The sequence below is a fragment of the Heterocephalus glaber genome, unplaced genomic scaffold, assembly GCF_053883595.1.
Source record: "Heterocephalus glaber isolate CG9 unplaced genomic scaffold, H.glaber_assembly_v1.0 deba00001532, whole genome shotgun sequence".
Classification (NCBI taxonomy): domain Eukaryota; kingdom Metazoa; phylum Chordata; class Mammalia; order Rodentia; family Bathyergidae; genus Heterocephalus; species Heterocephalus glaber.
The window spans coordinates 17,492,359-17,636,537 of NW_028258330.1; the positions used below are offsets into that span (position 1 = coordinate 17,492,359).

The 144,179-nt window shown below is 42.6% G+C and overlaps 1 protein-coding gene, 1 long non-coding RNA gene and 1 pseudogene across 8 annotated transcripts; 1 reads left to right on the forward strand and 2 right to left on the reverse strand.

The window, feature by feature from the left end:
- The first annotated feature begins 1,091 nt into the window (after nucleotides 1-1,091).
- On the forward strand, nucleotides 1,092-56,340 carry Gpcpd1 (glycerophosphocholine phosphodiesterase 1). 7 transcript variants are annotated; one of them, XM_021255027.2, is made up of 20 exons: nucleotides 1,092-1,189; nucleotides 8,817-8,892; nucleotides 12,046-12,139; nucleotides 14,471-14,555; nucleotides 21,977-22,052; nucleotides 23,876-23,917; nucleotides 30,273-30,396; nucleotides 33,632-33,863; nucleotides 35,638-35,800; nucleotides 36,252-36,384; nucleotides 37,545-37,599; nucleotides 39,132-39,224; nucleotides 42,378-42,455; nucleotides 43,459-43,498; nucleotides 45,200-45,261; nucleotides 46,730-46,795; nucleotides 49,689-49,825; nucleotides 50,357-50,492; nucleotides 50,995-51,155; nucleotides 55,137-56,340. In XM_021255027.2, exons 2-20 carry the CDS (start codon nucleotides 8,844-8,846, stop codon nucleotides 55,324-55,326), a joined length of 2,016 nt encoding a protein of 671 aa, XP_021110686.1. In that variant the 5' UTR covers nucleotides 1,092-1,189; nucleotides 8,817-8,843; the 3' UTR covers nucleotides 55,327-56,340. The 7 variants fall into 7 exon arrangements, with proteins under 7 accessions (XP_021110686.1, XP_004840843.1, XP_012926173.1 ...); XM_004840786.4 differs by lacking the exon at nucleotides 1,092-1,189 and adding an exon at nucleotides 1,872-2,033; XM_021255025.2 differs by lacking the exon at nucleotides 1,092-1,189 and adding an exon at nucleotides 1,890-2,033 and having other exon boundaries at nucleotides 8,821-8,892.
- Nucleotides 56,341-77,979: 21,639 nt separating this feature from the next.
- On the reverse strand, nucleotides 77,980-86,304 carry LOC147824660 (uncharacterized). The gene is made up of 2 exons (XR_015441977.1): nucleotides 85,442-86,304; nucleotides 77,980-80,126 (listed from the first exon to the last, which is right to left on the reverse strand). It is a non-coding gene; the product is annotated as an uncharacterized LOC147824660 (long non-coding RNA).
- Nucleotides 86,305-96,056: 9,752 nt separating this feature from the next.
- Nucleotides 96,057-96,908, reverse strand: LOC101725864 (crk-like protein pseudogene; annotated as a pseudogene).
- Between the last annotated feature and the right edge of the window lie 47,271 nt (nucleotides 96,909-144,179).

A 144,179-nucleotide genomic window follows, 5' to 3' on the forward strand; every position in this document is an offset into this window, starting at 1 on the left:
ATGGTGTTTGCATGTAACTTATGCACGGCCTCTTTATATTTTAAATCATCTCTAGATTACTTGTACAACCCAGTACAATGCAAATGCTAAGTACAGAGCTATTACACCATGTTATTTAGTGAATGACGGGAAGAAAGGAAGTCTGTGCTTGGTTAGCACAGGTGCAGTTTTCCCTGAACACCTGGATCCATGGTTGATTGAATCTGCCAATGTTGAACAGGAGAATATGGAGAGCCAACATTAATTGTTATTTCAAGCCAGGCGAGGTGGTGTACTCCTGTGCATTTGGGAGGCTGAGGCAGGAGGATTACCACAAGCTCAAGACCAGCCTGAGGTAGATAATGAGTCCAAGGCCAGTCTGAACTACACTGAACTACAGTGAGACCCTGTCTCAAAAAAAAACCAAAAAATCTGTTATTTCAACAAGATTTAGAAAAAAAAAAAAAGATTTAGGAAAGGAGTATGCATTAGGCCTTCCATCTTGAACTATAAACATTAGGCAAATAAAACCTTCACTAAATGGTGGCTACAGGCCAAAGCATGTTGGTGCACCCCTGTAATCCCAGCACCTTGGGAGGCTGAGGCAGGAGGATCACAAATTTTAGCCCAACCTGAACAATTTAGTGACTTAGCAAGACCCTGGCTCAATAGAAAAAAGAAAAAAGGGTTGTACTTGTGGCTCAGGGCAAGGCTCGCAAACTTCAGTACTGAAAAAAAAAAAGAAAAGAAAAAAACTGACCACAGGAAAATAAAGATCTACTATAAACATTCAAAGGAAGCAAACTGCTTAGAAAAAAGTCGTTCCTGAGGTCTAACAGCAGAGGAATGAAAGCAACTCCAAGCTCTCAGGAAATGTACAACAGCAGACTTTAACAGATAATGGTACATAATTAGGAGGAAACTTTAATTCTTTAAGGAACTGAGGTTAAAATGAGAGCCACCAAAATGAGACAAAAACAGAACGCCACCCTCCAAACCAAACCAAACCTTGCACCCTGTTTATTAACTGAGTGGTGACGTCATCAGAAATGCCCGGAATCAAATCTAAGCTTCAATATAAAACTCGATGATAAGACTTGAAGCCCTATCGAAAGTGCTCAGCCAAGCCAAACGCCTTTTCAGAAGGTGCCTGAGAACCAACCGAGGATCAAGCTCTCACTGAAGCAGAGCTGCAACATCTCCCTTAGAGGTAGGTGGTGTGTGTGTGTGTTTTGTTTATTTTGTTTTTCTTGAGATCGAGTCTTGCTACGCGGCCCAGGCTGGCCTCGAACTTGCAGCAATCCTGTCTCCTCCCGAGTGCTAAGATTACTGGCGCTTGCCATCACGCCCGGCTTATTTTCAATTTTAATAATTTGATCTAAGTGTGTTTGTTGTTTGGGCTAAAGTTTCCAGAAAACATTAGGCCTCCGTGTGTGTGTGTGTGTGTGTGTTACTGGGGACTGAACCCAGGTGCTTCACACTGAGCTACATCCCACTCCTTTATTTTATGAGACAGTCTCGCTTATTTTCTCAGCCTGGGCTCCATGATCCTCCTGCCTCAGCCTCCCAGAGTGCTGGGATCAATAGTGTTGCACCGCCACGCCCAGCTGTCCGTTTTCAAATAGGGAAAAACGGGAATACAAATCTGCAGCTTCAGCTTCCACATTTCATCGTCCCGAAGGCGGCTTGGGCAAACCCCGGGAGGAGCTCACGACCCCGCGTGGGCTCACAGCACACCACTGGGGGAGGGAACCCGGGGATTCCCAGCCACCGCCGGCCGCCGTCGCGGTCCCTTTCCAGGAACGTGAGAGCCCGCCTTCCGCGCACGGCCGCTGATTGGCCGAGAAGGCGCCGGGCGTGAGGTCAGGCCCCGCCCCGCGGGCCGGCCTGGCAGTTTGGTCTGGAGCAGCTGAAACCGGTTTGAGCGGAGGCGCTTCTGACGCTCGCTTGGCGCTGCCGCGGGCCGCCGGGAGGCGCGCGGGTGTCCGGCTCCTGGCTCGGCCTCGCTCCCGGGCGGCGGCGGCGGCGCAGAGGCGCTGACCACGTTGCGGCAGGTGAGGTGAGCGGGCGGCCGAGGCATCCGCGCGGCCGGCGCGGGCGGGGTCGCAGCTGCGAGTCCCGGGTTCCGGGTGGCCGCGCGCCTGCGCTCGCGGTGCTGCAGCCCCTTCGCCGGCCGCCTGCTCGGGTCCCTCGGCATCGGAGTTGACAGTCGGGACTCCGCGCGTGCACCGGGGCCAAGTTCAGGGACAAAGACGCACCGGCGCGCGGCCGGGACGCGGTGCCCTTCAGCAGTTCTCGCGCCCCTGGGGTGGCTTGGGGCGCTGGCATCTGCCGGGTTCCTGAAATCGCCGAAAAGCGGGGACCGCACGAGAAAAGTCGGAGCGGCAGAGTAATACGTGATCGGGACAGAAAGTCTAGGGTGGGCCGGTGTCGCTCAGCTGTCCCAGCGAGCGGGGCGCCTCACTTTGTCGGGAATATTCCTGGCCCGGGAGCGGACAGCGGTGCCGCGGGCGGATTTGAAGGCTGCGGCCCCGGTGCTCCTAGGCCCGCTGCTTCCAGAGCCCCGCAGACCGCCTCGCTGACTTTGGGGGAGAAGCCCCCTTGTGGTAGTCCCATGCATCCCCCCGCCCCGGCCTCTTGGATGCTTTGCCAGCGCCCTCACCCTGCCCAGGCGCTAGCCAGTCAGGCGTCGGAGAGAATTCTTTCACCTTGAGGGCTCTGCGGCGTCCGTCTGCAGTACTCACAGAGGAACTGATTGAACCAACAGGATGTTGGGGTCTGATGATGATTTTTTCATACTTCTGGCTGCTACCCACCTACTCTAGTGATTTGTGTTACTTTTTTGCTACATTTCTGACCGTTATTAAGCAATGAAATAAATACAAGCTGTCAGTCTTTTTTTTTTTCAGTTCTTAGTGTTCTGGACACAAAGAATAAAGCAAGAGGTAAAACCGCTCATGGCCAAGTCCATTCCTGATTTTGTTCTAGACAAAGTTTAAATCTGCAAAGGTGAACTGGGCGTGGTGGCGCATGTCTGTAATCCTAGCACTCCGGAGGCTGAGGCCGGAGGATCCCTGCTAGTTCAAGGCCACCCTGGACTGCTGTACATAGTTGAGATCCTGTCTCAAAAAAAAGAGGGGAAAAGGAATCAAAGTTGCTGGAGTCTAGCGAGGAGAATTAGAGACGGTATTTTTCCTTTGAAAAATGATGAGGGAGAACAGGGATGTTCTTTTTGGCCAGATGTACTCTAGCTAAAAATACCGACTTTAATTCAGTCTTAAATTAAGTGTTCCTGTACCTTGGTTTGCTTAAACCTCTCTTATTTCTCAAGCTGGTGGGGCAAGCTTATTTGACAGAATAAATTTATTTTTATTGTCTTTTAAGTGAAAAATTATATCAAGTTTATGGCACCACAGACATAGAATAGATTAATTTTGCCACATAGTGTGATTTTTTTTTTTGCTATAAATTACAATGTTATATTTTGCTAATTGCTTGGTTCTTTAAAATGTTAAACGTAGTGTTAAATACTACAGAAAATCTTAGATGAGAATGCTACCTTCAAAAAGTACAAAATGAAGATTATAGATTCTGTTTTTTAAAAAATCTGTCTGAGGAAGTGTGGTCTGTTTATGTTGTAATACCTGAGTTGGTTAAATTACCTATACAGTCAGCTCCGCATACGATGACTAGCATTTTTCACCTTACTCTTTTTTTTGTACCGGGGTTCGAACTTGGGTCCTTGCACTTGCACAGCAGGCGGGTGAAACCACTGAGCTAAATGCCCGGCCCTGCCTTACTCTTTTTTAAATGTGTGGAGACCTCACCTGTCCAATCTGCAGTGTTGTTGCTTGTTGAAGGCATGGGTGGATTTGCAAGTCTTTCATTCCACGATGGAACAGTTTTTACTCTGCTAATGGTGCTTGGTGGTGCAGTAGTTGGGTGCCAAAACTGCATGCTTCCATCCTGCACCAGAATTGTGGCCTCTACTGGTAAGAGGGTAAACTGCCTTCCAAGCAGCTCCCTGGGCTTTTGTTCCATATGGCTTTACATTTTTGGTGGGTGGAAATTGAAGTAGGATGCTTGGCTTTTCAATTTAGTGGTAGATCGCTTTGTTGACTTTTGAGGAGGTTTTTAAGGGGATGATTTTGTGTTTGTGTATATATTACACACACCTGCCAACTGAGGATGGAACACAAGGCCTTCACACTGAGCTAACTCCAAGTCCTTTTATTTTTTGAGACGAGTTCTTGCTAAGTTGCTAAATTGCCCAAATTGGTCTCAAAATTATAATCTTCCTGCCTCAGCCTCCCAAATTACAGGCCATGCCACCACACCTGGCTGTGTATATAGTTCTGTGTAATACATTTGCTGCAACTATTCACTGCTAAGTTACTGTAGGCACTTTACAGGAACTTTAGCACTGAAGAGTTCAGTTTTAGTAATTAGTTGATTTTTCTTTTATTAAATTTATGTGTTTCTTGTTTGTCTTAATGTAGTAGAAATCAAGAGATAATTTTGTACCTGGTGGGTTTTTTTTGTTTTTTTTTTTTGAGACAGGGTCTCCCTATGTAGCTCAGGCTGGCTTTGAACTCACTATGTAGCCCAGGCTGGCCTCAAACTTTTGTCAGTCCTCCTGCCTCAGCTTCCCAAGTGCTGGAATTACAGGCACGTGCCACCACACCCAGCAGCTGTTGTTTTTTATTTTTTTATTTTTTAGCTGTTGGTTTTTATACATAGGAATAATTACATCTTACTTTAAATTATTTGAATTGAGTACAAACTATGGAATTATAAGGGAATATCCTTTGTTGAGAATTGTGGCAGTAAATAATGGGTGAGAAAGTTTATAGTTTAAGACTGAGGTTGATTTTTCAGCCATTTTGTTGGCTGATAGGGCTAATGTTGTCTCTTAAAATTAATTCACTGGCTTAAAAGCTGAGCTGTTTTGCTAGCCTTAATTTTTTCTTTTCTTTTTTTTTGAAACAGGGTCCCTGTTGTTTGTTTGTTTTTGAGATAAGTCTTGCTGTGTAGTACAGGCTGGCCTCAAACTTGGAGCAATCCTTCTACCTCAGCCTCCTGTGTTCTGGAATTACAGTTATGCCCTCCCACACCTGGCTTGGCCTTAATTCTTGATATGATACAGATATGTTAAATATAATACTGAAGTGCTTCAGTGAACATTGATTAGAAATTACTTGAACTCCTGGGCGTCTACTCAGATTCACATTAGATGTTATTTTATTTTTAAAATTTTTATTTTATTTTATCCCATCCCCCCCTTCAAGTCCCCTTCCCTCCATATGTAGATACCATTTTAAAAGAGAACTATTAAGATATTTAGATGAGAAGCTAAGAGGTTAATAGTCTAGAGCTACTTTTAGGTTGAGGCCGGTCTTTGACAGTTCCAGAACTGGATATATGGATATCTGGCTAACTGGATATATGTATTTTTTTGTTTTTAGATATATATATATTTTAAATAGATTACGCTTACTTTTAGACACAGTATCTAGGTATCCTAGAAAGTTTTGCATGAACAAGTTTTCTGTAGAATATTACATTTTTTAACTGAAATATTAGAACAATTGCCAAATACAATACTTCACCTAAGGCAACATGACACCACATTGGTGGTCTTGTTTTACTTATTTGCATGTAATGCTGTAAATGTGATGTTATACAGTTTACAGCTAACATTGAGCTGGGATTCCTTTTTTTTTTTTGATACCAGGGATCGAACTTGGGACCTTGTGCTTGCAAGGCAGCCGTAGGAACCTCTGAGCTAAATCCCCAGCCCTGAGCTGAGATTCTTGATCCCACTTTGTACATATTCTGAACCTCACCCCTATCTATTTATTTATTTATTTATGAGGCAGGGTCTCACTATGTAGATCAAGTTGACCTTGAATTCACTATGGCCTAGAACTCTCAGTGATCCTCCTGCACCAGCCTCCTAAGTGCTGGGATTACGGGCATGTGCCACCATGCCCTGTTTACCTTAGCCCTACTGATATTTGGAGACAGTTATTTCTGGAGGGCTGTTTGCATTGTGTGGTATGGAAGCACTGCTAGCATCTACCTACTGGATACCAGGTGCATCCTTCCCCATTGTGAACAAAAACCTGACTCTACCAGATCTATTCCCTGGGGGGTGAAATTGCCTTCCCTGAGAACTGCTGATGGAGATCTGCCTTCACTCCGGTAGCAGTCTTTCTCAGATGTGAGTTATACATGTTTTCAGGGGAGGGGAGGGAAGCAAAGGAGATCAGAAGAATGAATAGCTATGATAGGTACTTTAGTATTGTTTTATAATCTGTAAGTGAAAATAAAATTTATCTGGTGAGTTAATGGAAATGATGAAGAATAAAGACATGATTGGAATTCCTTTAGGAACTTTGGTGGATTGGTGTGCAAGTCTTTGGAGGTGTTAGAATTTATGTAGAGTATGATGTATCCTTGAGTAGAGCATGTGGTTCCTTACTTGAACTACATAACTATCTTGAAGTATGCCTGTGTCTCTAAACCTGTAAGTGTGGATATTTAGAGCTAGTCCCTGTCTTCATTTCAAGTTAGAGGGTGGTAAGCAGATTGTTTGGCTGAGAAAGGAATTAAAGGAAACAATTTGCTTGAGAGCAAATGTGTATAAAGCAGTGAAAGACTTCAAATCCTTAGAAGTTTAGATTTCTATAAGTAATAAAAATGACTCCAAGCCAGGGATGTGAGAAAAGATGTTCTAATTGACAGAAAATGTACTAGTGATAGAGATTTAGAAGCTGAAATTCAAGTAGTAGACATGGTTTTGTTTGTTTTTTGAGGCAGGGTCTCATTATGTAGTTCAGGCTGGCCTTGCACTTACAACGATCCTCCTGCCTCAGCCTCCCAAGTGCTGGGATCCCAGTAATGGGCCACTATATGAGACTAGGAGATAAGGTTTTGAATGAAGTTGGTAACTAGAAGCAATGGTGTGAGTACAAGATGAATTATATGTAATTGATAGGATTTGATGGTAGATCATAGTTGAGACTTTAAATGTGAAGCCTTCAGAATTTGTATAATGATGGTTCTGTGATAATAAAGAGAAAATCTGAAAAGACTGATTTGGGTGAAGGGTTTTTAAAGATTAGTTACATTATGTTTGAGAATCAGATTCTTAAAATTGTTGCAAAACTTAACTAGTTTGTTTCAATGAGTGGTGCTTGTTTGGTTGTTTCCTTGTTATGAAAATTGGTACCTTGATATTAAAGTAGAAATTCTCTGAGTCAAACTTTTAAAAAAATTTGTAGTTGTTTTTTCCCTTCCATAACATGAGCCTGGTCAGGAAAGATAGGTTGAATTCCAAACAGCTGCTTAGCCTAAGAGAAAGTGTGTGGCAAGAGAATCTGTTTTGTTTTGAGATAGGGTCTCACTACTAGTTTAGACTGGCCTTGAACTCACTATGTAGCCCAGGTATGGCAATCCTGCCTCAGTCTCCCAAGCGCTGGAATTACAGGCATGCACCACCATGGCAGGCTAAGAATTTTGACTTTGTAAACAATTTGGACACTTTGTTTTTCAGTATTTCTGTCCCCTGCATTCTTAAGAGAATGCTCTTTAAGGTTACCTTTTGCAGTACTTTCTGGCACCAGTGCTGTCCCCACACTGTTTATATGGTCAGTTTACAGAAAAGGGCTCTGAAGTGAATCTTGCCCATGATAGAGATTCATTTTCTTTTTTTTTTTTGAATCTGATAATCTAATCTTTTTTAAAATTTAATTTTATTGATACATTTTAGGTACACAGTATAATGACATTCATCATTGGAAATTTGCACCTTTACATAATCTCTCTTGGTTCTTATTTTTTCCCCCTTCCCCTGCCCCCCCTTCAACCCTCCATCTGTCCCTGTTTACAAAGACTGTTTCATTTTTTCCTTTTCTCATATTAATTCCATTCCCTTCTTTCCTTTCCCCTACCCCTCCCACTTCCCCTTCACCCCTTTTCTTCCTATTTCACATTATCTATTACACTTTTTAGTCCTTATTTACACTTTCGGTTTCTCACACCAGAGAAACTATTCAGTATTTACATGTGTGTCCTATTTATTTCACTTAAGAGTATCAGCTCAATGTGCATCCATCATTTTCTTTTTTTGCTTTTTTCTTCTGTGGCTTTTTTGGGACAAGGTCTCACCCTGTAGTTAAGGCAGACCTCGAACTGAACTATGTAACCCTAGGTTGTCCTCAACTCCTGGTAATTGGCTTGTTTCAGCCTCCCAAGTGCTGGGATTACAAGTGTGCATCACCACCCCTGGTTTGCCTCATTTTTATTTATTTATTTTTTTGTACCAGGGATCAAACTCAGGACCTTGTGGTGCCACTGAGCTAAATCCCCTACCCTCTTTGGGTTTTGGGGGGGGGGGTTGGTACTGGGGATCGAACTCGGGCCCTTGGCACTTGTGCAGCAGGCAGCAAAACCACTGAGCTAAATCCCTGGCCCCCCTCTTTGGTTTTTTTGAGACAGTGTAGCACTGGTTCAGGCTGGCCGTGACCTGACTGTGTAGTCCAGGCTGACCTTAAACTCAGGATGATTCTTCTGCCTCAGCCTCCTGAGTGCTAGGATTACAGGTGTGTGTATACCTGGCATCTCTTCATTCATATTTACTCCTTAGTTTTAAAAAACAGCAAACCCAGCATAAAGCTGCATAGATATTAAATGCTACTTTCTTTTTGTAAGTACTGTACTGTTTTTTAAAATACTTATAAACATAGTTCTCAGTTTAACATGGTTTCTTGGTGGTAACCGTCTGATGCTAGTATCTTCATGTACTTTAAGTGACATTTTCTTTTTCTTCCTAGGAAGAATCCTAAAATAAATCCATCAGAATGACGCCTTCTCAGGTTACCTTTGAAATAAGAGGATCTCTCTTACCAGGTAAAGGTTTACTTTACAATGATTTTTTAAATAAAGTAAGCATTTTTCTTATCTGAGTTGTTTTAAATGTGGAATTGTTATTAGAGTGGGCTAATTTTTTAGATGAAAAGGTCTTTTACCCCCTTGCCTATCAGAGGTGTGATAGAGGCGTAGTAAACTGACTCATAGAGAAAAAAATTTCAAGTGTCTTATTCTTGTGTTTGCCAAGAAAGCTATGAATGTATTCAATTTTCCACAGGGTGATGATAGCTGGGCCCTGATTTTTAGAAGTAACATGGAAATGAGGGAAGTTGTGTTAGTGCATGAAGTTGGCAAGGAATCTGGCCACAATAACTGCTCACTGTGTGGGAGGCTTCTTTCCACCTCACTGTGTTGGTGCTGTCTGTTGAAGTACAGAAATGCTTTTCCTGTTAGAGCATGTATCAAGCAATACCACCCTGGGTTGTGTACTTCCACACTGAATGTACTTGGAAAACGCTGACCACACTGCAGTCTGCAGATCTGCTGCGTTCCTTCTTCCTTCCCTCCTCAGATTTTCTCAAATTCTGTTTGCTGTGCCTAAATCTGTGCCCATCCTCACCCTTGAACACCCATGTTCCAGACGGTGAGGTCCCTTAGGAAGTTTTCCCAGGATCCCAGCACTCTTTTATAGCATCTCCTAGAGATTTTATAGAATTACCGTATTGAGGGATTTCATTTATGGATGGATTTGTGAACCCTGTGAAACATGACCTTGTCTTATTTATGCTAAATTCCTGCACCTAACACAGTGGTTGGCATGGATTAGGCGCGTAGTAAACATGCATTAAAAGAACTTTATAACTAGTAACACTAATAGTAGTTGGCAGTGTGTGTGTCCAAGTTCATGTTACCCGGGCATCTGCACTGAGCTACATCCCCAGCCCTCATTTTTGAAATTTATTTTTACTTGCATTTTGAGACAAGGTCTTGCTAAGTTGCACAATTGCCAAAGCTGGGCTCAGACTTGCAATCCACAGGCTCCTGTGGTGGCTGGGATGACAGGTTATGCACCACCACACCAAGGTCCTGTTCTCAGTCAAATCAACTAGTACTCTGTGCCCGGGGTGGAATTCTGTAGCGTGGAGACTGCTGGCCAGTGGAGGGATTGGCTCTCTTCCACAAGCCCTCACTTCTGATCCTGCCTTGGACTGCTCTGCAGAGAAGACTTCGGAGCTGACTGTACCCTTCAAGGCTGTTGGAGTTAGAAGGAGCTGGCCCGCAGAATTAGTTCACAGTAGGGTCAGCCTTACGAGGGGGACAGTCACCCTCACGGACTAGAGGGAGGGAGAAGATGGAAAGGAGGAAGAGGGAGAGGGACAAGGAGGGAACATTGAGGGAGACTTTGCTCACAGCACGCCTTCACCTTGGTCTCCCCACTGCAGCAGGAGGGTGCATTGTGTGCTGAGTGTTGAGCAGGATCCAACAGGGAGGGGAGAGCTGTAAGGAACAAGTGAAAAGGGTGTGTGGAGCTGCTCTTTGTAAATCCCCTTGTTTTTTTTTTTATTAGTACATGCCTGCAGCACACAATAACTCATTGCAGGGAGCTGGCACATGTAGACACACCACATCCCAGCTCCTTTTCATCCCTTTCCCCACCCCTTCTCCTGCCCTCCATCTACTGGTCCCCTTTCTGAGTTTGAGGTTTCTGTTGTGTTTTGGTGTGTGTGTGTGTGTACTGGAGATTGAGCCCAGGACTTTAACACTGAGCTACATCACCGGTCCTTTTTAAATTTTTTTATTTTGAGACAGAGCTTCACTAAGTTACTAAATTGCCCATGCTAGGCTCAAAAGTGTGATCCTGCTGCTCCTGGTTTCAGTGATAGGAATCCAGGGGTGCACCACCGTGCCTAGCAACTCTATAATCTTTTATAAGTGAGGCTAACTAAAGAGAGAGCTCTGTTTATTCTAGTAGAAAGTTCCTATTGCTGGGCGTGGTGGTGCTGGCCTGTAATCCCAGCATTTAGGAGACTAAGGCGGGAGGATTGCTGCAAGTTTGAGGCCAGCCTGAGATACATAGTGAGTTCAAGACTAGCCTTAACTATATAGCGAGACCTTTACTCAAAAAAGAAAAAATTAGAATCCATATTGCCTAGGAATCAACAGGACAAACACCCATAGGAGCAAAGTGAACCACTGATTCTCCCGAGTTTCATTTTCCACTTGAGGGCCAGATTTAGCTCAGTGGTTCTGCTGCCTGCTTCACAAGTGCAAGGTCCTGAGTTCGATCCCTGGTACAAAAAAAAAAAACAAAACATTTTTTCCACTTGATGCATAGTCCTTTCTGAGGAAATAATAAGAGTTTGCCTTGAGACAAATTGGTATTTGTACTCATTTCATTATCTTTTTTCTTTATGAATTTTAATTATACTAATTCAAAATGTGTTGATACACAGCAAAAACTTCTGCATACTTATATTTAAGATGTGAGCTTTTGCTAAATGTACAAAATTTAGCAAGTATGAGCAGTAGCCATGTGTTAGCTTTTAAAGTCTATTGATAAGCAGTGTTCAGATGAAACAATAGTCATTATTTTAGTAAGGAGTACTATATTTTTTAACACATCAGTCTGTTTCAATGAGTTTTTAATTATATTGCTGCTTTTTTTGTTTGTTTGTTTATTTGTGTGTTTATTGCAATGCTAGGGATTGAAGCCAGGGCCTTCTCACTGAGCTAAACCCCCAGGCCATATTTTATTTTTAGTCTGAGACAGGATCTGGTAAGTTGTTTAGGCTCAGCTCAAACTTTCATTCCCCCACCTCAGCCTCCCAGACTCCTGGGATTACAGTTTGTACCATCACACCCAGATTTGATAAAGTTTCTGATCTATAGCTTGTTAATAGCCATTGTTTGAGTTCTTGGAAAATACTGATTAATATTTCTCTCGAATTTCTCTAGGAGTTTAGCCTTTGCCTCTCTAAATTAGAAGCTGCCTTGATGACAGGGACTGAGGCTGGATGGAGGTGCCAGTGTGGTCCCTGCATCCCACCCTGTCTCCAGTGAGGCTCTTGCATCTCAGCTAAGGGACACTCTGTGTCTGGTTGAACTAGCACGACTGCTTGTTTTTGTTTCCTAATGCTGAAATCGAAACTTTCCTACTTAGGAAAAGACTTTAATTCTTCTGTTTCTTTTTAGGAGAAGTTTTTGCAATATGTGGAAGCTGTGATGCTTTGGGAAACTGGAATCCTCAGAATGCTGTGGCTCTTCTAGACAGTGAGACAGGTGACAGGTAAGCAAGGAAATGTCAGGTACAGAGTAATTGTGATGTCATATTGAAAGCTTAGGGACTGTGTAAAGTGCAATAGTATGTATGACTGAGGGTGTTAGGGCTCCAGCCTGCACTCCTCCACTCCGATGCATCCCTAGCCCTTACACGTTTTTATTTTTATAAAAGTTATTGAGTGTTGAAATAGGTTCCTTTGTTCAACCACTTAATGTTTAAAACAAAATTTAGGCATTATCTTTTGAATTTTTAGTACGTACTTTCTTTTTTTTAAAATATGATAGTGGTTCTGGGAATTGAACTCAGGACTTCACACATACTAAGCATACACTATACCATGGAGCTGTGTCTCCAGCCCTCAGTACATGTTCTTTTCCCCCGCAAGCCCAGGGTCTCAAATTGAACTACATCTATAATCTTGGGCAGATCTAGAGTCTCTAGGCCTGAGTTAGCACACATACAGGGAAAAGGGGTTAGGATAGAATCCATAGATGTCAGTGGAGTTGGTACTTAGTCACCTGTGGGTATTTGGAAGTGTTATGTACAAGCACCATTTTAGGTGGTTAAGGGTCTGGAGGCCCAAATTCAATTTTCCTATAGAGCAGGGCCACTGAAAATGTGAACCAGTGCTAGTCCAAAAGACTTATCAGTCTGTGTTATGACAAATACAAAAATCGAGATCAGCAAACAGTGACATTCATAGCAGATTGACTTTGCCATGACGTCCATACATGTCATGGTGAACTCAGCGCACTTCCTGGGTATGCGGATGAGAATTAGTTGCTGGACAGTTGGGCTAAACAAATGAAAAGACTGGTCCCTTACAGTGTGTAGATCGAGGAGTACTGGTGGCATCACTGAAGGAGGTAACGAAGGACAGAGAGTCAGGGCCTTAGGTGAGCAAGGAAAGGAAAATAGAATGACCCAGAGTGTTGTGATTTTTTTTTTTTTTTTTTTTTTAGGTCTGAGGTTTTATTTTATTTTTTAAGACTCCATAGTCTGGGGTTGCAGTTTATCATACTGGATCAGATACAACTTCACAGTCACTGTTCTAAAATGCAAGGAAAAAGTCCCTTGAAAAGGATAAACACCTCATCCTTCTGTGAGAGCCTAATAAAACTCTAGTAAAGAGTAGGTACCACAATGAATGTTTTGCTATAAAAAAAATTTTTTTTAATTCCTACCTAAAATAATAAAATCTCAAAAACCTAAAAAAAAAAAGAGTAAGTACCAGTATCATCATGAACAGATCTCCCCTTATAAACATAGCTGAGGACTGGCAGAGGACATGTGTCATGCTGATGACACACTCTGTGTACCAGCGACCTTTTATTTGAAGCTAAAACTTGGTTAAAATTATGAATTGTAGTGAGCTCTTTATCATAGCTCGGAGGAAAACATTTGAATTGAAACAAGTTACAGATTCTGATTGGTTGGCTGCGGGGATAGCTGGAGCCTGTACACAACAGTGAAAGGAAGAGGAGTACAGAATTTGGGTTGGCCACATGCATGTAGCTTGACAGTGTTTGCCCCTCACTTGTGACCTGAAAGCCTCCGTCCCAGAACCTCGTAGCAAGCTCTGTAAGTGGGAGGTCAACAGAAGATCCTGACGTAGGTTTCTACCTTTATGCTACTTGGCTTTTCTGCTTGGAGTGTTTCAGGCTCTGTATATAGCTGGTGCCTTTTCATCATTGGGTCTCAGCTCAAGATTTTCTTTCCTGGGCCTCTGCTGCAAAGCCTCAGAACATGCAGTGCATTTTGCTTGCTTGTTTGCTTATTTGTCTGTCTAAGGAAAGGAAGCTCTTTTTTTTTTTATTCTTAAAGTTCTTTTGTTGGTACTTTTTATTTTATTTTATTTTTTGGTACTGGGGATTGAACTCGGGACCTTGCTCTTGCAAGGCACGCGCTGGAACGAGTGAGCTAAATCCCTGGCATTTTAGGCATACAATACATTTACATTTATCATTGGGTGTTTGTACCTGTTCATGATGTATCTTGGTTCTTATTTTTTCCTCATTACCTGTGCTCCCTTCACCCCCTCCACCCTTCCCTATTTACATAGACATCATTTCCATTTTTTTTTTTCCTCATATTTTTTCCTTTCCCCTTCCCCCTCCCTTCACTCCTACCGAAAGCAAGCTCCTTGAAGGTGGGAGCCTTCCTGTAATACTTACCATTCATTTCCATTGCCTGCATAGGGTAGGCCTGGAGTAAAAGTCTGTGCAGGAATAAATGAGTGGAGTTGGTCACAGACCTTATTTGAGTGGTTGTGAGTTATGGGGTCTTTATACATTTCAGTTTAATGTTGATGCTCTTTTTAATCTTTCCTCCTGGCAGCATGTTATGGAAAGCAACCATTGCACTCACTAGGGGAATATCAGTTCTGTATCGCTACTACAAAGGATACTTTTTAGAACCAAAGGTATGTTTTCTTTATCTGGTTTCCAGTTTCTTTACCACTTCTTTCAAAAGCAACTGACTTTAAGTTTGAAAACTTTAAAAGTAAAATGAGTGTTGTGGTCAAATAAGAATAGAACGCTCAGTAACATTTTAATATCAAAAAGCAAGTAAGTAGCCATTTCAGAGCAGATGTCGGCCATGGAATTTTTAAAAGACTAATAGTAAGTATGTTCAGTAACAGTCTTATGAGATTGGTTTTGATTGACAAATGTTCTTTATAGGGGTACGTTTTCTGTGACCTTTCTTTGTAAACTGGTTAGTATCCAGTTGCAAATGTTTTTCTTTTTGTGTTTAATCGTACGTAAAAATACAGTTAGAGAAGTGTATAGGCAATTTTAAGTGGTTGTTTTAAAAATTATTTTGCAGTAGCCATCTCCTACTGGCTGCATTGTTTCAACTCCTAGCAAGATGGGAGTCCTCTTAGCATTTTCCAGAAGCTAGTATTAATTAGCTAGGATCTTTTTTGAAGGCCTTTAGAATAGCTGTTCATTCTCAATCTTTCTTTTCACAATGATTTATTATTTTGGGGTTGTTTTCATATTTAGAAAAGGAAAAAAGTTGATTCTTTTTCTCTTAGTCTGCAAATACTTATTTACGGCAAGGATTCATTTCCTTCAGATTTTTACCTTTGGTACAGTTGGGCTGCATGTAAATAGGGATTTAGGACAGAGATGTAGGAAACAAAACATGAATTGGACCTTTTTAAAATTGCTATTTCTGTTGGAGGTCTTTGAATACTATTCTACATGTGAAAAATACAAGCAGTCACTATTACCTCATTCTTTTAGCCACCATTATCAAGAAGAAAGAAAACTGACAAACCTACTTCAGCTGGCTTTTGCACCTATTACTTTTTTATTCCAAGAATATTTTGTAAATATTCAGTAAATAAACTTAAATTATTTTATGGTTGATCATTGTGTTGGCTTATTTTGACAATAGTCTTTAATAACTTAAACAAGTATCTGTTTATTTGACATGGAGGTTGTGCATTGTGGCAAAGTTCTTTAGTGTGAATTAAACAGTTATGTAGGGATAACATAGTTTGAGAATCCTGATAATATTAAATTTAGCTTTGTAATGCAAATTCAACTGACTTTTACTTGGAAAGGGAAATTTGGACAAGAAAAATCATGAGTCCTTTGGGCATAGTTTTCTAAAATAAGACTGTTGTCAACACAGGTCAAATTAAGACAACCCTGTAGTATTTCCTCTTCATTGAAAATGTAATCAAAAGCCAGTCAAAAAAATGCCTTTTGGAAAAAATTGGCAAGAAGTCTGCTTAACAGTAAAACAACAAATTTTCACCTTGTAATACTTGCAAAAGTTTACAGTATATGTTGGTGAGTGTGTTTCTTTAAGTAGGTGCTTGCTCTGTATCGTGTACACATGTACCGTGTGATGCAGGGGCTGCTATGGTAAGTATGTTTTTCATGGAATAGAGTAAATAGCTACATAAAATCCCATGCATATGGATATTTTTTCTACACACCAGCTTAACGTGACACTTCTTTTTAAAGTTGGTGGCACTTTTTAAATGAAACTTTTTATTAGAAATATCAAAACTGTTGGTTGCGCTTTGTCAAATGATAGAAATAATGCGTAAAAAAATGTGTGTTACTCCTGAAGTGATGTAAATGAATGCAGTACATATTTTATAAAGATAAATAATGATAGGAAAATAGCAATGATGAGAGCATTAAAAATCTGAAACTAGAGAAAAGATTAATTTTATTGGGTCAAAAAACTTAGAATAAATCTAACCAGGTAAACTAAAAATCTTAAGATGTGGACGAGTCACTTGACTTTTCAACTGTAGCATCTTCCTCTATAAAATGAAGGGCTTGAGGGCCAGGGATTTAGCTCAGTGGCTCTGTGTCTGCCTTGCAAGTGCAAGGTCCTGAGTTTGATCCCTGGTACCAAAAAAAAAATATGAGGGGTTTGAACTATACATTTTGTAGGGCCCTTTCATTACTAACATTTTATTGTGTTGGTTTTTTTTTGGTACTGGGGATTGAACTCGGGACCTTGTGCTTGTGAGGCAGGCGCCAGAACCACTGAGCTAAATCCCCGGCCCCTAACATTTTATTGTGACAAAATTTTACCATTTATATTTTCTCTTCCATACTTTGCTTTTTATGGCACATTACTTTTAGTTTAGAAGTTGAGTACTGGAATCTTTTTTCTCAGTTTTGTTCACAGCTGTATATGTTCTCTTACACTTTGTGAAATTAGAATAAAGTTAATATTTCAAATTTTAAGATAATTTTGGAAGTAACAAGACAAACTATTATTTTAATTAAACATGGGAAACAAATTTAATATTCCTAGAATGAGAACACTGGTATGAGTCTACATATAGTCCATTAATTTCATATCTTCATCAGTTTTTGAATAAACATGTAATGTAATTTAAACATCTTATTAAAATCCATGTCTCCCCCCCCCTTTTTCTTGTGACTGGACTTAGGGATGTTTACTTGTAGTGAAAAGTTAGCCAATTTTTAATTACATTCTTTCAAATTTTTCTTTTAGTGAAACTGGGTCTATTTTTCGGTAACATGTCTCTTTCTAATGTTTATAAGTGCTAACATTTACTCATCAGATTCATTTCAAACTCTTGTTTTGATTTAATTTCACTTGATCTTTATATTGTTTAGCAAAAGAATCAGTTACCTCTGAGAGGCAGATAGTTGTTTATTTTCATAATAGCTAAGCTTGTTATTTTAATAAATGATTTTTTTCTTTTTTTTTTGGTACCGAGGATCGAACTTGGGTCCTTGCCCTTGCAAGGCAGGTGACAGAACCACTGAGCTAAATCCTTGGTGCAAGAATGATATCTTAATAAAGTTATTACTAAATACTAAAGATACTCTGAATTATTAATTTGAGATTTTAACCTTCTCAGCGATGTCTATTGACCTAGCTTCCTTTGTTTTACTCATGCTTAGGTAACCATTTTTCTACTTGCTCTTACTAAAAACTGATTTTTAAATAACAATTGAGTTGATTTCTGTATGGCACTGTAGGTAAAATAGCTCAGCCGCTCCCTTTTATATGTGGATTGTTTTCAGAATTGTGGAAAGAAAAAATATCAGTAAAAAATTTTCAAAGTTCATATCTGAAAGCAGTAATATTGTATGATTGCCTAAATTTTGCTTGTTGGATTGTTAAAAAGAAACACAAAACCCCAGTCTACATGTTGGATAATCTTTTCCTTCTATTGATTGATATAGGCAATTGATGTCACTGTTTAAGAAAGCAATATAATTAAAACATTTTTTGCAGAAACAAATTGATGTTTTTATGTTTTTGTTAAACATTTCTACAGTCACCTGATCTTAAATATACTAAATTGTGAAAGAACTCTACCTATAATGTCTGTGTGTGTGTGTGTGGTTTTTTTTTTTTGGTACCAGGGATTGAACTCAGGACCTTGCAATTGCAAGGCAGGCACGGTACTGCTAAGCTAAATCCGTAGCCCTCTACCAGTAATGTTAATGGGATATTGTCTTGGAGTAATCTTTTTTTCTCAAAAGCCACCTTGTGCACTTTATTCTAAAAGCTTAAAATTGTTGCAACCTTTTGCAGAATAGAATTAACAGATGTTGAATCAGTTATTACAGCCAACATGGTAGAAAAGATTGCATGCTTTGGAGTCAAAACAGATTTTGCTGGGTGTGGTGGCATACACTTGTAATCCCAGCATTCAGGAGGCTGAGGCAGGAGGGTTGCCACAAGTTTGAGGCCAGCCTGGACTGCATAGTGAGACCCTGTCTCAAAAACAAAACATTTTGAATTTGAATTTCCCAATATTTAGGCTTTTTTGTTGTTAAAGAACTTTATTTAGTAAGGCTAAATTTGTTTGTTCTTCTGGTACTGGGGATCAAACTCAGGACCTTGCAGCTTGCAAGGCGGACGTGGTGCCACTGAGCTAAATCCCCGGCCCCATAAGGCTAAGATTTAAGATTACTTTCTGAAGTTTAGTATAGTAATCAATGATTTTGGAAGTTCAGTGTATTCTTTTTGTTTTTTAATCACTGTGTACCAACCAACATAGATTTCTAGTGTGAGTTTAATGGACAGTTATCTCATTTGTTGAAATGTCACTTTATACTGCTCCTCAAATAATTATTCAAATCTAGATGATTTTATGAGGTGAGGAGTGGGTTACTAAAATAGATGAGTGTGGAGATGTTAAAAATATGAAATTTGTTGCCTATCAAATCTTTAATCCATGGGACTATTTGTATATGATTAAGTAAGGTATCATAGTCAACATTGTGTGAGGTTCCCGTGGCACTTGAATTTCAGAAACAAAGCAAAATAAACCCTCCCTTTTTCTCTACTCACTTTGTATCCACGTTGATATATATTCATGGAACCCATTTCAACTCACTTTTGATTAGTAATTTCTATAAGAACATTAATTCACACATCTTTATAGAGAAAGGGATTTGAGGAGGGAGTGCAGGGGAACATGAGAAGTAGGAGGGTGGGAAAAAGGCACAAAATAGTTTATTTTGGCTGCTTGTTGCTAAGAAGCATTGCTTCTATTTTTAATGTACATCTTTGGAGGTTAAGAAGTTAGATGTTTAAAAAACATTTTGAAGGGGCCAGGGATTTAGCTCAGTGGTTATGCTGCCTGCCTCACAAGCGCAAGGTCCCAAGTTCGAGTTCCAGTACCAAAAAAAAAAAAGTAAAAAACATTTTGGAGGGCCAGGGATTTAGCTCAGTGGCACTGCGCCTGCCTCACAAGTACAAGGTGCTGAGTTCAATACCCAGTAACAAAAAATCCCCCAAAAAACAAAGACTTAAAAAACATTTTGAAAGCGTCAGGAAAGAAGTTGTAAAAAAAAATGTAGTGGGTATAAAATTAAATGTATCTCCATGTAATGGAGATATTTACCATATTTCAAGGTGAGCAGTCTTAACATTTAAAAAAAAATCTACCTCATATGCCACTTAGTGAACCCTTATAATGAGGTATTCAGCTAGAGGAAAAGAACATTTCATTTACTATTGTAGGGTTAGTAATTTGAATAAATATCTAATGCTGTTTTAGTTCTTAAAAGAGTTTGCAGAAAGGAATTTTTCCTGGTAGTTTTTTAAATTATGGTTTTTTGGGGGCTGGGTACCAGGGATCAAACTCAGGGTGACACTGTGCTAAATCCCCGGCCCCTAAATTATGTATTTTTTAATTAGTACATTTGCAGTACATAATGATTACATTTATCTTGGGGAATTTGTACACATATGTAACACATCTTAATTCTTTTTTATCCCCTTCCCCTCCAATTTTTTTTTTTTTGGTGCCAGGGATCAAATTCTGGACCTTGCGCTTGCACGGCAAGTGACAGAACCACAGAGCTAAATCCCTGGCCCTTCCTTCCTCCAATTCTTTTTTTTTTGGTACCGGGGATCGAACTCGGATCCTTGCGCTTGCGCAGCAGGCAGCGAAACCGCTGAGCTAAATCCCCGGCCCTTCCTCCAATTCTTGATCCCCTTCCCATTTGAAAAAGCTATAATTCCATTTTTTCTTTAAATTATCTCTTTAAGTGATGGAATTATCTGTTATTTAATAAAATGTCTTATCTATTACATATATATTGCTATTTGGTACACTTACATAATCAGTATTAAAATCCAATAAGATACAGAGAAGAGTACCTAATGCATCTAAAGACATGTACTATAGAGACAGAAGCTTGAAGTTTTTAGATATCTTAAGAGTATATTGTATGTCCAGAAAAGGGCTCAAAGATTTATATGAAAATGTTGATAGAGATTATCCCAAAGTGGTGTGAAAATGGATTATTTTTTCATTTTCTTTTTTTTTTTTTGGTACTGGGGATTGAACTTGGGTCCTTGCTCTTTCGAGGCAGGTGGTGAACCACTGAGCTAAATCCCTGGCCCAATTTTTTCATTTTCTCTTTGCTAACTTTTTAAGTTTCTTTAGAGAACGTGTTAAAACAAAAAACATTGCAATACCTTATAAGGTTACAGTTTGAAGATTTTTTCTTTTAATTTGTATTTAAGGACTTTGTTTTGGCACATAACTTTAGTGTCTTTTTTTAACAATTAAAGTAAAATAGGACGCTTTTAAACTTCAGTCTTGCCTGGCATGATGATGCACACTTAATGATCCTAGCACTAGGGAGGCGGGAGGATTGCCTTGAGTCGAAGGCCAGCCTGGGCTACATAGTTAGTTTGAGGTCATCCTGAACTATACAGCGAGATTCTGTCTCCAAAAAATAAAGTAAATTGAGAAATAAAAAATACATAAACTTCAGTCTTTTAGGGAATACTCAGGGAATCTTTGATGGTAGTTCAGTCTTGTTTTAAAATGCTTGTGTAGGTTATTAACAACAATATATAAAGCTTTATTTTCTTTTTTAGTAAGGGAACATGATAGCAGAAGACAGTATTAGGAATTATCACATGAATTTATAACCTCTTAGTCATAAGAATCAAACTGAATGTTAATTCTTTTTTGTCATACTTGGTGTTCAGATTTACCTGTGTATATGTCCTTTCTTTTAGGGTTTCCTGTGGGCTCTTTAGAAACACTAGTTACTGTGATATGTGAAATCTGATGTGCTTGTTTCCCACTTACTTTAAATAAATATGCAATTTTATACCTTTTAGTTCTTCAAGTAACTTGTAATTGATCTCAAAGTACTTGTTCCTATTATTGTAAGCTTGTTTTAGGCTTTTTCCAAGCACCTGGACATTTTTGTTTTTTGAAACAGGGTCTCACTATGTAGTTCAGACTGGCCTTGAACTCACTGTGTAGCCCAGGCTGGCCTCAAACTCTCGGCGACCCTCCTGCCTCAGCCTCCCAAGTGCTGGGATTACAGGCATGTGCCACCACACTCAGCTGGAGGCTTTAAAACATAGCAGGAGACAAATATTTTATCTAGTAATACTTCTTTTACTGCTGACATATGAAAGTGTATTTGGTGTTAACTTCATGACAGAATATCAGTTCAAAATTAAAATTTTTTCTTTTTTGGTACCGGGGATCAAACTTGGGTCCTTGCGCTTGCACAGCAGGCATCGAAACCACTGAGCTAAATCCCCAGCCCCCAATTTTTTCTTTTTAAACAATTGAGTGTTATAGACAGATTTACAAATAGGTTTAAGAGAGTTTTATGTGCCAGTTCATCTCATTTTTCTTAATTTACTACCTCATTTTCTTCCAGCATTTCATCATGTTTTGTGATCGGGGGTACATTGCTGACTTTATATACTGATAATTACCAAGATGAATCTCTTGATCTCATATTTAGTATAAGACTTAGGCCACAAACATCTAATGGAGTCATGGGTAGAAAATAAGATATGAGAGATTATTGCAGACATTTAACTTTTAAATTGCAGACTATCGGTGGTCCATGTCAAGTCATAGTTCACAAGTGGGAGACTCATCTACAACCACGATCAATAACCCCTTTAGGTATGGGCATTAACTACATCTGTTTGAGGCATATGCATAAAGTTACTAATATGCTGCACAATGACTTAGTGAGATTTATTAAAATTTATTAAAGTTTAAAGTCAATGCATTATCAGTATACAAATTTCACTTAGCATTTCACGGATCTTTCAAAACTAAACAGTTCTTAATTGCCTCTTTGTAAACTTTATTAGAAATGCTTGTTCGTTATTTTTATTTTCATGGATTAGGTTAATTTATTATGAAATGCTTGTTTTCATGGATGTGTTAGAAAGTTTTTAAGACAATGTTCTTGGCTGAGCATCTGTGGCCTTGATTATTTGCTCAGACTTAGATAGCATTTGAGGAGAAAAGTGTAATCCAAAACAAAATCTTTCAAATTTTTAGATTTGAAGAGTAAGAGCAATAGAATCAGTTATTCTCCTTATTTTTTAAAATTTTTTTTGGAGCTAGTAAATATGTGAATAAACTTGTATAAATGAATTCAAATTTCTTTGTTACAGTTTACATACTTTCCTCTTAATTTGCTTAAAATTCTTTGCTGGTTATGCTAGAATTGATATTCAGAGAGCTTCTTTGTTTTTAAAATGTGAGTCAGTTTTCTTGTGCCTAAAACTGGCATTTCTCTTCATACAGATACTTTTGAATTTCCTTTTCCATGCTGAAAATAGAATATGAAGTTGATTTTACATACACTACCCATTTCATTACAGTGTTTATGTGTAAATGGACTTAGTGCTGAAAAGTGTGTCTTTTAGATTTTAGGCAAAGTTAAAATTTAAGGATAACAGTTGTCTGTTTACTAGCTTAGATTAGAAAGCTGTGGGTGTTTCTGGTTTACTTTGTATCATGGACGTACATCTTATTTAAATAGAGGTCTCATTCCATCCTCTTTATTGGATTTCTTTTTGTTTTACATTTTTTGATAGTGTATTTAGAAATTTTACACAAGGAGAATTATAATAGTCCCATACTGAGGTTGAAACGTATTAGGTATTAAGTTAAAGCATCTTGCACTTAAATGTTTGTTTTTTTTTAATCATAAGAAGTGGAGTGATTTTGTTTCTGTTCTTTAGAAAGAAATTTACTGCTTTTGAAAATAAAACTTAGGAGTTGTGTGAAATCTACCTGAGGATCTGTAGAAACTGTAGCATTTATTTTAAAAAATTTCAGACTATGTTTAAAGTAAACTGCGAAAAGAGGTAGGAAGGAATGATAATTCGTATTTTACTTAGAGAAATGGGGCTTTACAGATTTCATTTAATTGAACTGTTAGGAGAAGGGGTTGTGCTAGCACTTAGTTTTTTCTTGGTAGTTCCTCACAGCTCTGTATATACAGGTAAGTTTATACAGTTTGAAAAGCTTTTTAGCTGGCCATAGAGAATAGTTGAGATTTCAGAAGAATTATGTATTAGAAAAGTTCAGAATGTACACTACCTAAGAATAAGCATTTTAATTGTGCCAAGACCTTTGGTTTGAAAAAAATTGACAAGAGGTTATCATTATCCAGCCACCTGTTAACTCGTCCATGGGAGGGTGTGGAAGTCGTTCTGATGCCTCTAGAGCACCTCTCTGAGGGGTTTTCTTTCTGTTCCTTACACTGTCATGGATAATAAACCAAAGTCTGTAAGAACTATATTGCTTGCTAGACTCCTTAAAAAGGAATTCTTTATTGAGGGCTACAATAAATATGCTTATTCACTTTAGGCTTTTAAATTGTAGATTTAATATTTTAAAAAGTCCTTAAAGTTGGTGATTTCTCATTTGTTCATTTTGTATAGTCATGAATTTTAACAAGGTTTTCTATTTTCCTTGAATTCTAGAAAGTGAAATTATTATTGATGATGGACAATTTGGAATCCACAGTAAGTGAGACTGAGTTCTGAAAATATTTACTTATGTGATTGAGATACATTTTATTTGAAATATGTGGCTATGGGAAATAGAATATTGTCTGATTTTGAAAGTAGACCGAACAAACAAATACATTCTGTTAAATAATAGTTTCCAATGTAATTCTTACACTTTACACTTTTATGTGTTACATCAAAAAGATAAAACACTGTTTTGTTTTTAAAACACTATTGTTTGATTGGTGATTTCGGGTATGTGAGTTTATATAATTAATTTAAAAGCAGTAGACTTATTTGAGGAGGTGATAATACTAATTAACCCGACTTGACGAGACTATACATTTATTGAGTTATAATTCTCTAACCCATAAATGTTAAAAAAAAATTTTGGCCACGTATGGTGTCGCACACCTGTTTATCCCAGCTCTTGGGAGGCTGAGGCAGGAGGATTGCTGTGAGTTTGAGACCAGCCTGGGCCACATAGTGAGTTTAGGCTCACCTGGAACTACATAGTAAGACCCTGTTTCTAAACAAAAAACCCACACCTCTCTTTAAAAGTCGTATACTTTTTTTTTTTTTTGGTACCGGGGATTGAACTCGGGTCCTTGTGCTTGCACAGCAGGTGGCGAAACCACTGAGCTAAATCCCCAGCTAAAAGTCGTATACTTAACAGTTAACATTATCTTTTTAAACATGAAGATTTGAAATGGTATTGTGTCTTTAAACATTTAAAGTGTGAAACATTACTCTTAGGCTAAGTTTGTGCATGTTGAGTGTTTATATGAGTATATGAATTTTTCAGTAAAGTAGCCAGACTGCTGTAGTAATTCTGGCTGAAATTTGGAGCTTAATTTACAGTATAGTAGAAATGCTTGAACTTCAGAATATGCTGAAAATGCTGTGTATTTGCATGCTTTCCTGCTTCTGTAAATAATATTCTGAGGATTCAGATTTTCTTCAATGACTGGAATTCTTTTTTTTTTTTTTTTTTTTTGGTACCGGAGATTGAACTCGGGACTTAGAGTGCTTTTGAGGCAGGCAGCAGCACCTCTGAGCTAAATCCCTGCCCCAGTGACTGGAATTCTTAATGTCTCAGGATCATGCTGCTAACTTGCCTTCTCCTTTTAGAAAACTCTACCTTAGGACTCAAAGGTGGAAAAGGGTGGGCGGAATTTGTGTTTGTGCTAACTGAGCCAGAGATAAGTTGCTGATAACCAGTTTACTTTTCTGAAATGAGCAGGACCTGAATGTTTTGGTTGTGGTTTTACTCTTTGTGTATGTTTATACATATTAGCAATGTGCATATCTGCCAGTGTTTGGATAAGAATGGATTTGCTTTTCTGAAATTTTGTTTAGAATGCTTTACATCATAACATAGTTTGTAATACTTGAATAACTTTTGTGTTTATTGTTTTAGTTTTGTCTTCTTTATTTATAAATTTTATTTATGGTGCCTGTTTTGAAGAGCTCTCTTTAGGAGGAGTAATTTTTCATTTCTTTACCTATAATGCCTAGCGTTATGTCCTTCCTTTTTATTATTAATTATTGTGTATAGTCATAAAATGGCATTTTTTTCCTAATTTTTTTTCTTTTTTACTTTGTTGGGTGAGGTTTGCCATCCTAAATTTAGCTTTCAGGATGGAAAGTCATTTCTTTGACTTTGTCCATTTCTAAAAACTGTTTAAAATTTGACAATTATTATTTTTGTGTGTGTTTTTTTTTTTTTTAATTCTTTTATTGTTACATTTTAGGTATGCAACACATTTACATTTCTCATTGGGAACTTGTACCTTTACATGATGCATCTTGGTTCTTATTTTTTCCCCATTCCTAGCCCTCCCTTCACCCCCCAATCCTTCCCTATTTACAAAGACTATTTCCATTTTTTCCATTTCCCATAATTTTTCCTTTCCCTTCTTTCCTTTCCCCTGCTCCTCCCACTACCCCTACCCCTTTAGACCTTTTCTTCCTATTTTGCATTACCAATTATTCATTCTAATCATTGGTACATTTTAGGTATACAGTATAATAACATTCATCATTGGAAGTTTGCACCTTTATATACTCTATCTTGCTTCTTATTTTTACCCCTTCCTCTGACCTCCCTTCAACCCCTCCATCCCTCCCTATTTACAAAGACTTTGTTTCCATTTTTCCATTTTCTCCTATTAATTCCACTCCCTTCTTTCCTTTCCCCTACCCGTCCCACTTCCCCTTCCCCCTTGCCCCTTTTCTTCCTATTTCACATTATCTATTATACCTTTTGGTCCTTATTTGCACTTTCAGTTTCTCACACTAGAGAAACTATTCGGTATTTACACATGTGTGTCCTATTTATTTCACTTAAGAGTAACACCTCAATGTGCATCCATTTAGCTATAAATGTCTCTAATTTCTCATTTTTTATGGCTGAGTAGTACTCCATTTTATTTAAAAAACCACATTTTCTTGTCATTGTCATTTAATTGAAGGAACTGTCTGATTTCTTCTTTAATTTCCTCTGTGACCCATTGGTTATTCAGAAGTATGTTGTTCAATTTCCTTGTGTTTATGAAATTTTTTGAGTTTCTTTTGCTATGGATCTCCAGTTTCATCACACTATGGTCTGATAATATACAGGGGATAACTTCAATTCCTTTGCACTTACTTAAACATGTTCTATGTGTGAGTATGTGGTCTATTTTGGAGAATGACCCATGTGCAGCTGAGAAGAATGTGTATTCTGATTTTTTGGGGTGGAAGACTCTGTAAACATCTGTTAAGTTCATTTGTTCAAGAGTTTGATTGAGTTCTAGTATTTCATTACTCATTTTTAGTCTCGTTGATCTATTTATTTGTGACAGTGGGGTGTTGAGGTCTCCCACTACAATTGTATTAGTGCATATATGACTTTTCATGTCTGCTAGTATTTGTTTTATATAGTTGGGCGCACTAGTGTTTGGTGCGTAGATATTTATGATTGTCATCTCTTCTTCTTGGATTGTTCCCTTTACAAGGATGTAGTGTCCTTCTTTCTTTTTTTTTTTTTTTTAAGGTATGATTCTTTTTTTTTTTTTTTTTTTGGGTACCGGGGATTGAACTCGGGTCCTTGCGCTTGCGCAGCAGGCGGTGAAACCACTGAGCTAAATCCCTGGCCCTGTAGTGTCCTTCTTTGTCTCTCTTAATCAGTGTTGGTTTACTTTCTTGGTTTTTGTTTTTGTTTTTGTTTTTTTTGGTACTGGGGATCGAACTCAGGTCCTTGCGCTTGCACAGCCGGCGACGAAACCACTGAGCTAAATCCCCAGCCCTAGTGTTGGTTTGAAATCTACTTGATCTGCAAAGAGGATAGCTACTCCTGCTTTTTTTCGGGTTCCTATCGCATGGAGTATTGTTTTCCACCCTTTAACTTTCAGTCTATGAGTTTCCTTTTGAATTAAGTGTGTTTCTTGTATGCCGCATATTGTTGGATTTTGCTTCTTGACCCATTCTGCCAGTCTATTTCTTTTGATCGGTGAATTGAGACCATTAACATTGATGGTTATAACTGAAACGTATTGACTTGTCATTGCCATGACTTTTTCTTTTTGTTGGGTTCTCCCCCTTTACATTTAATTTCTTGTCATGCCAGATGGGTTCATTCAGCTTTGCTTCCTGGGGTTGTGATCGTCAATGTCTGTTCCTAGGATGTTGTGTAAAATTCTTTGGAGTGCTGGTTTGGTATTCACGAAGTTCCTAAGGTGCTCTTTGTCATGAAAGTATCTTATTTGTCCATCCATTTTGAAAGATAGTTTTGCAGGGTACATCAATCTGGGTTGGAGGCTGTTTTCTTTTAGGGCTTGGAATATGTCACTCCAAGCTCCTCTTGCCTTGATGGTTTGTGTTGAGAAGTCTGCTGTGATTCTGATGGGCTTTCCTTTGTATGTGATTTGTTTCTTTTCTCTGACTGCTTGGAGAACTTTGTTCTTCTGTTGTGTTTCTGGAATCTCAACAATTATATACCTATGTGTAGAATTTTTTTTGATCAAGTCTATTTGGAGTCCTATATGCCTCACTTATCTGTATGTCAAGCTCTTTTCCCCTGCTTGGGAAGTTTTCTGCCATTATTTCTGTGAAGAGATTTTTTATGTCATTTGCACTCTCTCCCGTTTCTTCATTGACTCCAATCAGTGTTGTTATTCTTCTTTGTATCATCTAGCAGCTGCTGGATTGATTTCTCATGGTCCCTTATAATTTTGAAGCAATTTTCCTGGTCACTAATTGCAGTCTTTATCTTCTGTATCTGAAATTCTGTCCTCACATTGGCTCATTCTGCTGTGTAGACTTTCAGTGGAGTTTTTCATGTCCTGGAAATCTATTTGCATCTGTTTTATGGATTCCATTTGTTTCTTATGTTGGGATTCCATCATATTCCTGAGCTCCTCTCTAGATTTATTAATCATGTCTTGCACTAGGGGCACAGTTTCTCCTGTTATCTGAGAAATTATTTCTGATTTCATTTTTTCCAGATCCCCTTTTGTTGCCAGTTCAGTGGGTCCAGGTGGTTGAGTATCAGATTGTTCCATCTCATTTCCCTTTGGGGTTGCTGTAGGTGATCTGAAAGTCTGATTTTGAGACTTATTTATGTGTTTTTTCATTTCGACTTGGGGGTGGGGCCTGTTGGCGCCTGCACAGATTACCTCCTCTGAGCTGGGAGAGGTGGGACAGGGACCGGGAGCAGCGGTAGGGATGGTGGCCCAAAAGCCCTGTCCTGTGGGCTGGGAGCAGTGGGAGGGATGGTGGCCAGGAAGCCCCTTCCTCTGGACCAGGAGCAGTGGGATGGCTGCTCAGAAGCCCCTACCTCTGGGCTGGGAGTGGTGGGAGGGATGATGGCCCGGACGCCCCTTCCTCTGGACCAGGAGCAGCGGGACAGAAGGTGGCCCAAAAGCCCTTTCCTGTGGGCTGGGAGCAGCAGGAGGGATGGTGGCCGGGAAGCCCCTTCCTCTGGATCAGGAGCAGTGGGACAGAAGGTGGCCCAAAAGCCCTTTCCTCTGGGCTGGGAGCAGCAGGAGGGATGGTGGCCGGGAAGCCCCTTCCTCTGGATCAGGAGCAGTGGGACGGTGGCTCAGAAGCCCCTACCTCTGGGTCGGGAGCAGCGGGACTCAGTACCGTGGTCTGGTGGTCTGGTGTCCTCTGCGTCTTTGTAGTGTGGAACCAGGTGGCTGTACAGAGGAGCTGGGGAGGGGTCCAGTGGACTGTTGTCGGGGCATGGGCTGATTCGGAGTGTTCCGTGGGACTCAGGACCTCGGTAGGGCATGCCCAAAACCACATTTTCTTTATCCAGTCTCTAGTTGATGGGCATTTGAGCTATTTCCAAGTTTTAGCTATTACAAATTGTGCTGCTGTGAACATGGGTGCACATATATCACTGTGGTATGAATTTTTTTATTCTTTGGGGAAGATACCCAGCAGGGGAATAGCTGGGTCAAATGGGACTTCCAGTCCTAGTTCCTTGAGGTATCTTCATACTGATTTTCACAGTGGTTAAAATTTGACAATTATTAAATGCCCTTAAGTTATACCTGAGGAGAAAGATTTCTTGATTTTTTTTTAAAGCCCTTTGATGAAAAGGCTTAGATCGAAATGAGTTGACAGCTTTTCTAGTCTTCATAAAAACTTCATTACCTATGTTCGTAGGTAAGTTCAAGTTAAACAGTGTTAACACAATATTATTTTTCTATCATTATTATTTATTATCATGTAAGGGGGCTGGGGATGTAGCTCAGTGGCACAGTGCCTACCTGGCAAGCCTGAGGTCCTGAGTTTGATCCTTGGTACCAAAAAAATAAAAAGAAGAAGCAACTACAGTTGTGTAATGTGTTTATGAGAATACATAATTGACTCACAGTTTTGTTCTTAACTATTCCTTGGGGTTTTTTTTTAACCGTTTCTCGTATCTTTAGCGCAATGGTATAGCTAGTTTCAGTTGAATATCTCATGTGAAGCTTTAGAAGTGGAATAGTGATCCCTAATGCGGCATTTGCTAGGTTAGGAACCTTCTTGGAACATGTGCTCTGAAATAGATTTGCATTACTTCAGCAATAGACTCAAAAAGAATATTTTAATTAAGTAGTGAACACACGGCCAGTTGTTAATCATTTAACTTTTCTTCCCTTTCATATTATTTATTTTTTCTCAGATGAATTTAAGACTACCTGTGTATTTTCTTTAGGGGTTAAAAAAAAAAATCAATGTTATATAAAGGTCAGTGAAATAAAATATGAATGTGAACTAGAATTACCTATATATATTTTTATTAGACAAGGTTTCACTAGTCAGCGTGTATTATACATACTAAATTGTTTCAAAGGACATGCTTAATCATTTCTATTTTTCATATTTGCTCTGACAGATGGTGTTGAAACTCTGGATTGTGGATGGCTGACATGCCAGACGGAAATAAGATTACGTTTGCATTATTCTGAAAAACCTCCAGTCTCAATAACCAAGAAAAAATTCAAAAAATCTAGATTTAGGTATGACCATGTGGTTTTGTTATTAAAGCCATTTATTTTTACTAAGGTAGATTTCTGGTCTTTTTAGTTTTAGACTTTAAGTTTGTAAACATAATAAACTTCTAATAGATAATATCACATTTTCTAAAAACTGCAGAGTTTTGTAATGGTGAGCTAGCTTTTTCTCTCAAATTTCTGTAGTTATATTTGGAACCAGAAAAATTTGTTTCTGTAAGATGAGTGGTCCCTAAGCTTATCCATTTTTGTTGAACTTTCCTAGTGTAACAAACTTTTAAAATTGATAGAAGAGAAACAGTTTTGTGCTAAATGAGGGGAGAATGGCATAAGCAAAGAAAAATGATTGTTGTAAATATCCTTCAGAGTTTTAAAGTTTACTGTGGCTTTAAAATGAAAAACATTTCATGAAGAAAAGTAGTAATTATAGTAGTTCCAGATTTGTTTGTTTGAAAGCCTGTATCAGTTGTAGGAGTAGACGTAAAGCTTTGTGTAAATGGTTCAGTAGTAACTTAATTTTTCTGAACATCATTGTATGTGCCTCCCAAGTAGCCTGGTTTCTTTAAGGCCCTCATCCTGTCATTTGAAATTTTGTGACTGCGGTACTGAGAATTCTGAGTCTTGATATGTAACACAGGCTTTTCTGACAAAATGTCAGGCCCCGGTTGAAAGATTCATTTTCAGTAATTGAAGACACACTGATAATAAAGTTTTTATCTTCCTAATAATATTCATAGTGGTTTGCAGTGTGGAAATCCTTGATTTAGTTTAACTGCCTGAATATCACACATGCCAGTCATAGATAGGAAACAGGTGGGTGGCACTTGCTAATCCTTTGTGTTGGTGTTTTGATAGTAAAGGATTTGGGTGTGTGTACTTTGTCCTTTTGTCTTTGCTTCTCTGAAATGCCAAGGTAATTGGACTAGATGGTTGATCTGCAAGAGCCCTTTCCTCTCACAAATTCTTTTTTGTTTGTTTGTTTGTTTTTGTCTTGTTTTCAGTACCAGGGATCAAACTCAGGACCTTGCACTTGCAAGGCAGGCCCGGTGCCACTGAGCTAAATCCCTGGCCCTCTCTCACAAATTCTTTTGAGACAGGGTCTCTGTGTAGTTCAGGCTGGCCTTGAACTCACTGTGTGTCCCACAAATTCTTTTTTTTTTTTTTTTTTTTTTGAGATAGGGTCTTGCTTTGTAGTTCAGGCTGGCCTTGAACTCTTATGTAGCCCAAACTAGCCTTGGGATTACAGGTATGCACCACCATGCCCAGCTACAAATTCTTTAAGGAAGTTAGCAATACATAGTTAAATATTAAGTCAGACATGGTGATACATACCTGTAATCTCAATACTGTGGAAGATGAGTCAAAAGAGCTGTGAGTTTGAGGTCAACCCGGGCTACTTATCAATTTCAAGACCAGTCTGGACTAATAGTGAGACTCTGTCTCAGAAACAAAACAAAAATCCAAACAGAAAATTAATATTTTATTTACATTTTTTTTTTTGACACAAGGTTCCACTATTTAGGTAGCTCAGGCTAGCCTTGAACTCAGGATGGGGGTGGCTCTGCTTCCTCAGCCTCCTAAGTGCTGGGATTATAGGTGTCCATCACCACAGCCAGCTTTAAATGTTATATTTAAAGAAGTGAATTATGTAATAGCTTTCTACTGTCTTAGAGTAGGAAATAAATTTATCTGCTAAGAGTTCAGTACTTTAACAACGTGGCACATGCCCATGCATTTTAAGTAAAGCAGTGAACCTCCTTCTTGTTACTATCATGTTTTAAACACGCACATTTCTCTTTGTCATTGACTCTACCAAGTGGAAGCAATGGTGATGTCTCTTTATGAGAGACTATAACATTTATATAGTTATTTGAAGAAAATCTTTAACAGTTTATAAAATGAACTTAAGGGCCAGGGATTTACCTCTGTGGTACCATGCCTGCCTCACAAGCGTGAGGTCCTGGGTTCGATCCCTGAACTACAAAAGAATAAAATGAACTTAAGTTCGTTCATTGATCTTTCCCTTCCAACTTTTTTTAAGGACTTTCTTTTTGCTTATTTCTGTCCATTTTCAGTCTTTATATACTGTATTCTGGAAGAGAATACCTTTTCCTCAGGCTCACTAATAGTATCAGTTATCCAGAGCATTTCCTCAGAGTCTGGTTCTAAGAGCTGATGATTTTGAGCTACTTGTAAGTGAATACAGATCAATATTATTAGTGAAGTAATCTGTACAGGTGACCCCTCAGGGAGACCTCAGAATCATGGCTGTAAGGAAAGTCAGCAGTTGTGGGGGACAGGTTTATACAAAGAGCAGGCCACTGTAATACAATTCCATTATTTATATTTGATGTCAGATCCCATTTAAAACTAGAATGAAAAATTTTCATAATTTTGTACACTACATTAGTAATACTAAAAATGCTTATATACTATTAAATTGGTGCAAGAAATATTCCAGAATTAAGTTGACAAGTGTTCTGTGGAAGTAATTGCTTTTCATTGGGGTAGACTAGCCTTTATGCCACTGTGACTTAGGTCACTGGTGTCATTGCTGTGAGGCAGATAAGAGTTAGACTCTTGGTTTATTTCATTAGAAAAGTGTGTCTATAGTGTGTGTGCATATATACACATTGAAAAAATTCATACGTATAATGTTATGCTACATAGTTAATTTTTTTTTTAGTAATGTACTTTTTACAAGGTATTTAGCTTTTACTGTGGTAAGGTAGAAGAATAGGGAAGGGCTGGGGATTTAGCTCAGTGGTTTCGTTGCCTGTTGTGCAAGCGCAAGAACTTGAGTTCGATCCCTGGTACCAAAAAAAAGAATAGGGAAAATCTTTAGTATAAACCTCCACTTCTAACCATATGGCCCAATTTTGTGCTTGTCTAAGATACATTTGGAGACCTCTTAGAAGGAGTTCTTACTGATATTTAAAGGCTAAGAATTTATCTTAGTTATTGGGATAATAGAAAATAGTTTAGATTCACTAAAAAAAAAAATGAATTAAGACAACCTTAGTACACATAACCATCATTTATCTCATGAATATCTTGCAGATACAGATGCAGATAAAACATAATGCCTTAAGCTTTAGTATGTGTATCTTTGTGGAATATATTATTTTGTTATTTGAGCATATTCAAGGGACCTTTTAAAATTTGCGTTTAAGTGACATTTCTATAAGTTTTTCTTTTGTGGCACTTTTGCATTTAATCAGTTTTTTTTCATATCATGTAGAGTAAAGCTTACACTAGAGGGTCCCGAGGAAGACGATGATGATAGGGTATCTCCCACTGTTCTTCATAAAATGTCTAATACCCTGGAGATAGCCTTGATAAGTGACAACGAGTTCAAGTGCAGGCACTCACAGCCAGAGTGTGGGTATGGCCTACAGCCTGACCGTTGGACTGAGTACAGCATACAGACCATGGAGCCGGATAACCTAGAACTAATCTTTGATTTTTTTGAGGTGAGTAGTTACTTCAGTGATTCAGTTGACAAGAAATGCAGAGTTTTTTTTACGTATGACTTTATTTTTATTATGTAAAGTCATGGTTCTTAAAAACTTTTTAGCTATTTGTTCCTGTTATACATTTTAGCAGACTCAAATACTTTTAAGAATGTAATTAAGAGGGGGCTGGGATTTAGCTCAGTGGTTCCACCACCTGTCTCGCATGTGCAAGGTCCCGAGTTTGATCCCCAGTACCAAAAAAAAAAATGTAATTAAGAGAACTTCAGTAGAATTGATGTCTCAGATCAAGACTAGATGTCTTCATGTGACTATTAATCTAAATATGAATGAATTGTATACAAAGGAGCCTCCAAAGATAAGTAGAGGGCCAAACAGGCTGATGTAATCAGCATGATATAACCCTTTTCAGGGTGGAACTGTTTATGGAGGCATTTTATTAGTATTTGTTGTATAACATGGGCTTACTTTACAACTTAGTGTTATAAATGTGTAATAAAACTAGTTATAAAATTTATGCCAGGTAGTATGGAATCTGTAGTGCCAACTTTCATAAGGGCCTTAGACCAGGAGCTTGTTGGCTCACTGGCTCTTCAGTTACTTCCCACAAATAATGCTTGGCATCTTCTCTCAGTTCCTTAGTGCAGCGTATTGGTTTCCTTGGTCTCTAGCTCCTTTGCCCACCTTCACTCTCGTTTCCTCTAAATTAGAGCTTAAACTTTTGCGGATAGGGAACATGCGGCCAGTAGTAGCACCTGCCCATGGTTTCATGAGAACAAGAATTTGGAATGGATTTAAACCTACAGAGTGAATCTTGCTACCCAAGTTTATTACAATCCATGAATTGTGTAATTTAATGATGGCTTAGGTATTGTTTTTGAGTGTTTTTTTGGCTGTCTTGCATTATATGAAATTAAAATATTTCCTGTAAGATTACATTTTTTAAACATCTAAAGATCTCACTTGAGCAATAAGATCTGTGGAATTTTACTATGTATAAAAATACAGTATGAGAAAGGTGTAGTGTGCACCTGTAATTCTAGCACTCTCATAGTAAGATACTGTCTCAATAACAGCAAAACAAAAACACAGGGTGAAGGGTTTTGTTTTTTTAAACAAAGTCTTGCTATGTAGTTCAGGCTGGCTTTGAACTCACTGTGTAGCTCAGGCTGGCCTCAAACTTGGGGCCACCATGCCTGGCTAGGATGAAGTTTTTGTTGAACATTTCCTTGCTACATACTAAGCATTTAAATCTTTGGAACATCCTAACTTCCTTTTGTTTGGTTAGCATTTTTGGAAATACTGTTTTATTCATAGACTGAGCTGCTAAAATACCCACTTGTAATCTCAAAGCAAGAATTTAGTTTTCTAGGGAGTTATTGCCCATATATGCTATGGATGTGGGCACATTCAAGAGAATATAATTTGTTAAAATTCACTATAAATTATTTTATTCCTTCAGGGTAAAGTGCTTAGAATTTTTCAGGCAAGTGTTTTAAATTCACCTAATGCATAATATAAGATCAGAATTGGAACTCAGTTATATAAAGTAATATATAAAATACATATATATATAATACATATATAAAATAATACGTAAAATACATATTTTTTTAAAAGTATATTAATTACCTGGAAACCATCTCTATTACCTGAATCTAAGTTTGTGTTTCTCATCAGTCCTCCATAGATTCTGAGTTGACTTTTAAGGAAGTTCTTTGACCTTCAAATTGAAAATGTGAAATAATCCAGTCTTTGGAACCTCATTTTTTAGGAAGATCTCAGTGAACATGTAGTTCAAGGTGACGCCCTTCCAGGACATGTGGGCACAGCATGCCTCTTATCATCCACCATTGCAGAGAGTGGGCGGAGTGCCGGGGTTCTTACCCTTCCTATCATGAGCAGGAATTCCAGGAAAACCATAGGCAAAGTTCGAGGTAAGTGTGGAGGAGCAGGCAGGCTCTTACAAATAACATTAAGTTAGGGCCGGGCATTTAGCTCAGTGGTTCCACTGCATGCCTTGTAAGCTCAAGGTCCTGAGTTCCATCCCCAGTACCAAAACAAACAAAAAATCCTACAAATAACGTTGTTAGGATTTTTGTTTTAAATTGAGTATATGAGAATGGTAAAGATTAATAATTTGTTTCAGATTATTAACTAATACATTAACAGTGTAAGAAACATGTCTGTTTTCTAGAAACCTTGAATCACTTTTTAAGATTTTTTTTCTGTTAGGGATTGGTTCCAATTTTAGTATATGTGCTGCCGAAACAAGCACTGTTAGGGATTGGTAAAGCTGGTTTATATACTGTTTAAATGTCATTGAGCTCAGTGGCCTTTTAAATGTTTATCTTTGTCTCCCCCCACTTTTTTTTTTTTCTATGAAAGTTGACTTTATCATCATTAAGCCATTAACCGGATACAGTTGTGACATGAAATCTTCATTTTCCAAGTATTGGAAACCAAGAATACCACTGGATGTTGGACATCGAGGTGCAGGGAACTCGACAACAACTGCCCAGTAGGTTTCCTATTTGGGTAGAATTAGCATTCAGTAGCTCGTGCTTGATGCCATTAGTGGTTTGATCCACTAAAGATGATACTTTATTATTATCCTGGAAAGTAAATACAGTTTGGTAACGGGGATCACCATTTCAAAGTAGAGACAAGCACGAGCCTTAGATTCTGGCCCATCTTTTTAATATTGTATTGAATTGATGAGAAAGATACTATGGTCGAAAGCCAAGAGGGAAAATTTGGTGCAGAACCTTGGTGGCATCTGTGTGTCATTGTCATGTTCCTTGCTCTTGACATGTTTCCCTGTCTTGGTCTCAATTTCGTCATTTATGAGTGGAAGGATTTGGATTGGTTATCCTGGTATTCCTGTCTGCTCCAAGCATCCATGATTCTAAAAAAGCATAACTGAACTACAGGAAATGTTAGTTTCTCATCAGAAAGATGGCCCTTTCTCTTCTCAGCAGACACAAATTCCAGCCTACTACTAGTTGTCTTTTCCCTTGGAGTTTCGAATTGTATTCAACTACCAGTAACATAGCTTATTGCCATAGGCTTTCTATTGTAAATTTTAACCCCACCCTTTTGATTTAAAATGCTGCTGTGATAGCTTTGGGACCTATCATAATCTTGTAAGTCTAAAACAAGTCAAGTACCATTTAAGGAAGAAGCATCCTAGATGAGCAATAAGTTTTCTTCCTTGTGTTCTTGCTCTTAATATAATTTTTATTCTTAATACAATCTTTATACGTACACCCTTTTTGTGTGTCAGTCTTTCTTATTCCTCTGCAGTCTGCCAGTATTAAGTTATCTGGAGGACTCATTACAAGGAGCAAGTTTTCTGTCTCTGTTTCTTCATGGCAGTGAAAAAAATTGTTTTCTTAGTCGGTCACCTTATGTGTCTGTAAGAAAATTCCATAGTACAGGGAGGTATGTGTTGTGGTACAGTATATGTTTATATTCAGCTTATCAATACCTAAAATTGGTTAGAACTTGCATTTGTGGAGTAAATGCATATAGCAGCCAAATATGGTCACAGTGATATTTGGGGATAGAAAAAAGCCTCAGAATAAAGAATATATATTTTCATTGTTAAAAATATGTGAACTTATTTTATTACATTTCTTTTCTGTAGTCCGTGATAACTATGTTTCTTCTCTATTTCAGGCTGGCTAAAGTTCAAGAAAATACTATTGCTTCTTTAAGAAACGCTGCTACTCATGTAAGTAACCTTTCTTTAAACAACTTTGAACTCCTGAGGTAGATAAATGTGGCCCAGGGCAATCTCCTCTAAATCTACAAGGAGGAGTATTTATGCTTGTTCTGAACATGTGTCTATGTGAAAACACATTATCTCTTGGCATTTGTATGTAGATCCATGGTGAGAATTGGGATGAAAACAATAGAATCATAAGCATCTTTTTTTTTTTTTTGGTACTGGGGATCGAACTTGGGTCCTTGCGCTTGCGCAGCAGGTGGTGAAACCACTGAGCTAAATCCCCGGCCATAAGCATCTTTTTTGATCTAACAAACTTTGAGTTATTAAAGCAAGAAAAGGTGTGATAGTGTCTACTGTATTAGAGAGAGGCCATCTGGGCAGACACTGTGTGAGCAATGAGACATGTTCATTCACTGAAACTTGTTCATTCATACAGACAGGTTTAGTTAATGGAAGAAGCCATGAGGCCCAGCCCCACATATTGGTCTAGTGCTGTCAAATTTTTCAAGCCTTTTTTAAGTTAACCTTTTTGGTACCGGAGATTGAACTCAGGACCTTGCGCTTTCGAGGCAGGTGCAGCGCCACTGAGCTAAATTGCCTGCTGTAAGTTAGCCTTTTTGTTGTGTCTCCTACCAAGCCTGGCTGATTGATATAAAAGCAACATTTTGTCTTAGGAAGATGTATATGCTTGAGTTTTTTTGGCTGTGAGAGAATCTAAGCCCCTATGATTTTGGAGGGTTATTGTTGTCAGGGAGTCTTTCTGGTTCTATAAGGTAAGAATGGAGTAAGCTGCTTCTTGGAGGCTTCCAGAAACATTTCGGGAGAGGGAACAATAGCAGGTCAGGGAGGTAATCAGTCCCTACATTTTCTGATCAAGGTTTTAATGGCAACAGGCAGGCTAGGAGGGGTGGAAGAGGGAATAGGGGGAGGGTAGGAGGGGTGGAAGAGGGAATAGAGGGAGGGAGATTTCCCATGGAGAGCAGAAGTAATAAAAGCAGCTACAGGGTTGACAGTGGACATCTCCAGCTGGGGCTCAAGGCCATAGCAGAGAGTGGGTGAGTGGCCAAGGCAGATGTCTCCACAGTTGGCTGGACACCAAGGGAAGACAGTTCTGCCCAGGGAGTGTTCTGTGACCAGGCCTGGGTTTAAATGGCATGGAAAACAGAATGAGCCTGTCTTGGTCTCAGCAGGTGAGGGAATGGGAGGAGGAGGAGGGGAACCTAATCAGGGCAAGGATGGAGGCCTGGGGTTGAAACCAAGTAAGATTAAAGCAGACTGAAGTGGGTGAAGCAGGATAGGCAGGGGCAAGGCAGGTAAGGGTCTTCTGGAATTTGGGTTAACCTGAGGAAGTAGAGAATACTTGAGATTTTTGTAAGGAGTCAGGTGAGTTAATCAGCAGGATTCAGCTTTACCTGGGAGCAGTGTATCTATTAGGGACAGTTTATAGTGAACAATAAATTTACATCCTTGTACTTTTAGAGCTATTGTGCACTAGATAGTATTTTTCAAATACTTGTTTCCTTTACTTCTCTCAGGGTGCAGCTTTTGTAGAATTTGATGTCCATCTTTCAAAGGACTTTGTGCCTGTGGTGTATCATGATCTTACCTGCTGTTTGACCATGAAAAAGGTGTGTTGATGTTCCTTCATTTTAAACTTATTGTTAAGTGAAAAGTTAAAAACTAGAAAGCTTTTCATATTTTTAGTTACTTATTTAATAGTCAGTTGATTTTTTTGGTGAATTATTGTCAATCCTTTCCTTTCTCAGGCTCATGCAGTATTGAGAGAGTAAGTTGGAAATCTAGATGTCCTGGAAGGGCCTCTGCATTGCCTTATGTTACAAAGGGACAGTCCAGGTGGTTTTTGTGCCAGTCTGCCACTGTCAACTTTTTTGAGGCAGGAGGGGAAGACTATCAGTGTTTGCGAGCTCCTGTCTGTTTCTGCTTCATGTTATTTCTCAAATTAATAAGCTAGTATGATTTAGCGAGAGCAGGAAGAGCCACAGTGAAAAATCAGAGAAGTGGTTAGGAATCAGACGGAGAGCTCTGTGAAAGAGGATTAGAAGCCAGGTGGCTGAAGCAGGAGGATTGCCGTGAGTTTGAGGCCAGCCTGGGTTACATAGTGAGTTAAAGCCCAGCCTGAACTGTATAGCGAGACCCTTTCTTCAAAAAAAAAGAAAGAGGATTAGGCTTTAGAGATACAACACTTTATCCAAGAAGGGAACTGTTCAGAACTATACTTCAAGCCCAGTGTTTTGGTGACTGGTATAATAGAAATTTCAGAGCTCACGGACGGGAGGCAGGAGGAGAAGCAATGTGAGCCCCAGGTGCAGTCGAGCCAGGGAGGATGGAGAGAAGCATAGAGTTAGAATGGAATTTGAGAAAGTGTTTGATTTTTTAAAAAAACTTGTCATTGTCTTGCAAATATAATTGCCATTTAAGTCTCTGAACTTCAGTATACAAATGAACCGAGTAGTTTCTCAGGCATTTAAAGTAGGTTTGTATCAGTCAGCCTTCCCACTGTTCAGACAAAAAAACCTGACATTCACAATTTAAAGGGAAGAAGTTTAGTTTTGGCTCACAGTTTCAGAGCTTTCAATACATGGCTGGCTGCCTCTGTGGAACAGTCTGCCAAGCATGGTGGCCAAGGGGCTCATCAGAAGATAACTGGGGGTCGGAGATTTAGCTCAGTGGTTCCAGCGCCTGCCTCGCAAGCACAAGGTCCCGAGTTCGATCTCCGGTGCTAAAAAAAAAGAGAAGATAACTGGTTGCTCATCTCTTGGCGGCCACAGCAGAGCACAGGAGGAGAGCTCGCAGGGTGGGCAGGAGATAATGGCCTCCAAAGGCTGTCCCCCCTCCAGTGGGCCCCACCTCCATCCACCAGCACAAATGCTGAGAACCTTGGTGGATCAATCCACTGAGTATAATGCCCTGGACCAGCCATCCCCCCAGGAATCTTGAAATCTAGTCAGGCTGACAGTCCAGGTTCATTTGATTTTCTTTAAAACTGTATTGGGTATTTTCAGGTGAGTTGATTCAAGTTAAGGCCAATTTGCTAACAGGCACAGCACTGTACCAGGCTCTGTGTGTTGTGTAAAGTGGGCACTTGGCTCCATACTGGTAGATTCTAGACAGTCTTAGGGGATTGGGATCCTCTCATGTATGAGAGGACCCTTCTGTTTTTGTAAAATGGTTTCGGAAGGAAGGGAAAAAAATGGATCTATTTAGATGTGACAAAAGTAGAATAATTAAAATGGAGTAGGTCGTTTTTGTTGTGGCTGAATGTTATTTCATAAATCTTGAGTTTAGGCCGAACGTGCTGGCACTTGCGTGTAATCTCAGCACTTGAGAAGATAAGGCAAGAGATTGCAGTGAGTTTCAGGCCAGTCTGACCTATACAGTGAGATGCTGTCTCAAAATAAATTTGAGACCCTGTTTTTACCAGTCTCTTGTCTTGTTCTGAAGTTGATTGGGACATGGTGAATTGTGAATATATTTTAGGATGTAGTAGGATTTTTTTGTGTGTTTTGTTTTTGTTTTTTGAGACAGGGTGTCTCATTATGTAGTCCAGCTTGGCCTGAACTCACTGTGTAGTCTAGGCTGGCTTCCAACTCCTGGCGAATCTCCTGCCTCAGTCTCCTGAGTGCTGGGATTACAGGTGTGTACCTTGCCTGTAGTAGGAATTTTTTTCTCGTAAGTTCAATTCATGTCCATTATTTTTAAAATGCAAGTAGTTCAAAAAGTTATGAAATGCAAAATAAATCTTCCTTTCCTTGATCTTACTAGTTTCTTATGTATCCTTCTAGAAAAACTTTATGCATAAACAGGTTTGTATGTGAGCAAATGCTATACATAACATATATCTATATGCAGTGGCTTTCAGCACACTTGTTGGATTGATGATTATTGGTGGTATCTTAACTCATTTCCTTAAGATAGCGGCCATCTACCAGTGATATTTGATATGGCATTACAACCTAATAAAAGAGATTTGGTTATAAAGAGAAATATTGATCAGGCTTCTTGTTAAATAGTAATGCTTATAGCTAATTGGGCATTCTTTTCCCTGGCAGTTTGTGTGGCTGCTATTTTAACCAGACTTAAATTTAAAAGGTTTAGAAACATTTAGAAACTTACTGACAGAAGTTAATCCTGTGTATGGCTGGTCATGGTGGCACACGCCTGTAATTCCAGCACTTGGGAGGATGAGGCAGGAGGATTGCCATGATTTTGAGGCCAGCCTGGGCTATATAGTGAGTTCAAGGCCAGCCTGAACTACATAGCAAGACCCTGTCTTTTTAAAAAAAAAAAAAAATCTAAAGAAGTTAATCCTGTGTAATACTTGCACATTGGTTTCCTAGACATGTGGCATGGACATATGTCAAATCAAATGTATATGACATAATAGGAAGCAGGGGCAGTGATACCTGATATCTCACTCTGTCCTCAATTGTGTTTTCAGTTGCCACTACTTCTTCCTGGCTAGCCTTTTCTTCCATGCACTCCTGACCTGCTTTTAAGACCAAAAGCCAGAGGCTGAGGGTCGTAGAGTGCTTGCCCAGCATGCGTGAGGCCCTGGATTTGATTGTCAGCGTTGCCAGAAAACAAAGCCAGATTGTAAGAGCTGGAGGTGGGAGGTAGTGCCAGGTTAAGAAGGGCTTTTCTACATGAGGTCATGATGGCTTTCTCGTAGTTACGCTCCTCAGTAAATTCAGATTGGAGGCTGTATAGTGCAAATATTTAGCAGTAATGAAATGGGGCCCATTTCTTCCCTTCCTTTTTAGAAATTTGATGCTGATCCAGTTGAATTATTTGAAATTCCAGTAAAGGAACTAACATTCGACCAACTACAGTTATTAAAGGTATTGACAGTGGTATAAAATGTAAATTAACCATTAGCCTTAGTGCTACAACTGTAATATGCTAATGTTTTTCTTTGTGCACAGGGATGACTACATTCAGCATGTATAGAGGAAGCTTTAGTTTTCTGTTGTAATTTGTGAGAAATGGGTTTATGCTAATCCATCTACTTTTGCATCCACAAAAAAAACTAGGCCATAAGTCTTTATAGGCCGTTTATGGTCTCAGGCTGCGTCTAGCCTGTGATGTCTCTTCTTTAACTCTCTCTACTGTACTTTACAATACAGTTCAGTTACCATTTTTTTTTCTTTTGGTACCGGGAATGAACTCAGGTCCTTGCGCTTGCACAGCAGGCGGCGAAACCACTGAGCTAAATCCCCAGCCCAGTTCAGTTACGATTTTATAGTGCTGTTCATGTGATAGTTGGTTTTACACATATTGTAATTCCTAGGGTGTTTATATATTTTGTTATACGATCTAATTGTACATGCTTCCTTTTTCCATCCCTATTAGATACCTGAATAGATGGTTGATTAATATAAACAATTTCTTAACTTGCAAATTTTTATATTCTTTCCATCCTTGGGTATTTGAGCATGATCTTATGTCACATGTAAAATATGTACTGTAGTTAGTGTACTTACTATTAAACTGATAATTCTACATTTTATTTATTTTTTTTTTTTTTTAAATATATTTTGGGGGGGGTACCGGGGATCGAACTCGGGCCCTTGCCGCTTGCGCAGCAGGCGGCGAAACCACTGAGCTAAATCCCCCGCCCAATTCTACATTTTATAATCTTTGCTAATTTAGGTTTTCAGGTTACCATTTTATTTTATTTTTTATTTTTTGGTACCATCCAGGGATCAAACTCAGGACCTTGTGCTTACAAGGGAGGTGGCAGCACCATTGAGCTAAATCCCCAGCCCTAGGTTACCATTTTATTAACCAACTCTTCATAGACTCTGGCTTTATTTCTGATTGCATTTTCTCTGTGTTTTCTAGCTTTCTCATGTGACAGCACTAAAATCTAAAGATCGGAAAGGTATGTACTAGTATGAAAACACTATTTTCATTTTATAGTTAGCATTAATAGGATATTCCTTTAACCATTCTAACATTCCAATTCTAGGTCATTTTAGTGAATATAATAGTGGGCCATCTGACTATAATTTTATACATGGGAGGTACTTATATATATATATATATGTGAATTTTCAACTGAATATGACATGTGCATAGTAACCATTTTATTGTTTTCCTTAGTTTGATGATGAAAGTTATTCAAAATTTTGTATTTGTTAGTCTTTTTATTGTTTTGTTTTGGTACCAGGGATCGAACTCGGGACCTTGCAGTTGCAAGGCAGGTATATTAGTCTTTGTAAACATATAGCCATTACAAAGTAGAGTAGTATAGAATCTGCATTGAATGCCAGGAGTTTGAAACAGCACTATTATTTATCTCCTGTGACCTTGGACGTATTATGTTTTTGTTTTTGTTTTTGTTTTTGGTACCAGGGATCGAACTCCGGACCTTGCTCTTGCAAGGCAAGCGCCGGAACCACTGAGCTAAATCCCCAGCCCTGGACATATTATGTTACTTGACCTCTCTGTGGCTGTTTCCTGAGAGCTTGTCTTCTTTCCAACATCCCTTTGTAATTTCATTTTGCCTTCCACTCCCATAGAATGTAATAGCCCATACCATTCATTTGAGGTTGTATCCTTTTTAAAACCCTTTGTTTATGCCTGTTCCCTTCAACTAGAGTGTAAGGCTATCAAGACTAGGAAAATAGTTTTATATTCCCAAGGATGTACTTTTACAGTACTATACATGTGGTAGGTTTTTGTAGTTTGTCTGCAGTTGTGATAACATATAATGTGAATACCTTTATGAAGAAATTGTGAGATGCTTAAGACTTCAAAGATTACCGGCAGATCCTAAATATGATTGTACAAATTTATAGATGTTTCATGACTATTAGCAGTAAGATGAGCTTTAACTTTAATTTATATAACTAAAGAATTTCATAATTTTAGTCTATGAATATGTAATACACGCATGTTGGTAGGGCTTGATGTGGATATTTGTTTTTTAGAAAAACTTGTTATTTTGTTTTCACTTTTGGAAAATACTGTGTCATAAGATGATCTCTGTTTTTTAAAGAAAAAGAAAAGATGATCTCTGTTTTAGAATAATGACAAAAGCCACAATAGTAATTATAGGTTCTCTTGGTCAATTTCTGAGCTGATTTTTATATTTTAAATAGAAGTCTTAGCAAAATGATACAATTCAGTTCCATCAGGAAATAACAAATTGCTTCTCGTGAGTACTTGTAAGAGTATAGTAATTCAATTTCTGTAAGAAAATAATTACTTTTGGGGCCACAGACTGGCATTTGTATTAAAATGTGGCATAGGGGCCAGGGATTTAGCTCAGTGGTTTCACTGCCTGCTGCACAAGCGCAAGGACCCAAGTTCGATCCCCAGTACCAAAAATAAATAAATAAATGAATAAATAATAAAAAAAATAAAGTGTGGCAGAGTAATCTTCATGAGGGGTGCTTACTTAACACATGGAGTTTTTAATGGTTAATATGAATAAATGCAAGAGCTTTCACAAATTCTGCATTTCATAAAAGGACGTTATAATTATATCAGTGTGCGGTCTGTTTTTTAGGGTTTAGGAAAAGATGTCAGTGATACAGTGACGGTTCATATACTGAGGTTTTGTTATTTAAAATTTCAGAATCTGTAGTTGAGGGAGAAAATTCCTTTTCTGAAAACCAGCCATTTCCTTCTCTTAAGATGGTAAGTTGCTTCAGTAAAACTAAGGCGAGGGTATTTCATTAATTTTGTTACTGCCCAGTAAGTGATTTTGTTAACTAAAACAACACTGTCAAAGATATATTAATGTAATACATTTGTTTGGGTTTTTTTGGTACCGGGGATCGAACTCGGGACTTTGCACTTGCAAGGTAGGTGGCAGAACCACTGAGCTAAATCCCCAGCCCTATTAATGTAATTTATAATGTAATGGGTGCACTTAGGCAAAGACCTTTTTTTTTTTTTTTTTTTTTTTTTGTGCTGGGGATTGTACCCTTTGCGTCCCATATACTAGGCAAATGCTCTATCACTGAGCTACATCTCCAGCCCTTTTTACTTAGAGATAGGGTCTGGCTAAGTTATCCAGGTTGGCCTCCTGTGTGACTCTTCCTGTCTAATTCTCCTTGAGTAGCTGGGATTACAGGTGTGTGCCACCATACTTGCCTGAGAAGATGAATTTTTGTGTGTTGTACTTGTGCTGTTTTTTTGTTGTTGGGTTTTATTTATTTATTTATTTTTAAGACAGAGTCTTACTGTGTAGTTTAGCCTGGCCTTGGACTCACTATGCTGCCAGGATGGCTTTGAACTTGGAGCAATCCTCTTGTCTCAGCCTTCTGAATGCTGGGATTTCAGGCTGTGCCACCATGACTGGCTCCCAGCTCCATTTTCTTTTTCCCCCAGCTCCATTTTTATTTTGAGACAAGGTCTCACTAAGTTGCCCAGGCTGTACCTAAACTTGTGATTCTTCTGCCTCAGCTTCCCAGAGTGCTAAGATTACAGGCATGCACCAAAAAGCCCCACTTGACTTTCTTTTGAGGTGTGAAAAATTATGGTGAATGTTTAGATAATAAAAAAAGCTTTATTATACAGTAAAAGATATACTGCTGTTAACCCCCCTTAAAATACTGCCTGTCACTTTGAGCACACTTGTCCCGTCATTCTTGCCCCCTTCTAAAGCAGTTCTGAGAGTCTTCTTTCATGAGTGTCTTTGTGGCTTCCTCCATGTCCTGGATGGATTCAAAACATTTATGGCATTTTCTGTTAAATAAAAGCATACCAGTGTGTCCTCAGCTACCTTATTTACTAGATCTGTCACCATGTGACTTCTGGCTCTTCCCCAAAGTCAAAATGTCCATGAAAGGTAAATGTTTTCAGTTGATTCAGGACATGAGGTAGCCACAACAGTGCAACCAAAGACACAACAGAACATTCACCATACTTTTCAATCAAACCTCATGTTTAATTGTAATAAAATCAACCAGGTTATCAACCAGGTTGGCAGTTTAAATGAGAAGATAGTGGTTTTTACTGAAAACACAAAACATTTTACCTTATTTAATGATATATTCTTATTGGTTGCTTTTTTGTAATAGTTGTTTTTTTTTTCTTTTCTTATTCTACCATTCATCTTACCAAAAACAACAAAACTCACTACAAACAAACAAAATTCTAGGTTTTAGAGTCTTTGCCAGAAGATGTAGGGTTTAATATAGAAATAAAGTGGATCTGCCAACAAAGGGTAAGTACATTTTTTTCTCCCAACCCCCTTTAAAAAAAGTTCTTTCAGTCCTGTTTTAATGGAATTAAGTGAAACTAAAATCTTACAGTTTCCTCTGTCAAAGCACAGTGCTTCTTGGACCTTCTAAATAAAGACTATCTTATATGTGAGTACTTTTTAAAGTGATACATCAGTTGTAGAAATTTCAGTCTACATGTGTCTTGTGTGCTCATTAATATGAATGGTTTCTAGGCATACTTATAGACAGAACTCTGATTTAGTTTTTAATCTTCTAATTCTCTATACAAACATATGTTTTAGGTCATTTCCTTAGTAGTTGTCTGTTGGGTTTACAGATAGCAGTAGTTCCCCAGGAAAGGAAGTTTCTGCAGATACGTTTTAAGTCATTCCTAGATTTACTTATTCCTTTAACAAGTATGTATTGAAAAATTGCGATGGGCCAGGCATTTTCTGAGTGCTGGGGACAAGTAGTGAACAAGTAGACAAGACTGTTTTCCTGGAATTAACTTTGAACTACATTAGAGTGGACAATGTGTGTAAATGGATAAAATGCATGATCAGAGGAGTGGACTGGGGTGGGGTGTTAAGTGGTTAATTCAAGTATCATAATTGGGCAGTTGGAGTAATATCCTGGAATTTGTTTTGACCAGATAATCTAACTGCCTTCAAATTAGGCTGTTTGTGACCAGCTAATCTGATCCTGTCAACCAGGATTTTCCTAAAACCTGATTTTACTTTTCTGAGCTTATTTTTAAGACTGGATTATTAAATATTTAAATTTTAATGTCAGTAGGGTTCTTTGTATCTTGCCTGTATTTGCTGAATTATTTTAACTAATTTTTGAGGGTACTTGACGTACCTAAAACCCAAAGAATGAGATTTTGAAGTATATCTTAATTAAGAGTAATTTTCATAATTCATAGTCACTTTAGGGTTTTTTTAATAACTGGTAATTCATAGTAGGATTTCATTTAACATGAAATGCCTTACAGTTTATGAAGATTGTAAAGTCATAATAGACTGCAAATTGCCACATCTTTTTTTTTTTTTTTGGAGACAGACTTGCTATGTATTTCAGGTTGACCTTGAACTTACTATATCACCCAGGCTGGCCTTGAACTCTTGGTGATCCCTCTGCCTCAGACCATAACATCTTTTTTGTTGTTGTTGTTGTTAATGTTTAAGCAAAGGCACTGTTAATAATATAGTTAATTCTTTTTAAAAAAAATTTTTTTTGAGATAGGTTTTTACTATGTAGTGCAGGTAGTTCAGACCAGCCTCAGACTCCCTGTGATTCTCCTGCCTCAGCCTCCCAAGTGCTAGGATTACAGGGGAGCACCATCATTCCCAGAAATTACTTTTTTTTTTGTACCAGGGATCGATCTCAGGACCTTGCACTTGTGAGGCAACTTTTTTGTTTTTTTAAAGAGACCTGAGAAAGTTTATTAGTCAGAGAGTAAGGATGCACTTAAGGGCAGAGTGCAGGTACTCAAAGAAATGTGGTGCCCCAGTAGTTACTTTTTATATAAATGTACCTGAATTTTGGTTGCTGTGCCATCAGTAATCAGGAGGTTTTAGGCAAGTCAGTCTTTTCAGGCCTTTGGCTTTCTCATCTGTGAATTAGGTAGGGGCTGGTCAAAACCACTATGAGATACTATTCTACGCCCGTTAGAAGAGCCATAATCAAAAAGTCAGTGCTAACCATGTTGGCAACGATTTGATTAAAAGGAAACTTTTGCATACTGTTGGTACACGTGCAGATTGGCACAGCCATTATGAGAAACGTGGAGGTTTCTAAACAAGTTAAAACAGAGCTGGTGTATGACTCATCAGTCCCTCTTCTGTGCATATGCCCAAAGAAAATGAAATCTCTACCTTGTAAAAGAGATCTGTACTCCCATCTTCACTCCAGCTGTGTTATAATAGCCAGCATGTATAAATGACCTGAGTGTCCATTGGTGGACCAAGAAAGTATGGTACCTGTGTGTGGTGGAAATGTACTCAGTACCATTTGCCATACTTACACGAGCCTGGAGGAGGTTATATGCTAAGTGAAAAGCCAGCTACAGAGAGAAAAATTTTGCATGGGTTCATTTGTATGTGGGATCTATAAAAATTTTAAATTAAAATATACAGAAATAGTGAGACAACACTGGTTAGTAGGTCAGGGAGGGGAGGAGGAAATGGGGAAATATGGATTAAAGGGTGCAAAACAGCAGATATGTAGGAGGAACAAATCTAGAGATGTCATATGCAGGAGGACCGTAAGTAATAAACTGTACTGTATATGGGATGCATGCAGAATGCATAAATTTTAGCTGCTCTTGCCACCAAAAAAAAAAGAAGTACAGGACAACTATGTGAGATGACAAATATTAATTTGCTTTAGGTTTTTCACTGTTACATAACACACAACATTCTGTTGCATACCTGAAGTAAACATAATGAAATATGTGTGTGTGTACACCCTTTTTTTTTAATTCCCCCAGTGTGTGTGTGTGTGTGTGTGTGTGTGTGTGTGTGTACGTGTGTGTGTACACGCCCTTTTTTTTTTAATTCCCCCAGTACTGGGGATTGATTTTAGGACCTTCCACTTGCAAGGCAGGTGCGGCGCCACTGAGCGAAATCCCCAGCCATCAATGAAATATATATATATTTTTTGTTTTGTTTTGTTTTGTTTTGTTTTGTTTGGTACCTGGGATCAAACTCGGGTCCTTGCACTTGGGAGTCAGGTGGAGGCACCACTAAGCTAAATCCCCGGCCCAATGAAATATATTTAAAAATTTTTTTTAAATATGAGTTAGACTAGATACTCTCAAGAATCTGATTTTGTTTTCAGCACTGCGATTCTACTGTATGTAATGGCCTTCATTTTCCTTTTTCTTCCACATAGGATGGAATATGGGATGGTAACTTGTCAACATATTTTGACATGAATCTGTTTTTGGATATAATTCTAAAAAATGTTTTAGAAAACTCTGGAAAGAGAAGAATTGTGTTTTCTTCATTTGATGCAGATATTTGTACAATGTGAGTAATACTCAGTTTTTCTTCTGTACACGTAGAGTGTAGCTCAGGGTACAAGAGGTGGCTGTTGGATGTCCAGATTTCACACTCCTTGTCCTCTCCTCATGTTACACATGTTTTCCTGTCCCTGCCTGAGGGCTCCTGGGGTACCTTGACCTCTGCAAAGCCTCACCCTGTGTGTGTTTCCCTGGCTTACGTGTCCTCTTACCAGATTGTACCCCTCAAAGGCTTTTCCGTCATCCACTTCTGAGTGTTTTAGCTCTCATATAGAAAAACTTGAAAAACAATACATATTTTTGGTGGTTATACTTGAGTAATGAAATATTTCAAATTTTGCTTTGTTTTCTTTGTATTTTTAAAATTTTCTAAAATCTCCGGCCGGGAATTTAGCTCAGTGGTTTCACCACTTGCTGTGCAAGCGCAAAGACCCGAGTTCGATCCCTGGTACCAAGAAAAAAATTTTTTTTCTAAAATCTCAGAACAATATTACAATTATCCCCCATGAAAAAATATTTTTTTAATTGTCCTTTTTAGGGTTCGACAAAAGCAGAACAAATATCCCGTATTGTTTTTGACTCAAGGAAAATCTGATATTTACCCTGAACTTATGGACCTCAGATGTCGGACAACTCCCATTGCAATGAGCTTTGCACAGTTTGAAAATCTTCTGGTAAGTTATGTTTGAGTTTTTATCTTTTAATTTCCTATGTTTGTGTGTTTTAGGGCAATAGTAAGTATGGTTTATTACTTTACACAATGGTAAAAGGTCTAATATGTAACAAGCAAATAGCTATACTTAGATGTGAATGTATCCACACATTCAACATGTGTGTTTATAAATTATAGCTGGGCCTGGTGGCATACACCTGTAGTCCCAGCACTTGGAAGGCTGAGGTGGGAGGATCATCATGAGTTCTAGGCCAGACTGGACTACATAGTAAAACCGTGTCTCAAAAAAACCCAAAATAAATAAATAAATGATACACATATATCAGTAATACATTGTATATATAAAATATCCATTGTGAACAATAGGGTAATTCTAAGAAAAAATTCTTTTCTCTCCCTGTCTGGTCTACTCTAGAGAGCCCTTTTTTCAATAGAGTATGAATGTTTACCATTTACAGTAACTACATTATTTATTTGTGAACAACCAATTTTTCTTCTTTCAGGGGATAAATGCACATACTGAAGACCTGCTCAGAAACCCATCCTATATTCAGGAGGCAAAAGCTAAGGGCCTTGTCATATTCTGTTGGGGCGATGACACCAATGATCCTGAAAACAGAAGGAAGTTGAAAGAATTTGGAGTTAATGGCCTAATTTATGATAGGTACTTATTTTGCATAAAAAATCTCCCTGGAATGTTAGAAAAAGTATAGCTTACATCTTTTAAAATATAAATAAAATTAAATTTAGTTAAAATTCTGTAGTTCAGCCTGAGGTTTATGTTGATGTTTGTCAGTAAGTTTTTTCAAACTTTGAAGTATATCAGAATCACTCAAGGAACTTTACATTGAGGTGCCTGGGCTGTGACATAGATGCACTGAGTCTTTTGGGGGTGAGAGTGAGTGGCCGTCTTCCCTGGACTGGTTTCCTGTCTACCAGCTTTCTCAGTGGGCTCATCTAGGTCTGTGGCTTTCCATATACTTTCAGTCTTCCCAACATTGCTTATCTCCACTCAGACAGTTCTGACATCAAGCTCCATTTGTTCCAGTTTCTCAGGCCAAATCCTCAGTCTCCCATGGCTGTCATCTCATGCCCAGACTCAGTCAGAAGGAAAATCTTGTTGACTCCGACTCCTAATATACTGCAGTAGCTGCAGCCTGACCACTCCCTCTGCCCTTGCCCGCACGTTGTCTGTTCTCACACTGTAGTCAGAGGGCGTCTTTTTAATCTCTAATAGATTGTGTTCTTACCCAAACACCCAGTCTCCTGTCACCTAAAGGAAAAGCTAAATCATGACAGTGCCCTTATACAAGCTGGTTCCTTCACAACCCCGCCAAACCTCCTTTCCTGTCTGCCCTTGTCTCCTACAACTTCTCTCTATCTTCAGAGAAAGACTTCTGTGAAGACTGACCTGTTACCTAATGAGAGAATAAACCTCTGTTCCCAGTGTACTTCTTGCCTTTTTTCTTTGTTATTTATCACCACCTGATACACACATGTACATACCCAGTATCTCTTGTCTGCTTTTCCCCCATTCCCTATGTGGGTAGGTGCACATGATCAGCTCTATAAGGGTGAGGCCTCTTCCAATTTTGTTCACTCCTTCCAGGGGCCAGGACAATCAATATGTGATGCATAGTAGGAATTCTTATTTGTAGAGAGCTCTTTTGGTTTTTTTTTATTATGTAAGTCTGACAGCCACTAATCTGAGGGACAGAAAGTTTGCTTATGTGTGAAGAAATTTTTGGTTAGAATGTCACTTATTTACTTGCTGATAGAATTGCAGGCTTGCAAAGGAAGAGTGATAAAATCCTCACCAGACTTGCTTGTGAAAATACTTTCCTTCCATTTAGTCCATATTACTCTGTCCTAAAAAATTTTACCACTTTTATGTCGTGAACTTTTTTTTTTTTTTTTGGTACTGGGGATCAAACTCAGGACCTTGTGTTTGTGAGGCAGGCAGCAGAACCACTGAGCTAAATCCCCAGCCCTCCCACTTTAAAAAAAGTTTTATATCACTTTTCATAAGGGCTTTTTGGTTTGTTTTTCTCCACAACTTTGTCTGAAACGATCTGATTTTTAAATCATTACTCAGATACTGCTTGCCTGTGTTTTACTTTTGCATGAAACAGCATGATCTGTGGCCCTTTTTAACATTTTCAACTAATTAAATGAAAATTAAACTTTCAAATTAACAAAAGGAAATGCTAGCTTTAGCAAGTCTTTGAAGATTTGATATGTATATGTATGTATATATGAAAGAAAGAGTGATGCAGCTGTTTTTAGCTGGAGCTGTATCCTTGGAGATGATACCATGTACAGTTTTAAGGGCCTACAAATTTTAGGCAGATCCTTCATCTCAAGGACCTTCATTGGTTAGAGCCAAATGTTGATGTGAAATGGGAACAGGAAGATACTGTGTGATATAACAGAAGCTAAAGAAAGTTCTTTCCATCTTCCTATATTTAAAGAGGAAAGACCGAGTTGGAATTTGGTGGGGGAGGAGGGGGTTACTGGGGATTGAACTCGGGATCTTGCGCTTGGGAGGCAGGCACAGTGCCACTGAACTAAATCCCCGGAATTTGGAATTTTGAGAGTTGCATTTTAGGTGGAGGCAAGAGCATGAATTGGGCAGGATGTTGAAGGAGTGGAGGCTTCATGAGAGCCTAGCACTGGGCTACCCTGGGGGCTGGCAAGAAGTAAGGTGGATTTTACCAGTAGAGGCTTTGTGGAGTTTATTTTTCTTTTTAAATGTAATAAAGAAACTCCATGTATATAATTTAAAATTTTAAATAGTTCTCTAAGGTTTATTAAAAAAACAATGCCTTGTACCTATTTCTTCCATTGTTCTTGGAGTTCTGCCTTACAGTTTTTTTAGCTATTTTCTTCTGATAATTTACTTCTAGATTTCAAAATCATAATACTATTTTTATTACCAAATTTAGACATTATGTAGAAAGTTTTGGATGATTAAGTGATTTGGAGCCTTTGAGGCATTTCTTTAGCAGAGGTGGTGCAAGTAGGTGTTTCAGGTTATCAAAAACTATTTTTCTCTACAAAGCCACCAGAACCACAGTAGCTTTCACATTTAATCATATTTTGCAGTAGATTGTCTCATGTAAACTGCATTTGATTTTCTGATTTTTTGGAAAGTTTTGCATTTATAATCATGAGTAAGATAACCTTTATGTCTCTTAGATGGTTGTTTAGTTTTGGTTGGACTCAGTAAATTGATTCTTTCTTCTTTTTAAGTAAAAATTACTTGTATCTGCCAAATGATGTTTTAAAAATACAGTAGCAGTTCATCATATGTCTGTGTTTAAACATTATCAATAGTTTTGAAGTCCATGTGGGTCTCTACAAAATTCTGTTACCTCGTCTCTCTCAGACATAACCATTCTGAGAGACATAACCATAACCTCTCTCAGTCTTAAACATTTTTAATCTTATTTCTGTCCCTAAACAATGTCATTTAGTTTTGCTTAGTTTTAACTTTATACTTTTGTCATGTTAAAATTAATCCACATTTTTCTATATTAGTTATATAGTAGTAATTTCCATGGCTATATGAGAGTCCATTGTTTATTCTGCTTTTAAGAACACTTAGGTTGTGGCCCTGTTTTGCTATTATGCCCAGTGTTGCAGTAACATTATTATTGATCAGGTCTCCTGGAATATATAAGTAAAGTTTCTCAGGGCAATCCCATTTCACATTGCAACATAGTATACACATAGATATGTACATATACAAGTATGTACCTATACAGAATTTTTTTTTTTTTTTTTGGTACTGGGGATCAAACTTGGGATCTTGCACTTGTGAAGCAGGCGGTGGAACCACTGAGCTAAATCCCCGGCCCACATGTACCTAGACAGAATTTTAAACATAATACTCCTTGAATATTTCCTATTCTTGTGTATTTACTTGTTTAAATGTGAATCTTAACTTTCTAAACTAATTTTGTGACCCACTAGGTCTCTATAGAGAGCTCAGCACATAGAGGCTCCAGCAAATGATTCTGGCATTAGATGCATAACAGGACCATCTGTGGCCATCTGGCATGGTCTGTTCTGTGTTTCCTGGTTTAGCGCAGCCCACCTGAGTTCTCAGGAGTAGTCCTGTCTGGCCGTGCAGGAGTTCAGACACCATGTGTAAGGAAGACTCTGGTTCAGGGTCACCAGGACACATTGTGCGAGGGTCACAGGGCTACAGCATCAGCACCCTCTTAAGAGGACAGCCCTGCCTCCCCTCCTTTTCACCTGGACAGCTCTGGTCCAGATGGCTCTGCTTCTGTGGCTCAGGCCCGGCTTGCTGGCATTCCTGTTTGCCATCTCCTGCTTCCTGTTGCCCGTATCTTTTTCGATTTTGTTTCACTATCACTGATACTGAATACATACTTTAGCATTTCCTGAGCAAGGAGGACATGGGAAGTAAAGCTCTTACGTATCTGCAAATGTTAAGGCTGGACACGGATTCTGTATTAGAAATCATTTTCCATTAACATTTTATAGGCATCCATCTTTAAGACAAAAGCTATATGATTCAGACATTTTGCAAAGGAATTCTCATGAAAAAAGTCAGGCAGATCTAAAGTAAGCCACAAAATTATACAATTTTACATATTTTATATTTGTTTGATCATAGGATATATGATTGGATGCCTGAACAGCCAAATATATTCCAAGTGGAGCAGTTGGAACGCCTGAAGCAAGAATTGCCAGAGCTTAAGAGCTGCTTATGTCCCACTGTTAGCCACTTTGTCTCCTCATCCCTGTGCGGGGACCCTGACAACCATGTGGATGCCAATGGCATTGATAATGTGGAGAGCACTTAGCTTCTACTGTGCAGACCATTCAGCGGTGGCTCTTCTGGGTGTTCACTTTCCATTATTGAGCATTGTTTATCTCTGCCTTTTGGGTTTCTCAGTCCAGTGAAGCAATAATGAAGTATTTTACTCTTTCACTACAGTTCTTGCAAGGATTTCAAGTACGCTATTTAAATCACTTGGCCAGGTATAATTACCAGTCAGTCTCTACAGTGAGAAAACTTATTGGTTGGTAAATATTTTTTAACTAAATAAGCCTAATGTAATGTTAAATTTATATTAAAAACAAATCTTTGAAATTAACTATATAAATATCATATTTAAACTTCTTAGCTTTTTATTTGATCAGGTCTCACATATTTAGCCCTTGAGGAAAATGACTGCATAATTATACCTGACCATGGAAAAAATAAGTACCTCAAATGCATGCATTTGCACTGGTGATTCCAACTGCACAAACCTTTGTGCCATCTGTGTATATAGTTGTTTTTTGTTTTTTGGGTTTTTTTACATCGAGTGACATGCACAGAAACTATTTTCATTCAGTATGAGCCTTTGAGGCTGCTGCCATTTTTCCACTTAATCAAACCAGCCTGGAGGTGCACCTTGAAATTTGTTTCATAAATCTTTGAAAAGTTCTTTTGCATAAATGTTAAAATTTCAGAATACTGCAGGGTAATTTAACATATGAACTATTAGCAAGAAGTATGTATTGCATATTAAGAGTCGATCACAGTATATAAATCCAATTTGATGCATGCTTTAGGTTTTAAGCATGAGATTGTACACTTTACTGTTTAGTCCTTGCGTCTGGTGCTAGGTGAGCGTGAGAAGATGGCAAGGACTATTTTATTGCCTAAAAAAAAGCCTGTTTGTAGGCATTTGAAATATGCTTACTTAGTGTCTCTCACTACCTATTACACATCGTTGCTTTGTGGGTTTGTTTTGTGTGTGTGTGTGTTTGTGTGTGTGTTGTATAGTAGTTAAATCTCCATGCAAAAAAATAAATGTTCTGAATTCTCATATTGGTATTCTTTATTGGTTAATATATATCATGCATGTAATTTATTTAGGAATGTAGAAGATCTTACTAAATGTGTATGCATGGTTTTAGGATTATGCTAAGGTTTCTTTATTTAGAAGTGGAGTGTATTGACATAACTGTAACTTAAGAATGAATGTTAAATAAATTGACAGATATATTTTCTTCATGATAAAATAGAATTTCAAGAAGATGTTACTTTTGTAGAATGGTTTTATAATGTTACTATGAGCAGTTGAAATTTAGTGTTGACCCTAAAGGAATATCTTATTTGCATCCACCTTTTACTTTGTATTCTTCCTGAGGCAATTTATTCATGTATTTTCACATTTTGGTAGTAGCTGAGAACCTAAGACTTGAAATTACATGTTGTGTCTTTCATTTTTAAGCTAAGCAATGCAATTTGGGTCAGATCTTAATTGTGTGAAGATAGGGTCTGAAATCCTATGGTGTTTGTAACACATGTTTAGTGGAAAATAGTTGGAGAAATGGAGTCTTCTATAAGCTTTCTATACTTTTCCCACATCGAATGAAATTTTTTAACATTTTGATGGAAATTGGGGACTAAAAGAAAACTGAAAAAGACTTTTATTTATCTGTAGACCTTTGTATAACACAGCATGTTCCCTGTGGTAACTTGATCAACTGTGTCTGCATTTCCAGTTCTGTTTCTGCCCTATCCCTGCTTCCACTCCCAGCTCCATTATGAGAACTCGCAGGCAGAGAGGAAGCAGACCCTAAAGGAAAGAGGAGCAGACAGGGTGAGCAGGGGAGGCAGTGGGTGTGGGCTTCCGAAGTCTGCTGAGCAGGGCCTCCAGGAACTGCTTTGGCTGCTGACAGAACCTGGGTGCTTGCTTTCTTTCCTATCCCTTCCTCACTTCAAACCAGTGTAGTGAGGATTCAAGCCATTTAAGTGAGGGTACGTTGAGGTGTGTGTGTCACTAACTGGTCCCTTGACACCCATGCTGCCTTCTGTGCCTGCCTCCTGGAAGCTTGGCCTCCCCACTCACTGTCCCTGGGAGGCACCCATCTCCAGCTCTTGCCAAAGCTCCTTCAGATGGGAGGCTCTGTCTTTCTACCCCTGACAGCCTGGCATGTGCTGGGCATGCCGTGCTTCCAAGTACCACCCAGGTGGCCACATGGGGTGTCCGTTGCTTACCAGGCTGCTGCTCTTCCACACCAGAGACCTCGGCTTACTCACTTTAACTCATTCCAGTGTGTGGAGCAGAGTAGAAAAGAAACGCTTGAATCACTGGGATATCAGTTTGTAGCAAATGTCCCTTCAGAATCAAGAGACCCTGTTATATTTACTCTGAATGTAAACTTGGACTTGGTTTACATTTTGAGGATCAGGATGCCTTGTTGGTGTCTATTTTGAACTGTATAGCCACAATGTTAAATTATTATACTTTCTGGAAACATTTGATAAAATGCCGCCATTATACTCTGGTATTTTCACTCTGGAATCATGTACTGTACCTGGTGGATGTGAACATGAGCCCTGCAACTTGCTCCTATGTGGGTTGTGTCTGAAGGGCACCAGAGCTGGCTTCCTGCCACCTGCTTACCTCATGCCATTGTTCATGTGACACCTGTCTCTCTTCCCCTCCAACACCCATGCTTCTGCTTCAGTGCTGCTTTTCTTGTCTGAAATGCCTTCCCTGCCTTCTGTCTGTGTCCTACTTGGTGCCACCTCCTCTGTAAAACTTGCTTCTGCCTTTGATCTGAATTGTGATGGAAACCATTGCAGATAGCCTGTAAATGACACCGCTTCTCTCTAGCTGGGGTAATAAACCCAGAGTGGTTGTCCCACTTGCCAGGTTGGGACATGACTCCCAGTCCACCCCATGTTCATAAACACTGCCTTTGCAGTCCTGTGGTACGTGTTGGCATGAGCTATCTTACGGTCCCTCCTCTGTAACTGGTTATTTCTCTAATAAGATTGTGAGCCCCATAAGGGCAGGCGCTGCTTTGCATTCTAACACCGCTCTAGTGTTCGGTCCTTACCTGTGGACTAGATAAATAAAGTGGTGGCAACAATCCTAGTTTCCTAACACATTGTTTCACAGTGTTTTCGGCAGCGTGCTTGTCTGTGCTGTGTAAAGTGTGTGTGTACACGTGTGTGTTCCTTTTGTGTTCACACCTGGAGTTTTCTGCTTGGAGCCACATTTGATAACTCCCCTGAACCAGATTTCTGCTCCATGCTGAATACGGAAAATTACAGGAATAATGGCTGTTACCTCACTGAGCAGGTGGAAGGTAAGGTCCACCTTTCCTCCTGGGTTGATTGCCCCTTGCTGGGGCAGTGCAGTATCCATGAGTACTGCAGCTCGTGGACTGGTGATGATCAAGGTACCACCTTGGGTAGCACTTTTTGGACCTGTGGTGCAAGCCATCTTATCAGTCCTCAGGGACAACCATTGCCCTGTCTGCCTCTGCTCTCTGTTCACAGCTGTGATGATTTTCTCACAGTAGTGAAGATTTGCCATTCTGGGTTTATAATTGAGTCCTGCTGATTTAGATGTGGATACAATTGATTTACTCTTTCATGTTCTAGGTTTGGATCATGTACTTTGGGGATAGTAAGGTATTCATAATAGAGATATTGTATTATTTTGGCACTCATGATTGAACGTTCATTCAAATACAGTGCACCCACTTAGTGGGCTTGTGGAGGTTGAAAAGTGGAGTTGAGCACATGCCAGAAAGCACAAGGTTAGGACTGTGCCATGCAGTATGTGGTGGAGGAGAGGAGAGGTTATGAGCTGGAACAGTTCATGAGCTCCCAGGCTTTCAGTTGGGTAGCAGTCAGGACAGCTATGAAACCAGCCTTGAGTGACAGTCTGGAAACGGTCCGGTGAGTGGTCATGCTCTGTTCTGGAGAGCCACACATTGGCTGTGGAGAAGATACTAAGAATGCCAGCTAGTGGGTTGGTGGCCTTTAGGAGATAGTACTTTTTTTACTGGTTTTAAAGAAGGGAAGTGACAAGAAAGGCAAGTGTTTAAAAATGAAAGTAGGACTGGCCGTGGAAGCGTGTGCCTGTAATCTTAGCACTCTGGGGACTGAGGCAGGAGGATAGCGAGTTGAAGACCTAGCAGGGCTACATAGTTCAAGGTCAACCTGAACTACATAAACAAGACCCTACCTCAGAAAAACCTAAATAAAATTTATTTTTTTTCTTTTTTGGTACCAGGGATCAAACGGGTCCTTACACTTCCAGGACAGGTGGCGGAACCGCTGAGCTAAATCTCCAGCCCTAAATAAATAATTGATTAAACCATTTGTTTGCAAATTTTCTAATTATCTCTTCACCTCCATCTGATTTCATTTCATTCTTTTTTAAAAAATAATTGCTTTTCTCTTATTAATGGAAATGTAACTTTTGTCTCTTGGAATACTAAACCTAAATTATTTTGAGATCTTTTTCAGGTTCTGTAATGAATTCCTTTTGTAATCATTTTTATTGGCTCTCTTAGCATTTCTTGCTTGTGTGTTTTAGCATTTCATTATTGTGCTTTTGTCTTTTTCTTCTTTCAACCTCTGGTGATTTTGTGATTGTCTCCCTCGAGAACGCCAAACTCAGTCTGAACCTCTCTGTACATGATCTCATTAATGACAGATATGGTACTTTCCTCCAGTGTCACTGAGTTGCTTCATTTTGATTTTTTTTTTTTGGTGTGGTACCAAGGATCGAACTCAAGACCTTGCCCTTGCCACTGAGCTACATCCCAGGCTCATTTTGAATTTTGATCCAAGGAGATATGTTTTAGTCATTTTTGTTTTATATTTTCATACTTTGTCCATTTTTCCTGGACATAAATTTCTTCAAACAAGAGGCCGATTCTTTGCTTACACCTAAGAAAATTGGACTGATGACAAGATGAACCCTTACACATGTATACAAGCACCTACATTGTGTTCAGAGCTAAGACTGGCTTGTCACGAACTTGCTGAATCAGCCTGACAGCTGCACCCCCCGCCCCCCCCACTCATTGTGCCCTAATGAACCCTGGAACAAGCACTTAGCTGTGTTTCCACACCTGGGTGACTGCTGTGATTTGTGCCATGAAGCCCATTGGAGGTTCCTGATTTCCTGTGCTTTCTGCCTGGCTCTTTGGCCCTCCCTTAATTCTGTCGGACCTCTCACATCCCTCTCGTAAATCTCTTCTAAACTCAGTTAAGAGGCACATTGCCTGCTTCCACCCGAAGAATTTGATGGACTGTACCATTGCAAATGCGTGTTGTTACCCTTCAGGCCCGTACATGCTCCAAGGCAACTCTTAAATACTGTGCTTATGGCTCAGCAGCCTGTCTTTTCTCACTGAGGGTACTTCATGTTTTTAGTGTTAGCAAGTATTAAGTAGTTCAAGTTGGTGCTCTTCTGATGTGGTGTGGAGATGGGATAACCACTTGGCAGACTGCAGCTCAGTTAAGCCATCTTGTGTTGGGTGGGTCCAGGACCAGCCCATGGTCTTGCTGCTCTACAAAGTGCAGCTCCTGGCTCATGAACCCTGTGCTTCCCTGTGCCCTCCAGCCTCCTTGCCAACATCTTCCACCTTAGCCCCCCAGCATGCTCTCCAAATTGTGCTTTGCATCCACCATTTTTCTATGAACTCATCTCTGCAAAACCAGTTCAGCAGACTTGGAGTCTTCTGTGAATTTCCCAGCCAAAGCACAGTGCCCTTTCTCCCTGAATTCCCAGAGTGGCTGGCTACTGTCTGCTTGACAGCTGCTTGCCTTGTTACACGTGTGTCTGAGTCCAGCCTGGGCCCACCTGTAATGCCAGCTGCTGAGGAGGCTGAGACAGGACAGTTGGAAGTTTGAGCCAAGCCTGGGCAATTCAGCAAAACCTTTGTCTCAAAACAAATATTTAAAAGGGCTGGGGATGTAGCTCAGTGTGAGAGTGCTTGCCTAGCATATGTGAGGCTCTGAGTTCAATTCCCGGTACCACCACAAACAAAACAATAAACCAACGAGACATTGTTTTGATGGCATAAATACTTCAATCTCGGGCTGTGCTCAGCAGGACTTGTCCCATTTGTTATGATGCTCGGTTGCCTTGTGTGTTTTGAGTGCTCAGTAAGGCATTATGTGTGGATTGTTTGATTCATTGTGATAAAAGGTCTCATTACCCAACATTAAAGAATGAAACTGCATTGCTGTCAGGACCCCCACTAGGTATTGACTGTGTCAAGTATTAGGTGTAAAACTTTAGATTGACAATTTAGTATAATTGTGGGTAGTTTCTGATTTTGCTTTTAATTTTGAGGATTGTGTTTAAACAATTCAAAAGAATATTTCTGATGATGAGATACTGAGTGGTATTGGATAGTTGTCACTTTATTGAATGTGTACAACAGTTCCATGAGTTTTATAACGCTGACCTTGTAGAGCCTCAGGTGCTAGAATTAAAATTCATCTGTTATCACAAAAAAAAAGACAAAAAAGGTGTCCAAAAGGGATTTGACTTTACTGCCACCTGAGAAGCCTGCTCCTGAAACGTCTAGCCTGCAGCTGTCTTCTCAGCATCGTTCCCACCCAGCCTTGGGCCTGCTTACCTACTCTGTGCCGATCCATCTTCCTCCTCCGGCCAGAACATTCATGGCAGCCCTTCACCAGACTCCTTTTTAAAAACTAATTCCCCGGCTGGGGATTTAGCTCAGTGGTTCCGCTGCCTGCCTCGAAAGCACAAGGACCCAAGTTCGATCCCCGGTACCAAAGAAAAAAAAAAGAAAGAAAGAAAGAAAAACTAATTCCCATTTGCCTTACATAATACATTCATGCTGGGGAGTTGGTACATGTACGTATTGCATCAATCCTTTTTTTACTTCCTCTTCCCCTGCCCTCTCTTGCTGCTCCCTCCATCTCTAGACCCCCTTCACATTTGTAAAAGATCTAGCTCTCTGTTTCCTATTGTCTTCCTTTTATTTTGCTCTTTAAATTATTTATACTTTGGATTTTTCATATAAGGGTAACTATGCAATACTTAAGCTTGTGTATCGGATTTATTTCACTATTATGGTCTCAGTGTGCATCCATTTTCCTACAAATGACTCAAATTTATCACAGCTGAGTGTAAATACTGCATTTTGTTTGATCATCTCTTGGACATATAGGCTGCTGCCAATATTTAGCTATTATGTGCTGTATGTCTATAAATGTGGGTATCTGTAATATGATGTGTTTATCTCTTTGGGGGAGATACCTAGAAGAGAACTAGCTGGGTGGAATGAAATTTCTAATTTTAGTTTTTAAAGGAATCTCCATACTGATTTCCACAGTGATTATACTAGTTTATACTCCCACTAATAATGTAAAAGGGTGCGTTTCCCCCCACAGCATTACCAGCATTTGTTTTTGAGTTCTTGATGATAGCAAGTAAGATGGCATGTTAGTGTTGTTTTAATTTGTATTCTCTAATGGCCAGAGATGTTGAACATTTTTTCATGTACTTGTTGGCCCTTTGTACTTCCTGTGAGAAATGTCTATTCATTTCAGTTGCCCATTTTGTTGGATCTTTTATTAGGAGGAATCTAACTTTTTTGAGTTCTTTTTATATTCTAGATACTAGTCCTCAATCAGAGGATTAACTAGCAAATTTTTTTCCCATTCTATAGGTTGTCTCTTCACTAGGTTGCTTCCTTTGTTGTGCAGAAGCTTTTTATTTTGGTATAATTCCATTTGTTGATTCTTTGTGTTATTTTTTGTGCATTTGGAGTTCTGTTCAGAAGGTTTTTCCTTCTATCTGTATCTTTAAGAGTTTTACTGATTTTCTCTTCTAGCAGATTGTTTCTTTGATTTTATTTTGGTGCATAGTGGGAGATATGGATCTAGATTCAATCTTCTGCATATGGACAGCCAGTTTCCCAGCTCCATTTGTTAAAGAGGCTATCTTTCCCCCAGCATATGTTTTTGACCTCTTTGTCAAAGATCAGATAGCTGAATGTGCCTAGGGTTGTTTTGGCATCCTCTATTCTATTCCATTGACTTGGATGTCTGGTTTTGTGCCAGTGCCATGTGGTTTTTATCATAGTAGCTTTGTGATATAGCTTGAGATCCAGTATTGTGATTCTTCCTACTTTGTTCTTATCCAGGATTGCTTTTGCTATTCTAGGTCTCCCCTGGGAAGGGGCGTGATCATAAGGAATATTTCCATAATTTATATGGAACCTTCTAATTTTGTTACCTCAAGAATGCTCAAATACCCATGGAAGCATGACCCTTTAGATGGTTTTTTTGCTCTCAGCATAATGCCCTTGATATCTACCCAAGTTGCCATGTTCAGACCTTATGCACAGTCCATTCCTTTGTGCTGCAGAGAAACCTTCCATGGAATGGTTATTATGGGTGCTGCAGGGCTCAGCAGTGCTTTCCAGACTCTAACTGTCCTGCTCAATGAACTGGTCAGAATGATGGGTGAATGTGAAAGATTGGTGTTTATTTTAAGACAAAAATAAGAGAAAGGAAAAGAAGTGCAAAAGAAGTGCTCAAGGAGAAAAGGTTGCTTAGAAGGAAAAAGAGAAGAAAGTGGCTGCATCCCAAGATGTAAGGACTTCAGTATTCATAAATCTAATACATCACATAGTCAGAAGCAAGGACAAAAATCATACATTCATTTCAACAGATTCAGAAAAAGCCTTTGACAAAATCCAATATTCATTCATGATTAAAAACCCGGAAGAAAATAGGTACTCAAAGACCTTATTTCAATCTGAGAAAAGCCATTTATGACAAGCCAGTGGCGAACATTATATTAAATGGGGAAAAACTGAAAGCTTTTTCTCTAAAATCAGGAATAAAGATGTCCTCTATCACCAGTCCTGTTCAATATCGTCCTTGAAACTACCCAGAGCAATCATACAAAAGAAAGAAAAAAGATATGTATAGGAAAGAAAGAAGTCAAATTATCACTATTTACAATGATATTTTACATAAAAACTAAAAAAAAATCCACCTAAAGACTCCCATAACTAATAAATTCAGCAAAGTGACATAAAATTAACACACAGATATTAGGCATTCCTGTATATCTACAATGAACACACTGAGAAATCAAGAAAACAATATCATTCATCATAGTTTAAAAACATTAAATACCTAAGTGCTGGGTATGGCGGCACATGTCTGTAATCCCAGCACTCAAGAGGCTGAGGCAGGAGGGTAACTGAGTTTGAGGCCAGCCTGGGCTACACAGTGAGTTCGAGGCCAGTCTGAACTACATAGCAAGCCCATCTGAAAAAAGGTTTTTTTTAAAAAAATTAAATACCTAGCTGGGGATTTAGCTCAGGGGTGCATTGCCTGTCTTGCCAGCGCAAGGTGCTGAGTTCAATCCCGGTACTACAACCCCCCCTCCCCAAATTACCTATGAACTAACTTAACCAAGGAAGGGGAAGGCCTCTACAACAAAAACTACAGTGCTCTGAAAAAGGAGATCTAAGAAGTCACCTGAAAATGGAAAAACATTCCTATTCCTAGATAGGCAGAACTAATATTGTCAAAATTGGTGTATTACCCAAAGCAATTTATATATTTAATGCAATTCCAATCAAAATACCAACATAGTCTTCACCAAATTAGAAAAAACAATTCTAAAATGTATATGGAATCAGGAAAATAAGGAATGTTTATGACTGAAGGTCCAAGGGTGGTCAGCACAGGTGTGCAGACAATCACTGGACTTCTCAGCACCAGAGAGATTGCATACTCCATCCTAAATTCTCTTCATAGTTATCTGTTCTGTTTACTGAGAATAGCCTTTGCTGAGAGCAGCCTGTTTGCTTGTGAAGGTCTCCTTCAGACCAGGTATGACAGCACCTAAGTGATCTTTGTATTGGTTGAATTCTGTATCTTGAATGCAGTGCCGGTTACCTGACTCTATATAAGCTGGAGATGGTGTTGCATGCCTGTATTCCCAGCACTCTCGGCAGCTAAGACAGGAGGATCCCAAGTTTGAGACCAGCCAGGGTAACTTAGTAACCTAGCAAAACCTTGTCTCAAAATAAAAAATGTAGGGCTGGGGATTTAGCTCAGTGGTTTTGCTGCCTGCTGCGCAAGCGCAAGGACCCGAGTTTGATCCCTGGTACCAAATAAATAAATAAATAAATAAATAAATAAATAATAAAAAATGTAAAAGGGCTGGGGATGTAGCTCAGTACAAAGGCCCTGGGTTCAATTCCCAAAACCATAAATAAATAGATATAATGACTGTACACACACCATGCCAATTTTATTTAAATACACATTTTTATATTTGTACCATAATTACATCTGATGCAACCATTGGGGGAAACTTGGATGAGGATCTTAATTATATACATGACATGTAGTACATACCTACGAACCTTACTGAGGTTTGAGTAGGGTGAAGGTGACTGAAGGTCAGGCTACGAGATCTAACATGTATGTGCACTTGCCTGGAGCATCAGAGATCTCCTGGGTTTTTGTTATTTTATTTTCTACCTCTTTTAGGACAATGGGAGGAGGAATTGCCCAGAGTCTGTTTAACATTAAATGGGTAGAAGGGAGTGACTTCCTCAGCTCCATTATTTCTAACTGTACTAATTCTACCAGTAACAGATGCCCTTGCAATGTCTGCCTTCTGAGGTTCACCATCCTCTGACTTGGGAGCATTTTCAATGCCTCCCTATCATTTGTGTGAGGGGAGGCCTGGGGGATCCGGAGGGAAGTGGAATGCAGAACCAACCCTGGGTCAAACAGTGATAATCAAGAGTTTTGGGGTTTTTTTAAAGATAACTAAGGAACTAGAAAAGGGAAGAAGGATTCATCAGATGTAAGTTTCCCTTTCCCTCCTGTTTTGCAATGTATGCTGCTGGTTCATGTCTGTGAGGGAATTTCACTGAGGGTATGGCCAGAATTGCTGGTTCCCTAGTTAGCCCACACGGCTGGATGTTGAGACTGCTTCATTTGAAAAGTCTCTTAGTCAACATTTTGTTCATTGCAACAAAAGTCTGGGTCTTGAGGGAAATATGTACAGTGAGGTAGGACAACTTGAGCAGGGCAAAGGGGAGCAGACAGTGGGCAGCTGGGTGTGGGGGTAGCTGTAGGTGCTCTCATGATGAACTGTGCCAATGCCAGCCTGGCTTCTGGATCCATCTGCTGCTGTAAGGTTCACCATAAAATGACATAGAGCAAAATGTCCTTAGGAGCATGCACTGGAGAAAAGAAACCCGAGTTATGTGTACCATGGCTATTCAAAAAGATGAAGTGACTGGAAATTGATTTCCAACTGGGCCTAAAATTCTTTGATCTTAGAATTTATGGCCCATAGCTATAAATACCATCTAAACACTGAAGATGCTCTTATTTATGTATCTAGTTCCTCCTTTGAACTGTAGAGCCCTAAAGCCTCACATACCCAAGTGCGAGCCCCAGTCCTTTTTTGTTTTCATAGTCTGGCCAAGTCGTGAGACTGCACAATCTGGGCTTGAACTTGCGATCCTCCAGCCTCAGCCTGCCAGAGTGCTGAAATTAGAGGTATGCACCACCATACCTGGCTGCAGATGGTAAATTTTAATAATATATTTTATGCAACCCAATATATTTCAACGTGTAAGAAGTATAAAAATGTTAATGAGATACTTTATATCTCCTCTTTCCTATACTAAATCTTTGAAACCTTGTTTGTATTTTTATACATAAAACACATCTCAGCTGAAGATATCCAGAGGTTAAAGTGAAATGTAGTCCTTCCTACCAAACCAATAAAATTGTGGTTAACAAGAAAAAAATATCTGCTCTAGTTTGGATCTGGAATGATCCCCCAAAGGCCTACGTCCTAAAACCTTGGTCACCAGCTTGGCACTACTGGGAGGTGGTGGGACCTGTAAGAGGTGGCTCCTAATGGGAGGTCTTCTGGCCACTGGGGCCGTGGTCTTGAAGGGAAATGGCCCCATCCTCACCTCTCCTACTCTCTGCTTTCATGAGGAGGGCAGCTTGCTGCACCTTATGCCCCCTGGCATGCTGTGCTACTTCCCACAGGCCCAGAAGTGTTGGAGCCAAACCACCAGGGATGGAAATCTCTGAAACAGTAGGAAAACCTGACCTGCTTTATAAGCTGATTGCCTCTGGTATTTATGGCAGTAATGGAAAGCTAACAATATGTTACAGATTCAGTTGTTTTAACTTAATTTCAATGAGGTTCAATTAAAAATTCAGTTCACACAAGCCACATCCCAACTGTTCAGTAGAAGGAATGGGTGGCTCCATATTTGATATGGCAGCCCTTAATGAAACTTCTCTTTTCCCCTTTGTTCTCTCAAGATGCTGGCATCTTCTTTCAGGTACTTTGTGGGTGCTGATGAGCCTGAAGATGGGGTGAGTGTCCACCATTCACAGCTCCTTTTTGGAACATTCTCCTTGCTTCTACTCTCATGGTGACGGCCATCTCCCAAGGCCTGGGGAAGGCACCAAAGGACTTTACTCCTTGAAGATTTCCCTTCCTGCCTTTTACTGTCACTTTCTCTAACACTTTGCTATCCTCGGTGATATCAATATTTGGAGGGAATATTCCTGACATACTGCCTCTCAGTTCTTGGCCAGAAATCTTGTGGTCTCCTCAGTCATTCATTCCCAGGCCCCTACCTGAGACCTGTCCAATGTCAGCACCACTCCAGCAGAAACCGTGTACACCTCGCTCTCCTGTCACTGCCCACTTGCGCTGGTACCCTCCCCCCGACAAGACCACCAATGCAGTGTATTGGCTCCCTGCTCCTTCCTCTCATCTCTCACTTTCTGCCTCACCCAGCTTTAATTAGCTGGTGGTTGTTAGAACCATTTCTGTGTAAGTGATGCGCTCAAGGCCCTTCCTTGTCTTGTCTGGTCACATCCTTCTGACCATTTCCATCTCATGTTCAACCAAACCAAACCAAAAACTCAGGACCTCTAGTTCCCTGATTATCCGAAACTGAATTTTATGTACTATTTATTTATTTACTTATTTATTTTTTAGACAAAGTCTTACTATGTAGTTAAGACTGGCCTTGAACTCTCTGGGAAGCCCAGACTGGCCTTGAACTTACAGCTTTAGTCTTATAATTGAAGTTGAAAACATAATCAAATCCCTTGTAAAGATCTAATGATATTTTTCTTGGTAATAAATTGCTGATAGCTGTTATCATTAATTTAAGCTAAGAGATATTATCAGTTTGTAATTAAACATATAAATAATTATGTTCATTGCAAAATATTTGTGGTGAATAAAGACCCCCTTCAGTTTAAGTGGGGACGCAAACAGCAGCGAACGAGGAGGCAGTAGCAGCTTAGACACGAGCGCCCCCTAGCGGAGACCATGTGCACTGAGGCTCGTAGGGCTGCAGGCCAGGAGTATCTTCCCCAGCTGCGTATGCAGAAGCATCTGTAGGAGGTAAACAGCACACAGATGGCTGCAGGACAATTGGAGGCAATAATATGTGTGTAAGGCATTGGCTCTGTGCTCAGCAGTGAGCTCAATTCTCAGTAAACACTCTCGTTGTGAACCCAAGCAGGTCAGCTGTGCTGAACACACTCCTATCAAGGATCATGGACTCTGGCTTCACGTGCAGGTTACTCGCTCTTTACAGAAAGGTGAAGACGTTGGAACTGCCCCATCACTTCTCAGGAGTTAAAGCTTTGAATCTGCCTCAGTAAACAAACAAATGAATAAATCCGTAGTTCCCCCTTCCTCCTTTCCTTTCCTCTCTTTCCTTCCTTTCTCCTTTTTCTTTTTCTTTCCTTCCTTCCTTCCTTCCTTCCTTCCTTCCCTCCCTCCCTCCCTCCCTCCCTCCCTCCCTCTCTCTCTCTCTCTCTCTCTCTCTCTCTCCCTCTCCCTCTCTCTCTCCCTCTCCCTCCCTCCCTTCCTTTATCTCTCACTGGGTCATGGTATGAAGATAATGCTGGCTTCATGAAGTGAATTCTTTCTCCTGCTTCCTATGAGGTTTTATAGAATTGAACTTCACTTTCCTTTGAATGTTTGGTAGAATTCTCCAGGGAAATCATTTGGGTTAGAGATTTCTTTTTTTTTTTTTTAGAAAATTAATTGTAAATTCAGCTTCCTAATAATTATGAAGCTACTCAAATGATCTCTTTCTGCTTTGTCATTTTTGAGTGTGTGTGCTTGTGTGTGTTTGTACACCAGAAATCCCCAGGACCTCAGACACATGAGGCAAGGTTTGAGTTACAAGGAAGCTATTTTTATTTTGAGACGGTGTCTTGCTAGGTTGCCCACTCTGGCTTCAAACTTGCCATCCTCCTGTCTTAGTCCTCCAAGCTGGAATTATAGGCATGAACCACCACACTCTGCTAGTTTTTGCTTTTTAAAGAGCTGGGCCATTTAATCTGTTATTAAATTTATATATGTAGAGTTGTGCACGATATTCCTTTACATTATCCTTTTGATGTTTGCTGAGGTAACTTCTGTTTCACTCCTAATATTAGTAATTTGAATGTTATAATCTCTCAAATCTATAATCTTAGAGATATTTGTAATTATTATTTTTTATCTATCTTTTTTTTTTTGGTACTGGAAATCTAACTCAGGACCTTGCGCTTGCAAGGCAGGCGGTGAAACCACTGAGCTAAATCCTCGGTCCCTGGTCCCATTTTTTATCTATTTTGATAAAAGTTTTCAGTTTTAAAATTGAATTGCCAAATGGCAAACTCTCCACTAATTTTGTGGGGGGGGGTTTGTTTTGGTTTTGGTTTTTTGGTACCGGGGATCGAACTCGGGACCTTGCACTTTCGAGGCAGGTGGCAGAATCACTGAGCTAAATCCCCAGCTAATTTTGTGGTTTTATGTTTTGATTTTCATTGATTTCTCCTCTTTATTATTTCTATTCTTGTGCTGCCTTGGGGCTTATTTTATTCTTTTTCTAGGTTCTTGAGGGAGATCTTGGGGTGCTGGTTTGGGACTTGTGCTGTCTTCTGATGTGTGCATTTAGTGCTGCAAACTTCCCTTTCCACACAGCTCTACCTGTGCCTCACGTATATTATATTTTTATTTTCATTCTTTTTGTTTTAATTTTAAAATTTGCCTTGAGACTCTCTTTTTAACCTGTAGATTATTTAGCCTGTTATTTAGTTTTCAAAGCACATTGGGGATTTTTTTTGTTATCTATTATTGACTTCTAGTTGGCTTTTGAGCCCCTCTGGTCAGTCCCGGTTCCTTGCCACAGTGGAAATTTCACATCAGTCCCTTCCCCAGTGACCTGATTGATTCTTTTCCCCAGTGACAGCTGGATGTTTGGCTGTGATGCTCAGGGACAGAGAGAAACTGAGCACCTGAGTGGGTGGCCAGGGGGATGTAGACAGGGAGAGGGAGGCACTGAGGCTGGGCTGGGAGGGACAGCGGCACTCAGGTGCATAGGACACTGGGGTCTGAGGGCCTTACGGATGGAGGTGTGGCTAAGGGAGCCAGGCAGCCCTGTGACCTGGGCCACTACACTGGGAATGGGCCGGAAGCCACACCCAGGCCCTGTCCCTGGGAAACCTAGTGCTGGCAGGGTGACCTGGAAGGTGCAGCAGCTGGAGGTGGGCAGAGCCTCCTGCAGAACAGGGTGCTGGTCAGGAAAGAGACTCCTTTCTTCTCTTCTCATTTTGTTTCTTTTTTGAGACAGGGTCTTGCTATGCAGTTCAGCCTGGCCTCGAACTCACAGCCTCAACCTCCTGCCTTAGCCTCCTGAGTACTGGGATCACAGGCGTGTGCCACAATGCCCGGCTCAAGAGGGCTTCTTTTTATTTGTTATTTTTATTTCTTGTCATATTTGCATCATTATACAGACTGAAGAGCTGAAGAGCTCCTAAGAGGTTTTATTTGCAGAAAAAGCAACTCTCAGGCCGGGGATTTAGCTCAGTGGTTCGGGTGCCTGCCTTGCAAGGTCCCGAGTTTGATCCCCAGTACCAAAAAAACAAAAACAAAAACAAAAACCCCCAAGACTAAGACTACTAAGAGAAAGACAAGACTGAAACTATGGATTATTGATCAAGGTTAATGACATTATCCATGTACGCTTGCTACAGAAAGAGCAACTCTCTCCTCTGCCCCTCTCCATGATCTGCTTTCTCAGAAAGCCACTTGCTCCTCCGTGCTGAGCCAGGAAGAGCTCTCACATTATGCGCCCCATCTCCTGGTGGCCTAGCTCTGCCCAGTGGTCTTTTGAGGTGTCCTGCTGTCCCCCATCTGTTCTGTGAGTAGGTGGACCTCAGGATCACTGTGGTGTAATTTACTGCAACAATTTCGCTCTGAGGTGAGGATTTTCTGGTGAGTTCTCAATCAGCTTTGGTTTGCATTTTCCCTTCCCACTACTTGTTTTTCTATGGTTTCTGTGCTTCTTTCCAGCTCATTCTCTCTTGCTAATTTCTCTGAATTAGGCACTGTCACTGGATGGGGTCCAGTGGGTCCCCGGGAGGGGAGCCAGGGCCCTCAACTCAGCTGCCAGGCAGGTTCTTCACACACATTCTGGAAAAATGGTTTCAGGACACAGGAGCGTGGGCCCAAGAAGGCTCAGCAGGCAGAGTAGACAGCAAAGCAGGGGAGGAAAAGGCTCCCGCAGGAGCAAGGGGAGGGGACACATGCTGATGAAGAGTAGGGTGTGGCCCTCACAAGGGAAGGGGCTGCTTTATGGATGCTACTAGAACAATTCAGTGGCAGAAAGGATGGTCTTTTCAACAAATGATGCTAGAAGAACTGGAAAGTCACAGACAAAATAATAAAGCAGGGTCCCTACCTCACTTTATATACAAAAGTTAATCCAAAATGGTTCAGAGATTTAAATGTAAGAAATAAATAATACAACTCTTTGAAGAAAACATAGAAGTAAAGTCTTTGTGATTTTGGATTAAGCAACAATTCCTTAGACAACATATCAAAAGAACAAATGACAAAAGTAAAAATAAATGATTGGACTTCATCAAAATTAAAAATGCTTGGCTTCAAGGAAATAAAAAAAAAACACCTGCAAGATGGGAGAAATATTTACAAATTATATACAGGGGATTTGCATCCAGAATACATAACTCTTACAACTTAACAACAACAAACTCCAAATAACCCAATGAAAAAATAAAGGATTTACATGGACATTTCACCAAAGATGATATAAAAATGGTGAGTATGCACATGGTAATATGTTCAACAGCACTAGCCATTAAGGAAAGGCAAACAAAAAACACAATGAAGGGAGGGGGATGTAGCTCAGTGGAGCCACGTTTGCCTGGCAAGTGCAGGGTCCTGAGTTCAATCCCTGGTATGGAGGGGGAAAAAAAAGTGCAATGAAGGCCTAGTGTGGTGGCACGTTCCTGCAATCCCAGTACTCAGAAGGCTGAGGCAGGGGGATTGCTACAAGTTTGAGGCTAGCTTGACTACATAGTGAGTTCAAGGCCAGCTACATAACTACATAGTGAGACCCTGTCTCAAAAATAAGTAAATAAATAGCACAGTGAGATACCACTTTATACCTACTACAATGGCTGTAATAAAAAATAGATATTAGGTGTTGAGGGTGGAGGAAAAGAACCTCTGATACTGACTGCTAGTGTAATGGAGATGGTGCAGGCACTTTAGAAAACACTTTGACATTCTCAAAAGGTAAAACATAGACTTACACTTTGATTCAGAAATTATACTTTTACATATGTACTCAGGACAAGTGAAAAGATGTGTGTGCACAAACTTTTACACAAATGATCATAGCAGCTTTATTCATAGTAAAAAGTGGAAAGAGCCTTAAAAAAGCATCGACTATTGAATGGATAAACTGTGGTGTATCCTTATAATGAAGTCTTTTCATCAACAAAAGGATGTGCTGATACATGATTCAAGGAGGGCAAACTTTGAGAATGTGGCAAGTGAAAAAGCTAGTCACAAAAGACTGCCCATATTGTGTGATTCCACTTGTAAGTAATGTGAAAATTGGAAATCTCTAGAGAAAGTAGCCTTGAAGTTCATTAGGACCAGGGGAGGGATCAGGGCGGAAGGAGAATGACTGATACTGTGCACAGGGTTTACTGTGGGGTGATGAGCATGCTCTAAGATTAGCCTGTGGCAACAACTGCACAGTGTTGTGCACATGCTAAGAACTACTGGGCATTTTCAATGGATGTCTTTTATGGCATGTGAACCACATATGGACAATACTGTGAAAAAGGAGAGGGAAGAAAACAGAGAAGTGAACCGAGGAACCTGACGATAAAGTCACCAGGTAAACACTACCCAGTCCTGACCGCTCCTCCAACCCCTTTTCCCCTACCATCCTTGTCCCTACTTTTCTCTTCCTCCTCTGGCCCCAAGGGTCACTCTGCTACGCACACAGGCAGCTGGGGCCAGCTGGCTGCCACTCAGGAGGCCAGGGAGCCGCACTGCTCAGCCAATCAGAATCCTCCGGCAGATGGTCCCTCCAGACAGTCAGTTAAACAGAGGAAGGCACCATCAGACTGCCCAGAGTCTCAGCCAGTCAGGACCGTGTGGGCTTCCCGGGCCATCAGGACTCTGTATTCAGCTGTCCTGACCACACAGTCAGAGCAGCTGGTAGAACAGGAGGGGTCACTGCAGTGACCAGTGGTCAGCAGGATCCCACACCAAAGGACAGAGTGTGAGTGACTTTGGGGCCAGGAGGTCAGAAATGTGGCTACTGGCAGAGGAGCATCCAGGGATGGGGACATCACCTTGTAGCAGTGAGAGGTGACTCTGCATGGCAGGGCTGTGGCAGGGCGACTTCCTCCCAGTCAGGCCATGTCGCAGGGCTGGACTCGTCCATGTCCCTGGCTTCTGAGGGCACCTGGGGGTGGGCTGGGGAAGGGCAGCCTGGTGGAGGAGCCCTGGGAAGGGCCGGGGACAGATCCGAGACTCTGAGCAGTCTGGTGGGGAGAGGGCTCCTGGCCCCAGAGAAGGATGGTGGAGCTCACCACCTAAACCCGGGCTTTGGGCCTTACCAAATTCCTGTGCCAGCACCTCTGGAGGTGCCATAAGAGCCATGGCCCGGGAGGGAGGGAGGGAACTGGGGCTGAGCTCAGTCCAGCCTGGGGGCACAGAACACACGGGACACAGGCAGACAGACAGACGGACACAGAGCCGCCCCCATGCAGATGCGCTCTGTCCCCTTGCATCAGGCAGCAGCAGGGCAGGCAGGTCCACACGCAGCACAGCCAGGGAAGGTCCTGGTCCCACACAGGAAGTGAGCTCCCGTCCACGCACTGTCCACGTCATGAGCTTGGTCCACGGGGGTGAGAGCAGGCCCTGCCTTGCCTCAGGGAAAGGCCAAAGCCCCAGACCACACACGGAGGAAGGAGAGACCTGAGCGGGAGGAGGTGGACCCCACGTGAAATGGGGCTCCACCACCTGCTCCAGAGTGCAGTGCACACTTGAGGTCAGAAACGCCGCCAGCACCGAGAAAGGGCTTGCCATGCGGCCGCCCAGGCTGCGTGAGGAGTCACGCGTTGCTCATCTTTTCTTCCAGCAGGTGGCTGGCGCCTTTGCACTGGTGGCACACAGCGGCCACCTCCTCCCTCGGGCTGCTGCCCTGAATGAGGCCAGTGGAATGGCTGACTTGTGCCCCTGGGGATGAGGACCAGGACTCGAGCACCTTCCCCAGTGGCCCTCATTCAGCTCAGGCGAGAACTGAGGTCCAAATCCAGCCAGGCTGTGGAAGGACCATGGCCACAGGAAAGCCAGACACAGCCACCTGGAGTACCTGGGAGACACCTCCCTCCCAGGTCCAGACAGGAGACCAAGGCTGGGCAGGGCCAAGCCTCCCTGACAGCACCTGATGGGGGCCCTCCGGGCTGCCGGGGGCCCACACAGCTCCCACCACCGCCCTGGGCTTGGCCACGCAGTGTAAACACAGGAAAATGGTCCCTGGCTTCCTGTCCTGCAGGGGCTCAGATTCAGAGAAGGCAACACTGCTGCTGGCTGGCCGGTGGTCACAATTTCTTGAGCTCCTCCTATGTTTGAAAAACGCAATTTGAAGAACAAAGCTAAGTCACCACAAACCCAGAGCAGTGAGACCTCAGGGCCCAGCTGAGCCAGCTGACACTGCTCCCATGGGGCTGGACCACGTTGCAGGCGTCCTGTGGCCCAGTCACAGGGGGACCCGCAGCGGGTGCCCAGGGGCTGGCACTCATGGGATAGCCTGGGCACTGCTGTGCCTGGGACAGGAGAGATGGGGCTCGCCGGGTCCTGTCCTCTTCCTGTCTGCCCCGTCCTTCCTTAACCTCCAATTTGGAGTAGAAAGCAGAGCGCGAGATGAACACAGCCATGCGCCCCAGGAGCGAGCTGTTCTTGCTATCTGTGTCCAGCCAGGCTGCACCGTGGGATACGGAGGGCCTGAGGCGGCTGCTCACAGCCAGCAGCCCTGGGCCAATGGGGTTCCGGCCTCTCCTGAGGAGGCTGCGTGAGCTGATACCCTCACTGGAGAGGACAGCACCTCTGGACCCTGCACTCGTACACCCTAGGCCTCCCCGAGCCTCTCTCTGCCCAGCGGCCCCCGCCATGCTGCTCCTGTGCCAGGCCATGCTGGCCTCAGGGAGAAACCGTGACCTGACATAGCCCTGCAGCTCTGTGCTCCCCGCCCTCCTCTCTCCAGCGGGAACCTTGTCTCCCTGAGCAGTGAGGCTGAGGGCCAGGCCGAGACCCAGCCAGGGAAGAAGCTGGGGAAAGCCCAGCCCCACCCACAATGCTGGATCAAGGGCTAACTCCGAGGCCTCCTGGGCCGGCTGCTGTGTGACAGTGCACAGGGTTCATGCGGCTCTCTGTACTTTTGGTCTCTCTTCAACCTGCCGTGAGCCCCATCCACGGGCATCCTGGGCTTTGCCAGTGAGTGTCCTATGAGGCGACCCCACAGCCTTGGGCCCCCTGAGGCCACCCCTCAGCACAGAGCCTCCAGCAGACACTAAGCAAGGGAAAGCCCAGGGCCTCGAAGTCCTCATCTGCCTCCTGCCTCTGTGGTGAGGGCCGAGTGAGGCGAAGGTCAGGCACTTCCTTCAACAGCCACCACCTGAGTCTGTGTTCATCCCCCCCCCCCCCTCCAGAGGCTGAGATCAGAGGCCCTTTGATCTGGCCAGGGCTCTGATCCCAAGCGCCAGTCACTTGGTGAAGTCCCTGGTGTGGGCTTTCACGTTGTTCTTGCTTACAGAGAATGCAAGTATCGGCAGTGTCACCTTTACCCTGCAGTTGCTAGCGAGTTGTGATCACACGCAGATGAAGGGAGGCCTTCGTCAAGGCAGTGCAAGCGTCCGCCCCTCTGTCAGGAGAGGGAGCAGGCGGGGCCCTTAGCCAGTTCCAGGACTTGGCCCATCAGGTGGATTTGGGTTGGTTTGAAGACCTCTCTGTGGAAGGGCCTCATGACCTGACCCTTCTAGAGGTGGTATCATGGGCTATGGGCTTTGTGATCTTTCTTTGTGATGTTTGTGAACCACGGGTTTCATTTATCTGTCTCATCTATGATCTGGTTTGGAGGCTCTCGTGCATGCAGTTCAGAAGGTTGCCTGGAGAGACCGTGTTCCATGTCACACTGGCCTCGGGTCTTCTGTCCCCCTCCCAACATCTCTTTTCTGGACCATCTGCTGGTCCATCTGCTTGGCTGTACCCTCTCTGTGTCATTGGATCAATGAACTCATCCTTTGGAGTTGGATTTGCTCCTTCTGCTTGAGTCAGTGTCTTCTCTTCATGGAGAGGCTGCTAGACAAAGAGTGGCAGGTAGCGTGGCCTCTTGGAAGTCCTGCAGCGAGTCTGTGATGTCTGTGCCCCTCAGGCGGTACAGGTGTTGTGCCCAGATTATGAAGTCCCAAAGACCACCAGGAGGCCGTTTCCAATGTAAGCACACGAGGGTCATTTATTCAAGCTTAAGCAGGGACTCTCAATTGTCACCGACACAGCGGATCGAGATTGAGAGCCCCGAGTTCCAAATTAGCAGGGTTTTTATTGAGATTACAGCAAGCTTCAGTCATTAGCAGCCATATGATTGGTTAACATTTAGCAAGTATGAAGTGTAGAATTTTGATTGGCTAGGCTCGTTGGGGGTTGGAGGGGATTACGTATAGGTTTTTACAAGAAGAATGGGGACAAAGGTTAGTGGTCTACTGTCACGTACTGATGGTCAGCAGACATCTTGACTCATGGTCATGACCACCTTGTGTGGATAGTCAGCACGTTAACAGATTGTCCTATAGATAGTGGGCCCGGGACACTTGTTTCTAGGGCAAACAGATGGCTGAGTAATGAGCTTAGGAATCTTGAGTTACAGATCATGTCTTTTGTCCCAGATTAAGCACATTTAATCATTAATTTGAAAGAATAAAGGAGACTGCTCCATTTTGGACAAAATGGAGTCATTCTGGTCCCACATTCACAAAATGGAGTCACTTTTGGTCTCACACAGGCCTCAGGGCTCTAGTTTTTGGAGAGAACTGCCATATCCTCCTCCTCTGCAGATGTCTTCTCAGGCTTTGGTTAGATAATATTTACGCCATTTCTTCTCTCGACCCCACCAGTTGTCTTTTGGCTGTTGGTTTCCTGGTTTCCGGGGGATCAGATTTAGTAGCTGGGCCCAGTGTGACGGAGCCTGCCGTCACCTGTCGAACAGTACCTGAATGGGGAAGTGAGGATTAAGAAAAGAAAGACAAAGAAACAGAGTCGGGAGGGCTCTCAGTTACCGAGCTACTTTATTGACTTTACTGTTCTCTTTTATAGTACTCAAGAATAAAAAACATCTTACATAAGGCACATCTGGAAATTCCCCAGGCCTTGAGACAGTCCCGTGTTTTCTTTTCCCTAGCTCCGTGTCCTTGTGCTGTTCTTATCATTTTCTCCTACGCCTAGCTTCTTCAGAGCTGGGCAGCAAGCTCTACAATATTTCACTTAACCCTTTCATAGGAAATCCAAGTTGTCCATCTTAATACTTATAGAGCTGTTGGCTCTCCACATCTCCCCCTCTATTTTTATAAAAATGACCATTATGAAGAAGACTGTGCCTGTCTTAGGTGGAGGGTCACTGCGAAATTCCTTACCCGTCATTGAGGAAAGGACAGAATTTATCCCACCTCTGTCTTAGGTCGGTAATTTCGCTGACTCACTCCTTACCCGTCATTGACTACCAGCCTCTCAGATTAAATTACCGCTCAGGGAGGCAAAGCACGAAGCCAAAGGCCATGAATCTCTCCAAAGGCACGGGAAAAGGTCTGCAAGACAAATTTCAATAGACAAGGGAGCAACAAGCAAATCAGCAAAAGAACTCCAATCACCACCAAAAGACCAATTAACATATGGAAGACTCCCATCAGGGAAGGCAAATGATCTAACAATTGACTTAAAAATTGTTGAGCATATTCTGAGGCATCAAAATGAAGAGATTCGGCCTCCTGCAAGGCAACTATCTCCTGATGGGAGCGCAACAAATCCACACACCCTGCAAATGCAATTGAACCTTTTCCCAATTATATTGTGAAAAATTAAATTTCTTTTGAGTAACACACATCCAATTATAATTTACATGGCATTGTAGCTTAAATTTCATTTTTAAGGTTTCGAATTCATCTCCCAAATGTAAAACTACTGAGTATAGGGCATTCAATTTATGTTCCACCCTTCTGTCAATATCCTCCTGCGTTTCCAAAGCCAATGTCACATTTTCAGACAATTGATTAACAAATTGTGCAGTTTGAACTGTTTCAGCCAAGGCCACAGCAGCTGTCACAGAAGAGGCTATTAATGCAATGAGGGCGGCAATCCCTGCTATCACCAGACCTACCCTCCTCTGAGATCTCTGCAGGGCCCTTTTAAGATCTTCATGGACTTGTAGGCCCTGACTGGGATACCAGGGCTCAGATACATTGACAGGCATCATTATAAAACTAGGATATTTCAAAACCATAACTCGAGATCCATTAGACACAGGAGAAACAACACAATTACTTAAAATACAATCAGTACAGGATACATTATACATTGACTCATTTAAAAATGACAACCCAATCTCTCCAATTAACAACAACACTGGTGGTCTTACACAAACGGTAACATTAACCTGTTTCATTGTCCCTCCTGTGGCTGACCCATTGCCGATCTTCCCCTCCAATGGGAGGAGGGCGGCAGCCAACGTCCAAAGATAGGGTTGGCCATATTTTTTATCAGTCCACCAAAGTCCGGTAGAAATTGCTCGGGACGGAATGGATTGAGTTAGGTTGAGAACAGGCGGGGTAGCTGACCAATCCAAAATGTAGCTGGAAGTGCCTGAGATGTTGAATCGGTATGGTTGATCTCCCACACATTGTTCCCAGGAGGCAGTTCTATTAACACATCGTCCAACGCCACAGGGCGGAAAGTCCTGTGCCTCTTCATGTCCTGATGCAGTAAATATGGTACCAAGGGGCATGGCCAATTTAATCTCCTATGTATAATATGGGCAGGAAGGGCGATACCGATCTTGCAACATCAACTGATGTACCTGTATGCACCCTGCTTCATTCGTGCCATGGGTAAAGCAGATGGGGGTACCACTGCCAACCCCATGATAGGTGAAATTTTTAACGAAGTGGGACTCCTCACGAGAGAGGGCAGGTTCATCGAGCCAGCGGGTGTCATTAACCCAAACCATTACTTCTCCATCTTCCCAATTATAGGGATGTACCATAGGGGGATCCGGCATGAAAGACCAGAGGAGTTTAGCGGATACTTCATTGATCAGGAGGATACACAGGAGGCAACGACCCATTACCGGGATGGGGGGCGACATCAACCTGCCGGACCAAGTGTTCAGGCAACCAGCGGGGACCTTCAGGGTCCTGAGGAAAAACACAAACATGCCCTCGTCCCCAGATTAAAATGGGGTTGGGCCCATTCCAGCAACCTGTAAGAGGATCCTTCCATTTTACCTGGGCATAAGACTGTTGTGACTTTGGATGCCAAAAACGCTCAGCAGCAGTTAAGCCTTGTCTATCCATAGTCAAAAAATTTAAAACAAAAAGAGCATGATTTATATAATTAGCTGGGGTCAGGGGATATAACTCCCCCTTTTTTAATTTATTAAGCTGAACCTTTAAGGTCCCATGGGCACGTTCTACAATACCTTGGCCTTGGGGATTATAAGGTATACCTGTTTTATGAACAATCCCAAATTGTAAACAAAATGACTGAAAGGCTTTACTAACATAACCAGACCCATTATCAGTTTTAATAATAGAAGGAATTTCAACCATAGCGAAACATTTTAAACAATGCATAATAACATGTTTAGTAGCTTTACCAACTTGAGCTGTAGCCATCAAAAAGCCAGAATAGGTATCTATACTAACATGAACGTATTTTAATCTCCCAAATTCTGCAATATGGGTAACATCCATTTGTCATAATTGATTAGGCTTGAGGCCACGAGGATTGATACCATAATGAGGAATCAAAAAATGTTCAGGACAAGTGGGACATTGTTTAACTATCTGACGAGCAGCCTCACGAGAAATTTTAAATTGTTTATAAAGACTATGACTATTTTGATGATGTAATTTATGAGATAGTGAGGCCTGTTGAACTTGAGTAAGATTAACTAAAGGAGTTAAGGCATCGGCCCGTGCATTTTCCTGACTTAAAGGCCCTGGTAAGCCAGAATGAGCTCTTAAATGTCCTATAAAGCAGGGAGCTTTACGGGCACGAATACATGATTGTATACATAAAAATGAATCATGAATTTTAGAAGAAGAGGAAGAATATAACTCTGCAGTCTCTAATAATGGAATTGCCCTAGCAACATATTGACTATCAGTATATAAATTAAAAGGAACATCAGACAAAATTTTAAAAACTTCTAAAACAGCAAAGAGTTCTACAATTTGGGCTGATTAGGATGAAACAATTAAAACAATTTTTTTACCATCAATGATAAGACTTGCTTTACCTTTAGCACAGCCATCAGTGAAAACTAAAGATGCATTTTTTAAAGGTCGTATTTTAATAATTGTAGGAAATAAAAAGGCATGGAGGGAGGCAAAATGTAACAATTTATCTTTAGGGAGATGATTATCAACACTTCCCAGATATCCGGCAAAGGCGATGGCCCAAGAATCTACATTTTGAAACAACCAATGGATTTGTAACTTTCCATATGAAACAATAATCTTGGGGGGATCAAGACCAAAAAAATATCGACATTCTGATCGGCCTAAACTAACTAATTGAGCAACAGCTTCATAATAGGGGGTAATTACTCTAGCAGGAGAAACAGGTAAGTGGAGCCATGAAAGTGGGCCATCCTGCCAGCAAACGGCTGTAGGTTGATAAGTGGTTCTTAATACACACAAACTCCAAGATAGAGAATAGTCAATATACCGAAGCTGACTAGACTCAATGGCCCGTTCAACTCGTTGAATAGCATCACGGGCTTCAGGGGTCCATGATCTAGGAGAACAAGGGTCAGGATCCCCTAGTAATATTTGAAAAAGGGGACTTAATTCCCCTGTGGTTAGACCTAATGATGGGCGTAGCCAATTAATATCACCTAACAACTTTTGAAAATCATTTAAAGTGCTGAGATGATCTTTTCTTATATCCAATTTTTGGGGTATTATTATTTGTTCCGCAAGCTCAAAACCCAGATATTGAAAAGGGGGGAATCTTTGAACCTTTGAACTAGAAATAATCAAACCAGAATTTTGTAGAGCTTGCTGTAAACACTCAAAAACCATTAATAGAGTGCCCTCATTTTTATCAGCTATAAGGATATCATCCATATAATGAATCATATATATTTGAGGAAAGCAAAGGCGAACATCCTCAATGGCATTAGCTACAAATTTTTGACATAGGGTTGGGCTATTGGCCATTCCCTGGGGCAAGACTACCCACTGATATCATTTCATAGGCTCCTGGAAATTAACTGAGGGAACACTGAAGGCAAAACGTTTACAATCCTCTTTCGCTAGATGAATTGTAAAAAAGCAATCTTGCAGATCTACAACAATTTTATAAGTATTTTTTGGTATGGCAGACGGGCAAGGCAGCCCAGGCTGTAAAGCTCCCATAGGCTCCATAGTGGAATTAACCCGTCGAAGGTCTTGAAGGAGTCGCCATTTACCAGACTTTTTCTTGATTACAAAGATGGGCGAATTCCATGGGGAGTTAGAAGGAACAATATGTCCTGCATGGAGCTGTTCCTGTACCAACTGCTCAGCTGCCAAAATCTTTTCTGTTGTAAGGGGCCATTGATCTACCCATACAGGTTTATCACTTTTCCAAGTGATAGGATCTGCATGAGGCACAGGAGGATCAACAGCCCTCTTTAAAAATATCCTAATCCAGTTCTAGTAAATTTTTCTGAAGATTTAATAGGCACACGTTTGCCTTGTCCATCAAAACCGAGACCCTGATGGGGTAGAAGGCCCTGGTCCATTAACTGTTGGGTGACTTGTTTGCAGGGACTATAAAGATATACTCCCATATCTTTCATGACATCTCTTCCCCAGAGATTTACAGGCAAACCTGAAATTACATAGGGTTGAAAAGTACCTGAATGGCCTTCATCATCAGACCACCTTAACAAATCACTACTCTGTTTTGTATTATTAGTTTGTCCAATTCCTTGTAATTGGGTCATGGTGCTCATTTTTGGCCAGGAAGAAGGTCAACGATCGGCTCGCACAACGGACACATCGGCGCCCTTATCTAACAGCCCCTTGAAACTTTTTCCATTAATATATAATTGCAATTCAGGTCTATGGATCCCTATGCTTTGTACCCAGTAAACGTCGGAGGAGCCAAAACCTCGATTTTCTCTTTTGGCCTGTAAGGCTTTAGCAGGGGAAGGGTCCTGAGGCAGGATAAGCAACTGAGCGTGCAGGAATTACTGTAACAGTAGAGGGAGAATGAGCCATAATTTTTATTTTCCCTGTGAAATCGGCATCAATTACCCCTGGGGCCACTAACAACCCTCGCATGGTGCTGCTGCTTCGGCCCAAAAGAAGCCCAACAGTATCTGGGGGCAGAGGCCCCCAAACCCCTGTAGGCAGGGCCTGCATCCCCATTTCTGGTGTTAATACTGCGCGGGAGGTGGCACAGAGGTCCAATCCTGCGCTGCCTGAGGTGGCTCTGAAGAGTTGAGAAATGGATTTCCTTTCTGGGGGCGTACAAAGGCTTGAAGAGCCCCATAGGCTTGTTTCGGGGCCTGGGGCGGGCCCCTCCGCCTGTTTCCCGGCTGCAAAACATTTCCTAGAGCATCTCTTTTTGATTTGCATTCATTAACCCAATGATTGCCCCTCCGACAACGGGGGCACAACCCCGGGCGCTTTTCCGAGTCAAGCGGGGCGGAGGGAGTTGAGGGAGCGGCAGCACGGCACAGACATTGTCTAACTTGATGACCTATTTGTCCGCATCCGTAACAACTTCCCGGGGGTCCTGCAACTCTAGCTCCACGCCTTCGAGAAGTTTGTTGGAAAAGGACATCTTTAACAGTTTTTCCCTGCAGGGCAGCAGCCATGGCAAGGCCTTGAGTATATGAAGGGCCAATATCGGAGCACAAACGAATATAATCGGAGATAGTACCCCGTTTTCGATAAGGTCGAAGGGCTGCCTGACAAGCGGTGTTAGCATTTTTATAGGCCAATTGTTTAACTAGGAGGGATCCAGCTTCTGAGTCACCCACCAATCGAGAGGCCGTTTGCATTAAGCGAGCCACAAAATCTTGAAAAGGTTCGTCAGGGCCCTGCCTTATTTTGGATAGCTCTTCTGTTTGTTGGCCAGTAGAGGGAAGTCTCAGCCAGGCACGCTTAGCAGCGGCACTGACTTGAGCTAAAACAGCAGGCGGGAGTTCCGTCTGATTCCGAAGGTTATGAAATAGCCCTTCTCCGGCCAGCATATCAAATTGAATGCCATTGCCATTTGCCAAATTTAGATCCGCCGTTTTTTGGCACTGCTCAACATATTCAGTTTTCCACAATAAATAATCACCTCCTGTAAGACAAGCCTTGGCAAGCTGTTTCCAGTCTGCTGGCAGGAGATTTTCCATGGCCAGAGCATCTAACAAGCCCTGAGTAAAAGGGGCATTGGGACCATACTGAGAGCAGGCCAATTTCAATTCTTTCAATTGTTTAAAGGCTATGGGTTGATATTGTCCGCCAACAATATTGCCTTGTGCATCATAATTATGAAGGACAGGAAAAACCCTCTGAAAACCTTCAATATGTTCTCCAATCTTTCCCCCTTCTGCCAGGGCAGATTGTAAAGGGGACAAGGAGCTCAACTGAAATTTATATAGGGGATTTACAACTTTCTCTACACCTTTTTCTTGAGATTGTAAGGCAGCAGCGGCCATTGGGCCGAGCATCGCAATATTTTTTGGAGGGGTCTCCCATCCTGAACAGGAGACCCAACCTTCTGGGGGGGCTGTCTTAACTGATTGTTCCTTATGAGAAATCACAGTATCAGCCAACAGCTTAGCCAGCCTTAAAACTTCCTCGGATGTGGGCCGCGGGATCATACCGGAAGGGGGGTCCACCTCGGGGACAGAAGGAAGATTCACCTTGGAGGTAGAGGGTTCAGAAATTGGAGGCTCCGGATTACTCAGTTTTTTGATCTGTTAAAGCAATTACCGGAGCAGGAGGCCAATCCTCATTATTATATTTAGCGGCCTCCTCTTCCAGCGCGATTGCACCCCCTGGATCTAGAGACTCACTTTTCAAAAAGGGGTTGGTGGATGGTGGGCGAAAATTTAAAGCCTCCTCATCTGTTTTTGAAGGAGGGATGCATGATGGAACTCCGGCATCACTGGGAAGGGTGATCGAAGTGCCCATCCGTTCATGTTCATGCCGGGGATCCAGACTATCTCTAATTAAAGCCCACAAACTAAAAGTATCTATAGGGACTTTAGTTGGCCCGTGTCCCTCATAATAATCTTGAAGTTTTTTCCCTACTTTATTCCACAACTCTAAATTAACAGTTCCCTCTTCGGGGAACCAGGGGCAAACTTTTTCAACAAACTCCAAAAAATTACATAGTTGTTGTTGTCCGACCCGGGTACCTCAGGCTTCAAGCATGTTTTTAAGAATGTGCACAAACAACATCCTGCTATTACCTTGCCCCATTTTTGCTCCCGAGAAATATCGCTTGCTCCTACCTTAACCAGATCCACAAGCCGCGGCGTCCTTCACTGCAACGTCCTCCCCGTATTCAGGTCCCTGTTCGGGCACCACCTGTGATGGAGCCTGCCGTCACCTGTCGAACGGTACCTGAATGGGGAAGTGAGGATTAAGAAAAGAAAGACAAAGAAACAGAGTCGGGAGGGCTCTCAGTTACCGAGCTACTTTATTGACTTTACTGTTCTCTTTTATAGTACTCAAGAATAAAAAACATCTTACATAAGGCACATCTGGAAATTCCCCAGGCCTTGAGACAGTCCCGTGTTTTCTTTTCCCTAGCTCCGTGTCCTTGTGCTGTTCTTATCACTTTCTCCTATGCCTAGCTTCTTCAGAGCTGGGCAGCAAGCTCTACAATATTTCACTTAACCCTTTCATAGGAAATCCAAGTTGTCCATCTTAATACTTATAGAGCTGTTGGCTCTCCACAGCCCAGTGTCCTTCCCCACTCTCTCTGCCCTCAGCAGTCCTCCCAGTGTGGGCCTAGCAAGCAAGACGCTCCTCTCTAGACTCCTCTGGGCAGGTGGTGGCCCACGTCTGCCTGGATGTCTGTAGCCTCTGTGCCCCTTTCATCATGTCCTTACATTCACAGGCATCACAGGCGACCTCGGGGAGAATGAGCTGACAGTGTTCCCTGCCTCCTTCCAGCTCTAGCTGCCCTCTTCATTCAGCCTCTCCGCCGTTACCATAGATATCTGGCTATCTTTCTGTAAACTTGGTGGAACTCAGAGAAGGTGGTCTCAGGATTACTCTGTATAGTTTGTGTTGTAGCACTGGGAATTGGGGCTCAACCATGCAGCTGAATCCCAGGGACTCCTAATTGCAAGAGTCCCAAGGCACTGGGCTGGTCTGGGCCTGAGAAGGGCTGTCGGCCCTGCTGAGCCCCAGCCAGAGCACAGGGCCTGAGGCTTCCATGGAGGTGGTATATCTACCTTTCCTTCTGCCTCTCCTACTACTGCATGTCTGTTCTCACCCTCCAGATAGAAGCACTCATAGGGACATGGGGCCCTAAGGGGAGAAACCTGGCTCTAGGAGTGGCTTTTGAGTCAGACAGGGCCTGGGGGCTCCGAGTTCAGGGGCTTCGACCCTGGGCAGGTTGGGCAGCAACATCTGGGGGAGATGAGTAGAGTCCAAGTTCAGATGAGTGGGACAACAGCAGGGCTTGGAGGATCCTGAGGCTCATGTGGGCCCAGCAGGCAGAACTGGGATGAGGGGGAGGGAAGCTGAGTGCTAGGAGTCTGAGCACAAGGCAGACACCTGGCAAATGTGGGGTCTCCCAGGTGCTGGAGGTGTTTGGACAGAAGCTTTGACACTGTCACTGGGACAGTGTCCATGGAATTCTCACATGGGCTATGCATAGGATAAGGTGCTCTTTATCATTTTTAAAATATGACAAGCAAGGTGTGTGGCACAAGTTGTAGTCCCAGCCCTGGGAGGCTGAGGCAGGAGAATCATAAGTTCAAGTCCAGTATGGACAGTTTAGCAAATTTGTGAGATTCTCCCTCAAAACAAAGAACATGCACAGAGTATATAGCTCAGTGTGACGGCCCTGGGTTCAATCCCCTGGAAAGGAATGGAGGGAAGGAAGGAAGGACAGAAAAAGGAAAGAAAGCTAGAAAGAAGAAAAGACAACATGCCTCTTATCTCTACTGCCACCTGTGTTTCCCCGACCATCACATCTCCTCTTCTCCCCTAAGGTGACCACCATCTTGATGTTAATGTTACAGAGCGCTTGCTTTTCTTTATAGATTTTGTTTACACTTGTTTGTATATTTGAAAAATTATTTGTTTTACATGTCCTTGAACATAATATTATGTGTATATTTTTGTACCATGTACTTGTCCTACTTGACTATTACCCAGTATTGTTCTAAAACTCAGTTGCACATCTAGACCCATTGGAATCAGGCACAGAAGCACAAACCTCCAATCCTAGTACTCAGTAGGCTGAGGCAGGAGGATGGGAGTTAGAGGCCAACCTGGACTGCACAGTGAGACCTCATCTCAAAAAACAACAAAACAGAAGAACAAATGTCAGTGTATACACAGTCTCTCCTCTTCCATGCATCTAGGGTTTGATTGGCTTCAACTGAGCCAGGTTCAGCTGGTTTGTGTTTGGGGCCAGGCTGGTTCACATGGATTCTGTCCTCCTAAGGCCAGTGACTACAGCAAAAGCATGGAGTGCAAGAGAGCAAACCCCGATATGCATGTGTGTTTTAGCCTTCATTTGTACCAGGTCTCCCAGCACCCTGGTGGCTAAAGCAAGTCACCAGGCTCAGCTTGAAATTAAGACTCAGGAATTTCACTGCTGCCCTGAGGGAGGCTTTGGGAAGGGCAAGGACCTTGGACACAATAGGGAGTCAAAAGTCAAGACTGTACTTTAATCTCTTGCTGTACCACAGATTATATTTATTTAAAAGTTCCGTACAGGAACATGCGGATCTATTTTAACTCATGTAAAGTGTTTTATTGTAATGACTGTGTGAGAAATAGGCTTTGTCTTTTTCTGTCAAAGCACAAGGCCAAAGCAGCTCTATTGTGGGTTTAAATGACCTATCTACTCACTATCCCGCCCCCCCAACACACCTGCTAATATTCTGAGCTCCAAGAAATGTCGACTATGTAGCTTTCCCCAGAACACAGCAGGTTTCCAAGATAAAGAACCAAGAACTGTCAGACTCCACGCCCCCCTCTAACCTACTCGGCAATGCACATCCCCACCTCCCAACCCGGATAGATTGTGAGTCTTTGAATTCAGCCAATGAATTTAAAGGCCAGCTGGTTCTCCTGTGTTAGGGATAAAAGGGGCAACCTCTTTTGTCCTGCATGCCTGCTACCTCGTGCTTGCACCCTTGGACAGAAGTAAAATGCCTTTTCAAGATTTCTTGGTATTTAAGTGGTTTATTATAGGCACTGACAAATTGAGCCTGGGGGCTTATTTCCAAAAACTGTCATTTATTTTTCCATGATTCTTGCCTTGGATATTTGTGTTTTGCTGATACAAATAAGGCTGTTTTGAACAAGCTGTCCCTATCTCCTGGGGGGATATGTGTGAGAATTGCTCAAGATTAAATTATTGGACAGAAAAACTACCCTAAAGTTTGAAATAAAGCAAAAAGATCATTGTGTAATTTTAAAATAGCATTCTAAGAGCATTTTCATTAAGCCCAAAGAGGTTTATCTAATTCTCTCAGGGATATAACTTTGTTAATGATCACATTTATAATTAAGCTTTATAAAGCTCTGTAACTCAGTACAGTTAGATTATCTTTTAGAAACATGATAAATTGTGGTGAGTTTTGTATTTGGTAAAGACAACAACCCCAAAAGTAATTTATTGCCCTGTAGCACAAAAATGCTTTGTAGTATATTTAGCAATTTTTTCTCTGATTATATAAATCCCAGTTTCTTCTAATTGAATTGTTCTTCAGCTTTCTTCATTAAGAAAATTTTGACATATGTTCATCATCTATTTGTATAAGAATTATGTTTTTGCCAGGCATGGAAACACACATCTATAATCCCAGCACTCAGGAGGCTGAGACAGAAGGATTGCAGCAAGTTCAAGGCCAGCCTGGGCTACTAGTGAATTCAGACTGGACTACATAGTGAGACTCTGTCTCAAGAAAAGACAACAACAACAACAACAACATGTTTTCAACAATTTGAGAATGCAACTTTGCAGTTCCTGGGAGTAGAATTGGTTTATCACAGAATAAATCCACATTTAACTTTGTTTAAAAGATCAAACTTTATTCCAAAGTGGTTGAGTAAAAGAGTTCGCACTAGGGCAAGTCCTTGCCATACACATCCGCTAGCCATTCGTGGGCTGGTTCTCAGAGATAAGCTCCCTGTTTTCTCCTTCCCGCTGACAAACTTCCTGCCAATATGGCTGTTGGCGGAGCTCTTTTCGTCCAGGAAGCTCCCACCGGAAGCTCCCACTGCCTGTGCAGCACAAAGCACAACTTGCAAGAAGAAGCCTGGCTCTGAGACTCAGGACGTCTCCACTTCCTGGAGGAGAACATCTGCCAGATCCTCCTTCACCCTGCACATTTGAGCATCTTTCACCACATCTGTACCTAGTATCTACACTTTGGATAGCTCTTCCACTTCTTTTCTGGGTCAGAATTTCAGCTTTCAAGTTTCTCTAAAGCATATTTTGCATTTTCTTCTCTCTCTGTGTATCAGAAAGTGTAGGTGATTAAAAAAAAAGTGTAGCTGATAACTCAGAACTGGAGGTAGCTAATTTGGCATATGTGCATGCAGACAGATGGACATGCACGAGCAAGTAACACCCAAGTGTATGAACAATCCTACTCTTTAGCCATGTAGGAGAGCCTGTGGGGCAGAGATAACAGTTGGTGACGATGGTGGCAGCGGTGGTGGTACATCTGGGTTTCCCAGAGAGGCCATCTGGAAGATGTGCTCCTTGCCCAGGCATCCTGCCCCTTCCACACCATCTTGGGTCCCTTGGTATTAGTTTCTTGAAGAAAGAATGTGCAGATTCCTCCTACCACTTTCACTGAGGAACGAACCACTTTCACTCCTAGAGCCAACACTGGTGATGGGAGAGAGCTGAAGGGTGTGGCATTGGTCTTAATTAGTTTAGGCCACATGTGATACCAGAAAACCATTTATTTCTCAAAGTTCTGGAGGCTGGGAGTTTGAGATCAGGTGTCAACATCACCAGCATTCCTTGTGAGCAACTTCCCCTGGCTGATAGGTGCCCATGTTCTTGTATTCTTACATGGCAGAGAAATGAGTCATTTCACTCAGGGTTTTTTTCCCAAAGGCCCTACTTCTGAGACTATCACCTTGGGGGTTAAAATTTCAACATAGGGATTTGGAAGGGAAACAAACATTCTGCCCACAACTGTATCCTGTCTTCCCTTGGGTCACCACAGACCTGCTTCTCTGAAGAAACTTCTTGTCTCCCAGAGATCAAGCCCAGAATAAACCATGACTATAGAGTCAAACCAATCTACCTGGGAATACTGAGGCTCAGAGAAGAAAGATGTGGCCCTGGTCACATGGTAATGGTAAGAGGTTGGTGTGGTCACTTGTCTTGATCCTTTTCAAATCCCTGAGCCAATGTCAGACAAAATATCAGAAACCCAGACCAGGTTTTCTCCCTCTGTGTGACTCAGTGTTTTAATTAAAGCTTGTAATGTTTGGTCTCAAAGCTGAGTGACACCCTTCCATACATTCATGCTTCACAAGGTCACCCAGCCTGTAGATTTGTGGCCGCCTAAGGTGATCAGTCTGTTGGGATATTATGAGGAAAAGCTGGCGAAGAATTACAGAAAGACTCGAATAACCCAGTGATTCACATGACTCTTTCCAGAGGATTCTGGAATGAATTCTGAATCTCTTTCCTGGATGTCTGTGGGACTCCTGGCTCAGCACACCAAGACTTGAGTGTCCCAGAGAATGAGGATCCTCTACACGGCGTGGAGGGCGGCTGCAGCAATGTAAACTACATCCCCATTGCTCCTCTGTTCTATCTGGCACCTCAGTGATCCTTTGATTAAATCTCCCTCAGATTAAGACCGTCAAAGAGTGCACTCCTACTTCAGAAGATTAGATCTTTAAAGATCAATTACAACGACTCAGAATGCACAGATGGGGAAACAGGCAGGACAGGGAAAGTGGCTTCTCCTAGGCAGGGTCAAGTGAGAAGTGGTGGTAGAAAAGACCAGCAGGGCCTCATGGGGAGGGGTTGGCATGCTGGTCAGAGCCCTGTAGTGGTATTCAGAGTGACAAAGAGACAGAGAACCACACTTGTGGGTTGGCCATAGGAGGGGTTTCTGGTTCACTTCCTGTCCTCTCTGCTCTGAACTCCCCCCCGCAAACAATACATCTTAAATTACGATCTTCTCTATTCTTTGCCCATCATCTTTCCCAAGCCCTTTGCAGAGGCCCTCCTCCACCTTGAGCTTATATTTCAGTCTTATCCTGTCTTTCTCATTCTGTTCTTTTCCTATTCTATCCAAGCACATTCAACTCAACAAACATGTAGGATAACTTCCAAACTCGATAAGCAAGTGAACCTTGGACCCTGCCCTTGGTGATGTCCCATTTCTGGGATGATACAAACTTATTCTCCTTCTGTACCATGAGGAAAGCAAAACTGGTTCCCTCTGAGATAAATTTTGGCAAAGCCTAATGAGACTATAGAAACTTAACTCTTCTAGTTAGCAGATAGGGCTATCCCTCAGTCATCTAGCTACCAATCCTATACTCCTAGCCACCTGGTCATGACCATCTTTGCTGATGAGATGAGCACAGGGCAAGAACACATAAAGGACAATCAGTTTGTTGCTCTTTACAGCAGAGATGAGTTTCCGTTTTCTGGAACCATTCACCAACAACAGTTGGTTGTCAGAATGATGGTAAACGTGGCCGGAACTTAGACTGGGAAAACATGAGTGCCCAGTTGCTGAGTTAGTCACCTAGGGTCAGAGTGACAGGTTTATTCAGCCCATCCTGGTCATCTACCAGGAAGAATTTAATTTCTTGTATCCCAGTGATAGTTTCTGAAAAACCCCTCAGCTACTGGGCTGGGACACTGGCCAAACACATGAGAGTCCTCAAGACTCCTGTTAGGCTTGATGATTCACTAAAAGGACTCAGAGGACCAAAAAGAACCCATGTTATTCTCATGGTTGTGATTTATTACAGTGAAAGGGTACAGATTAAAACAGGGAAAATGCACATTGGGCAAAGTGTGGGAGGAAGCAGGTACATGCTTCCATATTCCCTCCCAGCGGAGTCACACAAGATGTGCCTAGTTCTCCCAGCCAGTGTTGCAATACATACAAAATATTGCCAACCAAGGAAGCCACATAAGCCTTGATGTCCACAATTTTTCTTGAAGGGTCAGCCGTGTAGGCATACAGTACCTCTGTGACTGCACTAAGCTATTCCACCAAAAGACTCCTAGAACTAATAAATTCAGCAAGGTAGCAGAATACAAAATCAACACACAAAATCAGCAGCGTTCCTGTATGCCAATAATGAGCAGATAGAGAAAGAAATTATTTTCACAACAGCTGAAAGACAAATGAAATACTTGGGAATTAACCGAATGAAAGAAGTGAAAGACTTCTGTAACAGAAGCTATAGTACTCTGAAAAAGGAGATGGGAGAGGATGTCAGACAATGGAAAGTTACTCCCTGTTCCTGGGTAGGTAGAAAGAATATTGTGAAAATGGCCATACTTCCAAAACTGCTATGCAGATGTAATGCAATTCTAATCAAATTATCAACAGCCTTCCTCACAGAATTAGAGGAAACAACCCTAAAATTCATATGGCACCAGAAGAGACTCAGAATAGCAAAAGTAATCCCGGGCAGTAAGAGCCAAGCAGGAGGCATCACGGCCGAACTTCAAGGTTTATTAAAAGCTACAGTGATAAAAACAGCATGGTACTGCCACCAAAACAGACATACAGGTCAGTGGGACAGAGTAGAGGATGCAGAAATAATCTCAGGCACATTTAGCCATCAGATCTTTGATGAAGAGGCAAAAACCCCACAACAACAAAACAAAACCACTGGAGGAAAGATAGCCTCTTTAACAAAGTGCTGAGAAAACTCAGCTATATACGTACAGAAGATTGAATCTAGACCAATATCTCTCCCCAGGTATGGATCAAAGATCTAAATATTAAAACAGAGCCACGCATAGTGGCGCGTGCGTATAATCCCAGCACTTGGGAGGCTGATGCAGGAGTATTGCCATGAGATAGAGGCCACTCAGTACTACATAGTGAATTCAAGGCCAGCTTGAACTAATAGCGAGACCCTGCCTCAAAAAACAAAACAAAATAAAAAACCAAAAAGCCCAGAAACACTTAATCTGCTAAAAGATAAAATAGGTAAAACTAGCCATGTGTGGTGGGGTATGCCTGCAATCCTAGTACTCAGGCTGAGGCAGAACTGCCATGAGTTGGAGGCCAGGCTGAGTTACACAGCCAGTTCAAGGCCAGCCTGAATTACATAGTGAAACCTGTCTCAAAAAAAAAAGACTTTTGAAGACATAAGAATGGGCAGGGACTATTTTTTCTTTTTGGTACTGGGGATCGAACTCAGGTCCTTGCACTTGCACAGCAGGCAGTGAAACCACTGAGCTAAATCCGTGACCCCTTTTTTTGTTTTTTTGAGACAAGTTATCATTGTGTAGTTCAGACTAGCCTTGAATTCACTATGTAGTTCAGGCTAACCTCAAAATCATGGTGATATTCCTGCCTCAGCCTCCGAAATGCTGGGATTACAAATGTATGCTACCACGTCTGGCAGGGAGAGACTTTCTGAACAGAAACCCAGTTGCTGGAGAAATAACACCAACAATCAACAAATGGGATTGTATTAGAAAAAAAAAGGGAGTATGTACAGCAATCAACCAACAAAGTGGAGAGACAACCCACAGAGTGGAAAAAAATTTTTGCCAGCTATTCCTGACAGAGGACTAATACCTAGAATATACAAAGAACTCAAAAAAAATTAGACCACCTCAAATAAAAAACCTATAAAAAATGGGCAACTGAAATGCATAGATACTTCTCAGAAGTACAAATGATCAGTAAATATATGAAAAAATGTTCAAAATCTGTGATCATTAGAAAAATGCAAATTAAAACAACACTGAGATTCTGTCTTACTCCAGAAAGAAAGGCCATCATCAAGACATCAAATAATAACAAATGCTGGCAAGGCTGTGGGTAAAAGGAACCTATCTACATTGCTGGTGGGAGTGTAAACTAGTCAACCACTATGGAAAATCAGTATGGAGAGGTCTTAAAAAACTAAAAATAGAAATCCCATTCCACTCAGCTATTCCCCTTCTACTGTCTTCCTAAAAGAGTTAAAGACATCACATTACACTGATACACACTCACCCATGTTTATAGCAGCACACCTCATGAAAGTTAAATCTTGGAAGCATCCTATTTGTCCATCAACACATAAATGGATAAAGAAAATGTATTTATACATAATGGAGTACTACTTGGCTATAAAGAAGGATGGATTTGAGCCATTTGTAGGAAAATGAATGCACCTTGAGACCATAATTTTAAGTGAATTAAGTCAGACACACACTTGCATTCTCTCTCTCTCTCTCTCTCTTTCTCTCAGTGGTTCTGTCACCAGAATATATTGCTTCAAACCTCAAAATCTCCAGAGAGAGGACCACAGTTTCTGCAGATGCTTCATAGATGCTAGAATTACTTTCTAGGTTGTTGCTACATTTTCAGGTCTGGTATGTTCATTCTGAGCTAAGGGTTGTCTTCACCAGGGTCCAGAAGGGAGAACAGACTGAACTATATAAGGGTTCCAGAATTTTAGTCTGTCATATGCAGATGAGGAACCAGTCACACATTTGTACCAGCTGGCTTGTATAAACAGTTCTCTTTTAGCTAAGAGAAAAATGCTTTCACATTAACAAACTGATAAGTGGTTAATGGTAAACTGGTTAAGGGTTCTTCCTATTTACTACAACACTAGATCTCAAGTGCATTAACCAACTTTCTGAGCTTGCATTTCCTTTGCTCAGGAACATGGAACTAGCATGAACAACACCATCTTTCTCTGGCAGCTTGAGAAGGACTGGGGTGGGCTTCTGAAAGGAGATCAAATGATCCAGTTTAATGATTCATTAATGAATCCAATGATTCTATGAATTCAATCTAATTTTTAGAAGAAACTTTAGTCCTACACCTTAAAAGGATATGTTTACTGAAAAGCTGGACAGAAAACAGTCCAAACGCTCCACCCTCCTCATTCCTCCCGTCACTGGCAAACAAGGTAAGCAAAGGTTTCCAGGTATCACCCTCTACTCTGATGCTTTTGAGATACAGTAATCCAAGAGGCTGTGCACAAAGCTTGGTACTCCATGACTGCTGATTTTGTGTTTGATATATGGCAAAACAGTACAATTGGAAACCAAAACAGTAAAGGCCTCCACTTCAGGGTTTTTCTTTTCATATTCCTTTAGTTACAGCAGCTTCAGTATAGAAGCTCAGAGGCAAATGTTATTCCTTGGATTATCACAAAAATCCAATCTGCTACTTAAATGTCTGTTCAGGACAAACAAGTATAGTAAGTGTTCCAAAACCAAACCAAAAAAAGAAAATGCAAGAAAACCCTTATGTGGAGGATTTAGGAGAATTCTCTCTCCCTTATGGTTCTTCTGTTCATGGAAAAACAAATGGTGGCAGAGTCATTGCTCTGTGGAACAACAACAATGCAGGAGCTCGAGTGGCCTCAAGCTTTCTCTGACAAACATGACAGAATTGGTACCAAGTACAAACAGGGCAGGGAGGAGAAGGAAGACTCTTTCCTTGCCAACTTCTCTGCATTTGTGTGTTTCCTCCAGTATTTCCAGTTTATGATGCAAAAGAATTCTAAAGTCAGCTACTCTTTGATAATATGACTATGATACAAATGCCAGGAGGCAGCCCTGTGTGCATTCCAAATATGGATGCAAGTCCTCCAGCCTGCAGAGAGCTGGACACCAGCAATGCAATGTTACTTGCTTATGAGAGAGAATGTTTTCCCAGAACAACAAAGCACCATAAAACAGGGCAATAGTAATCAGTTATTTTCATCTGGGTTTTGAGGGTCAATGATTTTAACATGCATATAAAGCCCTTTGTGCCCATTTCCCTCACCTTCCCCCTGGCCATTTATATTCATCCTTGTGACTTTTACAATGTCATCACCCTCTAATGCCAAAGCAGTCTTGTCATAAGCATAGGGTATTCTTTTCTAGATTGCTTTTGCAAAGAGAGGTCCATTCTGTGTAGAGGGCAGGGCTTGATTGCTGCCCCAGGAGTACTGGAAACTGTAGGCAGAGGAGTTGTGGTCTGAGGTTGAGCATACCCATTCCCAGGTTCTAGGATGCTGTAGCTGCTGGAATTCCTGTTGCTATGCTTCCCATGTTTGGAGGATTTCACAAGCTTTTCAACATTAGAGAAAGGAATCATTTGAATCCGGCCATCCTTGTTCCAAGCAGTCCACTACTGTTCTTTAGGCTTCTCTATTATCACCAGGATGTCACCTTTTTAAAGGGCAGGTCTTCAGCATCATTCCTAGGAAAGTCATAAAGTCCATACATATTCCAGATTTTCTTCTGCTGTAAGCACTGGGTGCAGAGACAGATCCCATGGATGGACTCAGATACCCGGGTGCTTGCTTGATTAGGGTGGTGGTGTCCAGGTAGTAGATCTTGTAGAACTCCAGCAAGGATGGCAAATGTCCAAATTCCTGGTCTCAATCTCAAAACGGTGGTTGGGCAGGGAGTTGTTGATGTGGTGGAAGACTCGAGCGTTGTCAGACAGTGGCAGCACATAGAACCTTGGCGCTGGCCTTGGAGCCGGGTCTGAGACTCACGGCGAGACACCAGTCCCATGTACCAGGGGAGGAGTGGAACCTGGTAGAGGACATGGTATCGAGTTCGGGTGGCAGCTGCTCTTGCCTGTTCTGGAAGGCTTGGGGCAGACTGCTCTGGGGCTGTGAAAGGACCTCTAGGCACAGCTCGAGGCGCACTTAGCAGGACAGGCCAGCACCTTCCTCTGCCTTCCCGGCCGCAGCATGCTCCGCCACTGCCTGGCTGCATCTGGGCTGCCTCACGGAGACAGCCAGCCTGGAAATGCAGGGCAGAGCTCGGGCTCAGCGGGAGAAGCCCAGCTGCCTGGAGGCTGCCCTGGGTACCTTAGGCTGCTCGGCTTCAGTGGCTCCCGCCTACAAAATGCCGGCTTCGCAGCCCCATGGATCTGCACTGACCCCTACTATCACAGGAACCTCAGGCCTCCGAGGAGTGGTCCACCACCGGGGTGTCCCCCCTGCCCCCACGCCGGTTTCCAGCAGCTACAGCAACACAGTGGCGGACGCGGGCCAAGCAGCCCGCCACCTCTGCCTTCTCTCCGCATTGTTTCTCTTATATGAGAAACCCAAAGCATAAATAAATGGCAAAATAAAAAAATGAATAATAAGAAACAGGGAGATGGATCTTTTTCAAATGGGAAGGGGACCGAGAGATGGAGGGAGGAGGCAGGGAGGGGAGTGGAGGGGACTTAAAGAGAAGTAAGATGTGTTAAGTACATATACCAACTCTCCACCATGAATGTAATCATTATGTACTGCAAACGTGTACTAATAAAAATAAAAATTAAAAAAGAAAGGCCTTATGAAGGTGGAAGAAGAAGGAAGAGCAGGAGGAGAAATAATGATCATCAAACAGAATATTCCAAGGGACCAGACGTTACCTCCTGAACTCTACAGGGATCGTCCTGAAGACCAGCCTTTCTGCAGGACTCAAAAGGCAACAGAGGCTTGATACCACTTTCCTGCCATGAGGGAAATGCCTTTAGGCTAAGGAGAAGGAATAAAGTTCACTGAACGTTGGTGCTTACCATGAACAAAGAGGAGGCCTGTGCTGTTCAGATGGGTGTGTACTCCATGCGCTCAACACCACCTTCCACAGAGATTTAACACCCTTTAAGAATAAACAGCACAACTGGGCATGGTGGCACATGCCTGTAATCCCAGCACTAGGGAGGCTGAGGCAGGAGGATTGCTGCAAGTTCAAGGCCAGCCTGGGCTACACAGTGAGTTCAATCCCAGTCTGAACTACATAGTGAGACCCTGTCTCAAAAAAAAAAAGGAATAAACAGCACAGGCTACAAAATCAATATGATTAGCCAACAAAGTACACCAACAATGAACTCATTGAGATAGAAATCAGGAAAACAATCTCATTCAAAATAGCTTAAAAAATTAAATATTTAGGAATTAAGCTAACCAAAGAAATGTCAGTCCTCTGTAATATAAATATAGTACTCTGGAAGAGATCAAAGAGTACAATCAAAATGAAAAGACATCCCCTGCTCTGGATAGGGAGAACCAACATTGTCAAAATGGCCTTATTGCAAAAAATGTTATATAGGTTTAATGCAATTACAATAAAAATGCAAACAATATTCTTCATAGAACCAGAAAAAGCAATCTGAAAATTTATATGGAACCAGAAAAGATCCAGAACAGCTAAAGCAATCATGGGCAACAAGAACAAAACAGGAGGCATCACAGTCCCAGATTTCAAGTTATATTACAAAGCTCTAGTGATAAAAACAGCACAATAGTGCCACAAAAACAGACATGTAGATCAATGGAACAGAATAAGGGTTGCAGAAACAACCCCAGACACATTCAGCCCTCTGATCTTTGACAAAGGGGCCAAAAACATGCTGGAGAAAAGATAGCCTCTTTAAGAAATGGAGCTGGGAAAACTGTATACAAGCAGAAGAATAAATCTAGGCCCATATCTCTCACTTTGTATTAGAACCAAATAAAAATGGATCAAAGACCTAGTGTCTTAGTTACTTACTCATTGCCTGGACAAAATACCTGACACCCCCAAGTTAAAGGAGAAAAGTTTTATTTTAGCTCACAGTTTGTAGAGGTTTCAGCCTATAGTTGGCTGGCTTCAAGGCAGGTGGCATGAGAGAGGAGAAACAGTCCATGGCACGGCAGGAAGGCAGAAGCAAGCCTACCTTCTTTCTGTGCCTTTATATTCCATCCAGGCTATAAGCCTATTGATTAGTGCCATCTATACCCAGGGTGAGTGTCCTCTCTTCAGTAAATCCATTCAGCCACACCCAGAACTATGCTCATCCAATTAGGGGACTAATGCAGGTATCACATACCCTTAATCCATATTCACACACCCTAGATCCAGCCACCTCTGAAAAGCCCCATCTATGAGATCATGAGGCTTTGGGGGGACATTTAGATATAAGCCATAACACCTAGATATTAAAGCAGAGATACTGAATATGCTAGAAAATAAAATAGGGAAAACCTCTAGAACACATAGGCATGGGAGAGAACTTTATGAACAGAAATATCACCAAGATTCACCAAATGGAATCACATTGAATTGAAGATCTGCACAGCAAAGGAAACAGCCAACAGAGTGAAGAGACAACCTACAGAATGAAAAAAAAATGTTGACACTACTCCTCAGATGGACGGCTAATATCTAGGATAGATAAAGAATTTTAAACAATTAGGCCCACAAGTAAAAGATCTAACAAACAATGGGCATTTGAAGTAAATAGATGCTTCTGAAAAGAAGAAATACAAATGGCCAATAAGTACATGAAAAAATGTTCAGCATCTTTGGCCATTAGAAAAATGAAAATCAAAACAACACAGATTCCATCTCACTCCCAGAAAGAATGACAATCATCAAGAACTAGAAAGGAAGAAAGGAAGGAAGAAAGGAATAAAATGCTGGTGAAGTTCTGGGGGAAAAGGAAGGGAAGGGAAGGGGAATAAAAAGGATTCAGGAACAATATGTAAATGTATCAATTCTCCACAATGGTTGTATTTATTATGCATCAAAAACATGCACTAAAAAATGAATTGCACTGCAGTCCATGCCGAGGAGGTGGCCCTCACCCCTGTGACAGTGGGACATTGGTTCCTGGTCCGCTGCTCCTTGGAGAGCTTTGCCTATGTCGCTGCACCTCTGTGCCCTGAGATCTGGGCACCATTGCTACATTTGAAATGTGTCTCAGCAATTTAGTGGTCATCTTTGACACTAAATCCAGTTTATTATGTACACAGTCAAAGGAAGATAGGCCAAAAGAGTGCATTAAATGAAAGAAACCTTTTCCATTTAAGAAGGGAAAGACATTGAGGGTGGGCTAGTTGTCCGCCTCCATCATTGTTGCTGCCTCCATAATGCCTGGCATGGTGCCTGATGGGTGGGAGGGAATCAAATCATGAATGGAAGAAATAAACAACAGTAAAAATGAGTAAATAATTGCATAGAGAAATCATAACTGCAGGGTGTCACTAGAGTTCATAAATTATGTTGAAAGTCATTTGCTTTGCAACATCACGGAGAAGACCTGGGCTGGGTAAAAGTCCTATGTGTCCACCTAATGCCACATGTGGACGGAAGAGGCAGCCAGTGGGCCCCGATCTGGAACATGCTGGGAGCTCTGGGTTTGGGGACCCCCACCTGTCTTGTGACTTTATTGTGTTGTGTTTTTGCCTCACCCAACTCTCCCATCCTCAGTTGTGTCACAGAGATGTGCTGGCTTTCCCTTTACATTGCTACCATCAGCTGTAGGGGCTTCGGGCTTAGTGGTATCTGTGCTTACCCAGGTACCAGGGAGCTTGGACTTGAGGCTGAGGGCAGGGCAAGGATCTGATCCCAGAGTTGCAGAAGAATACGATACCATCCTTCCTCTTAAAATTGAAGGCCCACATCAGAGCACCTATTGAGCACTGTGCAAGCTCCTATCCAGTACCCCAATGCCTGCCATGAAATATCAGGTCCTGTCAGCAGTTCTGTCCCCTACACAGTGAACACAGCGAGTTTGTCATCTGGGGCCAGTTTAGCAGCAGTGCAGGAGGAAGGGGCTTCTCATGCTGGTTTTGGTGACTGCAAAATGGATCAGAGGCATGGGGTGCCCTACTTGGGGTACTCTCCAGTTACTCTTCATCTGTTATCATTACTTTTTGGAAACTTAATTACCCTTTTGTTAGACTTCCACTATTTAAATCACTGAGTGGTTTCTGTCTCCTGATTGGACCCAGCATTTGCTGTATGTTAGCCCTTTGTATGCATGTAATGAACATTTTGTTTGTCCCTGTGATCCTAGGTAGTTCTAAGGGTCTGGCACTGATGTGGGTGGTTCTGAGGATTTCTTTCATGTGGTGTCCTGGTTTCTTTGTTGCTGAGACAATATATCTGACACCTAAAGTTAAAGAAGGAAAGGTTTATTTAGCTCACAGTTTGTAGAGGTTTTAGTTCATAACTGGCTGGCTCCAAGGCAGAGTGGCACATGGAAGAGGGGAAACACATATCTCAGAGGAGAAACAGTTCATGGCAAAGCAGGGCAGGCAGAAGGCAGCCAGCAGCAAGCAATAAGCAGCAAGCAATGACAACAGTAACCCTCTTTTTGTCTCTGATATTTTATCCAGGCTACCTGCCCTGAGGGTGGATAGCACTCACACCCTTAATCCTAGCACATCCCTAATCTCAGCATCTCACACCCTAGATCCAGCCACCTCTGAGATGCCCTACCTGTGAGACTCTGAGGCTCTGGGGACATCTAGATACAAGCCACAATATATAAAACTGATGCCCATTGATATCCAGTAACCTGAGGAACAATAAGCTGAAAAAATGTGAGAGGCCTACTGGACAAACACACGGAGCTCTCGAGCAGGCAACTGACTGAATTAATCCAGGGAGCAGGTGAGTTAGTGGCAGAGCTGGAGATAGAAATTTGGGAATCATCAGTGAGGAGCTAAGAATGATATAGTCTATGATTATAAAAATTTTTATATTCATCCAATGTCTTCTTTATGCCATTTTTGAGCAGCCAAGATGAAGCTCTACATTGTTTTTTAAATATCTTTTTAGAAGTAGCTTCCTTGTTTGTTTTTGTTTGTTTGTTTGAAACAGGGTTTTGCTATGTAGTCAAGGCTGGCCTTGAACTCATGATCCTCCTGCCTCAACCTCCTGAGTGCTGGAATTTCAGGTGTGCTGGTGTATGCCTGACAATATTTTAAACTTGTTAATGAAGCAGCATATATAGAGAATTAATTCAATGAGGGTATAAGAATCATGTATGTAATCTGTAGAAAAATAAATGCTGAAGTCAATTTGATACAAAACTGGCTATTCTCCCACAGGCAATAACCTTTGGTATTATAGAGTAAGCCATGGTGTCATTTCCTCTACTGATTTAAAAAAAAAATAAGCACACTTAACTAGTTTTGTATAAGTTAACCTTCAACATTAGATGGTTATAAAGATGAGGGCCTTAACAGACTAAAAATAATAAGGCAATAAAATTTCATTCTGTAAGAGTCAGACGGCCTTCAAATATACTTAATAAAAATACTCTTAGAATATTTAAATGTTACACAAATCAGTTTTCAACTTCACTTCAAAATTTTGGATGATCATGCTAACAATTTACATAATTCGTAACAATTCTTGCAAACTTGCTGCAGAACAAATTTGCAAGGTTGTTCAAAACAGCATAATCCTCATCAGCAAAACCTAGAAAGCACTTAAATGTTTATTAAGAGAATAAAGAAAAATATTTACAATATACAAAATGCAAAGTATTATAATAAAATACCACATACATCAGCTACATACGCAGCATGGAATAACAGACAATGTAATTTTGTGACTCTACTTTTGACTTCAGCAATGTCATGTGACTTGCTTTGGCCAATATGATTTGTGGATGTAACAGAAATGAAAGCTAAAATGTGCTTGCTCATTTGGTCTTGCATCCCTGCTTCCTCTTTCTTTTGCCACTGAAAGGCTGTGTCTCTGGGAGCCAGAGGTCCAAAACCATCAGAGGCAGGTAGAGCAGATTTAGCCACAGCCTGGATCCTGGATCCAAGCCCCACAGAGTCCCACCCACCCCTGCTCACAAAGCCCTGAGGTAAACATTTATTGTGGCAGCCCACACACAGAGTCTTGGGATGGTTAGGCTTCTTATTGAGCAATGGTTATATAAGACAAACATATTGAATTGTTTACATGTAATTCTCAAGGACTTGTAAAGTCATTAATGAATTTTCTTAACACAAAAAATGTAGTAAAACTAATGAAGAGAACCAAGTGAGCAGATGTGAAAGAGGGAAGTGTTTATGGACACACAGAGCCCCTCACAAATAATGGTAGTGCTTTATTAAGCACTGTTCTTTGTTTTACTAGCACTCACTAGAGTTTATATACTGTTACAGTTTTTATCTTGAACATCCCTTACAGCCTTGGTCTTCAGCTTGGCTCTGTTAGGAAGTGGCAGAACCTTTAAGGGGTGGGGCTTACTGGGCGGAAATGAGACCACTGGGGCTGTGCTTTCAAAGGAGAAGATGGGGATTCAGCCCTTTCTCATATCTCTTTGCTTCCCAGCCACAAGAGATGAGCAATTTTGCTCTGATTCACTTCCCACAGGTCTAGAAGCCATGTGGTCACTCGATCCTGCTCTGAAACCTACAATACTGTGAGCTGAGAGAAATCTTCCTCTTTTAAAGTTGATTTATCTCAGGTATTTGCTACAGTAACAGAAAACTCACACACATAGAAATAAAACCTCTTATTTACAATATATTTTGTTTTCTTTGAGATGGGCAAAATAACCCACAAAATGTTTGTCGGGAGCAATGCTACATAATTTTAGGGAAAAATCATTTGATTAGGCCTAGTTCTCCTGCCTACAGCCCAGCTATGGCATTTCGAGACATAATTCCATTTTGGCCTCCGGTCACAACTGAGACCTCAACGATCTGGTGATGCTGTCATTCTCTAGGACAAGATTACACCAGCTGAAGACATCCTGGGAGGAACAAAATCTTCATCTACTCAGTTCCTCATTGTTCTTGGATTTCCACTGCTCCCCTCCCCCCCAGTCATTTCTTACACTTTGTTTATCCTGATGTACTGAACTCTCTGCAGGTCATTTGTTACATCTGTTTCTCCTGATGTACTGAATAAAAGGTGCGGTAAGCTAGGGGCTTTCGTATTTGCCACCCAGAGCAACACTGATCCGGCCCAAAGCTCAGCTTCTTCCCAAAGTTTCATTTTTTCTACCTTTCCTGCATAATAAGTTAATTCACCTTGTGCTGCCGTGGCTTGCAGGAGACTAGGACTTACTGCAGAGGTTCTAGTAACGTCCCCTTTACCTGTTCCCTACAAATGTTGAATCACAATGAAGTATATTAGAGCCCATGACACACAAGCCTTCTATAAAAGCTTAGTACAACTTTACTAATCCCGATCAGTTATTAGTTACCAAGAAGGATGAGCCCTTGGTCTAAACAATGATGCAGCCAAACAGCAGGACAGGAGAAGGAAAACTAAATAACTGGCAAAAAATGCTTACCAAAAAGGAAGAAAGAGAAATACTACTGAGGCAAATGATAAATATGAATAAATATTTTCAATCAAATTTGGAAAAGTTAGTGAACCAATCATTTCTAACATGAGGCAAGTGCAGAGACACATGTGACAAAAGAATGATCAGGAGGAGTAAAGTATGAGTCAAAGATATTAAAAGGAACGAAATCTCAAAGCTCTGGTCTGAGAGCAGACAGCGGGTGCAGGAAGAGGAAGTTGCCACGCTACCTGCCACTCTTTGTCTAGCAGCCTCTCCATGAAGAGAAGACACTGACTCAAGCAGAAGGAGCAAATCCAACTCCAAAGGATGAGTTCATTGATCCAATGACACAGAGAGGGTACAGCCAAGCAGATGGACCAGCAGATGGTCCAGAAAAGAGATGTTGGGAGGGGGACAGAAGACCCGAGGCCAGTGTGACATGGAACACGGTCTCTCCAGGCAACCTTCTGAACTGCATGCACGAGAGCCTCCAAACCAGATCATAGATGAGACAGATAAATGAAACCCGTGGTTCACAAACATCACAAAGAAAGATCACAAAGCCCATAGCCCATGATACCACCTCTAGAAGGGTCAGGTCATGAGGCCCTTCCACAGAGAGGTCTTCAAACCAACCCAAATCCACCTGATGGGCCAAGTCCTGGAACTGGCTAAGGGCCCCGCCTGCTCCCTCTCCTGACAGAGGGGCGGACGCTTGCACTGCCTTGACGAAGGCCTCCCTTCATCTGCGTGTGATCACAACTCGCTAGCAACTGCAGGGTAAAGGTGACACTGCCGATACTTGCATTCTCTGTAAGCAAGAACAACGTGAAAGCCCACACCAGGGACTTCACCAAGTGACTGGCGCTTGGGATCAGAGCCCTGGCCAGATCAAAGGGCCTCTGATCTCAGCCTCTGGAGGGGGGGGGGGGGGGATGAACACAGACTCAGGTGGTGGCTGTTGAAGGAAGTGCCTGACCTTCGCCTCACTCGGCCCTCACCACAGAGGCAGGAGGCAGATGAGGACTTCGAGGCCCTGGGCTTTCCCTTGCTTAGTGTCTGCTGGAGGCTCTGTGCTGAGGGGCGGCCTCAGGGGGCCCAAGGCTGTGGGGTCGCCTCATAGGACACTCACTGGCAAAGCCCAGGATGCCCGTGGATGGGGCTCACGGCAGGTTGAAGAGAGACCAAAAGTACAGAGAGCCGCATGAACCCTGTGCACTGTCACACAGCAGCCGGCCCAGGAGGCCTCGGAGTTAGCCCTTGATCCAGCATTGTGGGTGGGGCTGGGCTTTCCCCAGCTTCTTCCCTGGCTGGGTCTCGGCCTGGCCCTCAGCCTCACTGCTCAGGGAGACAAGGTTCCCGCTGGAGAGAGGAGGGCGGGGAGCACAGAGCTGCAGGGCTATGTCAGGTCACGGTTTCTCCCTGAGGCCAGCATGGCCTGGCACAGGAGCAGCATGGCGGGGGCCGCTGGGCAGAGAGAGGCTCGGGGAGGCCTGGGGTGTACGAGTGCAGGGTCCAGAGGTGCTGTCCTCTCCAGTGAGGGTATCAGCTCACGCAGCCTCCTCAGGAGAGGCCGGAACCCCATTGGCCCAGGGCTGCTGGCTGTGAGCAGCCGCCTCAGGCCCTCCGTATCCCACGGTGCAGCCTGGCTGGACACAGATAGCAAGAACAGCTCGTTCCTGGGGCGCATGGCTGTGTTCATCTCGCGCTCTGCTTTCTACTCCAAATTGGAGGTTAAGGAAGGACGGGGCAGACAGGAAGAGGACAGGACCCGGCGAGCCCCATCTCTCCTGTCCCAGGCACAGCAGTGCCCAGGCTATCCCATGAGTGCCAGCCCCTGGGCACCCGCTGCGGGTCCCCCTGTGACTGGGCCACAGGACGCCTGCAACGTGGTCCAGCCCCATGGGAGCAGTGTCAGCCGGCTCAGCTGGGCCCTGAGGTCTCACTGCTCTGGGTTTGTGGTGACTTAGCTTTGTTCTTCAAATTGCGTTTTTCAAACATAGGAGGAGCTCAAGAAATTGTGACCACCGGCCAGCCAGCAGCAGTGTTGCCTTCTCTGAATCTGAGCCCCTGCAGGACAGGAAGCCAGGGACCATTTTCCTGTGTTTACACTGCGTGGCCAAGCCCAGGGCGGTGGTGGGAGCTGTGTGGGCCCCCGGCAGCCCGGAGGGCCCCCATCAGGTGCTGTCAGGGAGGCTTGGCCCTGCCCAGCCTTGGTCTCCTGTCTGGACCTGGGAGGGAGGTGTCTCCCAGGTACTCCAGGTGGCTGTGTCTGGCTTTCCTGTGGCCATGGTCCTTCCACAGCCTGGCTGGATTTGGACCTCAGTTCTCGCCTGAGCTGAATGAGGGCCACTGGGGAAGGTGCTCGAGTCCTGGTCCTCATCCCCAGGGGCACAAGTCAGCCATTCCACTGGCCTCATTCAGGGCAGCAGCCCGAGGGAGGAGGTGGCCGCTGTGTGCCACCAGTGCAAAGGCGCCAGCCACCTGCTGGAAGAAAAGATGAGCAACGCGTGACTCCTCACGCAGCCTGGGCGGCCGCATGGCAAGCCCTTTCTCGGTGCTGGCGGCGTTTCTGACCTCAAGTGTGCACTGCACTCTGGAGCAGGTGGTGGAGCCCCATTTCACGTGGGGTCCACCTCCTCCCGCTCAGGTCTCTCCTTCCTCCGTGTGTGGTCTGGGGCTTTGGCCTTTCCCTGAGGCAAGGCAGGGCCTGCTCTCACCCCCGTGGACCAAGCTCATGACGTGGACAGTGCGTGGACGGGAGCTCACTTCCTGTGTGGGACCAGGACCTTCCCTGGCTGTGCTGCGTGTGGACCTGCCTGCCCTGCTGCTGCCTGATGCAAGGGGACAGAGCGCATCTGCATGGGGGCGGCTCTGTGTCCGTCTGTCTGTCTGCCTGTGTCCCGTGTGTTCTGTGCCCCCAGGCTGGACTGAGCTCAGCCCCAGTTCCCTCCCTCCCTCCCGGGCCATGGCTCTTATGGCACCTCCAGAGGTGCTGGCACAGGAATTTGGTAAGGCCCAAAGCCCGGGTTTAGGTGGTGAGCTCCACCATCCTTCTCTGGGGCCAGGAGCCCTCTCCCCACCAGACTGCTCAGAGTCTCGGATCTGTCCCCGGCCCTTCCCAGGGCTCCTCCACCAGGCTGCCCTTCCCCAGCCCACCCCCAGGTGCCCTCAGAAGCCAGGGACATGGACGAGTCCAGCCCTGCGACATGGCCTGACTGGGAGGAAGTCGCCCTGCCACAGCCCTGCCATGCAGAGTCACCTCTCACTGCTACAAGGTGATGTCCCCATCCCTGGATGCTCCTCTGCCAGTAGCCACATTTCTGACCTCCTGGCCCCAAAGTCACTCACACTCTGTCCCTTGGTGTGGGATCCTGCTGACCACTGGTCACTGTAGTGACCCCTCCTGTTCTACCAGCTGCTCTGACTGTGTGGTCAGGACAGCTGAATACAGAGTCCTGATGGCCCGGGAAGCCCACACGGTCCTGACCGTCTGAGACTCTGGGCAGTCTGATGGTGCCTTCCTCTGTTTAACTGACTGTCTGGAGGGACCATCTGCCGGAGGATTCTGATTGGCTGAGCAGTGCGGCTCCCTGGCCTCCTGAGTGGCAGCCAGCTGGCCCCAGCTGCCTGTGTGTGTGGCAGAGTGACCCTTGGGGCTGGAGGAGGACAAGGAGAGTTGGGAAACTGGACAGTGGGTGCTAATGCCCTTGCTCACAGACTCCACAGTCCCTTGACTTTGGGACCATTCTACTTCCCTGTCATGGCCCTGCACTCAGAGGCGTCTCTGGAAGCCTCTTCATGAGACCCATGGAGGAGACTGCTAGCATATCCTGAAAATAATACATCCACTCTGTAGAAGGGAGGACAAAAATGACCAACTGAGAATTTGCCCCATTTCTCTCCTCCTGGAAGCCCAAGTTGGGTCTTAAGGATCCTCAAGGGGAGCCACACACCAGCCCTTGACCGCAATAGTTTGTAATCCTGAGGTACCCCAGCACTTCGCCTTCCATCAGCACTTGTCTCCTCCCTCGCCACTGGACCTGAGGGCACCATAGGGGACGATTGTCCTGGTTGTCCAAGGCTGTGGGAGGTCCCTGGGGTGGGGCCTTCCAGTTTGAGCCCAGTTTGGCCCCAGGCAACTGGGGATCCACACTTGGACCGATTCCTTCCATGGAGCGACCTGCCAGCCTGGCTCCCAAACCCTTCTTTGCTTCAACTCCCTAGGGAAGGCAGAGAATAGGACCAGAAATTGTGGTGCCAGCCCAGCAGGGCTCCTTCCTAACATGGCACTGTCCTCACCCTCATGTTCTCCTCTTGGCCCAGAGAGCAGTGGTGAGGAGCTGGAAGTGCAGTGAACTCACACCAGCCTCTCCCTGTCCCCTCCGTTCAGCTGCTGCCCTGGTGGGCAGTTTCCCACCAGCATGGATGGCAGCCAGCATCCAACTGTCCCCTGGGGAGGCAGTGGTGTGGCCAGACCCAGGGGCTTGGAGCTCCCAAAACAGGAGCACACAGCGGGTGTGCTTCCTGCTACCTGCTGCTCTCTACAAAATTGGGATTAAAATCGTGAACTTTTTTTTTTGATACTGGGGATCGAACTCAGGACCTTGTACCTATGAGGCGGGTGTGGCACCACTGACTAAGCTAAATCCCTGGTCCTCAGATAGTGATTTTAAAGAAAAAGCATTGCACAGCTGGAGTTCCCCTGCACTGCTTTCTCTTTCTTTGGGCCCCAGCATCATCCATGATCTGGAAGTTGGTACAGACTGTCATTCTTTCTATTTTCATATTTAAATTGCCTGGCCCTGCACCACAAACAGCGCTATCAACCTCTGTCCTGGGTTTCAAGGATGCACATGAATGGCCACACCGCACGCTTGACCTCCTCAGCACTCATCCCTTCCTGTCTGGGTGTTCTAGCCCTGCAGGTTAGCTCCAGAAAAGGGAAGGAAGGGGAATAAACCAGTGGGAATAAACTGGATGGAAATTACTGGCACCCGTGACTCTGGGGTCCCACTGGCCCCATAGAAGGCAGATAGGCCTCGGCCTGGGTCCCCATGTACCCACAGAGGGGTCGCAGTCCAGACTGATTCTATATTGTTTTGTTTTGGGACAGGGTCTTGCTATGTAGCTCAGGCTGGCCTCCTCCTGCCTCAGCCTCCCATGTGCTAAGATTACAGGCATGCCCCACCATGCCCAGCTTCAGGCTGATTCTATGTGAAGCTGCTCCCTTCCTGGTCCTGGCCAATACACTCCACTTTCAGACTCGTGAATTTGATGACTCCTAGCACTGGATTTCATTGGGCAGACCCACATGGTGTTGGCCTTTTGGGACTGGCTTGTTTTACTTGGTGTCAGTCCCTTGGTTTCATCCATGTTTCAAAAGTCCCTCCTCTTTGAAGCTCCCTGTGGACCCCTTGTGGGGGCCAGGGCTGTGGCAACCCCACCTGTGTCCTCTCCTCCAAAGCCCCTGGACCAAGCTCCCTCTCTAGGAGCTGGCTCCTCACTTGCCCTGGGGAACAGAAGTCTGAATGCCAGGTGAGTTGGTGGTCAGGAGGGTGGCCCCTGTCCGCAGTGGGTGTCACCCAGTGGATACACAGGCTTTTTCAGGAACCTCGGTACCCAGAAGCCAGTGCCTGACCATAGAAACCACAGCACGAGGGAAACATTTGCTCAAAGAATCTGCACAAAGATACCTTTCTGGGCCACTCTCCTGCTCCCTAATTCTCCATGGCTCCCTTGTGTCTTCAGAAAAACCATCTTTAGGCCTCATACAAAAGACAAAGATTCAGGAAAGAGGCCAAGAGCATCCTTTAAACACACGCCAAGCCCTCCTGCCTGTTCCCAGCTTCTCCCACCACTCTTCGTGTCCAGGTCCCCATGTCATCGCCACTGGAGTTTGCTCCCTCTTGCCACTTCTCCCTGCCTCTGTGGCCCCAGAGCGAACACCTCACCCCTCCTCTGAGTTCCCCTCAGTGACCTGGGAGCGGTGACAGACAGCAGGTCCCATCTGTCTCCCTTTAGGGACTGTTCTCTAAGGCTACCTTCACATTTCCCACCCCAGCAGCTCCTGTTGAAGAGCTGATTCTCTGTGTCGCATTGCACAGGGCCCTACAGGTGACAAATCTTGTGCCATTGAAGGGTGGAGGGACCTGCCCCACCAGTGCCTGGAAAGTGGAAGTCTGGGGTAGTCACTGGGGCTGCCGTCAGGACAGAGAGAAACAGTGAAGTCCAGAGGGTTGGGGACACAAGGAGGACGTGGTCTTTCCCTGCTCCCCCTCCCAGTGGCTCCCAGCCCTCCAAAATTTCTCCTGAGAACTCTCAGGCACTGCTGTCCCAGCATGGCCACCAGGGTCTCTGTGGCTGCAGGAGCTCCCTCTTCCACTGTCTCCCCAGACTCTCGTACAGTTCTCTCCAGCCTCTGCCACTGTGACCCTGAGTCCAGTCTTGCCCAGTTAATTTGCAATTCCTCAGGAACAAGAACAGCACTTTCTTCTTCCTTTTCTTTTTCATTAAGTTTATCACTACATTTTAGGTATACAATACAGTTACATTCATCATTGGGATCTTGTACTTTGACATGATGTATCTTGGGGTTTTTTTCCCCTTCCCCTGCCCTCCCTTCAACCCTTCCACCCTTCCCTATTTCCAAAGACTTTGTTTCCATTTTTTCCTGTTTTCATATTTGTTCCTTTCCCTTCTTTCCTTTCTCCTACCCCTCCCACTTCCCCTACCCCTTTATACCTTTTCTTCCTATTTCACATTATCAATTATACATTTTGATCCTTATTTACATTTTTAGTTTCTCACACCAGAGAAACTATTTGGTATTTACACATGTGTGTCCTATTTGTTTCACTTAAGAGGATGGCCTCAATGTGCATCCATTTAGCTATAAATGTCTCTAGTTTCTCACTTTATGGCTGAGTAGTACTCCATTTTGTGAAAACAACAACAACAACAACAAAACCACACCTTCTTTATCCAGTCTCCAGTTGATGGGCACTTGGGCTGTTTCCAAGCTTTAGCTATGACAATCTGTGCCACTATAAACATGGGTGTGCATATATTGCTGTGGTATGATTCTTTTAATTCTTTGGGGAAGATCTCCAGCAGGGAAATAGCTGGGTCAAATGGGACTTACAGTCCTAGTTCTTTGAGGTTTTCTTATTTTGCATTCCCACAGCTCCAGTTACAGTGACACTGGAAACAGTCTGAGTTACAAGTCCTTATTTGAGGGATGCTGTTCGAAGTGACTGTGTCCTGTACAGAGTGGGCGAGGGGTGCATTAACAAAGGAGGAGTGAGTCCCCAGAGTTCTGCTTCTGTCCCTGGGTCTCAGATGGTGAATTAGAATGGTTGTAACCCAGTTGGCCACCTGAGGGCGCTCAGGGCAAAAAGATCCTGAGGCTGCCCTTCAACGCTTTTTTTTTTTTTTTTTTTGGTACTGGGGATTGAACTCTGGTCCTTGCGCTTGCGCAGCAGGCAGTGAAACCACTGAGCTAAATCCTCAGCCCTTCAAAATTATGAAGGATTTAGGAATAAATGTATTTCAGCAAATGTACAAATTCTATATGGAAAATTATAAAACTTTGGTTAAAAACTGTAGAAGACACTCACTGGGTCCTTTCAGATAAGACTTGAGTTACCATAGCCTGCTGGGGATTTGGTCAGACAGTCTTCCCCTGTGGTTTGGGGGGCAGATTCACATGTGGTTTGAGAGTTAAGTGTGAGGCCTGGGGCTTGGGTGGCCGGTCCCCCAGGTGTAGCTTGTGGGGAGGTTCTCCAGGTGGTGGCTTTTGTGGAACTCTGCCAGTTGCCATGATTCTGAAAAACCTGGGGTGGGAGCTTGGCTTTGTCTAGGGAGAGATGATGGCCCATTTCTCTTTTCCTTAGGGTCACTTTCTGAGGTAGTTTAGAAATAACTCTTGGGCCAAGGGTAGTCGGTGCAGAACTGGTGCTTGATTGCTGAGCCAACCCTTCCAACTTGCTTGTGGTCTACTCAAAGATGACAGACCCACATGGCTACCCCAAGGAACTGTGCTTTCATTCGGGCCCTTGAGTAGTAGCAGGGAGGGTCGAGTGGGGGCCCTTGTGCCTGGTTGTGGGGCGGAGGCCTCTTGTTGGACAGGGTGAGCCACCTCTGCAGGTCTGGTGCTTACAGGGAGCATAGAAGGTGGGCCAGTCAGGCCTTTCCCAGAATTCCTGGGGGGGGGGAGTCTGTGCTTATGGGGACAAACATCTTCTGCTCTTTGACCAGTCCTTTCCCTGAACCTAAAATCATGGCTCTCCCCCAGGGAGAGAGGCACATAAATCTGACATGGCTTGCCTAGGTCTCAGAGCATCTGCGCTTGCATTTTGCTGCATTTCCACTGGGCAAGCAAAGGCTAGATCAGTCACTGGTCTGCAGCTTGCTGGGTCAAGGTAAGACTGAATGATAGCACTGCAGTTAGTGCAAAGATGTCTCAAGTCCCAAGTTGGTTCTGGCTTTATCCATTTCTGAAAGTGAAACATTAGGAAAATCTTTCTCTCTCCTGGGCCTGGTTTCCTTTTATAAAATGTCTGGGTTTGGCTGGATGTGGTGGCTCATGCCTGTAATCCCAGCACTCTTAGGAGGTTGAGGCAGGAGGATTGCAAGTTCCAGCCCAGCTTGGGTAACCTAAGCACTTAGTAAGACCCTGTTTCAAACTTAAAATTAAAACAGGCTAAGGATTTCATTCATTGAGAAGGCCCCAGGTTCAACCCCCAGTACTAGGAGGGAAAAAAAAAGAAAGCTGGGTTTAAGTCCAGCGTGTCCTGGGACGTCATCAGCCCTTATGACCCACCTGGGCTGGGGAACCATTGCTTTCTGCATCAGGAATCGCTGATGTCCTAGATGTTCTCCAGATCCTTCCCCAGGCCACTCATGCATAAGAATAGTGAGACATCCAGAAAAAGTCAAAGAAGCCAAAGGAGTTGTTCAGCAATGAGCCTAGAGCGGGTGTGTGCGTAGGGTGCCACTCATGCAGGCTATTACCGTGTGCAAGGGTTATGCTGCACTGTTCACACTCACTGTGGTGCAGGAGTAAAGCAACATGCAAGGCAAAGAGGTGCCTTTCAGACCAGGGGCTGAGTGAGTGCTGGAGGGAGGGAGATGAGGAAGGAGGAGGAGGAGGAGGAGGAGGAGAGCCAGCGGCTTCTCTAGGATTTCCTAAGATGGGCACGGATGGACTTCTGGCAAAATATCAATAGCTGATATGTCTGGGTGGTTCTCAAACTGTTTTCAGCAATCCTGTCTATATGTGACCCATTTTTTATTGAAAAATAGTAATTTAATGATGAACAGGAGCGGTCACTAGCCTCTAGAACTCAGGTTGTTCTAGGCTCCTTTCTTCAACTAGCAGAGCTTTCTGCCCCGAAGCTGTCCACGCATAAGGCTGGGAGGGTGGGATGAGCCCAAGTGGGGAGGCCTGCTGGGGGTGGGGCGGTGCCTTCTGGCTTTCCCCAGCCCCACAGTCCCTCACATCCTTGGGGCTTTCTCTTCCTCCTCTGCAAATGCATCAGTGAGTTATATTGTGCATCAAATGAGATGACATTTGGGAAAACAGTTTGAAAATAAAATCTTGCAAGCAAGTAACAAATGATTACCTGTCAAGCTACAAGTTCGAGGCCTCCTTTGTTAGCAGCAGCAACAATGGGAGAAAGGAAGGGAGGCTGTGTGAAGGGGAACAGGGGGAAGGAGAACCTTCTGATGATAGCCAAGAATGAAGCTGCTCTTTCTAGTCCTGAGCCAAGGGCTCGATTTCAAAATAGTGGGTAGTCCCAGCACTCTGGGAGGCTGAGGGAAGAGGACTGCAAGTCTGAGCTCAGCCTGGGCAACTTAATGATTTGGAGACCCTGTCTCAAAATAAAATAATAAAAAAGGACTGGCGATGTAGCTGAGGGCAAAGGCCTTGGGCTCAATCTTCAGGGTCTTAGTCACTTTCTCCTCTCTGGGACACAGGACCCAACATCCACACTTAAAGGAGAGGCTTATTTGAGCTCTCAGTTACACTTGTTGATTTGCTTGAAAACGCATGGGGAAGGGCCTGGGCACAGGGCAGGGGCTCAACTCAAGGCGGCCCGGAAGCAGCGAGAGAAGGGAGGAGCCATGGAAGGAGACGCCCCCTTCAGGCCACGCCCCAAGCACCCTCTTCAGACCAGGCCCCACCTCCTAACAGCACATTCACCTAGGGCTCCTGTGATCCAGACACCCCCAAAAGCTGGGCCTGTGAGTGCCTGAGGCTTTGGCGGGACTTCCCAGCTCCACAACACTCAGGAACACACACAGAGGAATTAATTATCCTGTGTGAAAAATGACCCCCGTTGCTACTGTCATTAGAGTGGAGATCAATATTTCTATGGCTCTCCGTGGGGAGTCGTGCCTCCTTTCCTATGGAACACACAGGGCTTTGAGCTGAAGCGTGGACACGGAGGCGCCTCCAGGAAACCTTTATGGATGTCAGCATAGAGGACTCTAGAGAAAAAGCCCCGCTCTGTGAGCCCCGGGGGACATGGATTGGATGCTTCCCTGCAGCTCAAGCTCAACTCAGGAGGATGCAAACTTTCCCAGACGGGCACAAGTCAATTTCTGTTCTGAAAACCTCACACAGCCCAGGAAATCTAACGCCAGCAAATGGAAGCTCTGCGGGCTGATTGTTAATAGCATAAAAGAGTGCTCAGAAATCCCTCCCCCCTTCTGATAGTTGACATCAGTGGCGGCAAAGAGCAACCCTGGATGGCATTTAACCCGGTCCCTCCCGAGCTCACACTTGGCCTCTGCTCAGTCCCCGTCCTCCCACCCCGCAGCCTGCCCAGTGATCCCCTGCTTCTCTGCCTGTCCCTACATTCTTTTTTGCTTGTATTTTGGTCTTTTATGACAGGGTCTTGCTATGTAGACCAAGCTGGCCTTGAACTCCTGGCAATCTTCCTGCCTCAGCCTTCTGAGTGCCAGGATTATAGGCATGCACCACCACCCTGGCTTGTCCCTACATTTTTTTTCATTACCAGGGGTTGAATCCAGGGGTGCTCTACCACTCAGCTACATCCCCAGCCCTGTTTGCTTTTTTATTTTGCGATAGCGTCTCATAAGCTGCCCAGGCTTGAATTTGTGATCTTCCTGCCTCAGCCTCTGAGTACCTGGGATTATAAGCGTGCACCACCATACCCCGCTATCCAAATTCTTAATGTGATCAGTTTATTTACTCTGTGCTATCACAGGCTAAAGACTTAAAATAGCCATTTCAGAAGAAACAAAATTCAGAGACGGCTTGGAGGGGGGCAGCTGTGAGCTACAAGGGTTTTGCCATCAGATGGACCTGGATTTGAGCCCTAAGTTATTATTATTATTTTTTTGGTACTGGGAATTGAACTCAGGACCTTGCGTTTGCCAGGCAGGCAACAGTGCCACTGAGTTACATCCCCAGCCCTATTAATCCCTAATTTCTTTTTTGGTACTAGGGATTGAACTCTGGACCTTGAGTTTTCGAGACAGGAGACAGAACCACTGAGCTACATCCCCGGGCCCTTGAGCCCTAATTTTTACATGTGGTGGCCAGTCCCCAAGAAGGCCCACAGTGACCCCTGCCTCCTGCACACACACTCTTGTCATTTCCCTTGCATGCTGAGTCAGGGCTGGCCCTGGGTGGAACTCAGTGACACGGTGTTGTAGGAACTCTGAGGCCAGGTCACAAAAGGCCCTGCTGGTCCCTTTGTGGACACTTGGATCACTCTCTGGGAAACACGCTGAGGAAACCTAAGCAGCTCTGCAGAGAGGTCCTCGTGGGAACTACAGATGCTGCCTCCTGTCAGCACCCAGCCCCAGCACCAGCCTTAGAAGGAGCCACCTTGGAAGTGCAGCCTTGGTCCCCGGAGCCTCCAGCAGGCATCTGCTGGCAACGTCACCAGAGACTCTGTTTGAAGCAATCTTCTGAGCTGCTTTTGAGTTCTTGACTTGCCCAAACCATGAGAGATAAAGAATATTATTACTTCAAAACCTAAACTGAGGATAATATGTTATATACCTTTTTATTTTTTGAGGTACTGAGGATTGAACCCAGGGAGTTCACACTGAGTTATAACCTCAGCTCTTATTTTTTAAATTTTGACAGAGAGTTTTACTAAGTTGCCCAGCCTGGGCTTTAACTTGTGATCCTACTGTCTCAGCCTCCCAGAGTGCTCAGATCATAGGTGTGTCCAGTATGCCTGACATTATATACCCATGTTAGTAAGAATATTTCTGAGTATTATATGCATTCAGGGCCAATACTCATTTGGAAGATATCTATACAGCTATATACAGTTAAATAGTTAAATATTTTTGTGCTGTTTATTAAAGATCCTTGGACTAACCTAATCTTGGGTTGCTAGTTCCTCAAGGTAACTTACAAAGGCAAATCATGTCTTCTTCCGAGGAGGGTAACATTATCATTGGCCTCAAATTATTTCAATAGATATTTTACAAATGCTATGTCCAGCCCACAGTCAAAGGGCAAGTGGCACATGGACAAAAGCCAATTTTTTTAGCTGCCTGGAGGACATCCCAGGGCCTATGTGACAGGAAACATGCTTCAGTGATGGCGGTGGATTCAGTGTATGGAGTGGGGAGGACAAAAGTTGGGAATGGTACAAAGGGCCAGAGGAAAGCAGCTTCAACTGAGTCACAGACTGAGACCCAGCTCTAGGAGCTGTAGAGGTCACAGCTCTCTCCTTGCCATTCTCCAAGGGTAGTTGGACCCTGACAGGGACCCAGGACCTCCAGAATCTCAGCGCTTCTCTCCGAAATCTTGTCTCCAGATAGACACCAATATAATCCTAGTGGGGGACCACAGTACCTCACTCTCACAAGTAGATGGGTCAGCCAGACCAAAAAATCAACAAAGAAATGTCAGAGTTAAAGCACACCATTGAACAAATGGACCTAACGGATATCTTTTTCTTTTTCTTTTTTCTTTTTTTTGGTACCACAGATCAAACTCAGGACCTTGCACTTTCGAGGCAGGCGGCAGCACCACTGAGCTAAATCCCCAGCCCTAACAGATATTTACAGATATTTACAGAGTGTTTTATCCAACAACAACAGAATATACATTTTTCTCAGCAGCACATAAAAACTTTTCCCAAAATTGACTATTCTTATGCCACAAAGCATGTTTAAATAAATACAAAGGAATTGAAATAATTGAAATAATTCCCTGTATTACTATGAGATTGTAGTGGGGTGAAACTAGAAATCAACAGCAATAGAAACTAAGAAACATATGGAGAACAAATAATACATTATTGAGTGATCAATGGACCACAGAAGAAATCAGGGAAGAAATTAAAAAGTTCCTAGAATGGAATGACAATGGAGGCACAACATATCAAAACCTACGATACACAATGAAAGTAGTTCCAAGATGTAAGTTTACACCAGTGAATACACAAAATAAAATAACTGAGTGATCTTAAATAAATAACCTCATGATGTATCTCCAGGTTCTCAAGGTACAAAAGATCAGAGTCATTTCTTAGGAGAAGCAAGATTTATAAACCCTTAACCAAACTTATCAAAAGAAGAAAAGGAAAAAAACCCTCATATTCAAGCAATTAGAAATGAAAAAGACAAAATCACAACAGATACTGCCCAAATCCAGAGGATTATACTGTATTAAAACTATTTCAGGGACAATCAAGATAGCAGAGCGGTGAGTGGCAGCACAATTTAGCCTCTTGGGAAGGAACCAACAAGATTAAAAGCTACAGGTGAGTTGGAGAGATGGAAATTAGGGAAACAATAGCTTTCACAATAGCATCAAGAAAAATGAAATACCTAGGAATTAACCTAAGGAAGTAAAAGACCTCTACAGTGAAAATTACAGGGCCAGGGATTTAGTGCAGTGGCACTGTGCCTGCCTCACAAGCACCAGGTCCTGAGTTCGATCCCTGGTACTGGAAAAAAGAAAAATAAAAGGAAAGAAAAGTGCAGTACTCTGAAAAAGGAGATTGAAGGGACATCAGAAGATGGAAAGATGTCCCCTGCTCCTGGATAGGCAGAACCGATATTGTCAAAATGGCCATACTCCCAAAGCTGATGTCCCAATCAAAATATCAGTTGCATTCTTCATAGAAATATAGAGAAAACAACTCCAAAATTTATATGGAATTCATCTGGAAGAGACCTAGAACAGCAAAAGCAATCCTGGGCAACAAGGGCAAAGCAGGCAGCATGATTCCCAACTACAAAGCTACAGTGATAAAAACAGGTTTATTAATCAAAAAACTGGTTTTATTTCTGCATTTTGTGATTTTTGTAGTATTCGATGGCTTTTTAAAAGTGTATAGCTGTGGCTAGGGATGTAGCTCAGTGGCAATGCACCTGCCTTGCAAGTGCAAGGCCCTGAGTTCAATGCCCAGTACTGCAAAAAAACAAAAAACAAAACTATTTCAAAACTTATAATCCAATACATTGGAGAACCTAGAAGAAATGGATACGTTTCTAGACATGTATGAATTAGCCACAGCTGAACCAAGAAGATTAAAAAAAAGAACCCTAAATAGTCCAATAACAGGCAATGAAATAGAGGCAGTAATACAAACTCTACCAACTAAGGAAAGCCCAGCAGGACCCAGTGGATTCACTGCAGAATTTTACCAGAGCCTCAGGAAAGATTTAACATTAATACTGCTCAAATTCTCCCACAAAACTGAAAAGGAAAGAGAACTGGGCCCTAGATTTAGCTCAGTGGTGCCACTGCCTGCCTCACAGGTGCAAGGTCCCAAGTTCAATCCCTGGTACCAAAAAGAAAAGAGAAGGAAAGAGTACTGCCAAATGCATTCCTAGAAGCTGGGATCACCTTGTAGTAAAACTGGGCAAGGACTTGACAAAAGAGATAATGGCAGGCTGATTTTATTAATGAACATAGTTGAAAAAATCCTCAACAAGGTACTGGCAAACAGTGTGCAGACAAACACTAAAAAGATCATACATCGCAACGACCAAGTTGGCTCCATCCCAGGTATGCAAGGATGGTTCAATATACGCACAGCAGTAATAGTAATACATTGCATAAACAGAAGCAAGGACAGAAATCACAGGATCATCTTAATAGATGCAGAAAAGGCTTTGGCAAAATTTAACCTCATTTATGATAAAAATACACATAGAAGTGCCTTATCTTAACCGATAAAAGCCATTTATAAACACACTGCCAACATCATGCTAAAAGGGGAAAAACTGAAAGCACTTCCTCCAAAATTGGGAGCAAGATGAGGATGCCAACTCTTACCTCCTGTGCAGTATGGTATTAAAAAGTTAGGCAGAGCAATCAGGCAAAAGAAAGAGATAAAAGGGATATGTATAAAAAAGGAAGGCGCCAAAGTGTCCCTGTTTGCATGTGGATGATATTTTACATAAAAGACCCCAAAACTCTGCTAAAAAAATCTAATTTCTTAAAACTAAGAAATTCAGCAAAGTAGCAGGATAAAGAAATCAGTACACAAAAGCAGTAGCATTCTGGTATTGCAACAATGAGCCTGGAGGAAGAAGTCAGAAAAACCTTCCTGTTCACAGTAGCTTCAAAAAATGAAAAAGAATTGAAGGGGGGAAATGGAAATAGAGGTTTTGCAAATGGGAAGGGAACCAAGAATTGGAAAGAGCGGGGAGTGACGTGAGGGGTAGGGGTCAAAAAAAGAACTAAGATGCGTGATGTACATGTACCAAGTCCTCCCCTTAATGAGCTCATTATGTACTGCAAACATGTTCTAAGAACAAGTGAGATAACTAGGAATTAACCTAAGCAAGAAGTGAAAGACCTCTGTAATGAAAATGACAGCACTTTGAAAAGAGCAGAAAAGGACATTAGGAGTACTCCTCAGCCATAAAGTAGGATAAATTTGAATCATTTGGAGGAAAATGGATGCACTTTGAGACCACAACGCTAAGTGAAATAAATCAGACACAGGTTAAATATCACATAGTTTTTCTTATATGAGAAACCCAAAGTATAAATACACTTGATCTTAGCCAAAAGGCCAAGAAGTGATGTCCCAAAGTATAAATAATTTAAAGAGCAAAATAAAAGAGAGATGATAGGAAACAGGACTTTGTGGAGATGGGGAAGGGATCTGAGGATGGGAGAGCTGAGGAAGCGGAGGGGGGTGGCGGGGAGAAAAAAGGATCAAGATAAAAAAGAAATCCCATCTCAGATTCAGGAAAAAAGCAATGGTAATTATTTTTCTCAAATAGTGAAAAATAAAATTAAAATATTAGCAAGATCTGGGACCAAACCCTTATTGCACAAACGGGCAGTTAGAAGGAGAAAGTGAGAAAATGAGCCCCAGCTTTCCAACTCAAATGTGTCAAACACATTTCTCCCTACCCTCAGGGCGCTGAGGGCCCAGTTCCACAGACCGCCCCCCCGGGACTTTTGCCCAAAGAGCTCACACAGGCCGCTCAAACTGCAAGCCTTGGTGCGACATCATTGCGACATCACCTGCACTTTTCTTTCTCAACTCACATTCCAGCATCTACTGCTTTCTTCCGGACAGGAGCCCACAAAGGTTCTTTCCTGGGACCCTGTGAACTCACTGGGGCTCCCTGTTTTGAAGGTTGTCATCTAGAATATCTTATTTCTCTGAGCTTGTGTTAAAAGTTACATATGTGGGCAACAAGGAGCTTTCTGATTGCTTCTTGTAAATAATTTTAGGTGATTCCTTAGTGGTCAGAATTTGCCAACAGTTCCAGTCCCATCAGTAGATGTCTTGTCTGTCCCTGAAAATGACTGAGGAGGGGCTCAGTGACTCAGAAGGGGCTCCGTGACTGTGGCAGATTGACTAATGGTCAACTTGTAACACCCAGCTGAACTGAATCAGTACGGTCTGGGCATGGAGGATCCACCTGAAGATTGCTACCAATAGCCATAAAAAGAGATCTGGAGGGGGAGATCTTGGCCTGTTGATTTGCTAGAAGAAGCTTTTTGTGGATGGTTTTCCTGATGTAAACTAAGATGTTCTCATCAGAGGAGGAGCTCGGGGCCTCGCTATCACTGGGAACGGCTGCTGTTTTTTGTCAGGGGAGCTCTGATCTTCACCATGAGCATCACTTCCTGGCTCCAATGTGGATCCCTCAGCTTGGTGGCACAAATCCTTCATCTCACCAGAGTAGATTTTCTGGCTTCCATCACTGGCCTTTGGGCCTTCCAGGTGCCGATCCTCAATACGGACAAATATAAGACATTGCCGTGGGCTCTAGGCCACTGGGTGGACTTGAGGAGGACATTGCCTTGGACTCTAAGCCTTTAGCTGGACTCATGTGGGAAACTTCTGGGATCCAGGCCCTCAGTTGAATCCTTCTAGTGTGGCTTCTAGTGTGGGGTTAAAACTCTTGCACTCCTTTGCATTTGACTCTTTGGGTAATTATCATAAAATAACCTTATAAGTTATGTGTCCTGTATTTAATGTATACCCTTGCTGAATCTGACTACAACAGTGACCAAGAAGGGTCTCAGTTACCCTCTGCCAGTGTTTCAAGGCAAGGAAGTTGATCCAGGTAACTTCAAAAATCCCTTCCAACCCAAAGAACTTTGCTTATCAAGGGAGAATGAGAGCATCAGTTGTTATAAATAAACCCATTTTCTGACTTGTCCTCATTTCTGGAGTGCCTATTCTGCATTATCAGCTTTCTCTCTCACCTCTATCCATCCTTTGGATTTCACTCTCTTCCCCTCTGCAACCCCAAGGCAGCTGGGTCAGGGGAGACCCAGCTTTCAGTCTCAACTAGCAGTGAAGGTCTGAGTGACTCTGCTAGGTCCCAGCACCCCAGCTGTCCATCTCTTCCTGTGTCCTGGAGTTGCCAGCAGAAGGAATGGTAATGAGTGGGGAAGAGGACACAGTATTCTGACAGAGTCCCTCAGGAAACAGAAGCCTCTGTGTCTGGCCATGTGTCTTGTGATCCTGGCTGACTTGTCCTCCATTCAGTCTACCCTCTGCAGCTGTCTCTACCAGAGTCCCCAGCCCCTTGCCCAATCCTCATGATAGCAGCTATTCCCTGAGCACATCACTCAGATACTGTGAGACATAGAACCCAGGGCTGTGGATACCAAGGGGCTCAGAGTTAGACGCCCCAGCAAGCTACCTTTGAGCAGGTGTGACAACCGAAGTTCTTAGAACGCAGTTGTGAGTTTTAGCTTTCCCTGACCTTTTAATATGTCGGCTACTACTTTAGAGTATGTCAAAATAATTGACCTAGATGGCCGAAGCATCATTAAGAATGAATGCACTTGAATTAAGAAATATTTTATTTTCCTTGGGGTCTTTGAGAGCTTAGAGAGAAATAGAAGCCATAGTAAAATAATAGAGAGCAGACTGCTGCAATTAAATGTGATTTACCACGACTTAAGTATCACTTTCAGATAGTGTCAAATTAAAGCATTTAAGAAGATTGCTGAAAAAACGACTTTTTTCTTATCTAAGTGAAATGTTGGCACAGGAGGCATCCGAAGGGAAACTGCCAGATGCTGCTTTATGTGCCTGGCGTGTTTTTGCCTAACAGCTCCTCAGAGGTTTTGAATCTTATATTGTCTGCAGAATTGCCACCTCATTAAGGCTGCTGTGGAAACTCCCTTGTAAAGATGGAGGTAGCTGTCAACCTGCCTGTGTTGCCTGAATCACACTTTAGAAACACAAGAGTTATTCTCAAAAATACATTTATGTAACCTTGAACTTTCTGTGTTTTCAGGAAAAAATAACTCCAGGAAAAACAGAGGGATGATTTTTCTAAAAATCAGTTTTATTTCATCAATGTTTTTCCTTAAACTGTTAGGAGCTAAAAATTCCTATCGCTTTTCAGCCTTTTGGCTAAGATCAAGTGTAAAAATTCCTGAAGTCTGACCTTCTCATTGCTGTAAAATTCACAAAATTCCAAATATAATTTTATTTTAGCATTGACAATAGTTAAATTTGAGCCTCAATGGATCTGTGTAAGCATAGATGATAGGGCTATAGAAATAGGTGACAAAATAGGAAAATTTTAGTTTAATGTGCAAATTTTTAAAAGTAATGCACACATACAGAGAAAATTAGCATGGTTTATTCCAGGCTATTGTCAAGTCTTACTGTGGCTCATGTGCCTAAAGTTTTATTTCCCAGGAAAAAAAAATAATGTGGAGATTCAAAAACATTGGCCATGAAACAGAAAATTTTCCTAAGTGTCAGGAACAGTGACGAATTACAGTTGACAGGTTACTTGAGCAGATAAAAATATGTCAAAAATGAGGATATGGAAAGTTTATTTGTTTAGGTACTGAGGATGGAATGCAGGGAATTCTATGACTGAGATACATCCCTAGCCCTTCTTATTTTTTATGTTGAGACAGGGTCTCATTAAGTTGCCCAGTCTGGCCTCAAACTTGCTATCTTCTGGCCTCAGACTCCCAAGTAGCTGGGATTGGCCATCACATACAGTTTGGAGAGTTTATTGATAACTATTTATACTATATTTTTTGTCTTTTTTTATTAGTCCATATTTGAAACGCATAATGATTATATTTATCATGGGCAGTTTGTGTACGTACATAACACTTTTTTCTTTTGTTTTTTGGTTTTTTTGAGATAGTTTGCTATGTAGTCCAGGCCAGCCTTGAACACACTATATAGCCCAGGCTGGCTTCAAACTCACTTCGATCCTCCTGCCTCAGCTTCCTGAGTGCTGGGACATAACACAGCTTAGTTTGTTTTTGTTCCTTTTCCCTCCCCTCCCTCCCTGCTCCTTCCTTGCTCCCTGCAACTCTTGATTCCCTTCCCGTATGCAAAAGCTCTATTTCCATTTTTTAATATAAAACTTTAATCTTTTTCTATAACATTTCTTTCTAAGCAACTGAAATCTGTATTTTATGTGTACACATGTGTATATGAAGTTCCTTTATTATTGATATAGCTTTCAGTTGTTTGCCTATTGGTTAAAAATTACAATGTCCTGATACTTTACATAGAAGACCCCAAAAATTTCATCAAAAGACTTTTAGATTTAATACCAAATTTAGTAGTGTAACTGGATACAAAGTCAACACTCAAAAATCATTAGTATTCCTGTACACAAATAACAAACTCACAGAGAGAAATTAGTGAAACAATACCGTCACTTTCACAATAGCGTCAAAAAAATGAAATACTTAGGAATCAATCTCACAAAGTAAGTAAACGATCTTTACATTGAAAAATTACAGTACTCTGAAAAAAGAGATTGAAAAGGATATCAGCAAATGAAAAGATATCCCTTGCTCATGGGTAAGAAGAACTGGCATAGTGAAGATGGCCATACTCCAAAAATTGTTATACAGATTGAATGCAATCCCAATCAAAATACCATTAGCATACCTCATAGAATTAGAGAAATCATTCCTAAAATTCATTTGGAATCAGAAAAGACCTAGAATAGCAAAAACAATTCTGGGCAGGCTGGCAATTTAGGTCAGTGGTGCTGCGCCTGGCTCGCAAGCACAAGGTTCTGAGTTCGATCCCAATACCCCAAAATAAAAATATTTTTAAAATTCTGAGCAACAAAAGCAAGGCAGGAGGCCCCACAATCCCTGACTTAAAAAATTATACTACAGAGCTACTGTGATAAAAACAGCATGGCACTCACAAAAAGAATACACTCAATGATCAATGGAACAGACTAGAAGATGCAGAAAGAAGCTGAAACACATGCAGCCACCTCATCTTTGACAAAGGGGCCAAACATATTCACTGGAAGAGACAGCCTCTTTAATAAATAATGCTGCAAAAACTGGCTTTCTACATGCCAAAGACTAAAACTAGACCCATGTATCTCACCATACATTAAACTAAAATCAAAATAGATCAAAGATCTAAATATTAAAACAGAAACACTAAATCTGCTGGAAGAGAGAATAGGTAGAACACTTGAGGACATAGGTGTATGGAAAGATTTCATGAACAAATCCCAGAGTGAATGGGAAATACTACAAAGAATCAACAACTGGGATCTCATCTTATTACAAAGGTTTTTTTTGTATATCCTTTTATTGGTACATTTTAGGTGTACAATAGAATGACATTCATCATTGGAGATATGCACCTTTACATACTTTCTTGGTTCTTATTTTTTCCCCCTTCCCCTGCCCTCCCTTCAACCTTGAAAAGGTTTTGCACAGCAAAAGAAATCACCAACAGAGTGAAAATACAACTCACAGAATGGGAAAAAATTTTTGCTAATGGTTCCCAGACAAAGGACTAATATCTAGAACATATAAAGAATTTTTTAAAAATCAGCCCACCCAAATTTAAAGACCCAATGCAAAATAGGCCATCTGAGATGAACATGCACTTCTCAGACGAAGAAGTAGAAACAGCAAATAAATACATGAAAAAATGTTCAACATCACTGGTCATTCGAGAGATGCAAATGAAAACAACACTGAGATCCCACCTCACCCCAGAAAGAATGGCTTCTATCATGAAATCAGCCAATAACAAATGCTGATGGGGCTGTGGGGAAAGAGGAACACTGCTCCACTGCTGGTGGGAGCGTAGACTGGTCCAACCACTGTGGAAATCAGTATGGAGATACCTCAGAGAACTAGGATTAGAGGTCCCATTTGACCCAGCTATTCCTCTGCTGGGTATCTTCCCCAAAGGATTAAAAGAATCATACCACAGTGATATATGTGCACCCATGCTTATACCAACACAGTTTGTAATAGCTAAATCTTGGAAAGAGCCCAAGTGCCCGTCAACTGATGAATGGATAACAAAGATGTGGTTTTTGTTTGTTTTTTTTTCAGATAATGGAGTATTATTCAGCCATAAAGGAGGATAAGCTTGAGACATTTCTAGGTAAATGGATGCACCTTGAGAACATACTCAAGTGAAATAAATCAAACACACATGTGTAAATATCTCATTGTCTTTCTGGTGTGAGAAACTGAAAGTAAAAATAAGGACCAAAAAGAATAATAAATATTGTGAAATAGGAAGAAATTGTTACAGAAAATTATACAGAATGTGAAATACTTTGTCAATACAATGTTTTATGCAAAAAATTCCTATTAGGAAATGAGCTGAGAGATTAGCAAACGTAAATATTTTCTTTTAAGATCATGATAAAAAAAATTACAATGCCCAACCTTACTGAAGTGGGTGAGGGGAAAAGATGTGGACTCAGTCATCTCTGGAAGCTGTGATACTAAAATTAAAGAGAACTGTGCATGGGTACCATACAGTGGTTGATAAAGTTGTTTCTTATGGGTTACAAGTCGACAATTCTTATACTGCTGTTCATCTGTATGCAACTGAACAATGGAGTAAATGGATGGCAAATGGTGGAAGGCAGAGTTCTCATTTCTGAGTGAAACTTACAGACAAGCAGAGGCATTAAGAAGGTAGAAGGATCCACACAGTTGGATCCTTTTACAATTGGAGACATCATGTTTCTCTTAATATGGGTACAGAATGTTCCCTACAGAAACATTTACAGATACATGCATATGTATACATACTCACACAACACACACACACACACACACACACACACACGCACACACACACTTGCTCCTTGCTCCATGAGGTGGCAGTACCTCACAGAAATGACACTTAGTAGTCCACCTAGTTCCTGGATCTTAGTTCCTGATGTTACAGTCCAGGAAAAGGAAACAGCTCCTGGGACAAATGGATGATTTTAGGACTAGGGCAAGAAATACACAAGATGGCCCCGGAGCATCCTAAACACAAGGAAGCTTTTTTTGAATGCAAAAAAAAAGAAGAAAAAAAAAGCATTGATGGGAGTATATCAAAGGACACAATGACCAATTAAAAGAGCCCATAGCCAAAGCCAGCACAATTGGAGCAATAAAATAAATGAAGTAGTATTTGATTATAACACAAAAATATAAAATATACATGGGTTCATTCTTACATGAATGAACTACTGAATAAATTAATTGCTAGGGGAGGTGAGGCAAATATCCATGCAGAGGCTCTGCAAAGAGGGGAGCATAAATTCTCACTGCTCAAGTGTGGGCAGCATGGAGAGATCACAGCATAGGGGAAGGGAAAGTCTGCAGTGGAGAAATCTGACAAGCACTTCTTCTGTCAACATCGACAACAACAGGTGATACAGATCATGTGTTCCTTCAATGGCCCTTTACCTCTGTGATTTTCCTCCCCACAACTCATAATCCTCCTCTACTCCTAAGAAAAACATTAGGCAAAGTTTCATAGAGGGACATCTCATGACACATTTGACCCAAATACCTCAAAACTATGAAGATCATCAAAAACAAGGGGTGTCTGACAAACTGTTACAGCCAAGAGGACCTGAGGAAAGGTGACGGCTAAACATAATGTGGGGTCCTGGTGGGACCCTGAAACAGGAGAAGGACATGAGGTGAAAACTAAGGAAATAGAGTAAGGCCTGGATCTTAACCAATAATTAGTATGGGTATTGGTTCATGAGTTGTGACAAAGGTATCATAGTAATACAAAGCGATAGCTATAATGGGAAATGGATACATCTATATGAAAACTTTCTGTATTATTAACTCAAGTTTTTCTAAGTACAAAACTGTTCTCAAAGTTTATTATAAAAAATCAAACAAAACAATATGGGCTATAGGCTGGATGCGAATTTAAAGCCGGTAGAATTATATGGCAATAATATCATTAGCACTGATTTGCCCTTTTGATAACAAAGCTTTAATTTTCTCCAAAGCTTTTCAATAGACTAATTTAGAAACGTTTCATTCTCCAAGTGTGAGCTACACTGTCTGAGAAGCATAATGAGTCATCAATGCCACTTTTCAACACTGCAATTTTTGCCTCAGCTCTATAAACCTGTTGAACCCTCACCATGAGAAAACTCCTCCTCCTCCTCCTCCTCCTCCTTCTTTTTCGCTGTCCTTGGGACTGAACCCAGAGCCTTCACACTTTTTAAAATATTTTACATCCCCAACCCCTTTTTATATTTTATTTTGAGACAGGGCCTTGCTAAGTCACTGAGCTGCCCAGGTTGGGCTCAAATTTGAGATCTTCCTGGCTCTGCTGCCCAGACTGCTAGAATTATAGGTGTGTTTTACCATGCCTGGTTGCTATTGCTGAACTCAGTACAGCACAGCAAAGTCTGAGGAAGAGAAAAGCATGGAATAAATCGTGCTTAAACTCTACACTTCTAGGACAGACACAGGCCCGCTCCTGGGGCTGCACATAGCCACAGAGGTGTGCTTTGGGAAGGAATCCTGAGGCTCCACATTTTAATCCCTTGGCATGGGAGGAGATTTGTCCTGTTGGTCCCCGGTTTCCCAGGCAGAATTTCCCAAGTCATCATCAGATCTGGTCCCGATCTCCCTTCCATTCTCCCCTCCATGGGTCCTGTCCTTTGGCCATTGCTCTTCTATTTTGTTCAGAGTGTGAGGTGCTGGAAGGCACATGACGTCATGTTCACTCTCCTCTAATTTTTATTTCCTTTGGCAGCCAGTTGGTAGCTGCTGTGAGGATGATGAGAACCCATGTGGAGAAGCCATGGTGGATGGTGGCTGCTAACCCATGGCTTCTGCTCTGCAGCCCTGGTACAGAATCAGGCACATCTGCGCAGAAACCTGGCCTCCAGGAATATTCCGAGCCTGCGAGTGTCGAGGGCGGGGCTCGAACTTCCTGGATTTTCCTGTGGTGGGTGACTCCCTTGGAGGGGTGCCTGGCAAGGCTCAGAGAGCAGACAAAGTTGGAGCCCCTGCCCCCAACACTGCAGGGACGTCCAGGTGACAGCAGTCTTTCTCACAGCGTCAGGCCTTTTCCCCAGCCCTGTGGATCATTGTACACATTCTCAGCCAGGCAAGTGCCGAGAGAGGAGAGGGCTCTCCTGGGAGTTCCTTCTAAGTCTTGGCTCCTCTAAGTCAAAGAGATGTGTCACCTCTCTGTCTTAGTGAGTGGGAATAACCATTCAGCCCTCCTCTGCTCACTAGACTGTGTGTTAGGGTTTAGATCTAAATGTCCTCCAAGAGCCTCACACACTCATAGGCTGGGCTTTTGGGAGGTGACTGGATTATTCCAGTTTACAGCTGACTTGCTGTTAGGAGATGGGGCATGGTCAGAAGAGGTGGGTCACTGAGGGCATCATCTAAGGCTTTATCTCCCTCCCTGGTTCCTCCCTCCACTTCCTGCTTCCCCTCCACCCTGCCATGAGCACCCAGAGCAGCTTCTCCATGAGGCCCCTGTGCCATGCTGCCCTGCCTCGGAGCAGCCAACTATGGATTACAATCTCTATAAACTGTGAGCCAGAATAAGCCTCTGATTCCTAAATTGTAGGTATCAGGTATTTTGTCCCAACAACCAAGAAAGTAACTAAGATACTGTGACAAATAAGCATCATCCCAGCCACACAAGGCGATCTGTCTTCTTCCCCACTCAGCTCCCAGGGACTCTTCCCAAGTCCCCCAATCTTTCCTACCTACCTTTATCTGATGTTTGTGGACACAATTGTGAAAAGGGAGGTGCATTTGTAGTCAGCACATGTCAGGAGGTTGAGGATTCTAAATGCCTCTGGGAAGATCAAGCAAAGACACACAGCCTGATTTCTGTTCTCCTACTTGCATCTCTGGCCTCCAGCACAGCCCACCCTGTGTCGGAAAGGCCCATTGTAGAAAATCACAGGCTGCCAAAAGCAGATGAGACTCAGGCATGCCGCCCAACAGATGGTTTGTTCTGTGTACCAGCCAAGGGCCAACGTGGCAGATAGGAGCTGCTGTCTGTGTCTTCAGAGGGAGTTGTGATACAGAATAATTGCAGGATGGCAGGAATCCTTGGTCCAGTTCCACTCAACACACACTTCAGACATTCTGTTGCAGAGGTTTGAATACACAGCCTCCCCTGCTCCCCGTCCAAGCCGGAGTCACCTGAGCTGAGTGGTGGGAAGGACTGAAGGCCCTGGGCAGGAGCCTTTTCATGGTGTCAACTTGGCTGGCTAAGGGATGCCCAGGGAACTGGTAAGACATTATTTCTGAGTGTGTCTGTGAAGGGGTTTCCAGGAGAGATTAATGTTGGCAGTGGCCTTCACCACTGTGGTGGGCATTGTGCACCGAGGGCCCCATAGAACCAAAGGGTAGAGGAAGGGTGACCTTGCTCTCCTGCTCGACCTTGTACATCCATTTTCTCCTGCCCTCACAACTGGACTTCTGAGCCTTTGGATTCCCAGACTTACTTGAACCAAATTCTACCTCTAGCTTTTCTGGTTCTGGAGCTTGTAGCTGGCAGACCAAGGAACTTGGTGACCTCCATAATCTCATGAGCCACCTTCCGTCATGTACATCTTCTTGTTTCTGCCCATCTATCTCCTGTTGGCTCTATTCCCCTAAGCAGGGCCCTTGTGTCCCTCAGGCCTCTGAAGTGGGACGAGAAAGTGGCATAGTGGAAGGCAGCTTGGGAAGGCAGACAGGGCTGCAAATCCTGACTCTTCAGCTTGGTGAGTGTTTTGACTTCCAGAAGCTTTCATCTCCCAACTGCAATGACAGTTGTGATGTCCAGCTCAGAGTCTGAAAAGCCGGGGTTGAAGGGCCAGGAAAGGGTCTTGTCACAGCTCCATTGTCCTGAGCCCCGAGAGGGGCCCAAGTCAGCAGGGGATGCTTCCTCCCTCACCCACCTCCAAGTCCTCTTCTCTCCCTACAGCGATGGCTACCTGAGGACTGAAGAGCTCCAGACCCAGCTCCCACCTGCCCTATGGGTATTTTTGCTGTTAAAGCCCCAGTCTCAGTCTCAGGGCACTGAAATTATCATCAAAAACATCCTGGGCTATAAAGGAATTGACACCAAAGATGAGAAAGCCTGGGACAGGTGCAGGCAAGAGCCTGTGTTGGGCAGGGGCCCCAGCTCTGGAGACAGCGTGTGCAATGACTGCTGGTGAGCTGGGGTATCCTGGCTCGAGCCTCAGCTTCTTCATCTTTAAAATAAGACCAGGCCGGGCCGGGGATTTAGCTCAGTGGTTCCACCACCTGCCTCCCAAGCACAAGAACCCAAGTTCGATCCCTGGTACCAAAAAAAAAAGAAAGAAAGAAAAGAAAAGAAAAGAAGACCAGGCCTCAAAAGTGGCTGTGAGTCAATACGATGGTGTGGATTACAGCACTGCACTGACACTGGAATTGTTGAGTAAACAGCACACATATCCGCCTAGAAAAAAAGTGAAGGGTGAAGTAATGTGGGGGAATTGGGGTGTGCTGGGTGGGGGTTGAACCCCAGGACCTGTGCGTGCCAGGCAAGCACTCTGCTGCTGAGCTGCACCCTCATCCCATCCAGGCTGTGTCTATAAGGAATTGTGCTTGTCCGGGCGGCTCCTGTGTGTGCTTGCAAAGGAGCAGGCTTTGAGTTTCCTGCCAGCTGCTGGGGGTGGGAGGTCACAGGAGCTGGTGGCAGAGGACAGCTCTCTGTTCGTCCCTGTGCCCAGAGAATGCTGTCACTGAGGGCCAGGGTTCTTAGGAGCTGGTGGGCAGGAAGGGACAGGTTTGGACTGGGCTGGAGCAGGTCCTAGGGCACCTGGACATCTCTTGGGCCTGGGCCCCTACAATGTGGGCAGCTGGGCACCCGGAGCTCTGTGGGGTGGTGGGGGAGGGGCACAGTCTCTACCCCCAGGCACAGCCAGCCTTGAAGGAGGTGCTGCTGCCCTCTGAAAGGGGGAATGCTTGGGCTTGTTGTTTCTATTTAAGAGGTGGGAAAATATATTTACCAGTACAATTCTGCCTCCCTCTCACATTCTGCAAAACCAACAGGCCACAAGCAAAGTTGAAATTGCTTTTCTTTTTGCTTTTTTTTTTTTTTGGTGGGAGCTGAGACAAGCAATGCTTAATCTTTATAACGTATTCAGTTTCAGGGATGGCAAGGGAAAGTGTTCAGGAAATATGAAAGCCTGAGGGCCCCTGACTTCCGATATGTCTTGGCTGGAGACAGGAGCAGGACCTGCTAACTTGGTTTTGCTCCAGGACAGCACCTTGGAAAGGTTTTCATCAGAAAGCCCTGTGTCTTCAGAGTCACAGCTGCTATGCAGAGTTTAGCTCAGTACATTGCTAATTTTCACAGCACCTTTCTTCTGACAACTACATTTTAAATTTTTTTTTTTTTTTTGATACTGGAGATTCTACAAACCTCCTGAGTCAATTTCTTTCCCTTGTGGTAAATAAAAGAAGTTTACAATACACTCTAGAATAGAGTTGGGGTGGTTTTCTCCAGGTCCCTTAAAAAAATTGTGTCAAAGACTAACCCAAAATACGTAAATAATGGGGAGCTGCTGCATTCGCTGGGGGGTGATTCCCAGAGATGCGACCAGGGACGTTTCCTAAGCAGGATACTTCTTCCCTGCCAAGGAGTCCATGACTTCTAGCAATAGGTAAAGGATTTCTGCTCATGTCCAAGGGACCAGGCTACAGTGTGACCTTTTTCTCTGCCATGTAGAAAAGAATCAAATCAGAAGGGAACAGACTCAGAATCTTAGAGAGCAATATAATACCTTCTGTATGATTATATTACAAGTGAGCTGTGTGGGGGGGGGGGGATTGAACCCAGAGCCTCCATGCTGACTTACATCCCCAGCTCTTTGTTGTTGCTGTTGTTGTTATTAATTTTGAGACAGAGTCTTGCTAAATCACTAAATAGTCCAGTCTAGGCTCTAACTTGCAATCCTCTTGCTTCAGCCTCCCAGAATTCAAAATGGGATTACAAAAAAAAACCAAAAAAAAACCCTAAGGAGAAGATCACAGAGCAGAATTCAACTAAAATGGTGTTTGATATTTTGTAGTCCCAAAGCATTTTTATGGGGTTTATGTCCTTCAGTGGTTTTTGTTTAAAAGACTTTGAGATAAATTTGAATATCTTCTTCCTCTGAGAACTCTGAAAAGGCCAGGATGGTTAGAGATAATTAAAAAGTACCTTAAGATTTTTCTTTTTTGTCAAAATGTTGAAGAAAAAAAATCCCACAAAAAATAATAAAAACAATTCAGAGAAAGAAAAAAGATTTTTCTTTTTTTTAATTCATTAAAAGGTTTTTCTTTTTTGTCAAAATGTTGAAGAAAAACAAAAACCAAAAAAATAATGAAAATAATTCAGAGAAAGTAAAAACTACCTGTTGCAGATAAAACTTGCTAATTATACTTCAGCATTTGTATTTCCTTAAATGTTGCTCTAACACTATGATTATTAAATGTGCTACTTTGTTCTTTTAATACTTACAGTTTCTATTTTCAAGATACAATGAAGTGTGCAATTTTCTTTTGGCTACATAAACCTGCTTTAATGGAAACTCAGTTATTTTTCCATAAGTCCCTGCTGGTCACATGGGGATAGTTTAAACTCATTTTTAGGTAAATCATGTGAAAGAAAATAATCAATTTCTGTGGTTCTCAAGCCGATTTTGCTCAGCCTCCCCTGCTGCCTCCCCTGCTCCTCTACACAGCAGAGTGGCAGTTGTGGAATTACTGCATTCTTTCTCCTGTGGACTGGAACAGAACTTGACCTATACAAAAAGGAAAATCATCTTTTATAATAGAGTATGGTAAGAGTAAGGAGGTCAAGCGGAGTGTCCTGGTGCTCACCTATAATCCCAACTCTCAGGAGGCAGGGGCAGAAGGATTGCTGCAAGCTAAGGCCAGCCTAGACTACATAGTGAGATCCTGGCTCAAAAGACAAAAACATAACAACATAAACAGACTAGGGAGGCCAAAGCAATTTCAAAAGCTACAGAGCTTGGGTTAAAGAGGCAGAGTGGAAGGGGGGAAACATATTAAGTGGAGCCCTGAGACATGTAGAAGCCAGCTGTGACCTTGTCCTGTGCCTACACGCATGAGGATCAATGGGTTTGCACCCAGAAGTACCTGGACTGGGAGAGGGAGGTGGGTTCAGGTCTCTGCTCTCTGCTGTACCTGATGTGACCATGCGCAGATTAACAAAGCTTTGGCTTCCTCATCACTAAGACACTGATTAAGCTTCTTCCCCCTTACCTTACAGGGTTGCTATGAGGACTGAGTGTGCCAGGAATGTGACTGAGTGTACAGAGGCAGGACCTGGGCTCCCTAGGACTTTTGCATCCCCACCACGGCTTTTGTGGGACTGCACTTTAGTTGAATGAAATAAATGCACACCATGTAGGAAAACATAGTTACTGAATGGAAGATCAGTGTTCCAGTTCAGGTTAATGGGCAGAGATCCAGTTCCCTTCTTCCCCTTAACCTGACATTAGAGGGTTGTTAGTTGAAGGAGTGTGTGGAGCTGGCTCCTGCCAGCTGAAAAGGGCCAGCTTCATGCCTCTCTTCCCAACTTTGTGTTGAAGTTGTGAAGCTAGGGCTGGGGATTTAGCTCAGTGGGGCTGCCACCTGCCTCACAAGCGCAAGGTCCTGGTACCGCCAAAAAAAAAAAAAAAAAAAAAAAAAAAAAGGGAAAGAAAGTTGGGAAGCCACAGTGGAAATTGGCAAATGCTACATGTCAGTACTTTTTACAAGTCCAAGTTGTAAGTATATGGATATAATAATTTCTTCTTCTCCTTCTTCTTTTTTAACCCAGAGTCAATTGTTAACTATTTGCTGGCCCAACCCTGTTTACAGTTTTCCTGTGCTTGTGAGAGTTTTGATTTGATTCTATAGACGGGGAAATCCATGAGCTTTCTGATTTTGGGGGTTCTAAAGTGAACTGAAAGCCAAAATAAATCCCCTAATTTATTTACTCACTAATGTATTTGCCTCTTCCTACAGGCAGCATGAAGAGAAACATGATCTTAGGACCACTTTCCATCAGTCACACCGCATGGATACTGTGGGTGACAGCACCTTCCCTGACTCTAGGGAAAACTTCTTAAATTCATGACTCTCACTGGGAGGAGATTTGAACTGGGGAGACCTAAGCTCAAGTTCCTTCTCTGACCTATACCAGCTGTATGACCTTTGGCAAATGACTTAATTTCTCTAAACCTCAGATTATTCATTTATAAAATAGGCATAAACACCTACTTCACAGACTGGTTAGGATCCAATGAGATATGATATATGTCTTAGTCTGTTTTCTGCCACTGTAACAAAATACCTGAGACAGGGTAACTTACAAAGAACAGAAGTTTATGTCCCATAGTTCTCTATGCTGGGAAGTCCAAGAGCACATTACAGGCCTGTAAAAGCTTTTGACATCTTCCAAATGAGTAGTGGTATAGATACAGGCCGACATTTCTTTTCATCTCATTGGAAGTTGTGGAAGAAAGCTCTCATTAACATCTCTGACTTAATTAACAGCCTTATGTCCTTCTCAGTTCATCTTATGATGGCCAGTTTTGGATGTACTGTTAACACTCTTCACCTCTGGCTGACTTGGATGAGATATGATCAGAATATACTGTGAGTGTTTAAATTTTTAAAAAAATCTATAAAAGATACATTGCCATTGATTCCCCTTGAAATACTTATTTCATCATTCTTGCCCTTTGTGAAGTAGTTCTGGAAGTCTTCTTTTGTGAATGTCTTTTTGTGATTGCCTTGAGTGTCCTGAGTTGATTTAAAATGTTTATAGCAATTTTTGTCAAATAAAAGCATCACAATGTATCCTCACCCATTACTCATCATACTTGGCACCATGCAACTTCAGGCTCTTCCCCGAAGTCAAAATGACCATGAAAGGTAAATGTTTTTTGGGTTTTTTGTTGTTGGTTTGTTTGTTTGTTTGTTTGTTTGGTACCAGGGATTGAACTTGGGACCTTGCACTTGCGAGGCAGGCAGTAGAACCACTGAGCTAAATCCCCGGCCCAGAAAGGTAAATGTTTTGAATCAATTCAGGACATTGAGGCAGCCACAACAGCAGAGCTAAAGACACTTACAAAAGAGGGCTTCCAGAACTGCTTTAGAAAGTGGTAAGAATGATGGGGTAAGTATTTTGAGGGGAATTAATAGCAACATGTCTTTTACTGTAATAAAAAAATTTAATTCATCATATTTTTTGATCACACCATGTATGTCAGAGGATTTGAATGGCGAGTGAACATCTCAGGAAACCACAATGGCTCTCTGAAGCTTCCCTTTCACCTACTGTACACCTGCCCAAGTGGTTTCCAGTCTTTTGCTCACTGACTCTCCCATTTCCCAGTGACATGGGCAGGGGTGGCCTCCACTCGCACCTGTGGACACCCTGCTGTCCAGCTCCAGGGCTGCCATCACACTGTACATTGTGTTGTGTTGGGAAGTACCCTCCTGAACTCCCGACCAGAGAAAACCCTGTTCTCAGGGACCTCTCCTTATCTTCGCCTCCTTGTCTGCGGCCATCTCCCACAGCCTCCTGCTACTACACCCTGTCCTCCAAGATGACCCTACCGACTCCTGCACCAGTTACCAGCGCTCCAGACCCTCCCTGAAAAACCTGTCTTCTGCAATCCTGTTTCCTGGACCAGCTCTCTGTGAGAGATGAGTGAATGCATAACAATGGGTTAGTGACTATTACAAGTAAGTCCTTCCAGCTTCATTTGCTGGTATTTTACCTGTGTCTTCCTGGAGACTTCCACAACAATGAGTGGATCTGAGAATTCCAGGCTGGGAACTAACCGCCTGGGCGGGGTGAAGTAGGCACACATTTTGCATAGAAGGGTATTCAGGGCCCCTGAGGACTCCCAGCTCACACAGCCATAGAGAGGCTGACACTTGGCTCAAGAGGGCTTCTCAGCCCTGGCAGGAGGCCAGACCGAGGCACCCCTCAGGATCTGTTATAGCTTAGTTCTCCTTGCCAGAAGGTGAATGTGCATCTGCCCGGTATTGCAGACTCTTTGAGATATGTATATCCGTAGATAGGACACATTTTTTTCTAACTGATTACTTCTACATGAAGGTGGTTCAGGTGCTGCTGAAAGCATAATAGAGTGATAGGACTTTTGTCTACATTTAAAACTGGACTTAATTGCTTACTTGTGCTGAGTTTGGATTGCAGAGGAAATAAAGACTTGGATATTCATTCACATATGATTTCAGTCTCTGGGTATTATAATAAAAGGTTAGACTCTTTTCCTTTTTTCTTTCTCTTTGCAAACAAGTTGAAATTATACAGGGGAAGCTCTTAAACGATCTATCCAATTTCCAGTCATCATATTTCCATGATTCTATACTAAGAATAGATCTGTATTTTATGCGTTTTAAAAGGTCTGGCTTTAAATGAAAATATCCTGAAATGCTTATAATAAAAAACCCCCACAGTCTCCTGCCTCCAAGTTCTGCTCCCCCAAAATACTTTCTTTTAGCTTTTTGTCTTGCATTTTAAAAATAACATGCTTAGGCAATAACTTTATGATTTAATAATCTTAATCACTATAGCTAGCTCTCTGTTATGCTACATGAGGAGTTAGCTTTATAAATCTTACAACACTTTCTCTCACTTTAACGTTTCATTTTAAGTTGCTAGTTACCATTTATACTGTTAGGACTTTTTAAGCACTATCCATAGGAAAGTCCCAGTGTACTGTAAAAGCATTTCCTTTCTAGCCTCAGTATATTGGTGGCCATCATTCTTTTGAGGGGCATGTCAGAACCTTACGCAATGCAGACTGCTTTTCCAGAGAGAAGAATCTTTTGTTCTTAAAGACATGAAGTGGGCTCAGGGCCACTACAACAAGGACAAGCCTTATTACTGTCACCATGATGGCCCATGTCCATGCATAGCTCCAAGGCTGGCACCTCACTTGACACCCAGAGGAACACTTCCTGTGCATGTGTGGCCCATTCTCCAGCTGTGGTTAGAGGAGTAGGTGCACATCCTTGCCTGTGTCTGGCTTTTGGAGTCACAAACACCAGATTTCAAATCATTATGGGAGACAACAATGCCCCAAAGATGTCTGTGTTCTAATTCCCAGAATGTGAACGTGCTACCTTATTTGGCAAAGGGGACACTGCAGATGCCATGAAGTTAAGAATCTGCAGATGGGGCAGTGATAGTGGATCATCTGGGTGAGCCCTGTACAGCCACAGTAGTCTTTATAAGGAAACGGGGAGGTCAGAGAGTCAGAGCTAGAGCATGAATAATGAAATCAGAGATTAGATGATATGCTTTGATAATGGAGCCAAAATCCAAGAAAAGCAAACAGCTCACAGTGGCTAGAAAAGTCAAGAAAGCAGATTTTCTTCTAGAGCATCCAGTAAGAAAGCAGCCCTGCCAACACCCTGCTCTCTGCTGCCCCTGTCCCCCACCTTCAATGCTGCTGAGGTTTGGTTGTGGTCCATGCCCTCTGAAACTCATGTTGAAATCTAAGCCCTGTTATGAAATATGCAGATGCAGTCCCAGGGGGGCCTCTTAGAAGTGATTAGCACTCTTCCTGCAGGAGTAGGTTCATCCATTCATGCAATTAGTGGATTTCTGGGTTAATGTCTTATCTTGACAGTGGGTCAGCTATAAAAGCCAATTTGGTCATTTCTCTGGTGTTCACCGTCTCTTGCCACGTAGCACCCTGTACTGCCTCAGTGCTCTGCCAGCACCAAGGTAACACCAGATGCAACCCTTCGACCTTGGACCAGAACCGTGAGCCCAAATCAAATTGACTTCTTTATAACAGGCTGTGGTATGGTTAGTAGCAACAGAAAATGGACTAAAATGGCTGTCCCTTGTCATAGAGCTGCACAGGAGCTGCCCTCAGAGTTAGAGAGGTCCCCAGCCACTGTCCATGTGCTGTGGGAGCACAGCAGCTGAGCGGCATCCGTGTACTGGCCAGCCTCCCAAGGTGCAGAGGATGCGCTGCCCCTTCCCCTCCATCTTCCAAGTCTCCCCCAGGTGTCTCCTGCAGCTGTGCTCACTTGCACAGACAAGGGAATTCTGGGAAACTCATTTCCAGCTAAGCCAAGGTGACCCCATCCAGATCCACCATGGAGCCTCTCTGTGCTGGGAGAAAGAGATGATGAGATATTTCTTGGTCCAGCAAACTCTCTTCAGTGAGCTAGCAAATGTGAGGTCAGCAAGGGGGAAGAAAAAGATATCAGCTGGCATACGGAATAGTTCACTGGCAGAACTGAAAAGCCTGGTGCTTTAGACAAAAACCATGGCTCAAACTGGAAGTCTCAGTTCTGCTGTTCATGGACTTTGCATGGAGCCAGGTGCTCTCTTCACTGTCCTCAGGCTTAGTGCCCACAGAGTCGAAGGAGAGCACTGGGTCCCTGGGTGTCTTGTGGCTTTTGAAGCTCTGAGTTTCACATTCTCTGCCCTAGTCCATCTGTAAAAGGTAAGCACTGTGGTCCCAGAGCTTGCAGTGGCCTCCGTTAGGGCCCCTTTGCCTGGGGAAAGCTTCCTCTGCTTCCCTACATCCTGCATGGCAGGAGTGTCTGTCCTTAGGCCACTTCAGAGGTGAAGGCTAACAAGACTTTCCCAGATGGTCTGATGAAAGCCCATGGTCCATGGCAGGTCAGCCTGGGTGAGGGAGGAGCCAAAAGGGAGAAGGATGAAGAGTCTGGAACAAGCAGAAAGCAAGGGAGATCCAGTTGGGGCCACTGTGTGTTTAGGGAATCAAAATGAACAGCAGTGCACAAGTTGGGTCATGGTGCCTCATTCGGCACCACTGTGAGGACATGGCATGCTCTCCACTATCTGGCTAAAATCTTCAGACTCACAGGGGTAGGTTTCCTTCCTGCCTCAAAGGTGGAGGTGGCCCCCATGTCTTAATAATGCTTTGCAAGATCTGTGCTTTGAAGGTGCTAATGATGAGGCAAGGAGTGGAGAATCTGACAACGACGCACAGTAGAACCCTGGATGGATGGATGGATGGATGGATGGATGGATGGATGGATGGATGGATAGAAAATAGGAAAGGAGGAAAGTAGGAAGGCAGAAGGGAGGAAAGAGGTGACAAAACCACTTCTTTTGCAGTTCAGACCCTTACTTATCACGTGTACTTGAAGTTAGGTTTCTGTGGTGCTGACCCCTCACTGGGGTGCTGGGGAGCTGCCCTGAGCCTCTGTCCTGCTGCCCACACCCAAGTCCATCTTTCCTCACCGTCCCTTCTGCTGACTCAGGACCCTACCCCTCCTTCCTCTCAGTCCCACCTCTATCTCCAGCTCTCTCTCCCGTCTCCACTCTTCCCTGACTCTCCCTCTTTCCCTCAGACCTCCTGCTGCCTAATGCCAGAGGATGTAAAGGCTTCAGAAGCTGCTTACTCCTGCTGCCCTGAGTGTGCTGCGTGTCAATATTAATAAAACCCTGTGAAGGCACCTCTTCTGGCTGCAAGCATGTGACGTGTCTGTGCTCTGTACGGTCTCTTCAGGAGCCACAGTGCAGTGCCAGCTGACTGTGTGCAGGGCGTGCCTGCAGCCCTTCCTCCACACTGTGGGGAGCACAGAGGAGGGGGCATGAACTTAAACCATTTTCCACATTGGATCCCCTATGTGAAACAGGGTGGAGTTAGGGAGATGACGGGGGATGATTAAACTATGGTTTGTTCATGTACAGATCCACCAAAACATAACCCATTAATCTGTATAATCAACAGGCATTGATAAACAATGTAGAAGAAAAAGAGCCTGACACCAGTCTGTGCTGGGCAGCTCAGACTGCCATAATGAAACACCACAGAATGGATGGCTTAAAACAGCAGAAATCTGCTTTCTCGAAGTTCCAGAGGCTGGAAAGTCCAAAGTCAAGGCCCTGGCGAGGGTGGCTCCCCCCAGGCATCTTGGTTTGTGGATGCGTCTCCTCACCGTCTCCTCGCGGGCTCATCCCTCCACCTCTGTTTCTGGTGTCTCTCCGGGTTCACATTTTTGCTCAGAAGACACCAGACAGATTGGATTAGGCCCAACCTGATGGCCTTGTAATTTAATTACTCCTTTAAAGGCCCTATTTTAATGAACAGCTCCCTTTCTCTCCTTAATCTGTCTTTTCTTACAGGGGCCCATTCTAAGTTTATATGGATCAAAAATATTATTTTTCCTACTTTACATCCCCACCCTCCAAGGGTTTGCTAGATGCTTTGGGGAAAGAAGAGGCAAGAAGAGGAGGAAGTAAGAGAACAATGGGGTGAAGGTAGTCTACTTGGGAGAGGGTTGATAAATAGAAGGCTGTTGGCAGTCTTGGTGTTCTGAGAGGCAGCTGATGGTAGGAAAAAGGGATGGAAGAATACCTGCAGAGGACTTGGACCTCTTTTATAGTGTTTGAGAAACACCATGGGAAAAACTGAAATTCAAACGTTACTTTAACTATGTTCCTTTCGCTGAGAGTTAAAACTGAACCATATAGATGCTAGAGATATGAAGAAGGATAATGGCAAATTTTTTCCTTCAGGAGTTTTCCATGTAACAAGAGTGTTATTTTTATCAAATGCTTCCGGTTTGTGGAACCCATGACCAGTGCACCAAAGAGGAATTCGGAGATTGGAGAGAGAAGTGTGGCTGGAGGAAATTTAGGGGGAACCCAAGTGGATTGTGAAAGCCAGGCTAGATTTGGAGAGCCCAGTTTCTTCCATTTGTGGGAAATGGAGCACTGTGTACTGATAAATGGTATGTGTCTGGTTGGTCCTCTGATCATGAAGTTAATCACCATCCTAGCCCAGCCCCCACCTCTGGGACAGTAAACCCCGCGATTCTATTTCCTCAACAGGATCAGGGCCAAGTTGCTCAACCTGGCAACTTACAACTTGTTCTTATAACATTTTCCACTTTGGCACACATGGCAGAGAAACAGATATTATTTCCACCATTTTCCGCTTATAACTCTTTGGCCACAAAGGAAGGAAACTTACAAACCATGACAGTGCCTTTGTTACCTCTCTGCATTTCAGGTGAAATAAAATTTTGCTAGGGGTACATTGAAAAACAGAACTAAAAATCTCCAATACTTATTACATCTTTAGAGATGGAATGTACCTGTTTTGGTGAGGTAAATTTCTGACTTTAAATATGAAATTACCTGCCTCCAGCGGAACTGGTCTGGTGTCTGTGTCATTACAGGGAATGAAAAATAGAAGCACAAAGCAGTTTTTAAAATTGTTAAAGTTGACAATAATACCTCCCATTGCAACAAATAACTTCACCACCAGATTTTAAAATGTTAACCATCAGATTTTAAAACCAGCAAAAATTAACAAAATGAAGTTGGTAATGGAAGATATTAAGGTGTGACTTTTTATAATTTCTAGATAGATCATTTTTCTTTGCATTGAAATGGATTCACATGAAGGGCATGAAATAGGGCTGTCACCCAGAGAATAATGTTAAATCATCAGTGTATGGGCACTTTCAGAGTGTCTGTCTGTTTCCTTCCCCTTCTGAAAGACTGAGTCCTGCTGCTAAAATAAGCTGACAACAGATAGATAGGCAGGAGAAGAGGCATATAAGCCTGTTCGTGAGCACACATGCATGTACATGGGTGTCATAGAAAATATGAAACACATAGAAGGGCCAGATGGTGGAGACTCCTTTGTGTTAGTCAGTTTGTGTTAGTGTTAGTTTGTGTTAGTTGTCTTTGTGTTAGTCAGTTTTCCGTCACTGTGAAATAATCTACATAGAAGGAGGAAAGATTTATTCTGGCTTTATATTTTTGGATGTTTCAGTCCATGGCCACTCGGTTCCTTTGCTTTGGAACATCATGGTGGCAACACGTGGTGGTGGAGCGGGGTGGGGGGGACTCTTCACCTCATGGCAGCTGGGAGGGGCTGGGGTCCCAATATCTCCTACAAAGAAGCACCCCCAGATATGTAACTTTTTTCCACTAGGTGCCACTTCCAAAGGCTCCACAAGCTCCCAGTAGCTCCCAGTAGAACATGGGTCTTCGGGGGACCCTCAGGTCCAAACTGCAGCACTCTTTACAGCAGGGAAGGAAGGGTGGGGCTGTAGGCACTTTTGAGGTGTAGTAAATCATTTTCCAGGAAAATGAATGAGCTCAGAGAACAGATAGTGGTCTGGGACAAATTTCCTCGGGTTGCAGCTGTGGTGCTTGATTTCCAATTTCTTCTCTGGTGGTTCATCCTCCCTAATTAGAGAGATTTCCTAACAGTTGCATTCCCTCTGGGAAGGGAGCATCCTTCACTCTGATAAGGGACATCAGAGAAAAACTCTCTAGGTGCTTAGGGAGAGAAAGAGGATCAAAGATGATCAAGAGACCAGGGTATAGGGACGGTCAGAGAGACCTTGGTTCTGGGACTGTTTCTCCAGCTCAGCACAGCAGGGCATCACACACTGGGGTATTGTTTTCTGAGCCCCACATCTGTCTGTCCCTCCAAGGCAAGGATTAGAGAAGAAAGGAGATAGGATATCTGCACTGATCCAGACTGTCACTTGCACCGAAACTGTGTGGGGTAAATCTTGCTTCAGGCTCCTCACTGGGCTGATTTAGGCCTGCAGTTGAATTCTTTCTCGAACCAGTAAGCTAATTACTAAATATCCTCTATTGTTTTTCTGTTTGTTTTTAAAGTTGATATTCCTTATCCTGACTCCCTTTGGTTTGGCCATCTGCTTAAATCTTTGACTCGAAAAATCACTTTGAAGCTGAGGCAGCTATCACCTAGAACTGCAATTAATAGTGGCTGACATTTTAAGTAAAGGAAAAGTGCCATGCTGGGGAAAGATACATTTGCTAAGCAGAGGCTTTATCCAGAGACAGAATGAACACTCAGGAGAATCTTATTCCTGTTCTTGGAAATGGCCTTTTAGCTTTGATTGCAAAAATTTTGCGAGATTTTTCTATTTTGTCAACACTAGAATAAGTCTGTCTGGGCAGAATGGGATGTTTATGGAAACCAATGTGAAATGTCTTTGAATAGCCAGAGAATGAATGGTTCCTGGGCCAGATTTCCGTGATCCACCATGAGTTTCCCTTTC

Bases quoted from the DNA above. Each gene is read 5' to 3' on its own strand.
- Gpcpd1 (XM_021255027.2), top strand. From the start codon at position 8,844: ATGACGCCTTCTCAGGTTACCTTTGAAATAAGAGGATCTCTCTTACCA. The intron at 33,864-35,637 runs GTGAGTAGTTAC...CTCATTTTTTAG, and splicing joins TAATCTTTGATTTTTTTGAG to GAAGATCTCAGTGAACATGT. The intron at 46,796-49,688 runs GTAAGTACATTT...TCTTCCACATAG, and splicing joins AGTGGATCTGCCAACAAAGG to GATGGAATATGGGATGGTAA.